Source organism: Hemiscyllium ocellatum, chromosome 13 (assembly GCF_020745735.1).
Source record: "Hemiscyllium ocellatum isolate sHemOce1 chromosome 13, sHemOce1.pat.X.cur, whole genome shotgun sequence".
NCBI classification, from domain to species: domain Eukaryota; kingdom Metazoa; phylum Chordata; class Chondrichthyes; order Orectolobiformes; family Hemiscylliidae; genus Hemiscyllium; species Hemiscyllium ocellatum.
This window is the reverse complement of record NC_083413.1, coordinates 13,972,028-14,087,146: the sequence shown is the minus strand read 5'-3', so window position 1 is coordinate 14,087,146 and position 115,119 is coordinate 13,972,028. Positions and strand designations below refer to the sequence as shown.

The 115,119-nt window shown below is 44.2% G+C and overlaps 1 protein-coding gene across 1 annotated transcript; it reads left to right on the top strand.

Moving 5' to 3' along the window:
- The first annotated feature begins 15,345 nt into the window (after positions 1 to 15,345).
- On the top strand, positions 15,346 to 106,291 carry mindy4b (MINDY family member 4B). Its single transcript, XM_060834016.1, has 13 exons — positions 15,346 to 15,393; positions 50,653 to 50,772; positions 63,355 to 63,382; positions 65,194 to 65,373; positions 75,261 to 75,380; positions 82,106 to 82,203; positions 85,817 to 85,982; positions 90,486 to 90,551; positions 91,728 to 91,798; positions 94,529 to 94,601; positions 95,564 to 95,740; positions 100,985 to 101,165; positions 106,048 to 106,291. Exons 2-13 carry the CDS (start codon positions 50,660 to 50,662, stop codon positions 106,188 to 106,190), a joined length of 1,416 nt encoding a protein of 471 aa, XP_060689999.1. The 5' UTR covers positions 15,346 to 15,393; positions 50,653 to 50,659; the 3' UTR covers positions 106,191 to 106,291.
- The last annotated feature ends 8,828 nt before the right edge of the window (positions 106,292 to 115,119 follow it).

The window sequence follows — 115,119 nt, the reverse complement described above, 5'->3', positions numbered from 1 at the left end:
AGATGTGCAGGTTAGGTGTATTGACCATGCTAAATTTCCCCATAGGGATCAGGGAGGTGGGTTAGGGAAATTCAGGGAGGAGGTAGGGAGAGAGTCTGGGTGGGATGCTGTTCGGCGGGTTGTTGTGGACTCAATGGGCTGAATGGCCTGCTTCCACACTGTGGGGATTCTGAGATAGGAGATCAGGCATGATCATATTGAATGGGGAACAGACCGAATGGCCTACCCTAGCTCTTTCTTGTTTAGAAATACTATGAGTGTGAGGTCAGGAGGGAACAGTGACGGTGAAAAATGGGAGGAAAAGTAAACTCCAGGAGGTGCATATGTTATAGTACAGGCTGAGATTACCATGAAAGTCCTAGTCTCTCCACCACACCCCTCGCCTGAGGTTAAACCACCACTAATCATCTCCCTCTCTGATGTGAAAGCAGCCCAACGGTCTGGTAAAACTCTAGCAACTTTATCTTATACTGCAGTTGTTGCAAACTGTGCTTCAATAAGATTGACCAAGTTTTGGAGAGTTCATGCTATTAGTCACAAAGTGTAAAGCCTGAGCAGTGACATGTCAAATTAATTAATTTGCAATATTAACACAACAAATAGAAATTAACAAGCATAAATAATGCAGGCATAACAGCAGGACCTCCAGAATGTGTTACCATAGTTTTAAATCAGGTTGTAGGTTTGCTCGCTGAGCTGGCAGGTTTGTTTTCAGACGTTTTGTCACCATGCTAGATAACATCATCGGTGAGCTGTGGATGCCTCATTGCTGATGTTACCTAGCGTGGTGACAAAATGTCTGAAAACAAAGCTTCCAGCTCAGCGAGCAAACTTGCAGCCTGAAACTCAATCTGAACTACAAATCTTCTCAAAAATCGCAGTTTGATATCAGTATGGCTTGCACGTGAATATGGTTTTGGCAAGGACTTTGAACAGATTGACAGTTTCTGCCCATTGATTAATACATCATTCAATGCAGTAGATCAATGTGAAAAAAGTTTGAACAGACTTAGAAACATATTGTTAGAATCGAACTTTTAGCAAAAGGGTTATGCACTCCCAAGCATTAATTAAAATACAGTTCAAACTCTCCGCAAAATGAACAACATATTTTGAGACAGCTTCCCTCAGGTAAATTTAATTATTAAATCAAACCAGGTAAAAGGCAGCTGGTCAGTTCTTTGTGGCTTTTAAGAGTCACAGTTCCACTCCTTTTTGTTCCCCTAGCTTTAGGGTAAGGGGTAACAGATTTAAGATAGTGATCACAAGACCCCTATAGTGTGGGAGTAGGCCATTCGGCCCATTGAGTCTACACCAACCTATCCCAGTAATCCTGCATTTCCCAGGGCTGACCCACACATTCCTGGAAACTATGGGCAATTTAGCACAGCCACCAAAGCCGCACCTCTTTGGATTTTGGAAGTAAACTGGAGGCACATGGAGGAAACCCACGCAGACTCGGGGAGAATGTGCAAATTCCTCACAGTTATCCAAGGATGGAATGGAACCCAGGTCCATACTACCGTGAGGCAGCAGTACTAACTACTGAGCCACTGTGTGTTTCCTAGTAAGGAGGAATTATTTCTCTCAAAGGGTCATGAATCTGTGGAATTCACCACTCCAGAATGCAGTGGATGTCAGGATATCGAGTACATTTAAGGAGGAGATGGATTTTTAACTAGTAACAGTTTGAGGGGTGATAGACAGTGGGCAGGAAAATGGGATTGAATAACCGAGATTAGATCAACATGAATGATTGGCTTAGCAGACTCGAGGAGCTGAATGGCCTTCTCCTGCTCCCAGCTCTTATGTTAGAATCGTAGATCATTTCTTATGCTCCTGTTTTTTTTCCCTCTTGTCCTGTGACAGGATTAATGACAGCAAAGTTGACAAATCTGAATTTTGTGAACAAGATTAACGTGTTGAGACGTTGTTCATATCTGTTACGTCATTGAAAGCTGCTCAATTAATAGAGGACTGGCCAGCAACAGTCTCGACACAAAAATGGTTTTTAAAAATAACACTAAGCAGGGAGTGAGATCATTCGGATGTCTGAACAAGTTGCTGAAATCTAGTGTTACAGAGCTGAGGTATCATTAATAGTCAGATAGACACAAATACAGGATGACTCATCATCAATTCTAACTGCTAAATCAGCTCCATCATACTGTTAGTGTTTATAGGAGAAAGCGAGGACTGCAGATGCTGGAGATCAGAGCTGAAAATGTGTTGCTGGTAAAGCGCAACAGGTCAGGCAGCATCCAAGGAGCAGGAGAATCGACGTTTCAGGCATGAGCCCTTCTTCAGGAAATCCTGTTAGTGTTTATAACCTGACATCTTTCTTGGTCAGAGCATTCAGTACAGGAGTTGGAAGGTCATGTTGCAGCTAGACAGGACATTGGTTAGGCCACTTTTGGAATATTGTGTGCAATTCTGGTCTCCCTCCTATAAGAATAATGATGTGAAACTTGAAAGGGTTCAGAAAAGATTCACAAGGATGCTGCCAGGGTTGGAGGGTTTGAGCTACAGGGGGAGGCTGAATAGGATGGAGCTATTTTCCCTGAAGCATCAAAGGCTGAGGGGTGACCTTACAGAGGTTTATAAAATCATGAGGGGCATGGTTAGGGCAAATAGACAAAGTCTTTTTCCTGGATTGGGGGAGTCCAGAACTAGAGGGCAGAGCTTTAGGATGAGAGGGGAAAGATATAAAAGGGACCTAAGGAGCAACCTTTTCACAGAGGAAGTGGTGGAGGCTGGTACAAGTACAGCATTTCAAAGGCATCTGGGATGGGTATATGAATAAGAAGGCTTTAGAGGGATATGGGCCACATACAGGCAAATGGGACTAGAATAGTTTAAGATATCTGGTCAGCAGGGATGAGTTGGACCGAAGGGTCTGTTTCTGTGCTGTACATCTCTATGACTCTATCTCATTGTGTCCCTCTTACTATGCCATCGGGAAGCTTCAAAGATCTTTACAAACATGGATTCCCTTGATGGCACAGTCAGGGTTGTTGTACAGTCAAACAACGGTTTCTGAGATTACGGGCGTCACTGGTAAGAAGACCAATGTTCATTGTCCCTTGCTAATTGCTCTTGAGATGGCAGCAGTGAGCTGCTGTCTTAAAGATAACTGAGTGGTTTGCAAGGTCCATTTCAGAGGATAGTGAAGAGTTAGCCATGTTGCTGTGGCCTGGACTCCCATACGGGCCAGACCTGGCCAGATTCCCTTCACCAAAGTGATATGAGTGATCCAGATCAAATTTTATCATAATCATGACAGTTTCATGGGCACTATTATTGGGAATGAAGATTCACGACTTATGTAATCAATTGGATCATATTTCCCCTAATGTGGGTCCCCGGGTTGAAGACTGAGTCTTAGATTCATATGCACAGAAACAGACCCTTCTGTCCAATCAGTCCATGCCCAATTAAACTAATCCCACCTGCCCCATTCCAGGTCCATATCCCTTCCTATTTGTGTACTTATCCACATGTCTTTTAAACATTGTGATTGCACCTACATCCATCACTTCCTCAGGAAGGTCATTCCACACTTGAACCACCCTCTGTGCAAAAGATTTACCACTCCTGTCTTTTGTACATCTCTCTCCTCTCACTTTCGGTATGTGCTGCCGAGATTTGAAATCCTCCATCGGAGGGAAAGCATACCTTCCATTGACCCTATCTGTACCCTCGTGATTTTATAAACTTCTGTAAGGTCACCTCTCAACCTTTTACGCTCCAGTAAAAACAGTCCAAGCCTGTCACTGAATATAGTCAAGAAAGAGACAAATAATTTTAAAATTCAAATGCTGCAGTGGCTGAGGTTACCGTGAAAGTCTTCTTCTCAACTTGTCTGAGGTTAAAGCACAACACATCAGAGAGTCATAGAGGTGTACAACATGGAAACAGACCCTTCAGTCCAACTTGTCCATGCCAACCAAATATCCTAAATTAATCTAGTCCCATTGACCAGCACTTGGTCCATTTCCCTGTAAACCCTTCCTATTCGTATACCCATCCAGATGCCTTTTTAAATGTTGCAATTGTACCAGCCTCCATCACTTCCTCTGGCAGCTCATTCCAGACACATACCATCCTCTGCATGAAAAGATTGCTCCTTAGGTCCCTTTTATATCTTTCCCCTCTCACCCTAAACCTATGCACTCTAGTTCTGGACTCCGCAAATCCTAGGAAAAGACCTTGTCTATTTACTCTATCCATGCCCCTCATGCTTTTATAAACTTCTATAGGGTTATCCCTCAGCCTCTGATGCTCCAGCGAAAACAGCCCCAGCCTATTCAGCCTCTCACTATAGCTCAAACCCTCCAACCCTAGCAACATCTTTGTAAATCTTTTCTGAACCTTTTCAAGTTTCACAACATCCTTCTGAAAAGAAGGAGACCAGAATTGCACATAATAACCCAAATATGGCCTAACCAATGTTCTGTACAGCCACAACATGACCTCCCAAATCCTATACCCAATGCTCTGACAATAAAGGAAAACATACTAAATATCTTCTTCACTATTCTATCTCTATGCAACTCTACTTTCAAGGAACTATTAACATGAACTCCAAGGTCTCTTTGTTCAGCAACGCTCCCCAGGACCTTACCATTAAGTGTATAACTGGACTACACCTCCTCCCACCTTGCCTCCTGTAAAAATGCTATCCCTTATACCCAATTACTTTGCCTCTGCTGCATCTGCTCCCAGGAGTGCCAGGTCTACCACACCAGACGGCCTCCTTCTTCAAAGACTGCAATTTCCCCTCCCAATTGGTCAATGACACCCTCCAGCGCATCTCGTCGACTTCCCAAACCTCTGCCCTCAAACTCCACTCCTCCAACCGCAATAAGGACAGAACCTATGGTCCTCACCTTCCACCCCTCCAATCTCTGTATACATTACATCAGCTTCCACCATTTCCACCACCTACAAATAACCCCACCAGCAGAGATATATCTTTTTCTGCTTTCCATAAAGACCATTCTCTCCATGACTCCCTTGTCAGGTCCACAAACCCCCAATAACCCACCCTCCCCTCCTGACATCTTCCCCTGCCACCACAGGAATTGCAAACATTGCAAGCACTTCCACACATGTCATTTACTGTATCCGTTGCTCCAGATGCAGTCTCATCTACATTGGCGAGGACGCCGATTTGCAGAGCACTTCAGAGAACATCTCTGGGACACCCACACCAATCAACCCCATCGTCACATATCCGAAAACTTCGACTCCCCCTCCCATGCCACCCAAGGACATGCAGGTCCTGGGCCTCCTCCATCACTACATCCTAACTACCCGACACCTGGAAGAAGAATGCCTCATCTCTGCCTTGGGAACCTCCAACCCCATGGCATCAATATGGACTTCACCAGTTTCCTCATTTCCCTTCTCCCTACCTTATACCATTTCCAACCTTCCAACTCAGCAGTGCCCTCATGACCTGTCCTACCTGTCCAGAATCCTTCCCCCTTATCCACTCCACCCTCCTCTACGACCTATCCTTGTCACCCCCCCACCTTCATCTACCTATCGTGCTCTCAGCTACTTTGCCCCTAGCCCCACAGCCCCTCCTGTTTATGTCTCCACACCCTCAGCTCACAAGCCTCATTCCTGACGAAAGGTTCTTGCTTGAAATGCCAATTCTCCTGTAACTCAGATGCTGCCTGACCTGCTATGCTTTTCCAGCACCACACACTCGACATTAAGTGCATAAGTCCTGCCTTGATTTGTCTTTCCAAAGTGCTGTTTCTCTCCAATGAGAGAGTAGTCTCCTGATCCAGTAGGACAATGGCAACTTAATCTTTTACATCCTCTGGTGGACCTGGGTCTCTTGAACACCTGATCGTTGGACCATCTCGCTGGTTAAGCAAGTTTAAACACAGGAAAATTCCACAACAGCAAATAGCCATCTGGTCTGCAAAAGTGGATTACATCTGAAAAAGACACATTTTGTCAAAAGTTTTTAATTTTGCACACATTAGGCATATTTTACAAGCGTAGCAATCCATGGAGAACACCACCACTTAGACTGAATTGGAAGAAAGGGCTGATTTATGGATCCAATCATTTCTCACTGTATCTTACACAAAATCACGAACTGGCATATAGAAGTAAAGTTAATTTAAAAAGGATGCCTTCCCTTGTGGATACCTTTCTCCCAGATCCAAATGTAATTATGCTTTAAAAGGAGTCAGTTTAACCAGGCTTTCTTGTAAGATATCTCAAAAGTTTGAGCAATAGGTAAAGTTAGCTCTTTCACACTGCAACTATGCAACAGAAATCCAAGTGGTCTTCACCACTAGCTAGGTACTGCCAAGGTACCAAAAAGACATTATGTCTATCACATGAATAAGTAATGTGGTATATGAATTTTAGTGTTGGTGTGATGCCAAGTGTTTAGGCTGTATCTCCTGGAGACTGGAAGATTGCTTCAAATGGCATATCCTTTTGGCTGTTTGCAGCAAGAAAAGCACCGACTGTCTCTAATCTTGCCTGTACATGTCACACCACAGTGTCCAGAATTAGGTATGAGTCTTCAATTGGATAACACAACCCCAGTGTGTTGAAAATTATGTTGACAACCAATATGGGGTTTTTAGTCTGGTATATAGTATGGTAGACATATGTTTGAAAGCTATATATATATATATATATATATATATATGAATATATAGGGTCTGTTCTTTGTAGACAGAATGAACAAATTTACACATAATGCCTGCTTCAACACAACAAAATAGGTGACAGTTATTCTCTGCTTCATTTTTCAGGTCAATATCTCATTTAAAATTTAAACAAAGCTTGACAGTTAACTGTTGAAAATGTGTTGCTGGTTAAAGCACAGCAGGTTAGGCAGCATCCAAGGAACAGGAAATTCGACGTTTCGGGCATAAGCCCTTCATCAGGAATTTCCTGTTCCTTGGATGCTGCCTAACCTGCTGTGCTTTAACCAGCAACACATTTTCAACTGTGATCTCCAGCATCTGCAGACCTCATTTTTTACTTGACAGTTAACTGTCAATCGTCATTAACTGGCCCATTCACCATAGCAACGTCTTTACCAATCAGACCCCACTTGCCAACAAATCAATAATGTCCCCAGTATAAGTGCTGTTTCCTCTTCAATTTTGGTGTCTCCTGCAAATTGTCCTGATGAACACAAGATGAAAACCTTTGACAAGATGAGTCTTTTAAATCAAAAGTAAGTCCAGTGAGGGATATTTTTGCTTGTGTTATTTGAGAGAAAAAGTTGCCCTGGACACCAGAATGAGACCCAGATTTTTAAATGGTGCCCATTGATCTTCATTATAAATATGATCAGACTAACAAGGTGAATTGACCCTCCAAATGGGGAGGGTGGATGGAAAAACAATGTGAATGAGCACACACAAAATGTCATTACAATCAAGACAATGGGCCAAGTGCTTCAAAATGGGATTGGAAATGTTGGGTTGTTTTTGACCAGCATAGATTTGATGGACCAAAGGGCCTTTTTGTGTGCTGTTGGATCCCTATAGCTCTTCATATTAAAGAAAAGCAGGAGAGTTCTCTGTGGTGTCTGGGCCAATATCTTTCTGTCAGCAAACATCACCCAACAGATGGTCAGGTTAGAAGCTTCAGGATGGGAAAGAGAGGCAGAAACATGTTTTGAAATAAACTGTAATTTGTTGACTGGCCATGTGATGGCAACTGTGAACCAAGTCTGGAAGTGAACCCAGATCTTTCAGTTCAACGATAATTGTTTTGATGACTCAATGTTTCACAGCTTGCCCTTCTCATACCCTGATTGTTATGGTTTTTTTTTTATTCTGGTATTAATGTCATTTCTCATAATTTGACCTTTCTAGTGTTTATTTATTACTTAACAAATGCAAGTTATAGAATCAGACAGTACAGGAGAGGCCCTTCAAATTCCTAATGCTAAGTAGGTGAGCTCTTCATTTGCTGAGTTTGAGGTGATTAGACTGTCATTTTCTTTAAAGGGGACATTCCTGGGTAAAGTGCAGTACTCTTTATACCATTCCATAAGTGCCTTGGGTTTGTAGTGGGGCCCCAATGGTGCAAGTTGGGTTATGCAGGTGCCCTGGTCCTGAACCTCACCATTGGTAGTTCAAATCCTCCCATTCAACAAACACAGGTAATCACAAGAAATTTGTTGGTAACTTCCTATATTTTTATTCTTTGGTCCAAAGGGCATTTGCTGATGAACCTTGCTCATATATGGTAAGTTTTTTTTATTCATTGACAGCATGAGGGCGTCATTGGCTAGGCCAGCATTTATTGCCCATCCTTATTTGCCCAGAGGAATCAAGTACAATGCTGTAGGCTTGGAGTCACATGTCGGCCAGATCAGGTAAGGATAGGATGGCAGTTTCCTTCCCTAGAGGATGTCTGTGAACCAGATGAATAATCAACAATGGTCATCAGGAGATTCTTAATTCCAGATTTATTATATTGAATTCAAATTCGAATCCCCAGAGTCTCTGGGTTAATAGTCTTGTGATAATATCACTAAGCCAATGCCTTCCAAAGTACACCAGTTCAAATTATCATTGCTGTGTGTAAGGCTGCTGTCTCATTAAAGAGATGGCTGGTGGGAATTTTAATCTGAGGGTCACCACACCTAAGGTGTGGGGGATAAGAAGGAGAATCCTTCACAGGAACCTCAGCTGATTGCAGGAACTGAACCCACACTGTTTGTGTCTCTCTACATTGTAAACCAACCATCCAGACAACTGAGCTAAACAGCTTCCCTGTAGGATGTGAACCCAGGACCTCAGAGAATTAACTGTATCTCTGGATTAACAATCCAGCAACAGTTTCTCTCGGTTGCTGCCACCCTATGACTAGAGAGCAAATGAAGCAGCTGATCCTGGATTGGGTCAGTGAGGTGCAATGTAGTTTCTTTCAAACAACTTGTGGGATTTCATCAGTCCATGCATGTTGAACTATGATGAATACAAACACTTGCATTTCTGTTACCTCTTTCATGACACCTCAAAATGAGTTACAACCACCAAATTACTTTCGAAATATAGTCACTGTTGCAATTCAACAAGACATGTATGCACAGCAAGTTTCAACAAACAGCAGTGTGCTAATGATCAGGTACTCTGGGTGAGTGGGATACAGCAGGGCGAGGGAAATCAGTTGTGTAGAGGGCAGCTGAGGAGACAGAAGGTGGTCTATTGGGAATGTCATTTGGGTTAGTAATCCAGCTACTCAGGCTAATATTCTGGGATGAAAATGTGTTGCTGGAAAAGCGCAGCAGGTCAGGCAGCATCTAAGGAGCAGGAGACGTTTCAGGCATGAGCCCTTCTTCAGGAATCCTGCTGCGCTTTTCCAGCAACACATTTTCAGCTCTGATCTCCAGCACCTGCAGTCCTCACTTTCTCCTCTAATATTCTGGGATCATGGATTCAAATGCCACCAGGCATTCAATAATATGACTAGGTGATATGAGGAAAAGGTTTACTCACTCGGTGAATGGTTATGATCTGGAATGCGCTATCTGCAAGTGTAGGTGAGACAGATTCAAGAGGACTTTGCTGAAAATGTGTTGCTGGTTAAAGCACAGCAGAATTCCTGAAGAAGGGCTCATGCCTGAAACATCGATTCTCCTGCTCCTTGGATGCTGCCTGATCTGCTGCACTTTTACAGCAACACATTTTCATCCCAGAATATTAGCCTGAGTAGCTGGATTACTAACCCAAATGACATTCCCAATAGACCACCCTCTGTCTCCTCAGCTGCTGTTCCTTGGATGCTGCCTGACCTGCTGCGCTTTAACCAGCAACACATTTTCAGCTCTGATCTCCAGCATCTGCAGACCTCACTTTTTCCTCAAGAGGACTATGGGCAACTATTAGGGTAAAAATAATAGACAAGAGTATGGGGGGAAAGTAAGAGACCGGCGCTCAGTCATGATGCTTGTCTGAAGAACTAGTGTGGACACCAGCATTCTCTGTAACAATTTTGTGAATAAAGACGAAAAACTCAGATACCCTGGTAAATCGATCCCAGTTGTTCTTTGTGGGATCTTGCAGTGTTTAGCTGCTACCTTTTCTGACATGTCAACAGGACATTGCACCGTATTAAAGCAATCCCTAAACTGACACAAACCCAGTTAAATTGGAAAGAACCCAGGAGCCCAGTGGGCACTAGGACCCAGAAGAATTGAAAATCTCAGAAGGGTGTGCCTGGAATGTACCGTGTTCTGATTGTCTTGCCACCAGATTCGGAGTCAACCCTGAAGGATCAGTCGATCACTAGTGCTGGTGCGCTCATTGCCTACACAGTGCCTTTCGAATCCCCCCCCCCAGACATCTTGAATGTAAGTGTATTTCTTGGACTGTTACTACACTGTTGTGTTGTTTTCTGCTTCCTGAACCTTATGTTATGGATATCTAGGTTTCATTGTGTTTGCTACATTCAGAACAGTAACATAGAAAATTCCATCCTAGGTGGATGCTCTCGGCGCAGTAAGATACAGCACAACCAGCAAAGAGCATGTCTGGAAGGATTCATAGAATTATGGAGACTATTCAGCCCATTATGATACTGCTGTTTAGACAGAGATGACCAATTAATCTCATTCCCCAGCTTTCTCTCTATAGCCCTGTGAAATACTTTCCTTTTGAAATGTATATCCAATTCCTTTTTGAAAACAGTATTGCCCTTGGCAAACTGAAACAAAATATTTGCGTAGTTTGATTATATACTTTGCTGTTTTGGTTTGATTTACTCGAGACTGTAAGGTTTATAAAGTTAAAGGTAAATTCACCGTAGTCCCACTCCCTCATGAGAACAAGACTGATGACGGTTTAATCAGCGAGTCACCATGCCTCAGGCAAGGAGAGAGGTTAAGAAGGAGAGTCCTTCATGATAACCTCAGCCAATGTAGGAATTGAACCCACACTGTCAGAGTCAGTCGGTGTTGTAATTCAGCTATCCAAGCTAACTGACCTCTTTTGGGTACATAAGCTTGACAACAGCAGACAATATCACCAGGAGGCTGTAATACAGCACAGTCAAGACTAGGGGGAACATGGTGGCATAAGGGTAATGCAGACACCCAGCCTAATGCTGTGGAGACACAAAGAGTCATGGAAAAAGACCCTTCGGTCCAACTTGTCCATGCTGACCAGATATCCTAAATTAATCTAGTCCCATTTGACAGCATTTGGCCTATATCCTTCTCAACCCTTGCTATTCAAGTGCACAGTCGAAAAGTGTGGTGCTGGAAAAGCACAGCTGGTCAGGCAGCATCCGAGGAGCAGGAGAGTCGATGTTTCGAGAATAAACTCTTCATCATTCTTCCTGAAAGGCTTATGCCTGAAAAGTCGACTCTCCTGCTCCTCGGATGCTGCCTGACTGGCTGTGCTTTTCCAGCACCACACTTTTCGATTTGATCTCCATCATCTGCAATCCTCACTTTCTTCTATTCAATTACTCATCCAAATAGCTTTTGAATATCGTAACTGTACCAGCTTCCATCACTTCCTCTGGTAGCTCATTCTATACACTCTGCATAAAAAGGTTGTCCCTTTGGTCTTTTTATCTTTCCCCTCTCACATTAAACCTGTGCCCTCTATGTTTGAACTCCCCTACCCTGGGGAAAAGACCATGGCTATTCACCGTATCCATGCCCCTCATGATTCTATAAACCTTCTATAAGGTCACTCCCTAGCCGCTGACACTCCAGGGAAAATAGCCCCGGCTTATTCGGCCTCCCTTCCAACCCCTAATATATCCTTGTAAGTCTTTTCTGCACCCTTTCAAGTTTAACAATATCCTTCCTATAGCAGGGAGACCGCAATAGAACATGATATTCCAAAAGTGGCCTCACCAATGTCCTGTACAGCTGCAGCATGACATCAAAACTCCTACTATCAATGCACTGACCAATAAAGGTTCATATCCCACCATGGCAGCTAATGGAATTGAATTCAAAGAACAAATTTGCAATTGCAAGATGAGTCATCGCTAATGGTACTCATTAAATTCTCATTGAATACTGTTAAGACTCAACAGCTTTATTAATGTCTCTTATGTAAGAAAACCTGCAGTTCTTATTCAATATCTCCATGTGACTCCACTCCATAGCAAAGTGGATGACTCTTAACTTCCCCTGAAATGGCCTTAACAAGCCACTTAGATCAAGGTTAATAAGGGATGCCAATAAATAACAGGAGGTAAAGTAATCATCATCTTGCTCCCTCATTAGCAGATGATTGTTTAACCAATGGACCACCACACTTTAGGCAAGGGAGGAGGTTAAGAAAGACAGTCCGTCTTAGTGACCACATCCAGTGCAGGAATTGAACCACACTGTTGACATCACTCTGTATTATAAACCAGCCATCCAGCCAACTGAACTAACCAATAGCCTTACCTTGCCATCTACGCTGACCATTCTATTGATGCCCACTTCCCATGAAAGACTTTTTAAAAATTAATCTATTTACTTGTAAAATAAATCTTCCCAAACTCACATGATCTACACAACAGGCTATAAAAGAAGGAATCGCAGGATTGCCAAAACTCAAAGATTAGACTGAATTAGAGGTCAAGGGAAGTTCAATGCCACCTCTCCAAAGGATATGAATGTGTTGTCACTTCCTAAACATTGTGTCGGTTATGGTCTGAAAGACTTAACAGTGAGGAGTGCCATATGTACTATCTGATGTTATATAGATTGAGGATCTTGAAACAGTGAGATGTCACATAAGATCATCCTGTAACAATGTCCATCCGATCAATGTAACTTTAATTAGTTTCTACCACACAATAAGCTATATCTTGTTAACTACAAGCCACTCTTCTAGTTAGACCAGGAAATGGATTTCCTTTACTGTACTAGATCAAGCAGCCTCTGTTCTTGAAGAGAATGGTGACAGAAATCATCATTGTGACCAGTAGCTCATATAGCACAGTGAGCTGACCCAGTTCATTCAACATTGTGGAATTTAGACGGTTTGAGCTACAGGGAGAGGCTGAATTAGCTGCGGCTTTTTCCCCCTGGAGCGTCAGAGGCCGAAGGGCGACCTTATTGAGGTTTATAAAATCATAAGGGGCTTGGATGGGGTGAACAGCCAAGTTCTTTTCCTGATGGTAGAGGAGTCCAACACAAGGGGCACAGGGTTAGGGTGAGAGGGGAAAGATATAAAAGGGATCTAAGGGGCAGCATTTCCATTGTGAGGGTGGTATGTGTATGGAACGAGCTGCCAGAGGAAGTGGTGGAGGCTGGTATAATCATAGCATTTAAAAGGCATCTGGATGGGTAAATGAATAGGAATGGTTCAGCAATTTATAGACCAAATGCTGGCAAATGGGACTAGATTAATTTAGGATATTTGGTTGGCATGGACAAGTTGGACCAAGGGGTCTGCTTCCATGCTTTATCTCTGCTGGCTGTTCCCTGTTTCAATCTCTTCATTCCCATTTCTGCTCTTGCCACCATAGTGAACCAACTCCAAATCAAAGGCAGAAATGTATCTGACTGTATCCATGATGAACTACCTCTCAGAGGCTTTATTTGCTGCTCTCCAGCCTGGACTGCTGACTACACCATCATCTGAGAATACCTCTATTCCATTATCTTAATCAGAGGGAATGTTTAGAGTCCATAGAATTTCTACACTGCAGAAGCAGGCCATTTGGCCCATTGAGTCTACACCAACCCTCTGAAGAGCATCCCACCCAGACCCACACCTCTATCCCTGCATTGCCCCTGACTAATCCACCGAGTGCACATCCTGGACACTATGGGCTATTTAGCACGGCCAATCCACCTAACCTGCATATCTTCGAACTGTGGAAGGAGACTGGCGCACCTGAAGGAAACCCATGCAGACATGAGGAGAATGCTCAGAAGCCACACAGACAGTTGCCCAATGGTGGAATTGAACCCACGTCCCCAGTGCTGTGAGACAACAGTGTTAACCACTGAGCCATTAAGCTTTGCTCTCTCTGCCCCCTCCCTTCTTTAATGGCCTCCTTGAAATGCTCCTTTGTTTTACAATTTATTCACAGGATGAAAGCATCACTGGCTAGGCCAGCATTTATTGCCCATCCTTAATTGCCCAGAAGGGAGCTCAGGGACTCCAGACACATAATCCACGTTGTTATGTGTCTGGAGTCACATGTAAGCCAGACTAGGGATAAGGATAGCAGTTTCCTTCCCAAAAGGATGTTAATGAACCTGATGGGCTTTTCCGACAATTGACAACGGATTTGTGGTTATTGTCAGATGACTCTTTATTCCAGATATTTTTATTGAATTCAAATTCCACCATCTGCCTTGGCGTGATTCAAACCCAGGTCCTCAGAATATTATCTGGGTGTCTGAATTAACGGTCCTGTGATAATACCACAAAGCCATCACCTCCCGCATCAAGGGCTTTGGCCATGCATTCCTTATGTCTTCTTTGGCTTGGTTTCCATTTTGGTTTAATCACAACTTTGTCAAAAATATTTTGTTGCTAAATGCACAATATAGATTGTGATGAAATTCTCGGTTTCTTGAGTAGATTAGATTACTTACAGTGTGGAAACAGGCCCTTTGGCCCAACAAATCCACACCGACCCACCGAAGCGCAACCCACCCATTCCCCTACATTTACCCCTTACCTAACACTACAGGCAATTTAGCATGGCCAATTCACCTGACCTGCATATCTTTGGACTGTGGGAGGAAACCAGAGCACCCGAAGGAAACCCACACAGACACGGGGAGAACGTGCAAACACCACACAGTCAGTCACCTGAGGCGGGAATTGAACCCAGGTCTCTAGTGCTGTGAGGCAGCAGTACTAACCACTGTGCCACCGTGCTGCCCATAAAGTGTGAGTAAAGTCTCTCAGTGATTTCTCCTGCCTTCTCAAGTTGCTAGGTATTATAACCAGCACAACAGATTGAAGGATTGATACCATCGTTAACCTAGGATCAGTTGTCCAGTGTACACCATACACAGATCAACAGAGCTGTAAATTTGATTCAGTCCTTGAAATCACACCCATCTATCCATTATTCTGCTAGTTAAGCATTAAACCATAGTAAGTACTTAACGACTTCTAAAGAAAATTCTCTCTTCAGGCAAGTCTTGAGTCTTACTTATCGGGTCAGAGGCAGTCAACTCCTGATAAGAGTGAAACTCTCTTTTGTAATGAAAATGCAACTGCCAACTAATCCATAGAACTCAAATGATTTGTAGACGTTAAATCAGATTTTCCTCTAAGCAATTCTCGCATTGATACGGCACTCCTAGTTGTAGCAATGTAGCACTGCATGCAACAATAATTAACCTTGTCTCCTTAGTGGACAGAGTTACAGAAAGTACGTCGCATCACTCACCAGCTTACAGAGCGGCAGGTAAGGAGTTTTTAAGAGTCAGTTGCTTTTGCTGGGACAAGCAGCTGATTTCACTCTCCTCTCTCCCACTGGTAGATGGCTGTTTGTGCATTGGGAATGTTGTTCCAGCTTACACTGACACAAGCAGCATTATATCCAATTGCTTTTCATTCTAACAAGCATGTTTCCTTGCCTTAGTTTGAAAGGTAGCTGCTCAATGTGGGCACAAAACTTGGAAGGATTGTAAACGTAGGCGACGGTTTGGATCTCCAGAAGGGTGTAGACAAGGTGGTAGAGTGGGCAGATAGCTTCCACTCAGAGAAATGTGAGGTGATACATTTTGTTAGAAAGAACATTGAAAGACAACATAAAACAGTGGGTATAATTCTAAAGGGGATGAAGGAGCAGAGGGACTGGTGTGCAAACATGCACTGATCATTGAGAGTGGCAGAACAGGTACAGCAAGACCAACAGTAAAGCATACAATATCCTTCGCATTATTAATAGGGACATAGAGTACAAAAGCATGGAGGTGATGTTGAACTTGTATAAGACCCTTGTTAGACCTCAGCTCGAGTATTAGGTACAGTTGTGCGCATTATGTTTTTTTTAGATTAGATTACTTACAGTGTGGAAACAGGCCCTTTGACCCAACAAGTCCACACCGACCCGCCGAAGCGCAACCCACCCATACCCCTACATTATCCCTTACCCCTTACCGCTATGGGCAATTTAGAATGGCCAATTCACCTGACCCGCACATCTTTGGACTGTGGGAGGAAACCGGAGCACCCGGAGGAAACCCACGCAGACACGGGGAGAACATGCAAACTCCACACAGTCAGTCGTCTGAGTCGGGAATTGAACCCGGGTCTCCAGGCGCTGTGAGGCAGCAGTGCTAACCACTGTGCCACCGTGCCGCCCCTTAATTGTAGGAAACGAATATTGGTATTGGGGAAAGTGCAGGAGCAGTTTCTAAAAACAGTTTCAGGACTGAGAAACCTCAGTTGTAGAGACAGATTGAAGAAGTTTTGGGACTGTTTTTCTTGGAGAGAAGAAGGTTGAGAGGAGCTTTGATGAGGGTTTTCAAATTCCTGAGCCTCCCCCATTCACCTATTGTACTCTACTTTCTCCCCACCCCACCTTTATTTATCTCTCATTTATCTCTCCACCCTTCAGGCACTCTGCCTGTATTCCTGATGAAGGGCTTTTGCCCGAAACGTCGATTTTATTGCTCCTCGGATGCTGCCTGAACTGCTGTGCTATTCCAGCACCACTCTAATCTAGAAAGAAAGTGAATCAGGAGAAGCTGTTCCTGTGTGTAAAAGGCATAAAAACAAGAGGGGCATAGATTATCTGCAAAAGCAGCAAGGGTAAAGCAAAGAAAATCCTTTTTCACTCAGCAAGTCATTAGGGAAAGGAATACACAGCCTGGAAATGTAAAGGAGGCAAGGATAAAAATGATTTGCAAGGGGTTTTGGGATAAAGCAGCAGGTGTTCTGAAGAACGGTCATTGAACCCGAAACATTAACTCTGATTAGATTAGATTACTTACAGTGTGGAAACAGGCCCTTTGGCCCAACGAGTCCACACCGACCCACCGAAGCGCAACCCACCCATACCCCTACATTTACCCCTTACATAACACTACGGGCAATTTAGAATGGCCAATTCACCTGACCCGCACATCTTTGGACTGTGGGAGGAAACCGGAGCACCCGGAGGAAACCCACGCAGACACGGGGAGAACGTGCAAACTCCACACAGTCAGTTGCCTGAGTCGGGAATTGAACCCGGGTCTCAGGCACTGTGAGGCAGCAGTGCTAACCACTGTGCCACCGTGCCGCCCACCGTGCCTTCTCTCCATAGTTGCTGCCAGATCTGCTGAACTTTTCCAGCAATTTCTGGTTTTGTTTCTGATTTACAGCATCCGTAGTTCTTTGATTTTTTTTTGAACAGGGATGAAAAGTTCGACTCGAAACGTCGAATTCCCTATTCCTGAGATGCTGCCTAACCTGCTGTGCTTTAACCAGCAACACATTTTCAGATGAAAAGTTAGGGAGCATACATAACTGGGAAGCAGAGAAAGGGAAGAGGAGATAAAGTAAATGAGTCTGGTCTGGATTCCCACTGTAAGTTCATAAACCTTGATAGAAGACCAATTAATCCATTATCTCTGGGCTGTCTCATTGACAAGGGTTTCTCAAATTAGTCTGTTCCCATTAACAAGGGGAGGTGATGCCCAGGTGTATTGTCACTGGACTGTTAACCCAGAGACCTGGATAATGTTCTGGGGAAACCAGTTTAAAACCTGCCACAGCAGATGGTAGAAACTAAATTCAATAAATATCTGGAATTAAGGTCGAAAAGTGTGGCGCTGGAAAAGCACAGCAAGTCAGGCAGCACCTGAGGAGCAGGAGAATCGACGTTTTAGGCATAAACCCTTCAATAGAAATGTGGTGGGTGAAGTGGGCTGAGTGATAAATGGGAGGGTGGGGGTGAGGCAGCTGGGAAAGCAATAGACAAATGCAGGTGGGGATGATGGTGATAGGTCAGAGGGGAAGGTACAGTGGATAAGTGGGAAGGAAAATGGACAGATAGGACAGTTCAAGAGCACGATGTAGAGTTTGAGGGTGGGGTCTGGGATGAGGTGGGGGAAGGGAGATGAGGAAATTAGTGAAGTTGATGTCGATGCCATGTGATTGTCGGGTCTCAAGGTGGAAGATGAGGCGTTCTTCCTTCAGGTGTTGTGTGGCTTGGATTTGGTGGTGGAGGAAGCTTAGGACTTGCATGTCCTTGGTGGAGTGGGAGGGGGAGTTGAAGTGGTCAACCACAGGGTGGTGGGGTTGGTTGGTGTGTGTGTCCTGGAGATATTCTCTGAAGTGTTCTGCAAGCTGGCATCCTGGCTCCCCAACATAGAGGACACCACATCGAGAGCAGTGGACACAGTAGATGAGGTGTTTGGATGTGCAGGAAAATCTCTGCCGGGTGTCGAAGGATCGTTTGGGGCCTTGGATGGAGGTGATGGGGGAGGTGTGGGTGCAGGTTTTACATCTCTTGTGGTGGCAAGGGAAGGTGCCAGGAGTGGAGGGTGGGTTGGTAGGGGGCGTGGACCAACAAGGGTGTCACGGAAGGAATAGTTTCAGCGGAATGCCGATAGGGATGGGGAGGGAAATATATCTCTGATAGTGGGGTCTGATTGTAGATGGCAGTAATGACAGAGGATAATGCACTGTATCTGGAGATTAATGGGGTGGAAGGTGGGGACCAGGGGGGTTCTATCCTTGTTGCGGTTGGAGGGGTGGGGTTCAAGGGCAGATGTGCGGGAGTGGAGGAGATGCGCTGACGGGCATTATTGATCATGTGGGAGAGGAAATTGCAGTCCTTCAACTAGAAGGCCACCTGGGATGTCCTGGAGTAGAATTGCTCCTCCTGGCAGCAGATACAGTAGAGACAGAGGAATTGGGAGTAAGGGATAATGCTGGAGTGGGGGGAGACAGGACGCCAACTCACAGAATGTTTGAGGGAACATCCCTGAGACACATGCACTAAGCAACTCCACCGCCCTGTGGCTAACCACTTCAGCTCCCCCTCCCATTCCACCAAGGATATTCAAGTCCTGGGCCTCCTCAACCACCTGATGCCTGAAGAAAGAATGCCTCATTTTCCACTTTGGACCCTACAACTACATGGGATCGATGTTTATTTCACCAGTTTCCTCATCTCCCCTCATACCACTGCATCTCAACCGAACACTCCAACTCTGCACCACCCTCTCGAACTGTCCTACCTGTCCATCTTCCTTCCCACCTATCCACTCCACCCTCCCCTCCAACCTATCACCATCAATCCCCCACCTGCACCTACCTATCACCTTCCCAGTTTCCTCACCTGCCACCCCACCTCCAGCCTCATATCTGTCAGCCCCCATGCCCCCCCCAAACATTCCTGATGAAGGGCTTATGTTCAACTCTCCTGCTCTTCAGATGCTGCCTGACCTTTTCCAGCACCACACTTTTCGACTCTGATCTCGGCATCTGCAGTCCTCACTTTCTCATAATCTGGGATAAATGGTTGAATGATGGCCAAGAATTGAGGGTTAGGCAAACCTCATCTGGTTCACTACTGTCCTTTATGGGAGAAAACTGTCATCCTTACTTGGTCTCACCTACATGTGACTCCAGACCCACAACAATGTGGTTGACTCTTTACTACCTTCTGGATGGGAAATAAATGCTGACCTAGGCAGGAACACCCTTATCCAATGATTGCATTAAAAAAAAACAATTCTTTCCACTTGTGCCATTGCAAAATATTTGTTTGAAAGTATATTAAATGATGCTTTGCTGAGGTATTACCAGAACTAGCCTTGTCTTCAATGTAACTGCAGATGACATTGTTTGAACATAGTTTTGTTGCCAACGAGCCTTAGACATTATTGAGCAGTGTGTTCATAAACCTGACTGAGGAATGTCAATCTCACCACTTTGGTGACAACATACCATCGAGAGAGTTGTTTTAAATTCCAGATTGCATTGATATAAATGTCACTATGGCTGTACGCTTTCTTCTCGTTGTTTACAGGAGAACTGATTGTCACTGTGACCTATCGAACCATTTTATATATGAAAGCCTCCTTTGAGGTTGACTCGTCCCTTACACAATGACCACTCAAAGACACGGTCTGATAATCTACACCTGAGATTTTACAGAACAACGGGTGCTGATAGCACTTGGCCACTCCTATCATTGCTTGAGCAATTACAAAATTCACCCATTAGCTTCCTTGGTCTCCATGAATTTCAGGTTCAAAGCGTCCCTTAATAATGCTGAGAGATGGCTGCATTGTTTGGAATGGGATGAGAAATCAGGGAGGTGTGTGTGTGTGTGTGTGTGTGTGTGTGTGTGTGTGTGTGTGTGTGTGTGTGTGTGTGTGTGTGTTCTGAATCAGAGCACAGAACAGTACAGCATAGGCCCTTTGGCCCATAATGTTGTGCTGAACATGACACCAAGTTAAACTAATCCCTTCTGCCTCCCCTTGGTCTATATCCCTCCATTCTTTACTTAATCATGAGTTATTTAAAAGTCCCTTAAACACCCATGTCATATCTGCCTCAACTACCACCCCAGCAGCACATTCCAAACTCCTACTATTCTCTGTATAAAAAATCCTGCCCCTCACATCTCCTTTGAACTTTCCCCCTCTCACCTTAAATGCATGCTCCCTAGTATTAGACTTTTCAACTTTGGAGTCATGAGGTTCCAGGGAATTAAGCATTGACATGTCAATTCACTGTTAAGGGAAGTGCTGCATTGTGGGAGGTGCAGAATCATAGAATTGTTATGGTGCAGAAGGAGACCATTCCCCCAGGGTCCCTGCAGTGGTTCCAATAACTAGTTCCAATCTTCTGCCTTTTCCCCATTTCCTTTTACATCATTTCTAATCTGAGGCCTCAGGTACCTGAAGAAGGAGCAGCTCTCCAAAAGCTTGTACTTTCAAATAAACCTGTTGGACTATAAGCCTGGTGATGCGTGATTTCTGACTTTGTCCATATTGCCGGGCAGTGCATTCCACACTCTTACAACTTGCTGAGTGAAAAGCTTTTCTTCATATCACCCTTACCTCATTGGCATGTCACTTTAAATCAATACCCTCTCATTCGTTATTCTTTTACAAGCAGGAACACCTTCTGTTTATCAACTCTATCCAATTTTGAGAACCTCTAACAAATCTCCTCTCAGCCTTCTTCTCTCCAAGGAGAACGGTCTCAGATTCCTTAGTCTCGATACGATACTCACCTTTAAGAGACACTTAGACAACCACATGAATAGGCAGGAAGTAGAGGAATATGGATCATGTGCAGGCAGATGGGATTAGTTTAGAATGGCTTCATGGTCAGTATAGACATGGTGGGCTGAAGGGCCTGCATTTGTGTTGTGCTGTTCTTTTACTCTGTGCAGACCTTTTTTTAAACCACAGGTCAGGTCAAATAAATGTTCTTATCTTTTGCCAAGTCCATTGCTTATCAGGACTGCAGGAAAAATAGACCCCACTTCTTACAAGTCTGCATTTGCAAAAGCAATTATTCTTTACTGATGCACAGAAAACTTGAGTGATTAGTATTTGCAGGGATTCAGTACAAATTTCTTCCCTGCATTTTCACCTTTAATTATTTTATCCTATCCCACCCTGGTTAGGTACTTTCATTCCAAACCATATCCTGTTGGACCATTTGTCTGAGCAACATGTTCCTAGCACTTTATCAGTACCTCTACTGAGACAGTATGGGCTGAGGTTAGAGACAGGAAAGGAGAGATCACCCTGTTGGGAGTTTTCTATAGGCCTCCAAATAGTTCCAGAGATGTAGAGGAAAGGATTGCAAAGGTAATTCTGGATAGGAGTGAGAGTAACAGGGTAGTTGTTATGGGGGACTTCAACTTTCCAAATATTGACTGGAAACGCTATAGGTTGAGTACTTTAGATGGGTCAATTTTTGTCCAATGTGTGCAGGAGGATTTCCTGACACAATACGTAGACAGGCCAACAAGAGACAAGGTCACATTGAATTTGGTACTGGGTAATGAACTGGCCAGGTGTTAGACATGGAGGTAGGTGAGCACTTTGGTGATAGTGACTACAATTCGGTTACGTTTATTTTAGCAATGGAAAGGAATAGGCACATACTACAGGCAAAAGTTATAGCTGGGGGAAATGCAATTATGATGCAATTTGGCAAGATTTAGGATGCATAGGATGGGGAAGGAAACTGCAAGGGTTGGGCACAATTGAAATGTGGAGCTTATGCAAGGAGCAGCTACTGTGTGTCTTTGATAAGTACGTACCGGTCAGGCAGGGAGGAAGTTGTCGAACGAGGGAGCCATGGTTTACTAAAGAAGGTGAGTCTCTTGTCAAGAGGCGGGAGGCGACTTATGTAAAGATGAGAAGTGAAGGTTCAGTTAGGGCACTTGATGTTACAGGTTAGCCAGGAAAGACTTAAAGAGAGAGCTAAGAATAGCCAGGAGGGGAAGTTAGAAGTCTTTGGCAGGTAGGATCAAGAAAAACCCCAAAACTTTCTACAGGTATGTCAGGAGTAAAAGAATGACTAGAGTAAGATTAGGGCCAATCAAGGACAGTAGTGGGACGTTGTGTGTGGAGTCCGAGGAGATAGGAGAAGCGCTAAATGAATATTTTTCATCCGTGTTCACTCAGGAAAAAAAACAATGTTGTCACAGAAAATACTGAGATACAGGCTACCAAACTAGATGGCATTGAAGTTCATAAGGAAGAGGTGTTAGCAATTCTGGAAAGTGCGAAAATATATTAATTCTCTGGGCTGGATGTGATTTATCCTAGGATTCTCCGGGAAGCCAGGGAGGGGTTTGCAGAGCCTTTGGTTTTGATCTTTATGTCGTCATTGTCTACAGGAATAGTGCCAGAAGAATGGAGGATAGCAAATGATGTCCCCTTGTTCCAGAAGGGGTGTAGAGCCATCCAGGTTGGTAGGGTTGTTAAGAAGGGATAGGGCATGTTAATTTTTATTGATAGAGGGATTGAACTTCGGAGCCATGAGGTCATGTTGCAGCTGTCCAAAACTTTGTTGCGGCCGCATTTGAAGTATTGCATACAGTTCTGGTCACCGCATTATAGGAAGGATGTGGAAACATTGGAAAGGATGTAGAGGAGATTTACAAGGTTGTTGCCTGGTATGGAGGGAAAGTCTGACGAGGAAAGGCTGAGGGACTTGAGGTTGTTTTCATTAGAGAAAAGAAGGTTAAGAGGTGATGATCAGAGGATGAGATAGGATGGACAGTCAGAGCCCTTTTCCTCAGATGGTGATAGCTAGCTCAAGGGGACATAGCTTTAAATTGTGGGGTGATAGATATAGGACAGATGGCAGAAATAGTTTCTTTACTCAGAGAGTAGTAAAGACATGGAATGCCCTGCCTGCAACAGTAGTGGATTCACCAACATTAAGGGTATTTAAATGGCCATTAGATATGCATATGGATGATAATGTAGGATAGATTAGATTACTTACATTTTTTAGATTAGATTATTTACAGTGTGGAAACAGGTCCTTTGGCCCAATAAGTCCACACAGACCCACCAAAGCGCAACCCACCCAGACCCATTCCCTTATATTTATCCTTTCACCTAACACTACGGGCAATTTAGCATGGCCAATTCACATCTGCACATCTTTGTGATTGTGGGAGGAAATCGGAGCACCTGGAGGAAACCCACACAGACACGGGGAAAATGTGCAAATTCAACACAGTCAATCACCTGAGGCGGGAATTGAACCTGGGTCTCTGGCGCAGTGAGGCATCAGTGCTAAGCACTTGTGCCACCGTGCCGCCCAAGATGAGCTTTAGATTAGTTTCTTAGGTTGGCACAACATCGAGGGCTAAAGGGCCTGTACTGTGCTGTAGTGTTCTATGTTCTATGTTGTGGAAGTTTACCAGCTAGTTTAGCAAGTTTATTCAGCAAGTAACTCAAGCACACAGTGCAGGAATGTTTAATCCAGTCTGTGGTGAGTTAACTGGTCTCAGCCAGAATTCTGAGCAGCGTCCTCCAATGGTTATCAGAACCCTGGGATTAACAGAGGAAGGTGGGATGGTGGGTAGGAATCAGACATAACCTGGATTCCCTTTAGCTAGTGATTCCTGTTGGATGTGGACCTTGTTCAGATCCTGAGAGCAGACTTGGGCTCTGCTCAGTCAGTTACATTCTGGCACTTACCATCTTTGATTTGATTTGATTTATTATTATCACATGTACAAAGGTACAGTGAAAAGTTTTGTTCTGCGTGCAGTACAGACATACCATGCAAAGTGCAATAGGGTAATAGAACATATTGAACAATACAATGTTACAACTGCAGAGAAGGTGTGAAATGAGTGAGATCAATTTTCAAATTTAAAATTTGACAGGTCCATTCAAAAGTCTAACAAAAGAAAGGGGAGAGTTTGTTCTTGAATCTGTTGGTACATGTGTCTAAGCGTTTGTGTCTTCTGCCCGATGGAAGAGGTTGGAAGAGACTATAACCGGGCTGGGAGGGGTTTTTGATGATGTTGGTTGCCTTCACGAGGTAGTGAGAAGTGTGGGTGGAGTCAATGGATGGAAGGCTGGTCTGTGTGAAGAGCTGGGCTGTGTTCACAACTCTGTAATTGCTTACGGTTCCATTTGAATAGGACTGCATTTGCTGTCACCAAGGATCAAGTGCATTAGCAGCAACATCTATCATAAATAGCTCCAAGTTTCAAATACCAATTAATGATACAATTTAAATGAAAGAGTATATGTTTCAGAGAACTAAACTGTCAAAGTAATATGGAACTTTTATTTTAGTTTTCAAAAATCAGCTTAAACGTGATTGTACAGTCAGCAATCAATGATGAGGTGATGTCAGCAATTGTATTAAGCCTAACAAGTGAGACACTGAAGGCTGCTTAGCAAACAACACCAGAATAGGGGAATACAGGGCAAATATTCAAATATAATTATGCAGCATAATGATACTTGCTATTTTAATTAATTGAAAATATGCCTTTCAATATGGAATTCTACATTCAACCTCATTACACAGAAAAACACAGCACAAAAAAAAGCCATTCAGCCTTTTGTACCAACTCTTTGAAAGAACAATATTCAACATGGAAACAAGGGACAAGAGTGGGCAGAAGGGCTTATGCCTGAAACGTCGAATCTCCTGTTCCTTGGATGCTGCCTGACCTGCTGCGCTTTTCCAGCAACACATTTTCAGCTGACCTGTTCTGCCATTCATTAAGATCATGACTGATTGACTTTAACCTCAACTTTACAATCCGTATATCCCTGATAACCTTTATTCCCTCAGCAACGAAGAATCTATCTACCTCTGCCGTAAAAATATTTCAAGATTCTGCATCTACTTAGTCCCAAACCCTTGATCTTTTCACATACACTTGCATTTTTTTTCCTTAGCAAATATTTAGGCCATGCTGCATGACAACAGTATATTTCCTTTCCTAAAGGACATTAGTGAACCAGGTGCATTTTTACAAGAATTGTATCAATTGCCTAGCACTTCTTTTAATTTCAGATTTTATTGGAATTTAAAATTTGCTCACCGGCCATAGAGTCATGCAGTCATACAGCACGGAAACGAACACTTTGGTCCAACCAGTCCATAATCCCAGACTAAACTAGTGCCACCTTCCTGCTCCGGGCTCATATCCCTCCAAATCTTTACAATTCGTATATCTATCCAAATGTCTTTTGAACATTATAATTATACCCACATCCACCACTACCCTCTGTGTAAAAAATGTGCCTCATGTCTTTTTTAAATCTCTCCTCTCACTTTAAAAATGTGCCTCTTAACCTCCTATGCTCCCTGAAAAAAGTCCCAGCCTAGCCAGCCTTTCTGTGTAACTCAAACCTTTCATACCCGGCAACATCCTGGTAAATCTCTTTGAACCCTTTCCAACTTGATAATATCCTTCCTATAACTGGGTGACCAGAATTTGACACTATTCCAGAAGAGGCCTCACCAATGTCCTGTACAACTTCAACATGGTGTCCCATCTCTTATACTCAAAGGACTGAGCAATAAAGGCAAGTGTGCCAAATGCCTTCTTAACCACCCTGTCTATAGGTGATGCAAACTTCAAAGAATTATGTACCTGCACCCCTATGTCCTTCTGTTCTACAACACTACCCAAGGCCCTATCATTAATCGTATAATCATTACCCTTGTTTGGTATACCAAAATACAATAGCTCACATTTATCCAGATTGAACTCTATCTGTCATTTTTCAGCCCATTGACCCATTTGACCAAGATCCCTTTGTAGTTATATAGGACTTGAATGCATTGCTTATAGAGCATTAAACGTACAGGCTTGGGAATATAGCTGAGAGTGTGGTGCTGAAAAAGCATAGCAGGTCAAGCAGCATCCGAGGAACAGGAGAATCGACATTTCAGGCATAAGCCCTTCATCAGGAATGAGGCTTGTGGATCGGGGCTGAGAGATAAATGGGAGGGGCTTGTGGGTCAAGGCTGAGAGATAAATGGGAGGTAAAAGATGATAGGTCAGAGGGGGAGTGAAGGACGGGTCCGGAGGGCTGTGCTAAATTGGAGGCTTGGGATTGGGATAATGTGGGTGAAGGGGAAATGAGGAAGCTATTGAAATCCACATTGATACGCCTTGGGATCCTGCAACCACACGTCCATCACTGCCCCCTCTCACCCATCACTTTCTCACTCACCTTCATCCACCTATCGTTTTTTCAGCCAACTCCCCCCAACCCCACCCTCCCTCCCATTTATCTCTTGGCCCCGACCCACAAGCCTCATTCCTGATGAACGGCGTATTCCCAAAACATTGATTCTCCTGCTCCTCAGATGCTGCCTGCCCTGCTGTGCTTTTCCAGCACCACACTCGACTCTGATCTCCAGCGTCTGCAGTCCTCACTTTCTCCACCTTAGGATTATAGCCCACTGACTCAAACACTGCCCCACCATCTACATGACACTAGGAATTAAATGACAACTTTCAAGAGTTACCATTGTGATAATTAATAAGAACCATCCTCACAACTTTTGATTTCAGTGTGCCATAAATAGACTGTCTCCAGGTCACACAATGAGAAGCTCATACTTTGTTAAGTACGGGATGAATTATAGGAATGCAGAGATGACTGATTGATATGGTACTGTATTTTAAGAAGGCTTAAGCAGCTCAATTAAAAGGCAATAAATTGCATCTTTAATCATGGCAATATAACAGGTCAAACACTTCCACAAGCTACTTCTCATTTTGCTTTTTTAAAATTGAATGAATAAATCTGGCTATGGAGGATAACAATGTAGATCTGTTGTGCATACATTACAATTTGCATTCAGTTTAATCTATAAAAGATGCACATTTACTGCGAGGCTCCAGCACTCAGCTCTACTCTGTTTCATTTATTTTACTGAATGTAGTTCAGTTGATAGAGCATTCATAAAGATGTACAGCACAGAAACAGACCCTTCGGTTCAACTCATCCATGCCAACCAGATAAATTGATCTAGTCCCATTTGCCAGCACTTGGCTCATATCCCTCCAAACCCTTCCTATTCATATACCCATCCAGATGCCTTTTAAATGTTGCAATTGTTCCAGCGTCTACCACTTCCTCTGGTAGCTCATTCCATTCATGCACCACCCTCTGTGTGAAGGAGTTGCCCCTTAAGTCCCTTTTAAATTTTTCTCCTCTCACCCTAAACCTATGCCCTCTAGTTCTGGACTCCCCCACCTCAGGTAAAAGATCTTGTCTATTTACCCTATCCATGCCTCTCATGATTTTATAAACCTCTTATAAGGTCACCCCTCAACCTCTGACACTCCAGGGAAAACAGCCCCAGCTTCTCCCTATACCTCAAACTCTCCAACCTAGCTTCATCCTTGTAAATCTTTTCTGAATCCTTCAAGTTTCACAACATCCTTCCAATAGGAGGGAGACCAGTTTGCACACAGTATTCCATAGGTGTCCTGTACAGCTGCAACATGACCTCCCAACTCCTATACTCAATGCACTGACCAATAAAGGAAAGCATACCAAACACCTTCTTCACTATCCTATCTACCTGCGACTCCGCTTTCATTTTTCTTGTATTTTGTTGAGGATGTTTTCTAGGCCATTAGAAAAAACATGTATTGATTTCCTCCAGTGACTCAGTGAGAAGTAATTAAGATTTAGTAAGAGTATTAAAAATTCAAAAACATGCATATGCACCAACACTTACCGTCTTTAAGTTTAATAGCTGCATGCTAATAGTTAGATTTCATGACCAATGTTATCAGGTGATGTTAGGTCATGTGGAACTGGTAGCTGTGAACCTCACTTCCAGTGAGGTCTAGCTCAAGGGTGCCTCTATCTATAGTGTGAATGGGCATTAGCCAAGGGGTCTGGACAGTTGGTTTGTAATGTGGAATGATGCCATCATTGCGTGTTTAATACCGGCAGTGGCTGAGTTTATCAGAAAGGTCCCTGTTTCTCTTGCCTGAACTGTGGTGACCCTTAGCTTAAGCTGCCACCTGTCATCTCTGTCGAAGGAGTGAGTGGAATTATAATTACTTTTAGCAATAGAGTCATACAAGACGGAAACAGACCCTTCGGATCAACCCGTCAGTGCCAACCAGACATCCCAATCTGACCTCATCCCATTTACCAGCATTTCCCTCTGAACCTGTCCTATTCATATACCGATGCAGATGCCTTTTAAATGTTGTAATTGTACTAACCTCCACCATTTCCTCCGGCAGTTTGTTTCATACACGCACCACCCTCTGTGTGAAAAAGTTGCCCCTCAAGTTCCTTTTGAATCTTTCTCCTCTCACCTTAAATTTATGCCCTGTAGCTCTGGACTCCCCAACCCAGGGAAAACCCCCAGCTCTTCACCCTATCCATGCACCTCATGATTTTACAAGCCTCTATACAGTCACATTCAGCCTCCAACACTCCAGGATAAAAGGCCTAGATTATTCAGTCTCTCCCTTTTGCTAAAATCCTCCAATCCCAGCAACATCCTTTTCTGCAACTTCTCGAGTTTAACAACATTCTTCCTATTAAAGGGTGACTAAACTTGCAGACAATATTCCAAAAGTGTCTTGACCTACGTCCTATACAGCCTCAGCATAATGTCCCATTTCCTATACTCGATGTTATGACCAATGAAGGCAAATGTGCCAAATGCCTTCTTCACCACCCCACCTACCTGTAACTCTACTTTCAAGGAGTTCTGCACCTGCACCGCTGGGTCTCTTTGTTCGGTAACACTCCCAGAGCTCTAACATTGAGTGTAAAAGTCCTGCCCTGATTTGCCTTGCCAAACTGCAGCACCTCACATTAATCTAAATTAAACTCCATCTGCCACTCCTTACCACATTGGATCATCTGATCAAGATCCCATTGTACTCTGAGATAATCTTTTTCGTTATCCACAACACCACTTATTTTGGTGTTATCTGCAAATTTACTAACCACACCTCCTATATTCACATCCAAATCATTTATATAAGTGACAAAAAGCAATGGACCCAGCACCAATCCTTGTGGCACACCTTTGGTCACAGTCCTCCACTGCGAAAAGGAATCCTTTACCACCACCCTCTGCTTCCTACCTTCAAGCCAATTTTGTTTCCAATTGGCTAGTTTCCTCTTAGATCCCATGTATCTAACCCACTAACCAGTCTACCAAGAGGGAGGCGATAACCAAGTGGTATTGTTGCTGGAATGTTAATCCAGAAATGCATATAATTTATGGGGACCCGAGTTTTAAACCTGCTATGGCAGGTCATGGAATTTGACTTCAAACAAAAAAATCTGGAATTAAATGTCTAATGATGACCATTAATCCATTGTCGAAAAACCCATCTAGTTGACTAATGCCCTATAGAGAAGGAAACTGCCATCCTTGTCTGGCCCACATGTGATTCCTAACAATTGCTTTTGGGCAATTCGGGATGGGCAATAAATGCTGGGCCAGACATCCCGAATGAATATATTTATTAAACAACCCTGCAGAACCTTGTCAAATGCCTTGCTGAAGACCATATCGACAACATTTTACCATGCATTGTCACCTCTTCAAAAAACTCAGACAAGTTAGTGAGACACGATTTCCCATGCACAAAGCCATGTTGACTATCCCTAAGCAGTCCTTGTCTTTCCATTTGCACGTAAATCCTATCCCTGAGAATCCCCTCTAACAACTTACCCACCACTGACATCAGACTCACTGATCTATGCTGTAGTTCCTGGCTTTTCCTTACAGCCTTTATGAAGTAATGGTTCCACATTAGTCAACTTCCAGGCTTCCAGCACCACACGTGTGCCTGTCAATGACACACGTATCTCTACTGGGGGTCCACAATCTCTTCCCCAACTTCTTACTAAGCTCTGGGAAACATCTGATCAGGACTTCCTTTATACTTTGAAATAGTTAACAATTTGTTCAGGTTTGCACTAGCACTCCTCAATTATTGAAGACTCCTAGAACCTGGCTGTTTGTTTATACAGAACTGAGTTTGTTTACCATGTTTAGAGCTATGAAGTAGGTAAACACGAGGGGGGTGGGGGAAGATATAAAAAGGACCTAAAGAGCAAGTTTCACAGAGTGTGGTGCGTGTTTGGAATGAGTTGCCAGAGGAAGTGATGGAGGCTGGTACAATTACAAAGTTTAAAGGGCATCTGGATGGATATCTGAATAGGAAGGGGTTAGAGGGATGTGGGCCAAATGCTGGCAATTGGGACTAGGTTAATTTAGGATATTTAGATTAGATTAGACTTACAGTGTGGAAACAGGCCCTTCGGCCCAACAAGTCCACACCGACCCGCCGAAGCGCAACCCCTTCATTTACCCCTTACCTAACACTACAGGCAATTTAGCATGGCCAATTCACCTGACCCGCACATCTTTGGACTGTGGGAGGAAACCGGAGCACCCGGAGGAAACCCACGCAGACACGGGGAGAATGTGCAAACTCCACATAGTCAGTCGCCTGAGTCGGGAATTGAACCCGGGTCTCAGGCGCTGTGAGGCAGCAGTGCTAATCACTGTGCCACCGTGCCGCCCACTGTCAATGGACGAGTTGGACCGAAGCCCACCAGATATCCTAAATTAACCTGTATAGCTGTATGTATGTATGTATGTATAACTTCATCCCCCTTAAAGCAAAATACAACAAATGCTGGAGTCTGAACAGCTGCAAAGGAGAGTAATATTGCACTGAGAAAGTACAATGTAGAATGGCTGTCTTCTCTCTCTTCACACTTGCTGCCAGACTTGCTGGGTTTCTCCAGCACTTTCACATGTGTTCTTCATGTTTCAATGCTAAGCTTCTGACTGAAGCTTCTAGAGGAGCAGGGCAACTTGAAAGGTGGCTTTCTGATTTTCACATTGAACTACACATGTGCTCAAGCCAGAGGTTTCTGTCTGGTTCAGTAATGGTGAGCACTGAGATCCTCACCGTTATTCCTATGACAATATCCTAGCTAATGCCTATTATGTTGTCTATGTCATGTAGCTATCAATTGATTAGATTAGACTAGATTCCCTACAGTGTGGAAACAGGCCATTCGGCCCAATAAGTGCACACTGACCCTCCAAAGAGTAACCTACCCAGACCCATTTCCTTCTGACTAATGCACCTAACACTATGGGCAATTTAGCATGGCCAATCCCTCTGACCGGCACATCTTTGGACTGTGGGAGGAAACCTGAGCATCCTGACCACGGGGACACGCAGACACGGGGAGAATGTGCAAACTCCACACAGACAGTCGCCTGAGGATGGAATTGAACGCAGGTCCCTGGCACCGTGAGGCAGCAGTGCTAACCACTGAGCCACCTTGCCACCCTACAATTCAATTCAATTCCAGCCTCAGGCAACTATCTGTGTAGCTTTTGCACACTCTCTCTGTGTCAGCGTGGGTTCCCTCCGGGTGCTCCGGTTTCCTCCCACAGTCCAAAGATGTACAGGTCAGGTGAATTGCCATGCTAAATTGCCCATAGTGTTCAGCGCATTAGTCAGAGGGAAATGAGGCTGGGTGGGTTATCTTCAGTGGGTCGATGTGGACTTGTTGGGCTGAAGGGCCTGTTTCCATGCATTAGGGAATATAATCTAATCAAAAAACCCTGCTAGTGGAGTCCCATGGGGACCCACGATTGCTGTTCACCATTTTATCAATAAGATGGATGAAGGCGAGGGAGACCTGAAACATTGACACTGTTTCTCTCTCCACACTTGCTGCCAGACCTGCTGAGGTTCTCCAGCAATTCCTGTTTTTGTTTCAAGCATTTACAATATTTGCGTAGCTGAGGTGTGACTTCCTTGATTCTTTACAGAGATTTGGACAATACGGAGGTGTTTACAGTTGTCCATCCCATAGCAGTAGAAGCACAGTCACTGAATATACTCAGTCATTGTTTTTTTTATTTCAAAAATATACTTGAATATGCTGCCATTGTATTGGGACACTGATGAATGCTAACATTCTGCAGGTCCTGTGGGAATATTGAGGGGATAATGTGCCTACTGATATCAGGTAGATGGTAGAGTAAGTGTCCCCTATTCTACTTTCTCTTTCTTCCTGTTCATAAGAGTACCCATTGTGTAGCAGCCATGAGTTGGTGCAATTATTGCTTTATCACCTGAATTTCCTGTTTCAAGAAGTGATCACATTACAAAAACATAGCTTTTATTACAATCAATAATGCAAAACAAAACCACTCTTGGTTAATGAGGGATGTGGAATTAAGCACATGATGGCCTCCCAGGTCCATAGCAAACAGAATAATGAAAAGAAGCATGTCCACATAGCTCAGTTGCCATGGTAACAAGTGGCTCAGAGGTTAATAGATGTCTGATTGGGCCATAGTTCTTTCAGCTTGGAATCTGTGAGGGTCTTTAGATTAGATTAGATTAGATTACCTACAGTGTGGAAACAGGCCCTTCGGCCCAACAAGTCCACACCGACCCGCCGAAGCGAAACCCACCCATACCCCCATCCCTACATTTGCCCCTTAACTAACACTACGGGCAATTTTGCCATTAGCTTCCTCATCAGAGGTGACTTCTGTACTGAGTTGGATGATCAGCTATGATCATATCAAATGGGGGAGTAGATACGAAAGGCCGAATGGCCTGTCTCTGCTTCTATTTTCTATGTTTCTATGTAACTCAGTTGAAAAGACAAAGTTAATAACAGTGAGTTGGGGTTTCCATGAGATTTTAATCACATGCAGATACATTTCTTGATACCTGCTGAAAGTTAACTTTCTCTCTGGGGTGTGGAGAGAAATGAAAAGATTTATCTCGGCAGTGAGAATCTGATTTCACTCTAGCCCAATTAAATCCACTTGCCCACCATTAGTCTCACAACCACTAGAACCAGAAAACCTTGCCCATTGTATTTTCCACAGAGAAACAGGCCATTCTGTCCAATGAGTTCATATTGTAATTTATATTCCACAGCAGCTTCCTCCTGAGCTTATTCATCTAATGCCTTTTTTTCCTTCCTCTCTCCATAATTTGATTCTCTAGCTCCCCCCTAAAGATTTGCTTCTGCCCCTCACCTCAACGATCTTATGTGGTACCAAGTTGCATTCTCTTTATTAAAGAATTTATCAGTCACAATTTTACTGTAATGGGGTCTTCAGCAACAGGTGGCGATATTGAGGGAGGGCACCAAGCAGGGATGTCCAAGCAGTTGAACGGATGCTCTCTGAAGGAAAGGCTGTGTTTTGGAAAGTGCCTTTGTGGGCAGAGGGAGAGACAGACAGAGAGATGTAAACGCTGTATTCCTCGTTTAACCTTAATCTCCGTCCATGATTATAAAGACCTGTTGCCAATGAAATAAAGAATCAATGCCCACCATCCCCCCCCCCCCCCCCCCAATTTGGTATGATCACAGCTGATCATGCAACTCAGTACAGAAGTCACCTCTGACGAGGAAACTAAAGGCAAGATGACCCAGGAGGACCCTCACTGACACAAAGCTGAAAGAACTATGGCCCACTCAGACATCTGTTAACCTCTGAACCACTTGTTACCATGGCAACTGAGCTATGTGGACATGTTTCTTTGGACTGTCTGTGTGCTTATATCATGTGGTATAATTATGCATAAATAACAACACTTTATCTGTGTCTATCCTAACAAAGCCTTTCATAGTCTTAAACAGCTTTATTCGTCACCTCTTGGAGTTCTCTTCTCTAAACAAGAACAGAAGATTGAGAGATGATCAATAAAGCTGTATGACTTCTCAGTTCTTATAGAGGTCCAATAAATCGTTTCTGCACTTTCTCCAGTACATAAATGATCGAGATGGATGAAAGAACTTCTAAATTTGTAATTATCACTTTGCATGAGGTAAGCACATGCTCTAGCACCTACATGGACCCAAACTCTCAGCATGAGTCAGCCCCTTCAGGAGCTGAAGGGAGAGAATGGAACAAAATGTCACCATGTTATTTTTGAATTCTGGCTCTAGAAAGTTGTTATGCTGCCAAATGTTGCCTACCTCACCCCAACTATTTAAATTACGCACTGCAGAGCGCGAGAATGATTTAGTCACAGCTTCCTTGTGATAGTGTGTTACTTCAATGACAGATTTTCAAAACTAGGTGTTAAGGTTTTGCAGATGAGAGAGAGACAGCTTGTGTTTATACAAGTCAACAAACCAAGAGCAGCCAGTCCTGATATCAAACTCAGACGTTTCCTTCATGGAAGGTTTTATTTGTTTAAAACTTCATATGCATCATTCAGAAGTTATGTACTGAGAATTGTTAGGGTAGCATGAATTGAAAGTATTACCTGTGCTGGAATAATCATTTCCCCCTCTCTGGTGTTGACTTCTGATAAATAATAAGTGTATGGTATCTTGTCACATCAGAACTTCTGAAATTGTTATTGTGATGCAGATAAGCATGGCAACTCATTCTTCATGGGATCAGTGAATTATGGAATTACTATGGTGCAGAATAAGGCTATTCAGCCCATCATACCTGCGCTGGTTCTATTGTTTGGTACCAAGCTCCTGTCCTTTCCCCATATGCCTGCACACCATTTCTATCCAAATAATTGTCTCGGTGGGAGGGTGTGGGTGGTGGGAGGAGGGTGATTTGGGCTGTTTGGGAAGTCCAGAACTAGAGGGCACAAGTTCAGGATGAGAAGGGAAAAAGTTAAAAGGGACCTAAGGTTTAAAAAGGAGCTGAAGGTCAACACTTTCACACAGAGGATGGTGTGTGTATGGAATGAGCTGCCAGAGGAAATGATGCAACATTTAAAATGGGTATGTGAATAGAAAAGGTTTAGAGGGATATGGGCCAAGATTAGATTAGGATATCTGGTCGGCTGGCAAATGGGACTAGATTAGATTAGGATATCTGGTCGGCATGGACAAGTTGGTCAGAAGGGTCTGTGTCCGTGCTGTACATCTCTACAACTATGATTCTATGTAATATATACTAATAAGAAATGGAGTAAGAAATTTAATAGTAACATCTTGACACATCGTTTGGTTGGACAGGGAACCTATTACCATGAAGAGGGGCTGATGCTCCTTAAAACATACTTCCCTGACCAAATTTTCGCTCATCAGTTTTAATATCCCTTCAGGTGACTGGGTGTCAAGTTTGGCTTGGTACCACCTTGAAATGTGGCACTGTGTTAAAGATACTAAGAATGCAAATTATTGGTGTTAAGAGGAATAACATAGATGCATTTAAGAATGTGGTGTGATTTCCTTTGGTCATTATGCCTTCCTTTAATTCATTTATGGGACGTGGGTATTGCGGTCTGGACCAGCATTTATTGCCCATCTCTAGCTGCCCTTGAGCAAGTGGTGGCGAGCTACATTCTTGAACTGCTGCAGTCCATGTGCTGTAGGTAAACCCACAATGCCATTCAGGAGGGAATTCCAGGATTTTGACCCAGTCATAGTGAAGAAACTGTGACATACCAGGATGGTGAGTGGCTTAGAGAGAAACTTGCAGGTGATGGTGTGCCCATATATTTAAGAGATGTGCTCATGACATCATCACGTATTATAACATGCAGCCTGAGAGTATAAAGATCTCATATTCCATCTTGCTTCAAATCACTTGGAACATGAAGTAAGCAGGTGGACTGCAGCGGTTCAAGAAGGTAGCTCACCCCTACCTTCTCAAGCGAGAAGGGGACATGAAAAGTCCTTAGTTGGTAGGATTAGGGAAAACCCAAAGGCTTTCTATAGGTATGTCAGGAATAAAAGGATGACTAGGGTAGGTATAATAGTCAAGGATAGTAGTGAGAAGTTGTGTGTGGAGGCGGAGGAGATTGGAGAGACACTAAATCAATACTTTTCGTCAGTATTCACTCAGGAACAGGACACTGTTGCTGATGTGAATATTGAGTCACAAGTGATTAGAATGGATGGCCTTGAGGTACATAGGGAAGAGGTCTGGGGAATACTGGAAAGGATGAAAATAGATAAGTCCCCTGGGCCTGATGGCATTTATCCTAGGATCCTCTGGGAAGCTATGGAGGAGATAGCGGAGCCATTGGCCTTAATTTTTATGTCGTCGTTGTCTACGGGAATAGTGCCAGAAGACTGGAGGATAGCGAATGTGGTCCCCTTGTTCAAGAAGGGGAGTTGGGATAGCCCTAGTAACTATAGACCAGTGAGTCTCACTTCTGTTGTGGGCAAAGTCTTAGAGAGAATTGTAAGGGATAGGATTTCTGAACATCTGGATAGGAATAATGTGATCAAGGATAGTCAGCATGGTTTTGTGAAGGGCAGGTCGTGCCTCACAAACCTTATTGAGTTCTTTGAGAAGGTGACCAAGGAAGTGGACGAGGGTAAAGCAGTAGACGTGGTGTATATGGATTTTAGCAAGGCGTTCGATAAGGTACCCCATGGCAGGCTAATGCAAAAACTACGGAGGTATGGAATTGAGGGTGCATTAGAGGTTTGGATTAGGAATTGGCTGGCTGGAAGGAGACAGAGGGTAGTAGTTGATGGTATAGGTTCATCTTGGAATGCAGTTACTAGCGGTGTTCCACAAGGATCTGTTTTGGGACCATTGCTGTTTGTCGTTTTTATAAATGACCTGGAGGAGGGCTTGAAGGCTGGGTGAGCAAGTTTGCAGATGACACGAAAGTCGGTGGAGTTGTGGACAGCGAAGAAGGATGTGGCAGGTTACAGCGGGATATAGATAAGCTGCAGAGCTGGGCAGAAAGGTGGCAAATGGAGTTCAATGTAGCTAAGTGTGAAGTCATTCACTTTGGTAGGAATAACAAGAAGATGGATTACTGGGCTAATAGTAGGCTACTTGGTAGTGTGGATGAGCAGAGGGATCTTGGTATCCATGTACACAGATCTCTGAAAGCTGCCACCCAGATAAATAGTGCTGTGAGGAAGGCATATGGTGTACTGGGCTTTATTGGTAGAGGAATTGAGTTCTGGAGTCCTGAGGTCATGTTGCAGTTGTATAAGATTCTGGTGCGGCCTCATCTGGAGTATTGTGTGCAGTTTTGGTCACCATACTATAGGAAGGATGTGGAGGCATTGGAATGAGTGCAGAGGAGGTTTACCAGGATGTTGCTTGGCATGGTAGGAAGATCGTATGAGGAAAGGCTGAGGCACTTGGGACTGTTCTCATTGGAGAAAAGAAGGTTTAGGGGAGATTTGATAGAGGTGTACAAGATGATTAGGGGTTTAGATAGGGTTGACAGTGAGAACCTTTTTCCGCTAATGGAATCAGCTGTTACTAGGGGACACAGCTTTAAATTAAGGGGTGGTAGGTATAGGACAGATGTTAGGGGTAGATTTTTTACTCAGCGGGTTGTGAGTTCATGGAATGCCCTGCCAGTAGCAGTGGTGGACTGTCCCTCTTTATGGTCATTTAAGCGGGCATTAGACAACCATATGGAGGTTATTGGGCTAGTGTAGGTTAGGTAGGCTTCGGTCGGTGCAACATCGAGGGCCAAAGGGACTGTACTGCGCTGTATTTTTCTATGTTCTATGTTCTATGGATGGGCTATAAATGCCGACCAAACCAACGATGCCCATATCCCACAAATAAATTTTAAAATAGCTTAACGTTAGCTCAGACACTTTTTTAGATTAGATTAGATTCCCGACAGTGTGGAAACAGGCCTTTAGGCCCAACAAATCCATACCGAGCCTCCGCAGAGTAACCCACCCAGAACCATTTCCCTCTGACTAATACACCTAACACTATGGGCAATTTAGCATGGCCAGTTCACCTGGCCTGTACATCTTTGAACTGTGGGAGGAAACCGGAGCACCAAAATGAAACCAACGCAGACATGGGGAGAATTTGCAAACTCCACACAGTCACCTGAAGCTGGAATTAAACCTGGATCCCTGGCACTGTAAGGTAGCAGTGCTAACCACTAAGTCATCATGTCACCCTGGTGTGTTTCTATGCAGTAGTTAGTTGCACAAGTTGTTCTGTTATAATGCACATTTCTTCAACGCAAATTCGCTGCAATTCGATTGAAAAATTGGGGACGCTGTTTCTAAAGAGCCAACGTGAATTGGCTGTAATGCAATTACGTCACCAACGCTTTAAGCGCTGTTTCTAAAGTGTGATTGTTCTATGACGTGGGTTTGCACGAGAATGCAACCATCATGTTATTATGGTGGCTCAGTGGTTAGCACTGCTGCTTCACAGTGCCAGGGTCCCAGGTTTGATTCCAGCCTTGGGTGACTGTCTGTGTGGAGTTTGCACATTCTCCCCATGTCTGCGTGGGTTTCCTGTGGGTGGTCAGGTCGCTCCCACATTCCACAGATGTGCAGCTCAGGTGAATTGGCCATGCTAAATTGCCCATAGTTGTTAGGTATATTAGTCAGGGTGGGCCGGGGAGGTGAGTTACTCTTCGGAGGGTTGGTGTGGACTTGCTGAGCCGAAGGGCCTGTTTCCACACTGTAGGGTATTGAATCGTGAATCTAATTGAAAAAGAACTGAGTGTAATTAATGCCTGTTAAATGCTTCAATACCACAATATCCACATCATAGAGGGTAACATAAGCATTTCCACATTAGGTAGGACACCATGTCAGTGGGAAACTTACATTGAAGTGGAAAACAGACTTCCTTAAATTTGTTCTGAGGGAGTGAATGACCAGAATTTGTTATTCATCTCTAATTGTATTTGAGAAAGTGGCAGTGAGCCACCATCTTGAATTTCTGGAGTCCATGTCATGCAGGTCCACACACACGGAGTTAGTTGGGAGAGAAACTTCCAAGGTAACACTGAAAGGATGAAGAAGAATAAGGCTGGAGGAGACTTGTGTTGAGCAAAAACGCAGTGTACATTGAATCAGCAGGAATTTCAATGTGATAAGCAGATAGTTGAGACCTTGATTTGACAGTGGGTCAGTAGTAAGTGAGAATACTTGCCATCATCTTCAAAAGTGCATTGTCTGGAATTTTCTATCAGGATCTCCCACATCCTCCTGCAAAAGCAGGCATGGCCTCAGTTCAACATCTCATCAGCACCTCTGACAGTGCAGACCTGCCCAGGGTCATGGACAACTCAGCAAGTGACAGCAAAGAAACATTGACAAATTGCACCAGCATCTTCTTCTGTAGAGCGACGTGACCACCAATCCAATTCCCATCCACACTCCCACCTTCAGTGTTGCACTGGAGTATAAGGATAGATGAGGAGAAAGTGAGGACTGCAGTTGCTGGAGATCAGAGTCGAAATTTGAGTGGTGCTGGAAAAGCACAGCAGATCAGGCAAGCATCCAAAGAGCAGGAAAATTGATATTTCGGGCAAAAGCCCTTCATCAGGAATGAGGCTGGGAGCCTCGGGGTGGAGAGATAAATGGGAGTGGGTGGGACTGCGGAGAAGATAGCTAAGAGTACAAGAGGTGGATGGAAATGGGGATGAAGGTGACAGGTCAGAGAGGAAGGTGGAGCAGATAGGTGGGAAGGAAGATTGGCAGGTAGGACAGGTCATGAGGATGGTGCTGAGCTGGAATGTTGGACTAGGGTAACGTGGGGGGGGAGAAGAAATGAGGAAACTGGTGAAGTCCACATTGATGCCCTGGTGTTGAAGTGTTCTGAGGCAGAAAATGAGGCGTCGGGTGGTGAGAGAGTGGCAGTGGAGGAGGCCAAGGGTCTGCATGTCCTCGGCAGAGTGGGAGGGGGAGTTGAAATGTTGGGCCTTGGGGCGGTGGAGTTGATTGGTGCGGGTGTCTCGGAGATGTTCCCTAAAGCTCTCTGTGAGAAGGCGTCCAGTCTCCCCAATGTAAAGGATACAATAAATGACATTTGTGGATGTGCAGGTGAAACTTTGATGGATGTGGAAGGCTCCTTTGGTTCTTGGGTGGAGATGAGGAGGGGCTGCACGTTGGAGAGATTTTGAGGAGTCTTTGTAGTGTTTAGCAGTACAAATAGATCTTTATTCAGACCTGGTAGATGTGTGGGCACAGGTTTTGCAATTCCTGTGGTGGCAGGGGAGGGTGCCAGGAGGGGAGGGTAGGTTGTTGGACCTGACCAGGTAGTCACGGAGGGATATGTCTTTGCGGAAAGCGGATAGGAGTGGGGAGGGAAATATATCCCTAGTTGTGGGATCCATTTGGAGGTGGCAGAAATGTCAGCAGATGATGAGGTTTATGCGGAGGTTGATGGGACGGAAGGTGAGGACCTGGGGAGTTCTGTCCTTGTTAAGTTTGGAGGGGTGGGGTTTGAGGGCGGAGGTACAGAACATGGATGAGATGCATTGGAGGGCATCTTCAACCATGTGGGAAGGGAAATTATGATCTTTAAAGAAGGAGGCCATCTGGTGTGTTCTGTGGTGGAACTGGTCCTCCTGGGAGAAAATACGGCGAAGGCGGAGGAATTGGGAATACGGGATGGCAATTTTGCAGGAGGTAGGGTGGGAGGAGGTATAATCCAGGTAGCTGTGGGAGTCAGTGGGTTTGTAAAAAATGTAAGTGTTGAGTCAATTGTCATTAATGGAGATGGAGAGGTCCAGGAAGGGGAGGGAGGTGTCAGAGATGGTCCAGGTGAATTTAACTTTGGAGTGGAATGTGTTGGTGAAGTTGATGAACTGCTCAACCTCTTTGCGGGAGCACGAGGTGACGCCGATGCAGTCATCAATGTAGCGGAGAAAGAGGTGGGGAGTGGTGACGGTGTAACTACGGAAGATGGACTGTTCTACGTAGTCGACAAAGAGACAGGTGTAGCTGGGGCCCATACGGATGCCCATGGCTACCCCTTTGATCTGGAGGAAGTGGAAGGATTCGAAGGAGAAATTGTTTAGGGTGAGGACCAGTTCGGCCAAATGAATGAGAGTGTCAGTGGAAAGGTACTAGTGGGGACGTCGGGTGAGGAAGAAACAGAGGGCTTGGAGGCCCTGGTCATGGCGGATGGAGGTGTAGAGGGATTGGATATCCATGGTGAAGATGAGGCATTGGGGGTCGGGAAACAGAAGTCTTGGAGGAGGTGGAGGGCGTGGGTGGTGTCTCAAACGTATGTGGGGAGTTCCTGGACTAGGGGGGATAGGACAGTGTCGAGGTAGGTAGAGATGAGTTCAGTGGGGCAGGAGCATGCTGAGACAATGGGTCGGCCAGGGTGGTCAGGCTTGTGGATCTTGGGAAGGAGGTAGAACCGGGCAGTGCAGGGTATCAGACTATGAGGTTAGAAGCTGTGGATGGGAGATCTCCTGAGCTGATGAGGTTCTGTATGGTCTGGCAGATGATGGTTTGGTGATGGGGGATGGGGTCATGGTCGAGGGGGCGGTAGGAGGAGGTGTCTTCGAGTTGGCATCTGGCTTCAGCAGTGTAGAGGTCAGTGCGCCAAACTACCACTGCACCCAGGTCATGAGGGCGGTGCTGAACTGGAAGGTTGGAACTGGGGTAAGGTGTGGGGAGGGGAAATGAGGAAACTGGTGAAGTCCACATTTATGCCCTGGGGTTGAAGTGTTCCAAGGTGGTGTAGAGGTCAATGTGTAAAAAATGAGGTCTGCAGATGCTGGAGATCACAGCTGAAAATGTGTTGCTGGTTAAAGCACAGCAGGTTAGGCAGCATCCAAGGAATAGGAAATTCGACGTTTCGGGCATAAGCCCTTCATCAGGAATGATTCCTGATGAAGGGCTTATGCCCGAAACGTCGAATTTCCTATTCCTTGGATGCTGCCTAACCTGCTGTGCTTTAACCAGCAACACATTTTCAGTAGAGGTCAATGTGCCAAACTATCACTGCACCCCCTTTATCTGCTGGCTTGATGGTGAGGTTGAGATTGCAGCAGAGGAAGTGGAGGGCTGCGCGTTGTGAGGGTGAGAGGTTGGAGTGGGGGAGGGGAGTAGGCAGATGCTCATGCATTTACTGAGGTTCACTTCTGCAACGCAGAGTTTCAGCAAATGATGCACTTCAAGAATAATTTAATGCCAGGACCAAATAAATGACTGCAACCACTAATGGAGGCTCGTTGGGTAGCGCTGTGGTCTGGGATCAGAGGGTTCAGGTTCTGGTCCAACTCCCTGGATTAAGGTACAAGCTCTTAGTGAGCAAGCTGTATGAGGGCGTACTGCACTGTCAGAGATGCCTTCTGATGTGGTGTTAAAGTGAGGGCAAGTGGATTGGGCCATGGGAAATTGCCCGTACTGTCCAGAGATGTGTAGGCTAGGTGGATTCGCTTCAGGAAATACAGGATTACAGGAATAGGGTAGGGGGCAGAGTTTGTGTGGGATGCTCTTCAGAGGGTCAGTGCATTCCTTCAAATACATCCGGGGCTTTTAGTCTTGTTTCGTACTGATGTGCACCTCATTACCTCTGAACATCGCCTAGATGCTGAACTCTTTCCTAAGACTCTTTCTCACAATTGGCTGATAATAAAAGTGGGCTGCTTACTTTCTAAGCTACTGACAGGGGTCTCAGAGCGATTCTTTTCACAGACCTTCCCTTCGCCATGTGAGATCTGGAATTCATACAAATATTTAGCCTCACTAACTCATCAACTCACCAACTCGCTTTCAACAGCCCTTCCTAACCCACTTTCACGCAAGTGAACGAGGGCTGCAGAACCAAGGGAAAGCCAGTCACTGGTAAGTTTCCCTTCCAAGTCGAGCACCATTCTGACTAGGAGCTTCATTTCACTGCGACAAAATCATGGAACCTGCTCACTAATTGTGTTTTAGCTACAGATGCACCAAATGGATTGCAGCAGTTAATGATGGGGCCTAAAGGCCACTATTTTCCAGGATAATTGGAGTGGACAACAAATTGCTGACCTTGCCAGGAATGCTCACTGCTCAAGAATGAATGAAAAATATCACAGATCACAATGGGGGGTGGTGGAGTAATATCATTGGGCTAGTAATCTAGGGTCCTGGGCTAATACTCCCCTCACAATGCTCATCATGGCTCATCCCACCATGATAGTTGTCAAAGTTTGAATTCAATTGATAAACCTCCAATTCAAATTTGATTTCAGTGATGGTGGCTATGGAAACGCAATTTGCTTTTGTTGTAAAAACCCATCTGATTCACTCATACCCTTCGGGGGAGGAAATCTGACGTCTTTACCCAGTCTGGCTGACCTGAAAATCCAGATGGAGTGTTTGATTCTTCGCTACCTGCTGAAAGAGTCGAATGGGTTATTGCTCAGAGGCTAGAACTTTGGTCATTTTGTTAGTAATGACAAAGATAGGAACCCAAGTGAGGACTACAAATGTATCGTGAATGGATAACAAATGAGGCTTACAGACAGTCAAACCTTGGGATGTAGAAACCACATTTTCAGCAAATGGTGTCAACCTTGGATCAAATACAGACAGCTGAAAAATGTGTTGCTGGAAAAGCGCAGCAGGTCAGGCAGCATCAAAGGAGCAGGAGAATCGACGTTTCGGACATGAGCCCTTCTTCAGGAATTCAACAAATACAGGCAGTGCCAGTGAAGGGCTGTGGGAAAGCAGCACATAAATGGAAGAGATTGTAACATGTTAACTTGTAATGATCTGTAGAAAGATTGAGATAACCCCACCTGAGTGAGTTTTACACTTGGCCCTCCCACCATATGCATGAAATCAATGATAATTACCTGTTGTTGACGTCCTCTAATCAGTTTGTCAAGTTGTATGATAACACGGTTCAGCAAGCCACTCAGTTCAAGGGCAATTAGGGCCAAATACTGCCCTTGCCCGTGATGCCTACATCCCATGAAATAAAAAAAATCACATGGGCACAGGTGGGTTGCATGGTAGCACTGCTGCCTCAGGCAACTGTCTGTGTGGAATCTGTATGATCTTCCCTCGGCTGCATGGGCTTCCTCTGGGGGCTCCAGTTTCTTCCCAAGTCTAACGATGTGCAGGTTAGGTGGATGGGGCCATGGGAAATAGCCCGTACTGTCCAGAGATGTGTAGGCTCGGTGGATTAGCCTCAGGAAATGTAGGGTTACAGGAATAGGGTAGGGGGCAGAGTTTGTGTGGGATGTTCTTCAGAGGGTCAGTGCAGACTTGATGGGCTGAATGGCCTCTTTCTGCACCATAGGGACTCTTATGATTCACTACTGCCAGAAAGAAAATCATCAGGGTCAGGTAAAAAAAAAAGTTGTGCTTTTCTTGTTCTTTGCACACTTGAATTTATTGCATTTAAAAATATTGGACGGGTGTGGCAGGTGCTGTTACAGATGAGTGATCATATCATTAGACCATGCAGCAGAACGGAGTCAACAACTCCATGTCTCAAGCATAGGCGCTGCACAATGTAATGGGGAAGGAGAGCTGACAGAGGGGGAGGAGTTCATTTGCTGAGCAGGAATTGGAGGAAGGCGGGGGCCAAACTGAGGGCTGAAGAGAGACACTTTTCAGGAGGCACTTTCAAAATAAGGGTTTCGGGTAAAAGCCCTTCATCAGGAATGGAATCTGGGAGCCTCCAGGGTGGAGAGATAAATTGGCGGAGGGTGGGTGCTGGGGAGAAGGCAGGTAGGACAGGTCATGAGGGCGGTGCTGCACTGGAAGGTTGGAACTGGGGTGAGGTGTGGGCAGGGGAAATGAGGAAACCGGTGAAGTCCACATTGATGCCCTGGGGTTGAAGTGTTCCAAGGTGGTGTAGAGGTCAGTGCGCCAAAGTATCACTGCACCCCCTTTATCCGCTGGTTTGGTGGTGAGGTTGGGATTGGAGCAGAGAGAGTGGAGGGCTGCGCGTTGTGAGAGTGACAGGTTGGGGTGGGGGGTGGGGGAAGGTAGACAGGTTGAGGTGGTTAATGTCTTGGCGGCAGTTGGAAATGAAGAGGTCGAGGGCGGGTAATAGGCCAGCGCTGGGTGTCCAGGTGGATGCAGTGTATTGGAGGCGGGCGAAAGGGTCCTCGGAAGGTGAGCAGGAGTCCTGATTGTAAAAGTAAGCTCGGAGGCGGAGGCAGCGGAAGAAGTGTTTGACATCACGACGTGTATTAAATGCATGGATAGAGGAGGATAAAGGTGAGGCCTTTGCTGAGGACTGATCGTTCATCCTCCCTTCCCACCTATTCGCTAGACCCTCCTCTCTGATGTATCACCTGCATCCCTCCCCATTCACCTATTGTACTCTTTGCTCCCTTCTCCCCAGCCACTCCCCCGTTTATCTCTCCACCCTGGAGGCTCCCTGCCTCCATTCCTGATGAAGAACTTTTGCCCGAAACATCGATTTTCCAGCTCCTTGCTGCTGCCTGACCTGCTGAGTTTTTCCAGCACCACTCTAATCTAGACTCTGATCTCCAGCATCTGCACTCCTCACTTTTGCCTACTTTCAAAATAGGGACAGGCCAAACTAGTTGAAAGTGAAGTCTGCAGATGCTGGTAATCAGAATCGAGAATGGAAAAGCACAGTAGGTCAGGTAGCATCCGAGGAGCAGAAAAATCAGCGTTTTGGGCAAAAGCCCTTCATCAGGAATGGCCAAACCAGGCCAGAGGTACTTGGCTTGATGCAGAGGGACGAAGGTACAATCTGGGATGTAGAGTTGGAGAGGGCTGGATTAGTTGGAATGGCACAACATCATCATAGGATGTTATCGATAGAAACTTAATCAAGGGATTTCTGTCCACTGAATTATAGAGCCACACAGCACGGAAACAGGCCCTTCAGCCCAAAAGGTCCATGCCAGCCATAATCTCAAACTAAACTAATTCCATATGCCAGCATCTGATCCATATCCCTCCAAAGATTTATTATTTATGTACTTATCCATATGTCTTTTTAATGTTGTAATTACACACACATCCACCACTTCCTCTGGAAGTTCATTCCATACATGAACCACAGTGTGCATTAAAAAATTACCCCCATGTCTTTTTTAAATGTTTCTCCTCTCACCTTAAAATATGCCCCCTCATTTTGAATATTTCCCATCCCCAGGAAAAGACACTTGCTATTCACCTTATCGATACACCTTATGATTTAATAAACCTCTATAAGGTCACCGCTCAACTTCCAATGCTCCAGTGAAAACAGTTCCAGCTTATCTAGCTTCTCCTTATAACTCAAACCCTCCACTCCCAGCAACATCCAGGTAAATCTCTTCTGAACCCTCTCCAGCTTCATAATATCCTTCCTACATCCAATGGAGATTTTTCGATTTTGAACTTTCAGCATCAATCAGCAGTCTGTTACTTCTAATTTTGAATTAGACCCTTGTTACACAATCCTCAAATCAGGCCAATCAACATATACTTTCAACCAACCCATTTAGAGACTTTCAGATGTAGATCTGGGCTCAAGGGACTGGGACTTGGATCTTTGAGCTCAGAGACAGGCAGGACCACTGCACCGCAAGATAACATTTCTCTGACCAACCTATTCAGAAATGTTGTTATATGCTTCTGGAGCAGGTGGGACTTGAACCCAAGTCTCCTGGCTCAGAGGTATGAATGGTATTGTGCTACCACTAGACAACGAGAACCTTTTAGGGTCATGACTTCAGGCCAATTGACATCTATGTCAAAATCGTCCGAAAGTGCCTTCATTATAGATCACCTGTAGCCCAAGCCTGCCACCTGCTGGTCACATCAAGTAATCTGTGGTTTGATATTTCAATACAAACGTTACACAATTTAACTAAAAGTGTAAATCTGCCATTTACGGGTCACTCCTGACAGAACCTAACTCTGTATTTTAGTTTGTAGATTATTCTCTCTCGTGCGTCAGGCCAGATAAGGACAGCCAAATTAATGCTACAAACCCATATTAATCATCTCAATTAACTCTGGAAAGGTAACGTTAATTTTGCAAATTATTCAGAGATAAGAGCTGAGCTCAACAGGGGGCATGAAAGAATTTTTGGAAATTGCTTGTAGATTTGAGTGTTATGAAATGAGTTCAAGAGGCCGGGAGCTGAAAATTTTCCTGGTGTAGGATGAGGAAATTGGGGGCGCACAATTTGAAGACACTCTTCCCGCATTCCAGTTAACGTGGCGTGCACCACGTATGTGATAAAAAAGAAGGTAATGCCAATCAGTCAGCACACACACTAACATGGGCTGACATGATCAGTACCTAATGAGACCCTGCACAAGTTGGTGGTGTAGTATTATGCACCAGACTTAAAATTGCAGAGCAGCAGGTATTCCTGATGAAGGACTTTTGCCCGAAACGTCGATTTTACTGCTCCTCGGATGCTGCCTGACCTGCTGTGCTTTTCCAACACCACACTCTGATCTAGACTCTGGTTTCCAGCATCTGCAGTCATTGTTTTTACCTAACAGTTGTCAAGTCAAGCAGTAACGTAACCATAGAAACCAGAAGTAGGCCATTTGGCCCTTTGAGCATTCAGTGTGACCATGGCTAATCAATCACTTCATATCCTGTTCCCACTTTCTCCTCTTCCTTTTGGTCTCTATATTTAAATCCTCCATGAAAACTTTCAATATTTTGGCCCCAACGTGGCAGAGAGTTCCACAAGCTCACCATTCTGTGGATGAAGAAATTTCTCCTCATCTCAGTCCTAACTGCCTTAAGTTAAAAATCATACAACCCCAGGTTAAAGTCCAACAGGTTTATTTGGAAGCACTCACTTTCAGAGCACTGCTCCTTCATCAGGTGGTTGTGGAGTATAAGATCGTAAGAGACAGAATTTATAGCAAAAGTTTACAGTGTGATGTAACTGAAATTACATATTGAAAAAGATCTGGATTATTTGTTAAGTATGTCATCTTTTAGAATGACCATGTTGGTTTCAGTTCTTTCATATGTAAATCGCAGAACATTTAAAAGTTACATTCTCAAGTGAACTTTAACAATTGCTGTCATGTCGGCCCAGATCATGCATTTAAAGTGTGAGCTGTCCTGTGTGAGGCTGTCTGTGCCACAATGGTCAGACTGATTCTTATCTAAAAAATGGATCTGCAAAATCTTACATGGATTCATGCCGTTTTTGAGCAAAGTAAAATGTAATTCTGCAAGTACAAATTCACCCCACAAGTGTGTGTGCATGTGGGTGTGTGTGTCTTAATGTCTGAAACTGTGAGCCCTGGTTCTTTGACTCCCTGGTCATTGGGAACATCCATCCTGCATTCACCCAGTCTAGTCCTGTTTGAATTTTATAGATTTCTATGAATTGCCGTAGCATTTGTCAAAACTCCATTGAATTATAGTCCTAATCAATCCAGTCTCTCTTCATCAATCAGTCTCTCTTTTCATATGTCAGGAATCAGTTGCCCTCCAACCATAACCAGACCACACTGCATAATGGAAGAAACAGATGCTCCACGTTTCACAGAATCTTCGATAAACCCTATACAGCGGGAGGCCATTCACTCCACCAGTCTGTGCTAGCTCTTTACACAATAGAGAAATCCAATTTTTTTTTTAATTCATCCATGGAATGTGGGCATAGTTAGCTGGGCCAGCATTTATTGCCTGTAACTAGTTGCCCTTGTGAAGGTGAGCTGCCTTCTTGAACCGCTGCAATGTATATGCTGTAGTCAGGTCCACAATGCCATTAGGGAGAGAATTCCAGGATTTTGACCCAATGAATGTGAAGGAATGACAATATATTCCATTGAGCTGCACGGGAATAGCACAGATTAACGTAACTTCAAAATTTTATTTGTCTCACCATGAACTTTGAACAGAATTGGGTTTATTATTCCCAAAGCCAAAAGAATCACTCAACACCAGGTTATAGTCCAACAGGTTTATTAGAAATTGCAAGCTTTCGGAGCGAATCTGATGAAGGAGCTGCGCTCCGAAAACTTATGATTTCAAATAAACTTTTTGGACTATAACCTGGTGTCATGTGACTTTGTCCACCCCAGTCCGACATATCAAGAGAATTATTGTTAGCTGCTGGGGATTGTGGCATGATACAAGAATATGAGTTAGTAAACTTTGCAAATAAAACAGTTTTACTCCAGTTTTACGTTAGATGCTGAGTCAATAAAACCAAGTTGTGAGCAAGTGAGAGGTCCCATCTGTCGTTGCTATGTCTCGTGTTATCTGGGGTGGCACAATGGTTCAGTGTTTAGCACTGCTGCCTCACAGCACAAGGGACTCTGGTTTGATTCCAGCTTTGGGCAACTGTCTGTGTGGAGTTTGCCCATTATCCACGTGTCTGGTGGATTTCCTCCAGGTGCTCTGGTTTCCTCCCACAGTCCGAAGATGTGCAGATTAGGTGAATCGGCCATGCTAAATTGCCCGTAGCGTTCAGTGGTGTGCCGTTAGTTGTATTAGTTAGGGGTAAATGTCAAGTAATAGGGGAATGGGTCTGGGTGGGATACTCTTCAGAGGGTCACTGTGGACTTGTTGGGCCAAGTGGCCTGTTTCCACACTGGAGGGATGCTATGATCAACATAATCAGCTCAGCGGCCTTGGTACCTTGCAAACTGGTGGACATTTTCTAAATAAATGTGTTTTCAATTATGCTTCAGAGAAAAACGATTCCGTTTTGTTCCTCTTTTATCCAATCCAAACTTTGAAACAGAAGTAGAAATTGCCGGAAAAGCTCAGTAGGTCTGGCAGCATTTATGGAGAGGAATCAGAGTTAACGTTTTGGATCGAGTAACCCTTCTTCAGAGGAAGGGTCTGTTCTGAGGAAGGGTCACTCAACATGAAATATTAACTCTGATTTCTCTCCACAGATGCTGCCAGACCTGTTGAGCTTTTCCAGCAATTTCTGTTTTGTTTCTGATTTACACCACCTGCTGTGCTTTCGGCTTTTTATTTAGTATTTAACAGCAAACTTTGTTTTAATCAACCCCTTATCACCAGCACTCTTGACAAACCAGTAAAGTGTTGCGCTGTACTTTCAGAGTAATTGCTTTTTGCAACCAATTTTCTGTTCATTTCCCTTCCTTTTCTGCACCCAACCTCAATAGTCCCTCTTCCTCCCCTCCCTGACATCACTGCAGAATTTTCCAGAAACTCTTCAACCAGAAGTTTTCTTATGGAAACACAATGACCATGTAATTGCAACGTTCTTTTACAGGACTCATTGCTCAAACACAATGAATTATTAAGCTGCATCAGATCAAATGCATGTTTGTGAATGAAAAATCTCTGGCTTTCTCTTGACTATTCATGTGGTGATGGCAGGGAAGAGGAGCAGTGTTCTGACTGTGGTGAATTATTGAGAGTAATATGAGAGTGTGACTGGGATCCAAGGGCTAGCTCAATGTCAGCCTAAGGCTTGCAGTTCAACCAGATCAATGATCGTGTCACTAGGTTTAAATAAACCGTCAGCCTGACTGACATCAGGACAGATCCTGGGAGCTGCTGGAGTGTGGATCTCTCTTACTTAAAGCTGTGTGTCCAGTTTGCAGATGGATAAGGAACTGGGTGATCAGAACCATCACTTCAGTGAGCACGATTTGGATGCGATCGCCAACAAGATCAGTGACCTGGGCAAATGGAGGGAAATCTTCAGTCAACAAGGGTAAAGAAACCTTTCATTTTCTCTTTCACAATCAATTATCTCCAGTTTTGATTTGGAAAATAACTTGCAGCTGTGGGATATCCACATGCCTTTTCCCATGTTTGCATGTTGCTTCCCAGTGACATCACTCAGACTAGGGGTCAATTTCCACTTGTATGAAATTATCGCACAACCCAAACTCTTCACCAACTTCTCCAAGTGCGCAATCATCGCTGGCCTATCTGAACATCAGCTCATCGATGAGGAAAACCTTCCTCCAATTGTACATTCTGTTTGGCTACTGCCATAACCCATCATTTCAATTCTCCTCCCTTCATCATTCTTTTCTCGAGTTGAACAGTATTCACCTTGGTGTGTCCCCGAACCCCAATCTTTGCACTTTAAAAATTAATTCCTTGCTTCTCCTCTTCCTCAGACGCCACCTTCCAGAGAGAATCTTTTATCCAAACTTCCAAGAGTTAAAGTTGAAAAGTGTGGTGCTGGAAAAGCACAGCAGGTCAGGCAGCATCCAAGGACTCATTGAGCATGTTTCAAGCTTAAGCTTTTCATCAGGAATGTGTGTGGGGGGCTGAGAGATAAATGGGAGGGGGTGGGCTAGGCAAAGATACTAGGTGCATTTCCCCCAGCCCTATCTCCTCACATTTATCTCTCAGCCCCCTTGGGCTTCCCACACATATTACTGATGAAGGGCTTATGCTCAAAACGTTGACTCTCCTCGGATGCTGCCTGACCCACTGTGCTTTTCCAGCACCACACGTTTTGACTCTGATCTCCAGCATCTGCAGTCCTCACTTTCTCCATTAGTTAAACATTGCTAAAAGGAGATGTGAAGTCAAAATTCTTCACCTTCCATTCATTAAGACTACAATGCAAGAGATGATCTTGATAATCAAATTTCAACTTCTTGTCTCCTTTTTGTAATCTTTATCTGTATTACCAAGTGATTACTTAGATTTGATAGATCATATCCTTCTCACGACTTCACCCGACAAAGGAGCAGTGCTCCGAAAGCTTGTGATTTCAAATAAACCTTTTTCACTATAACCTGGTGTTGCGTGGGCTAGGTACCATCAATGTATTGACATCAACTTCCAAACAATATATTCAAAATCTTCATCCAGGTCCCTTAATTGCCTGGATGATCTCTGCAACCTCCTCCAGCTCTGTTCATCAACCTCTCCTTGACTCTGACTGATCTCAATCCCACTCCCTGATGCTCCCAAAGTGCTCTGCCACACGACTTCTCCCCCACCTTTAAAAGTCTGCTCAGGATTAGTCATCACAGCAAGTTTCTGGTCATCTCCCATCATGTCTGATGTAGATTGCAGCTCTGGGAAATGGTATGTGATGTTAAAAAATACCGCAGCTCTGCTTTCTGGTGAAGATATCATCCATGTCAGTCAACTGAAGTTATGTCCTCAGTGACAATGGAATGTAACAAAATTCCTTCACTCAATAATACTTGATTCTTTGACTCATTAATGGGATGTGTGTCGCTGGCTGGGCCAGCATTTATTGCCCATCCCTAGTTGCCCATGACAAGGTGGAGGTGAGCTGCCTTCTTGAACCATTGTAGTCCTCAGGGGTTTAAGGCAGGACATCCCAATGTGGGGATCATGACGTCAAGTGGGATCAAGAGTTGAAATTTCGAGCAGCCATGGCTGCCATTGGACTCTGACAGAGTTAACAACCGGGAGTTGGCTCCATCCTCTGCTATCCACTCAATGTCATTTTTTAAGGGTGACATGGTGGCTCAATGGTTAGCACTCCTGCCTCACAGCACCAGGGTCTCAGGTTCGATTCCAGCCTCGGGTGACTGTCTGTGTGGAGTTTGCACATTCTTCCTGTGTCTGCGTGGGTTTCCTCCGGGTGCTCCGGTTTCCTCCCACAGTCCAAAGATGTGCAGGTCAGGTGAACTGGCCATGCTAAATTATCCATGGTGTTAGGTGCATTAGTCAGAGGGAACTGGGTCTGGGTGGGTTACTCTTCACAGAGTTGGTGTGGACTTGTTGGGCCAAAGGGCCTGTTTCCACACTGTGGGGAATCTAATCTAGTCTCAAACTGTGTTCATGGCGGAAATGACTCAGTCTTGAAGCCTAGCCTCTGTAGTCATGAAAACAATGGGATTTAAATGCTCTCAAAAGACATTAAATTGTCTCACAACTTTCTCCGTTCCTGACCCACTCCTCTCACCATCCACTGCCTCCTCACTCTCAAAAGTCCTCCCCTTCCTCCACTCCCCCTAAATTATATTCCCACTCAGTATTTAGGTCAGAGATGTAACAGTAAGATTCCATGCTCAATTTGTTAATGTGTTTCATCAGTCTGGGTGTTTTAAAGGATGAACATTGCTGCCATTGCACCACCTTTTAAAATTGCTTGCCCTCATAGCTGTATTGATTTAAATATTCTATTTACAATACCATCCATTGTAATGTTGCAACAATCACCATGACTGTATCCGCATTAGCACAACAGAGTCTCTTGACTGATAACTTACATACTTACAGTTACTTCTGAGTCAAGTAACAGAGAGAGACATTACTGGAGTCCAGTGATCTGGATCAATGATCTGAGAGAACCAGGGAATTTAAATTTAGTCAGTTAAATAAATCTGGATTAAAAGGCTACTATCAATCATGGGGTTGACATAAAAACCCATCTGGATCACGTAAGTCAGGGGAGGGATTTTGGGATTTCTTCTAGACTAACTATGTTTGTTAGTCAGATCTTAGAGAATGATAAAATGGTTGCCATGTGACTCCAGCTCCACAACAACATGGCTGACTCTTAACAATTCTCTGAAATGGCCAACCAAGACGTTTGAGACGTTCACTGACCATCGATATCTCAAGAGCAGTTAGCGATGGGCAATAAATGTTTGACCCGCCAATGACAACCACATCCTGTTCATGAATAAGAGAAGAGGAGAAAGTGAGGTCTGCAGATGCTGGAGGGGAGGAAGAGAGCTTCTTCAAGGAAGGCATCCTTGCAAAAGGATTCGCAGTAGGTTAAAATCTTCGAGGAGAAAGTGAGGACTGCAGATGCTGGAGATCAGAGCTGAAAATGTGTTGCTGGAAAAACGCAGCAGGTCAGGCAGCATCCAAGGAACAGGAAATTCGACATTTCTGAAGAAGGGCTTATGCCCGAAACATCAATTCTCCTGCTCTTTGGATGCTGCCTGACCTGCTGCGCTTTTCCAGCAACACATTTTCAGCCATGAATAAGAGAAGCTTTTTATAATCATGGAGAGTTCATACAATGTTTACAGCATCACAAGGCAATCACAAGTTTAACTTGATTCACTCAAGCTGTGCACTCAAGCCCTTGTTGAATTTAAGAAAATAAGTAACAAAAGTGGGTCATTTGGCTCCTCAGACCTGACCCACATTCAGTTGGATAATGGCTGATGCACCCAAGCCTCAACACTTCTTCCACAGAATCACAGCGTAGGAACAGCACAGAAGGAGGCCGTTTGGATAGCCCAAGGCTTTTGCCCATGGCTGAAATGGCTATCACGAGGGGGCATAATTTTAAGGTGATTGGAGGAAGGATTAGGGACTTTTCACCGCAGAGAGCGGCGCGAGCTGGGCGGAAGTGAGGTTGGAGCGCAGAGCTGGTCGGGAAGGTAAGTGATTGGTATTTGAGTGGGTGTGTTCTAGACCCCAGGCCCTACTTCGTAGGGCCTCCCTCCCATCCTCCTCCTCTAACCTAACTTTAAAGTCCACAGGTAAGCGATTCAGTGTTATTTACTCAGTGTTCTTGTTTTGGAGACAAAGTGTACAGTCATGGCAGCGCAGGCAGTGGAATGTTCCTCCTGCAGGATGTTTGAGGTAGGGGTGACCACCGATACGCCTGCTGATTTCGTCTGCAGGAAATGCAGTCAGATCCTGCTCCTCACCGAATGGGTTAGGGAACTGGAACTGGAGTTGGATGAACTAAGGATTATTCGAGAGGCTGAGAGGGTGATTGATAGAAGCTACAGGGACATAGTTACGCCGGAGAACAGAGGTAGCTGGGTAACAGTTAGAGGTGGGAAGGGGAAGAAGCAGGCAGTGCAGGGTTCCCCTGTGGTCGTTCCCCTAAACAATAAGTATACAGCTTTGGAAACTGTTGGGGGGGACAGCCTTGCAGGTGTAAGGTGCAGTGACGGGGTCTGTGGCGTGAGGTCTGGCTCTGAGACTCAGAAGGGAAAGGGGGAGAGGAGGAGAGCGCTAGTTATAGGAGACTCTCTAGTTAGAGGTACGGACAGGCGGTTCTGTGGGCATGGGCGAGACTCTCGGATGGTTTGTTGCCTCCCGGGTGCCAGGGTCCGAGACATCTCAGACCATGTCTTCAGAATCCTTAAGGGGGAGGGTGTGCAGCCAGAAGTCGTGGTGCACATTGGCACCAGCGACATAGGTAGGAAGAGGGGTGGGGAGGTCATTCAAGAGCTCAGGGAGTTAGGCTGGAAGCTAAAAGCTAGGACAGACAGAGTCGTCATCTCTGGGTTGTTGCCGGTGCCACGTGACAGTGAGGCAAGGAATAGGGAGAGAGTGCAGTTGAACACGTGGCTGCAAGGATGGTGTAGGAGGGAGGGCTTCAGGTATTTGGATAATTGGACTGCATTCTGGGGAAGGTGGGACCTGTACAAACAGGACGGGTTGCACCTGAACCAGAAGGGCACCAATATCCCGGGGGGTAGGTCTGCTAGCACTCTTCGGGGGGGTTTAAACTAATTTGGCAGGGGGATGGGATCCGGACTTGTAGTCCAGCAAGTAAGCTAGCTGTTTGTCAGGATGTCCAAGAATGTAGGGAGGCTGTGGAGAAGGTAGCACTGACAGGGAATACTTGCGGACACAGAGATGGACTCAAGTGCGTATACTTCAACGCAAGGAGTATCAGAAATAAGGTGGGTGAACTTAAGGCGTGGATCGGTACCTGGGACTACGATGTTGTGGCCATCACGGAAATGTGGATAGAAGAGGGACGGGAATGATTGTTGGAGGTTCCTGGTTACAGATGTTTCAGTAAGATTAGGGAGGGTGGTAAAAAAGGAGGGGGGGTGGCATTGCTAATTAGAAATGGTATAACGACTGCAGAAAGGAAGTTTGAGGGGGATTGCCTTTGGAGGTAGTATGGGCTGAAGTCAGAAATAGGAAAGGTGCAGTCACCTTGTTGGGTGTTTACAATAGGCCCCCCAATAGCAGCAGAGATGTGGAGAAACAGATTGGGAAACAGATTTTGGAAAGGTGCAGAAGCCACAGGGTCGTAGTCATGGACGACTTCAACTTCCCAAATATTGATTGGAAGCTCTTTAGATCAAGTAGATTGGATGGGGCGGTGTTTGTGCAGTGTGTCCAGGAAGCTTTTCTAACTCAGTATGTAGATTGTCCAACCAGAGGGGAGGCCATATTGGATTTGGTACTCAGTAATGAACCGGGACAAGTGATGGGCTTGTTAGTGGGTGAACATTTTGGTGATGGTGACCACAATTCTGTGACTTTCACCTTGGTTATGGAGAGAGATAGGTGCGCACAACAGGGTAGATTTTACAATTGGGGGAAGGGAAATTACGATTCTGTAAGACAGGATTTGAGGAGCATAAGTTGGGAGCATAGGCTGTCAGGGAAGGATGTGGTGGAAATGTGGAACTTTTTCAAGGAGCAGATACGACGTGTCCTTGATATGTATGTACCTATCAGGCAGGAAAGAAATGGTCGTGTGAGGGAGCCTTGGTTGACGAGGGAGGTTGAATGTCTAGTAAAGAGGAAGAAGGAGGCTTACATAAGGTTGAGGAAACAGGGTTCAGGCAGAGCAGTGGAGGCTTACAGGATAGCCAGGAGGGAGCTGAAGAAAGGGATTAGGAGAGCTAAGAGAGGGCATGAAAAATCCTTGGCGGATAGGATCAAGGATAACCTCAAGGCATTTTATGCGTATGTGAGAAACATGAGAATGATGAGAACGAGGGTAGGTCCGATCAAGGACAGTAGTGGGAGATTGTGTATTGAGTCGGAAGAGATAGGAGAGGTCTTGAATGAGTACTTTTCTTCAGTATTTACGAACGAGAGGGACCGTATTGTTGAAGAGGAGAGTGTGAAACGGACTGGTAAGCTAGAAGAGATACTTGTTAGGAAGGAAGATGTGTTGGACATTTTGAACAACTTGAGGATAGACAAGTCCCCTGGGCCTGACGGGATATATCCTAGGATTATGTGGGAAGCAAGAGAGGAAATTGCAGTACCATTGGCAATGATCTTTTCATCTTCACTGTCAACGGGGGTGGTACCAGGGGACTGGAGAGTAGCGAATGTTGTGCCCCTGTTCAAAAAAGGGAATAGGGATAACCCCGGGAATTACAGGCCAGTTAGTCTTACTTCGGTGGTAGGCAAAATAATGGAAAGGGTACAGAGGGATAGGATTTATCAGTATCTGGAAAGACACTGCTTGATTAGGGACAGCCAGCACGGATTTGTGAAGGGTAGGTCTTGCCTTACAAGTCTTATTGAATTCTTTGAGGAGGTGACCAAGCATGTGGATGAGGGTAGAGCAGTGGATGTAGTGTACATGGATTTTAGTAAGGCATTTGATAAGGTTCCCCATGGTAGGCTTATGCGGAAAGTCAGGAGGCATGGGATAGAGGGAAATTTGGCCTATTGGATAGAAAACTGGCTAACCGGTCGAAGTCAGAGAGTGGTGGTAGATGGTTCATCTTCAGCCTGGAGCCCAGTTACAAGTGGAGTTCCGCAGGGATCAGTTCTGGGTCCTCTGCTGTTTGTAATTTTTATTAATGACTTGGAAGAGGGAGTCGAAGGGTGGGTCAGTAAATTTGCAGATAATACGAAGATTGGTGGAGTTGTGGACAGTGAGGAGGGCTGTTGTCGGCTGCAAAGGGTCTTAGATATGATGCAGAGCTGGGCTGAGTAGTGGCAGATGGAGTTCAAACCTGCCAAGTGTGAGGTTGTCCATTTTGGAAGAACAAATAAGAATGCGGAATACAGGGTTAACGGTAGGGTTCTTAGTCAGGTGGAGGAACAGAGGGATCTAGGGGTCTATGTACATAGATCTTTGAAAGTTGCCACTCAGATGGATAGAGCTTGTAAGAAAGCCAATGGTGTATTAGCGTTCATTAGCAGAGGGATTGAATTCAAGAGTCGTGAAGTGATGTTGCAGCTGTACAGGACTTTGGTTAGGCCACATTTGGAGTACTGTGTGCAGTTCTGGTCGCCTCACTTTAGGAAAGATGTGGAAGTTTTGGAGAGGGTGCAGAGAAGATTTACCAGGATGTTGCCTGGAATGGAGAATAGGTCGTACGAGGATAGGTTGAGAGTTCTCGGCATTTTCTCGTTGGAATGGCGAAGGATGAGGGGTGACTTGATAGAGGTTTATAAGATGATCAGAGGAATAGATAGAGTAGACCACAGTCAGAAACTTTTTCCCCGGGTACAACAGAGTGTTACAAGGGGACATAAATTTAAGGTGAAGGGTGGAAGGTATAGGGGAGATGTCAGGGGTGGGTTCTTTACCCAGAGAGTGGTGGGGGCATGGAATGCGCTGCCCGTGGGAGTGGTAGAGTCAGAATCATTGGCGACCTTTAAGCGGCAATTGGATAGGTACATGGATGGGCGCTTAATCTAGGATAGATGTTCGGCACAACATCGTGGGCCGAAGGGCCTGTTCTGTGCTGTATTGTTCTATGTTCTATGTTCTATGTCAGAGGTCGGTTCTTTACACAGAGTGGTGGGTGTTTGGAATGCACTGCCAGCAGTGATAGTAGAGTCAGAGACATAAGGGACATTTAAATGACTCTTGGCTAGGCACATGGATGACAGAACAATGAAGGCTTATGTAGGTTAGTCTGATCTTAGAATAGGATTAAATGCCAGCACAACATTGAGGGCTGAAGGGCCTGTACTGTTCTATGTTCTATTTGGCCCAATGTGCCTACACTGGCTCTGTAACAAGCTTTATTATTCAGTGCCAACCTCCTGCCTTTTCCATTTATCCTTGCACACCTTTTCTATTTAAATAATAGTTCAATGACCTCTTGAATGCCTCGATGGAACCTGCCTCGATGGAACCTGCCTCCAGCACATTTCCAGGCTGTGTATTACATACTCTAACTACTCGCAGTGTGAAAATGTTTTTCCTCGCTTCACCCTGGCTTCTTTTGCAGTTCACGTTAATTCTCTGCCCCTCTTGCTCTTGTTTCTTTTACGAGCAGGAACAGATTCTCCCAATCTCTCTATTGAGCCTGCCCATGATTTTGAAAACCTCAATCAGAGGTCCTCTTGGTGTCTTCTTCAATCCCAACGTCTTCAATCTGGCCTCACAACTGAAGTCCCTCATTCCCGGAATCATTCTTGTAAACTGCTTCTGCGATTTTCTCCAACACGTTCACATCTTCCCGATAATGTGGCACCCAGAACTGAGCACAATACTCCAGCTGAGACTTAACAAGTCTGATACAAGAGCAATATAATCTCGTTATTCATGTACTCCATGCTGGGGAGTATAAGGCCATAAGACATAGGAGTGGAAGTAAGGCCATTTGGCCCATTGAGTCCACTCCGCCATTCAATCATGGCTGATGGGCATTTCATGTCCACTTACCAGCATTCTCCCCGTATATGGCTAGGGAAATTGCACACAGGAGAATATGGCTGGGGATATTGTATTCTTTACATATTGTTCTCTCTATCTGTCCTGCCACTTTCAACGATCTGTGTGCATACACAACAGGTCCCTCTGCTCCTTTGGAATTTTATACCATTGCGTCACTTCTGATTTCCCTGCATTTCACTTTATTTGCCACCTATCTGCTTACTCCGCCAACAATATCAATGTCTGTCTGGAGTTCTTCTCAAAATTCCTTTGCAATTCTTTCATGTTTAGTATCATCTTCAAACTTTGAAGTTGTCCTCTGCTCACAAAGATCCAAGTTGTTAATAAATCACGAAAAGCAAGGGTCCCAATACTCGCCTATGGGGAACTCCTGTACAAACCATATTCTTGCCCAAATAATATCATAGAATCCCAACAATGTGGAAACAGGCCCTTCGGCCCAACGAGTCCACACCAACCCTCCAAAGAGTGACCCACCCACACCCCTACACTATTATGCTATGTTTACCCCTGACCAATGCACCTAACCTACACATCCCTGAACACAATGGGCAATTCAGCATGGCCAATTCACCCTAACCTGCACATCTTCAGAATGTGGGAGGAAACTGGAGCACCCAGAGGAAACCCACACAGGCACAGGGAGAATGTGCAAATTCCACACAGGCAGTCACCCGTGGCGGGAATCAAACCCGGCTCGCTGACGCTGTGAAGCAGCAGTGCTAACCACTGAGCCATTGTGCCACCCTAAATGTTCATTGAACATTATCCTTTGTTTCATATCATTCAGCCAATTTTATATCTATGTTGCTACTGACCCTTTTGTTCCATAATCCATAAATTTCTTCACAAGTCTGTTGTGTGACACTGTATCAGATACATAAAAACATAAGAATTAGGAGCTGGAAAAAAACGAGGCAATTCAGCCACTCAAACCTGCTCCACCATTTGATATGATCATGGTTGATCTCACCGCGACCTCAACTTCACTTTCTTGCCCACTCTCCATAACGTTTTAACCCATTACTAATTTAAAATCTATTTACCTCCTCCTTAAATTTACTCACTGTTCCAGCAAATTCTGAGGTAATGAATTAAACAAAGTCCAGGCATTTTGAGGGAAGTAATTTCTCCTCATCTTTGTTTTAAATATTTATCCTTTATCCTCAAACTACAACCTCTCATTCTAGATCAAGGAAGCATCTTTTCTATCTCTATTTTGTCAATCCCTTTTAGCATTTTTTATACCTCAATCAAATCTACTGCCCTCTGGAAGTCCAAATGCACTACATCAACAGCATTACCCTCATTGAGCACATCTTCAAAAAGGGCACAAGTTAGGTAAACATGATCCCCTTTATAAATCCATGTTGACTCTTCCTAATCATCCCCCCTTTTTCCATATGACCACTAATACTTACCTCAATAATTTTCACTCGAAATTTCCCCACTACTGAAATTAAACTGATTGCTCTGTTATTGGTGGGCTTATCCTTAAAATCTTACTTGAACAAGGTCATAATGTTTGCATATCTCCAGTTTTCCAAAACCTCTCCTGAGTATTGGGGAAGCTGAAAGAATCGGGGCCCAAGGCCTGCAATTTCCACTCTCACTTGATTCAGAATCCCTGCATGCATCCCTTCCAATTCCAGTGCCTTGTCTTTGTCATAGAGTTATAGAAATATACAGCACAGAAACAGCACCTTTGGTCCAACTTGACCATGTTGACCAGCTATCCTAACCTAGTCTAATCCCATTTGCCAGCACTTGGCCCATATCCCTCTTAACCCTTCCTATTCTTATACCGATCCATATGCCTTTTCAATGTTGTAACTGTACCAGCCTCCACCATTTCGTCTGGCAGCTCATTCAATACATGCACTGCTCTCTGTGTGAAAAGGTTGCCCCTTAGGTCCTTTTAAAATTTTCCCCCTCTCATCCTAAACCTATGCCCTCTAGTTCTGAACTCCCACAATCGGGGAACATACTTTGTCTACTTACTTCATCCATGCCCCTCATGATTTTATAAAACTCCATAAGGTCAAACCTCAGCCTCCTACACTCCAGGGAAAACACCCCTAGCCTATTCAACCTCTCACTATAGCTCAAACCCTCAACCTTGGCAGCAGCCTTGTAAATCTTTTCTGAACCCTTTCAAGTTTCACAACATCCTTCCAATAGGAAGGAGACCAGAATTGCACACAATATTCCAACAGTGGCCTAACCAATGTCCTGTACATCCACAGCATGACCTCCCAATTCCTGTATTCAATACTCTGACCAATAAAGGAAAGCATACCAAACACCTTCTTCACTATCCTATCATTAAGTACCAGTATTCCATCCAAAAACTCTGCCCTATCAATTTTGATCTCCTCTTCCGGGATCTGAGTTCCCTGTCCTATCACCATAGGCTGGGTAACAACTTTCTCTTTGGTCAACACAAATGCAAACTATTCATTTCACATCTCAGCTATGCCCTTGCCTCCAAGTGTAAATCTCATTTTGGGTATTTAACACATCCTTTACCTTCCTATTAGAACAGGCTGGGGCTGTTTTCCTTGGAGCATAAGAGGCTGAGGGGTGACCTTATAGAAGTTTATAAAATCATGAGGGGCACGGATAGGGTGAATAGCCAAGGTCTTTATCTCAGGGTAGGTATATGAATAGGAAGGGTTTAGAGGAATATGGAAAAAGTGCTGGCAAATGGGACTAGATTAGGTTAGAATAGCTGGTTGACGTGGACAAGTTGAACTGAAGGTGCTGTTTCCGTGCTGTATATCTCGATGACTCTATGTGACCATTGAAGTTTTTCCTGCCCTAACTATCTTGCCCAGATCCACTCTTGCCCCATTGAAATTATTTCCCTTCCACCCACGCCACCCCCCTCCACCCCCAGATAGTTCAAATTGATTTGAATTGTTAGTTTAAAGCCTTCCTAGCCACATAAGCAAACCATCCCCTAAGGAACTCAGACACTGACCTGTTCAGGTGAATCCATCTGGTTGGTCCCATGTTGAGTAACTTAGTGTTTTCAGTGCTGCAGTGGAAAGTGTGGTATTGTTACAAGTGCTGACTGTCAAATGTGTGGGAGGTTAAAGGTTCATGGCCCTACTTGCAGGAAAGCTTGTGCTCTCGGAGGTTCACCAGGATGCTGCCTGGGATGGAACAATTCAGCTGAGGCCAGATAAGCTCAGGTCTTTTTCTTTGAAGCAGAGAAGGTTGAGGATGGACCTGACAGAGGTGTATCAGATGGTGAGGGGCATGGACAAGGTGATTGGAAAGCAGCTGTCAAAGGATCAATAACAAGGGGGCATCATTTTAAAGTGAAAGTCAGGAGGTTTGGGGGGGAATTTGAGGAAAGATCTTTTCACCCAGATGTTGGTGGGGGTCTGGAATGCACTGCCTGGGGGTTCGAATTGAAACAGGAAACCTCACAAACTCTCAAAAAGTAATAGCTTTCAAGGCTATGGGCCTTGTGTGGGCAAGTAGGACTTGTGTAGAAAGTGGAATGCTTTTGACAGTATGGACTCAATGGACCAAAAGGTCACTTTTGTCCTGTATGATTCTATGAAAAGCAGAAAGTTCCTGTCGCCTGACTCCCAGTATTTGCCCATTCACCCAACAGTACTGTAAATAATAAACACGTGCTGCTTTTAAAGGTTTTTAAGATCTAAAGATATAAAAATTTAAGTTAATTTTAACAACTGTTGCAGCAAGTAATTAAGAAGGCAAATGAAACTTTGGCCTTTATTGCTAGGGGGTCAGAGTTTAAAACAAGCAAGTGTTGTACAGGGTATGGGGGAGGATGAACCTGGAGTACCTGTGTACGGTTTTGTCCCTGAATTTAAAATCGTTTTGCTCTCTCCTTCCTGTAGCCAACCATGCAGCAACAAGGCATTCATAGTATGGAAGAAATCTCTGAAGGAAGGTCGTGGTTTTTTGATTCTGAATTTTAATATTTGTTTTGATTTGCAGATTACAGTTCAAAGACACTGTGGTGAAGGTGAGTGTTTGAAGTCATCTCAATTGAAACTTAGGAAATTGAGAAAAGGCAAAGGATTCCCTTCACTACATCCATGCTGTTTGATTAAGAGCTATCCATTCCAGTCCCACTGTCTGGTCCTTGATCCCTCGCGCTGAAGATTAGGGCACTTCAAGTGCATCTCTAAGTACTTTTTAAAAACTTTCGGCAGTGAATTCCAGATCCCTAGCACACTCCGAGTTGAAAAAGGATCTCCTCTATTTCTCCTGCCAATTATTTTAAATCTCTTTTCTCTGTTTATTTACCTTTCTAATGAGGAAACAGACCATACCTATCACTTCCTCTAGATCCATCCTCATTTTATACAGTCTCCTCAGCCTCCTCAGAAATAATTGTATCAATCCAACCTATCCTCATAGCTGAAATTCTCCATTCCTGGCTAACTCCTCATAACCTTCTTCAGTCCCCTCTTTAGTGAAGGAACAACGCTCCTGTAATACAACAACCATCAAGAGTCATATCACCCGCACAACAAAGTGACCAATCATTTTATCATTGCAAGTATTTGAATTCTTTTTAATGAGCATTTTGACACTTGCCTGTTCTCTGTATCCAATGGGAATGACAACAGGCAGTAAGTTAAAATTCACAGAACACCAGGTTATAGTCCAACAGGTTTATTTGAAAGCACTAGCTTTCAGAGATCTGCCTCCTGATGAAGGAGCAGCACTCCAAAAGGTCGTGCTTCCAAATAAACCTGTTGGACTATAACCTGGCGTTGTGTGATTTTTAACTTTCTACACCCCAGTCCAACATTAGCATCTCCGATCATAACAGGCAGTAAAGTGCTCTTGGAAGTTATTTCACTGTTGTAATCTATCGCAAGTTGTAATGACTTTGTCCACAGCATATCCAACAGGCACGATGGTCAACCAAGTATCTATTTTCGATAGCTATGTTAGCCAAAATCAATATTGGTGGAGACACCAGGGAGAACTTCCCTGTTCTTCTGTGAAGTTGTGCCAGGGAATGTTTCATGACCAGCTGAGAGGGACCTCACCTGAAAATGGCTCTTCAGACAGTGCACTAGTACTGTACTCAGAATGGCAGCAAGGATTGTGAACTGAGCTGGTTTGAGTTAAGTGGCTGAGTGCAAGGACACAAAGAAAAGCAATGAGTTTTCATTTTAACAATTCAATTTGTTTGAAAAATGGAAGTTAGCAAAGCAGTCTAGAAGCAAATCTCGTTATTTGTGAGACACACCGATCATTTGGTCTCAGTGATAAAATAATCGATGGATTCCTTGCAGATTTTGGAAAGTAAAGTATTTTTGATTGCAAATGTCTTGTGATATCCGGCACTTTTTTTTTCTCTCCCCATGGATTATCATTAAAAATTCAGTTCTGAGGTGAATGATGAGATAGGCTGGAGCTCAGACGCTTTCAGCTTGCTGTCTTCGTCTGGTACAGCATGGGAGGGGAGAGACAAAGAATAGAGTATCTGTTTAGATTTCACCTATCACACTGAAGCCCATCATCCCTGGGTCGTGATTCTCTTTTACCCTTTTTTTCTATGGAATTGCATGATGATGTATTGCAAGCTAAGATAACTGCAGGTTGTTCAACACAGAATTACATTGAGATATTACAGGAGGAAGTTATAAGGAACCAGAATGTAAGTATAACTCAATTTAACTTGACTGTTGCGATTATTTTTTTCTCTCTGTTAATTTCCTTTGAAACTCACATTAAATTGCTTTCTGTAAAACCATTATCAAGTAAGACTTAGATGAGATACCTGTGTCAGAGCTAATTTATTCTGTTCTTAAATAGAAGTATCCAGACAGCCGTAAGGTTGAGGATGAGAGTAAAGATGGAGCAGGAACACCTCAGTCCAGAAGCATCACATCTCGTAGTCACTTCACCACCTCCAGTTTTCCATATTGTGTCCCAAAAGCGTTTGTTGTATCTTCGAACCTAGACGGCCTGCCCATCACACTGGAGACAGCAGTGGTAAGCCAATACATCCTGAGCACTTTTCTTCAATTGTGGTTGAAACTGTATCACATTTTAACAAAGGATGAAACGTAATCTCGGTTCCAATGAAATATCACTTCGTGGCGCGCAGCCTACAATAGATCCGACCAGACAAAAGAGGATTGAGAGTTCATTGTCTTCATGTTTCCCTTTAAAAATATAATATGTCAAAGCGAGATACTGGTTAATTATTCCCCAGGTGCCTTTGTCCAAGGAAAGCATGTGTAAGTAGCCAAAATGTCATTTTAATGACAGTGCCCAAACAACGAAAATGTTATGACAGTCTGATGTGCTTTTCTGATGGGTCAGTGAGCAAGAGGACAAATCCAATCTAGAACAGTGCCACGGAGAGCAAGAAGGGGAAGAATAATCTGAGATTCCTGCTCTTGGCATGTTACGTCATTGGTTCACAGAATCAAGCAATGTCTAGGAGCATCTGCGAAGAATAGTCATGAAACTGAATTAAGGGAGAGAAGTCACTCAATGTCCATGAAGCATTAGCAGAAGTTTTAGATGTGGCACTGTTTTGTAGATACGGGTTCCAAATTCAGGTTTCTCAAAGACATGCTTCTGTTGTTTGCCCCAATAGTTGATGTGAGCAGTATAATGTTGTAGAAATTGGCATGGGCGCAGAATATACACCAGGCAGAGGCACTTAACAGGGTGGATGTGGAAAGCTTGCTTCCTTGTGTGTGAGAATCTCAGACCGGAGGACACGGTCTCAGAGCAGAGTTCCCTCTTAAGACAGAGACGAGGAGGAATTTCAGCTCTCAGAGTGGAGTGAACTTGTGGAATTCTTTACTGCAGAGGGCTGTCGAGGCTGGGTCCTTGAGGATATTCAAGGCAGAGGTAGATTTGCAATCAGGAAGGGAATCAATGGTTATGGGGAAAAGGCAGGAAAAATGGAGTTGAGGATTTTCAGATCAGTTATGATCTCATTGAAAAGCAGAACAGACTGGATAGGCCAAATGGCCTACTCCTGCTTCAGTGTCTTGTGGTCTCAGTTATATGGATTGCAAAGAGAGATAGTTGTGGATCAATCATCTCAGTCCCAGGGCATTGCAGCAGAAATTGCCCAGGATAGTATCCTGGGCCCAACCATCTCGACCTACTTCATCAATAATCTTGCCTCTCTCATAACATTATTGCACAATATTCAGTACCATTTGTGACCTTCTAGATTTTGTAGCAGTCCATGTCCATATGCAACAAGACCTGGACAACATCCACATTTGGGCAGATTAGCAGCAAGTAGCATTCATGCCACACAATGCCTGACAATGACCATCTCCTGCTGAAAATGTGTTGCTGGAAAAGCGCAGCAGGTCAGGCAGCATCCAAGGAGCAGGAGAATCGACGTTTCGGGCATGAGCCCTTCTTCCAGACCATCTCCCCTTGATTTCAATGCACCACCAACACTGAATCTCCTACTATCACCATCCTGTTGGTTTTAGCCACCAGAAATTAAACTACCATTTACATGTAGGAGGAGAAAGTGAGGACTGCAGATGCTGGAGATCAGAGCTGAAAATGTGTTGCTGGAAAAGCGCAGCAGGTCAGGTAGCATCCAATGAACAGGAAATTCGACGTTTCGGGCATAAGCCCTTCATCAGGAATGAGACTCATTCCTGATGAAGAGCTTATGCCCGAAACATCGAATTTCCTGTTCCTTGGATGCTGCCTGACCTGCTGCGCTTTTCCAGCAACACATTTTCAGCTACCATATATATGTACCATGGTTGCAAGAGCAGGTCAAACACTGGGACTTCTGAGGCAAGTAAGTCATCTCATGACTCCCCAAAGCCTGTTCATGATCTACAAGGCACAAGTGGTGATGGAATACTCCTCACTTCCCTGGATGGGTGTAGCTCCAACAACACTCAAAGAGCTTGACACCATCCAGGATAAAGTAGCCCGCTTGATTTATACTCCATCCACCACGTTATGCATTTACTTCCTTCCCCACAGTGGCAGCAGTGTGTACCATCTACATGATGCACTGTAGTGACTTACCAAGGTTCCTTGCGGCAGCAGTTGGTATAACAACAGCTTTCCCGCATAGAGAGGTATGGAGCCAGGGGAACTCCATACCCCGGAACACCCCATCTGCAAATTCTTCTGCAAGCCACACACTATCCTCATTTAAATTTATATTTCATTCCTTCAATGTTGCTGAGCCAAAATCCTGACCTTCCCAACAGCACTGGGGTGATCCCTCAATGGATGGACTGCAACTGTACCAGAAGGTAGTTCAAGCTAACTTCTCCAGAACAATGACTCCCAAACTCCCATTTCGTGGTTTAGAAACCTTCAGCAGGTCATCTCCTCGAGTCTTCTTTGTTCAAGAAAAATGTCTGCACTCTTAATTATTCCTGACATCATTCTTGTAAATCTTCTCTGCACCCCCTGCACTGCCTCTATGATCATGCATAAAATGGCAAGAATTGTACCCAACAGTGATGGTCTAAGCAAGCTTTAGTGGGGAGGCAATGGCCTGGTGGTATTATCGCTAGACTAGTTATCCAGAAACTCAGGCTATGTTCCAGGGATCCAGATTCAAATCCTGCCATGGTAGATGGTGCAATTTGAATTCAATATGAAGTTTGTAATTAAAAGTCTAATGAAAATCATGACACCACTGTTGATTGTTGGAAAAATATCCATCCATTTCATTAATGACGTTTACAGAAGGAAATCTGTCTTCCTCACTTGGCCTGACCTACATGTGATTCCAGATTGGTAACAATGTGTCAAAGAGATGAATAGCATGGAAACAGACTCTATGGTCAAACTCATCCATGCCAACCAGATATCCTGAATTGATCCAGTCCCACTTGCTAACACTTGGCCCATATCCCTCTAAAACCTTCCTATTCATATACCCATCCAGATGCCTTTTAAATGTTGTAATTGAACCAGCCTCCACCACTTCCTCTGGCAGCTCATTCAATACACGCACCAACCTCTGTGTGAAAAGGTTGCCCCTTAGGTCCCTTTAATATTGTTCCCATCTCACCCTAAACCTATGTCTTCACGTCCTGGACCTTGTCTATTTATGTTCCTCATGTTCCTCATGATTTTATAAGGTCACTCCTCGGCCTCCAATGCTCCAGGGAAAATGTGGTTGACTCTTAACTGCCCACTGGGCAATTAGGGATGGGCAATAATTACTGGCATAGGCAGCAATGCCCACATTCCATGAATGAAAAAAAAGGCTGGTTTAGCATAAATGCATTTTTCTAGAAATAAAATCTGATGCCTAGTTTGCTTTGTTTTTATTGCTTTGATATCATGTGACATCATGTTTAGTGCTCTCCATACTTGTACTCAGAGGTGCCATTATTCCTCTAACCTCCCATAAACTTATACCTTCCTGCTAATAAACCAGTGTTTTTCTTTGTTTTTAAATTTTTAAAATTAATTTGTGGAATGTGGGCATTGCTGACTGGGCTAGGATTTATTACCCATCCCTAGTCACCCTTGAGAAGGGGGTGGTGAGCTCCCTCTTGAACCACTGTTGTCCATGTGCTATATGTAGATCCACAATGTCATCAGGGAGGGAATTCCAGGATTTTGAAGTCAGGGATGGTGAGTGTCTTGGTGGGGAGGGGGGGGGTGGAATCTGCATGTGGTGGTTTTCCCATGTATCTGCTGCCCTTATCCTTCTAGATGGTCATGGTCATAGGTTTGGAAGTTGCTATCTAAGGATTTTTGACAAATTTCTGCAGTGCATCTTATAGATAATACACACTGCTGCTACTGAACGTTGATGGTGGAGGGAGTGAATGTTTGTAGCTGCGGTACCAATCAAGTGGGCTGCTTTGTCCTGGCTCCACTGCTCAGATCCTGCCATGGTGCTTGGTGGAATTTGAGTTCAATTAATTAATTAGTGTCAGTAAATTAATAAACTGGTTTCAGTAATGGTGACTATAGAGCCATCTTCAATTTTTTTGTTAAAACCCATTAATCACAAATGCCCTATTCGGGAAGTTTATCAGCTGTCTGTGCACATGGAACTCCAGACCCACAACAATGTGGTTGTCTCAGAACTGATCTCTGAAATGGCCTAGCAAAGCCTTTCTATTCAATAGAAGCCAGCTTAGCTCGTGACACCTTCATCCTGTGAAAGAATACAATACAAGTAAATCAAACAAAGAAAAGAGGATGCCAGAGAAACTGAGCAGGTCTGGCAGCACCTGTGGAGGGAGAAAGCAGCGTTAACATTTCAAGTCCAGTGGAGCTCCCAGTATCCGCAGACTTCTGCTTTATTTGAGAAAAGCAGCCAGGGAAGTGATAATGTGGGATTTGAATGGGTTGGCTCGGCTGAGAGCAAATTTAGATTACATTACTTACAGTGTGGAAACAGGCCCTTCGGCACAACAAATCCACACTGACCTGCAACCCACCCCCCTAACACTACGGACAATTTAGCATGGCCAATTCACCTAACCTGCATATTTTTAGATTGTGGGAGGAAACCGGAGCATCCGGAGGAAAACCACGCAGACACGGGGAGAATGTGCAAACTCCACACAGACGGTCGCCTGAGGCGGGAATTGAACCCGGGTCTCTGGCGCTGTGAGGCAGCAGTGCAAACCACTGTGCCACCATGCCGCCCACTTGTGTCTGCGACATGGAATAAAAGTGATTGCACTATTTGCTAATTATTTACACAGAGCTGGTGCAATTTAATTTCTGGACATTGATATGCCCCCAGTACATTGAGAGCTCTTCATTCAGGCCTTCAGGAAGTATAGCAACTTCAACGTATCATGGTGGCTCAGACATTTGCACTACTACCCCACAGTATCCAAGACCTGGGTTCAATTCCACCTTGGGCCACTGTCTGTGTGGACTTTCTGTACTTTCAGCTGACAAAGATGAGAAAAGAAACTCACTTGAATGTTTCTAAGCTATGAAAGTGACAGGTTCATCAAGTACATCATGACAGAGGTTATGGAAGTGGCCATTGGCAATTGCTTTGTAAAAGAATTTATTTTATTTATTCTGGAGAAAGAAACGACAGAGAAGGGACACTTTATAAGTGGGAGATAGTGAGGACTGCAGATGCTGGAGATCAAAGTCAATAAGTGTGGCCCTGGAAAGGTGTGATTGAATTGGAAATGACTGCTGCATTCTTGCAATCAGTGTCATCAGATCCCAGTCTGAGGTTGTCTTGTCTTGGGTTTTACAGCCAGTCATTTCAATTCTCGTTGCCATCCTCACAGCTTCAAGCTTCTTCTCAGTAAATACTTCAACTAAACCTTAGCTCTGGAATGGGAATTGAACCCAGAACATTCTGACTTGGAGATAAGTGCTACCTACAGAGAAGCATTACAGAGGAAGACTGAAAAAACTGTGTGAAAATCCCCATGCTTTCAAATTATCTGCAAAAATCGAACAACTTTAGCAGGCTCTTTGTCCACCCTTCCAAGTACTCAATCTGCAGTGTAAGCAGGGCCCTACCACTGATCCCCGGCACCCACAAATATTTCCTTGCTATCTTGGCATTCCTTCATTTTCAACCTGTTCCCCAATTTAGTCAATGTTCAGTCTGCCTCAGAGGCTTTTTGCAGTGCATTCAGTTCCCACTGAAGTACAGATAGGAACATTTATTATAATTTCAAGATCCTTTTTGTGTGGATGCGCAATCAGAGAATGGAAACCTAGCAAAATAATATCTCAGAACTGTCAGTGCAACTATTTCTATCACTATGCATGGTACAGTCATCTTGAAACAACAGCAGCTATTGTGTTATACAGTTTGAGATTAGATTAGATTCCCTACAATGTGGAAACAGGCCCTTCAGCCCAACTAGTCCACACCAACCCTCCGAAGAGTAACCCACCCAGACCCATTTCCCTCTGACTAATGCACCTCACGCCATGGACAATTTAGCATGGCCAGTTCACCTGAACTGCACATCTTTGGACTGTGGGAGGAAACCGGAGCACACCCACGCAGACACGGGGAGAATGGGCAAACTCCACGCAGACAGTCACCCGAGGCTGGAATCGAACCTGAGACCCTAGTGCTATGAGGCAGGAGTGCTAACCACTGAGCCGCCATGTCACCCTTAAACAATGACATTGAGTGTATAGCAGAGGATGGAGCCAACTCCCGGTTGTTCACTCAGTCAGAGCCCTAGTTCACTCAGTCAAGTTGTGCATGATACAGTCAATTAAAAATGTTAGAATAACATCAAGCCCTTACACCCAGTGCATCCATCTTGAAGTGCAACCAGGATTTGCTCTCCAGTTCAGTATTTCTCTGTAGCTAGCATGCTGGTTCGACAATTAGTCATGAGCAAAGCAGAATCTGAAACAGCATGCTGCAGGATTGATCTTTCACATTTTCTTACAGACTGATCATTAACCTATCTGTGTAACTGCTTCAGAATTAAAGGGGTAGAGAATGGAGAAACTTTCTTCTTTGAAACTTGCTGTGATCTGGAATACACCACCCACTTGGGCAGATCCAGTAGTAACTTTCAAAACAGTCTTAGACATATCGAATCTTAAAGCTGTACAGCATGGAAACAGAGCCTTCAATACAACTCGTCCATGCCGACCAGATATCCTCAATTAATCTAGTCCTATTTGCCAGCATTTGGCCCATATCCCTCTAAACCCTTCCTATTCATATACCCATCCAGATGCCTTTTAAATGTAATTGTATCAGTCTTCACCACTTCTTCTGGCAGCATGTTCCATACATGCACCACCCTCTGCATGAAAAAGTTATTCCTTAGGTCCCTTCTAAATCTTTCCTCTCCCTTAACCCTATGCCATGTAGGTTTGGACTCCCCTACACTAAGGAAAAGACCTTGGCTGTTACCTTATTGTTCCCAACCACCACATTTAAACTTGCAATACAGAAATGATATAACTTGTCCTATAATATGTTAAAATTCGAGAGTTAAAGAACTATCCCTGAAGTCACTATTTAAAGTAAAAATTAACAACTACCTCTATAAAGTCAGCCCTCAGCCTCTGATGCTCCAGGGAAAATAGCTCCAGCCTATTCAGCCTATCCCTATATTTGAAGAATATTGGGCTACAGGAAGAAGCAAGGGATAGCTCTTTTAAAGAGCTAGCATGAGTACAATGGACTAAATGGCCCCTATCGCTGCTCTATAATTCCATGTAGTGTATGCACAGTGTACCAACATGTTTGGTTTTCCAGCCACACCAATTTACTGTGTGAGATGGATCCCAGCAACATTAAAAGTCCGAATTCATTCAAAACTAGTGGATGTAGCTTCAAAACAGCCAAGTGTGCCCAATTCTGATCCTAGTTGGTCACCCTCCTTCCTGTCAGAGTTCAATCTTACTGAACCAGTGAAGTGTAAGTTGTGTAAGTACATAACAAGATAAAGTTCTAGAGGGATATGCTGATGGGGTTACATTAAGCTATAAATCATACAACACCAGGTTATAGTCCAACAGGTTTGATTGGAAGCACTAACTTTCGGAGCGACGCTCCTTCATCAGGTGGTTGTCAGGAGCAGCAGTCCGAAAGCTAGTGCTTCTAATGAAACCTGTTCGGCTATAACCCGGTGTTGTGTGATTTGTAACTTTGTCCACCCCAGTCCAACACCGGCACCTCCACATCATGACTACAATTTCAGTTTCCGATTTATTTCGCAATGCCATTACCACTGTAATATGGGAAATGCAGCTGCTCATCTGCATACTGCAGAGCCCCCACATTGAGCACAATGTGATAAAGACCAGATAAGCTGCCTTTATGATGTTGGTTGAGGAATAAATATTGACCGGTCTCCCCCTGTTCTTTTTCATAACTGTTCTATGGAATCTTTTTGTTTTACTTTTGAGGGTCCCCAGTTTATTGATTTATCTGGAAGATGGCACCTCTGATGGTGTAATATGTCCTCAGTACTCAGTGTCAGCTTTTAGAGGTTTTTTTTCTCAAATTGCAGTGGGACTTGAACTTGAGTGAAAGTGTTTTATCAAACATGCTGTGGCTGACAAAGAAGGAGGCTATTTGGCCTATTATTCATATGCTAGCTAATTGATTGAGTGTCTTGGGTTTGGAAACTGGGCCCTAAATTTTATTAAAGACAGAGTAATTCTCATTCTTGCAAAAATTGGAGGAGGACAAAATCTGAAAGATGCTGCTCTGAACACAGCACCTACTGCTTTCACAAGGAAGGGTGTAGTTAGGGTAGGTGCTAATTTCCATGTCCCTGATTCAAGAAAGAAATTGCACATGTTAAAACTGTTCTGATTTTCACTATTGGGAGGTTGAAATATGAATTAGGCAATTATTATTAGTGGTAATAGAGGATCAAAAAGTGACAGAAATCTTTGGAGACGTAGGATACCATCCTGGAGAAGAAGGTACTCTTTTGGAGCTGGTTCCAGAACACATTTAGAGAAGTCAAGTGCCCTTTGAGTGAGGGATGCTGCCCTTTGCAAATGGTAAGATGCTGTTAGGGACTGCTAAAAATAGACATGTATGTGTGTAAAAAGTGAATAAACACATTGAAACTGTCAAGCTCATTGGAGCTGTAAAGGGAACTGTAAAAGGAGATATCGAAACAAAGTATAAAGGTATTTCAAACTTCTGCCCTTTAATTATTTTAAGAAATGTCTGCCCTGTTAAAAAATCAGTGATTACTATTTAATTCGGTTTATTAACATAATCCTCAAGGCTATAATTACAGGACTGATTTGCATGACTGATTTCACAACCCTTCATTATTACAATGGGGTGTTTGTCACTTCACAGTTTCAATGACCATTCCTGGTGATGGTGCACTCATTAAAGTGAAATTATGATTTGCAATTGCTTGTTCTTAAAATGGATCGGTTTGTCCTTTTAATGGATTGAAGGAAATTAAATGCTGTGTTTCTGTTTAGCCATGAGAGTAGCTTTACTTTGCAGTAATGAATTCATTAGTAGGCACCTTGTCACTCTAATTAATCATAGCAAGGGTCCTGATGTCTGTCCTTGGTTGATACTGGGTGAGTTGGCATGGTAACTGTAAAGATAAAAGGTATGGAGGAGGCAAGTTTTGGCATCAGGCTATAAAGCCATTGTGATGGATATAAGGGCATATTTTGGCATGAAGGTTCAGGGGATGGGTGGTAGGTCATAGGTTAGAATGGAAGACATGAGGGCCATGAGATTTAGTAGGTCTCATGATGTAGCATGCTTTGGCAGGGAAGGGATATAGGAAATGTGTGGTTGGCAAGGACAGCTTTATGCTTCAAAGTGTTTTTTTTCAAATTTCGACACAGCATCAGTGTACCAAAGAAGGCCAGCCTGCCAATTCAGCACCGCATCTCGCAACACAGCCTTTTTAAAAAATTCATTCATGGGATGAGGGCAGCACTGGCCAGGCCAGCATTTATTGCCCAGAGGGCAGTTAAGAGTCAACCATAATGCTGTGGATCTGGAGTCACATGTAGGCTAGACCGGGTAAGGAGGTAGATTCCTTTCCTAAAGGACATTAGTGAACTAGATGGGTTTTACCAATCAATAATGGATTCACAGTCATTGTTAGACTCTCAAGTTCCAGATTTCAAATTATGCCACCTGCCGTGGTGGGATTCAAACCCAGGTCCCCAGATCATTACTTGGTTCACTGGAGTAACAGTCTAGTGCTAATAGTGCTAGGCCATTGCCTTCCTTTAACTTAGCTAAGAACAAGAATTGCTCAGACCTGCTCAGAACGAGAATTCACCAATTATCCAGGTCAGGTTTGCAAAGTTGGGAATCATCCAAGATCTTCACTCCCGACCCAGGAGTGAAAATCCAGGCCCCAGGTGTAAATGGATCTCCGCTACTTCTGTACAATTGCTGCATTATGACCAGCGATTTCTTTTCCACATAGGCACTACGGAAGATTCTGTTTGGAACAGCATTTCAAGTTTTCAGTTATGAATGGAAGAAATCCCACTTTAAATTCCGAGATGCCTATTCAGATCTGGCATATGCCCTGGAGGCAGAGAGGGTGAGTAAAATTGTTCAAAATCAATTGGTTTTATTGGGGTCATCCACGTGTCTCCACACACAGAAACCCATCACCATGTCTAAAGTCATAAAGCTAAATTATCATCCACAATTTAGAACAAAGAATTCTGACTTGGAATTTGGGTGCTGCTGTCATCCTCAGCACTTGTTGCTCCATCCCTAATTGCCCTTGACCTGAGCAGCTTGATAGGCTATTTCAGAGGGCAGCTAAAAAACCATTAAAGGTGGCACGGTGGCTCAATAGTTAGCACTGCTGCCTCACAGCACCAGGGACCTGGGTTTGATTCCAGCTTAGGGCAACTGTCTGTGTAGAATTTGCATATTCTATGTGCAGGTTAGGTGAATGGGCCATGCCAAATTGCCCATAATGTTCAGGGGTGTGTAGGCTAGCTGCATTAGTCAGGGGAATGGGTTGGGGTGGACTTGGTGGGCCAAATGGTCTGTTTCCACGCTGGAGGGATTCTAATTCTAATTACCTTGCTGTGGGTCTGGAGTCACACATAGGACAGATTTCCCTTCCTAACTGAAAGATTTTTAGAGCAATCAATGAGAATTTGTGTCGAGCGCTGTTGAGACGTGGGGCAGAATCTTCAGGCAACGTGGGCTATGCTGAGACTTAAGGCAGAATCTCACTTGAAATCTAGCTCTTTCTCAATATCAGGAACAATCAGCAGCAATTGCCAGTTCAGAGGGTTTAGAGCTTGATAAATGTCTTATCCAAATGCACCAAACAAGCTGGATATTGAGAAATCTCATCATGTAACTTCGAGGGGGTACCTGGTAACTTTTTTGGCGGGGGTGGGGTGGAGGGGGGGCTCCATGTTTTCCACCACCAAATGGCATGAATCAAGGGAGGATCCTCAGACACCACCTACTCACACCCTTTCTTGTCCAGAGACATTGGCATATGACAACTGCTAGCCCTTACAACCATTATGGCACCGTTCCAATCCATTTGTAGTCTGCTTAATTAACAGAGTACCAGCATTGGGGAGCCAGTGGCCTAGTGGTTTTTTTAACTAGACTTTTAATCCAGAAACTCAGTTATTTTTCTGGGGACCCGGCTTCAAATCTTGCCACAGCAGATGGTGGAATTTAATTTTTCAATGAAGAATCTAGGATTAAGCATCCAAAGATGACCAGAAAATCATTGTTGATGGTTGGGAAAAACCCGTTTAGGAAATCTGCCATCCTTATCTGGTCTGGCCTACATGTGACTCCAAACCCACAGTAATGTACTTGACTCTTAACTGCCCTCTGGGCAATTAGGGATGGGGGCAACAAATGTTGCCCTACAGAGACACCCACATTCTGTGAGTGAACGAAACAAAAGATTGCAGTAAGGGCAGTAGGGGGGTGTGGAACCTCCTGCCTGCAACAGTAGTAGACTCGCCAACTTTAAGGGCATTTAAATGGTCATTGGATAAACATATGGAGGAAAATGGAATAGTGAGGTTAGATGGGCTTCAGATTGGTTCCACAGGTTGGCACAACATTGAGGGCCAAAGGGCGCTGTAATGTTCTGTGTTCTATGTTCAATAGCTGTAAGGATTCTTTGAAAGCAGGGACAGACACCCAACATGTGACTTGAAACAGGCTGCATGTCAATGATGTTTATTTACTATCCTGGCTCACTTACATAGCGCCTACCTGCCTGTGTGCAGCCTCCATACCTGGCCTTGTCCTATTGTTTCATTCCTGTTAGCACTTCCACCAGAGCCAAAGGCAATCAGCACTGCCTTATTGACGTTTCACACTGACTCACAGATGGGCCACTTGTCTTGCTAGTCACTAGGGTCCTATCCAGAGATTGGATATCTGTATGAACAGCATTTGAGAAGTCAATTTAACCCACCCCACCCCAACGTGTACCATCTGCCTGTATGGCAAATACATGGCACCGAATGGTTGTGTCAGAAACCAGCTGGGGTTTAGCACTCAGTCCACTTGGGGTGGGGAGAGGGCACTGTCAGGTCAAGAGGTCCTGTTGCCATCATTCACAGGCACAGTCCGGCAGCTTGCCCACTGATCTGTCTCTGTTCGATCTGGGCAGTGAGCAGTAGTCAGTCCTACACGGCCAGCAGGCAGGCAGTAGCGTGTGTGAGCAAACTGCTCAGGGTTCAGCTGAGTCATGTCTATAAGCTGCTCATGGTTTGGGGTGAATGTAGCCCTCAGAGGGTCCAGACAGAAAAGTACAGAGGGTATCTGAAAGGGGCAGTTGGGGGATTACTGCTAAAATGTGTGGGGAGGGTGGGGGATTGAGTTGGGGGGGAGCTTGGGGCATTAAGTGTGGGGTGGTCAAGGCTGGAGGTGAGGAAGCAGGTACAATTGTGGAGATGGAAACAAGGACAGTGATGTAGGGCATCTCAAGGTGCATGAAGGGTGGGCCGAATAGCATCGGAGGGTACGATACATTGGAAATGGTGAACACTATATCTTCCTCTAGGGGAGCGTAGAGGAGCATCATTAACATGTAATGTCAGGATTCACAGAGAACAGCTGGAGGCTGTTGGTGTAGTGGGGGGTAAAAGGGGAGGCTCAGAGGGGGTAGCTGATGACCAGGCAGTTCCTTCTGGGATGTTAGTCGCTGTGTGGGTCTTGCTAAGAAGATGGATGCAGGAGGAGCAGGGCTGACCCCAATCCCAGCATCAAGAGCAGGACACCATGGAGGATGAGGTGCTCTGGAAGGAGTCACAACCATTGGTTTCCTCAGGATATGTAGGGCCCACAGCAGGAACAGGTCAGGCAGCATCCAAGGAGCAGGAGAGTTGACGTTTCGGGCATGAGCCCTTCTGAGCTCCTTGGATGCTGCCTGACCTGCTATGCTTTTCCAGCAACACATTTTCAGCTCTGATCTCCAGCATCTGCAGTCCTCACTTTCTCCCCACAGCAGGAACAGCCCATTCTCCCTCTACTGGGGGTGGGCTAGTCTCAGTGGTAATCCAGGCTGTGTACGTGAATGACCTGAGTCCTGTGGGAGTGGGGGACCATCCTCCTCCTGTGAAGGTCCCTGCCAGTATGATCTTTGATATCACTCACTCCTTCCAGGGCTGGGTGACTGAGTGCAATCTCCCAATCACACTCCCCACAAATGTTTCAGGACAGTGACCGGAGCCATCACTGCAAGGTCACACTGATTCATTTTGTTTCCCCATGACAAGGTCAGTTCAGTGCTGCAGCCGGGCCGTAGATTAGATTAGATTACTTACAGTGTGGAAACAGGCCCTTCAGCCCAACAATTCCACACTGACCCGCCAAAGCGCAACCCACCCAGACCCATTCCCTTACATTTACCCCTTCATCAAACATTACGGGCAACTTAACGTGGCCAATTCACCTACCCTGCACATTTTTGGATTGTGGGAGGAAACTGGAGAAAACCCACGCAGACACGGGGAGAATGTGCAAACTCCACACAGAGAGTCATCTGAGGCAGGAATTGAACCCGGGCATCTGGCGCTGTGAGGCAGCTGTGCTAACCACTGTGCCACCTACAGGATTCAGGAACATATCTGGCATCCCCTCCCTAAACCCCGCCTCTGCTCCCCCCTCCTCAAGAGGCAGAGTGCCACCCACTGCGCACACATGGCACTGAGAGCGCAGTAGTACAACACTGTGGAATTCATCAACAGGAAAAGGTTCCATTCCATTCATATCCAGGTGGTCTGTGATCAACGTTACCACGTCCTGGAGGTGTGTGCCCACTCCAAAGGCAGCTGCCAATACTCCTACATCCTGGAGAACTGTTATGTTCCTGCTGGGTTTGAGGGTCCAGGTGCCTTTGCAAGGCTGGTTACTGGGGAACAATGGGGACCTACTGCAACCATGCCTCACAAGACCATTGTGTAACCCCCAGCACAGATGCAATGCTGCCTGTCCCTTGGGCAAGCCCCAAGATGGAGCAGATGGTGGGGTTCCACTGCTTTCACCAGTCTGGTTTAGGGGTCAGAGAAACTGCCACTGGAATCCAGACAGTGTGCTGTGCCCGGCACAATTGGAGCAGGAAGTGAGGTGACATCATAGAGTCATAGAGATGTATAGCATGGAAACAGACCCTTCGATCCAACTTATCTATGCCGACCAGATATCCTAATCCAATCTAATCCCATTTGCCAGCACTTGGTCCATATCTCTCTCAATCCTTCCTATTCATATACCCATCTAAATGCCTCTTAAATGCTGTAATTGTACCAGCCTCCACCACTTCCTCTGGCAGCTCATTCCATACATGCACCACCCTCTGTGTGAAAATGTTGCTCCTTAGGTCTCTTTTATATCTTTCACCTTTCACCCTAAATATATGCCCTCTAGTTCTGGACTCCCTGCCCCCAGGGAAAAGACTTTGTCTATTTACCCTATCCATGCCCCTCATGATTTTTTAAACCTTTAAAAGGTCACCCCCTCAGCCTCCAATGCTCCAGAGAAAACAGCCTTAGCCTATTCAACCTCTCCCTATAGCTCAAATCCTCCAACCCTGGCAACATCCTTGGAGATCTTTTCTGAGCCCTTTCAAGTTTCACAATACCGTTCCATGTTAGATGCTGAGGAGCTGAGGGAGGCGGAACAGTCATCCGAAAAGGAGGAGAAGGTGGAGATTGAGGACGTGGAAGCTCTCCTTGTGGATGCCAGAGCTCAGCAGCATCAGGCACCACAAGGCAGACAAGAGTTGACTGACATCCTGCCCCAGCTCCTAACCCTGCAACCCTCTACCCCCACCCTCATCTACCCCGGTCCCAGTCACTCAGAGCTGGGTGAAGCAGACAAACATGGAATGTAAAACAGTCATTGCTCACGATGCAGCTCCTGATTTACATTGTGGGGGTGAACCGCCCCCCTCAAGGCATTTAGTTTGTGTTCATTTTTGCCAGCTGTAAATTAACACTCCTATTTGGAATTGTCTGATTGATCTCCAGATGTGATGTTCCTCTAGTGGACAAAGACCAGATATATGCCCATGGGCATTGAGGACAGGGTAGCAGTGATTTCAAGGGAATGTTTAGACAGCGTGTAGCTATGGACAGGTAAACTGGGTGGTTAAACAGCAGTGAGGGTGAGAGAATGGGGATGTACGTCCAAGGGAGTGCCAACAAAGCCACATATGTGCCATGAGTAGCGTGGCTTGGTTTTTGCAGTGCCATAATGATGTTGGTTAGGGCAATGCTGTGTGCCAATGAATGTCCAGGAGTACCATGGCCTTTTAAAGATGGTACAGACACAAAGGATACTGTATTTTCAGTGGACATCAGGCAAATGATGAGTTGTTCTGTGAACGATGCACGAAAGTATGGGGCTACTATCGGACTCCATAAGTGGGTAGGTAGTTAATGAGACACGTTTGCTAAGGTACAATGAGAAATCTCACTGGATCTCACAGCAATAAAACCCCTCTAAAATTAGGTCAATGTAGCTTGCTCTTTGCCAAAAAGAAAAATATAGATTCAGTTAGAGCTGTACTCAACTTAAACACCACCAGCATCCATGATGGGATTCAAACCCAGGCCCCAGATAACTGGCTTGGGCCTTGAGATACTAACCCGCTGATATTACCACTATGTTACCAAGTCTCCTGCTATCAAATGAAGACTCCAGAATAAATGTTAAACTTCATGCCTGAGCATTAACTTGTGTTATGATTGCTCACCTTTATAGAAACATACCTGATTTTTATTTCTATTGATTCAGAATGCCAGATTTACACTCTGTCATGACTACTGACCCTAACTCCTGACAGCTCATGGGCAAATAAAACTCTTAAATTACAACAGAGGCCTGATACAACCAAAGTGATAATCCCATTGTGCCACAAGATCCCTCAGTTTAACCAGCCTGTGCTGATTAATTTTGTTCTATTGATTTCCTTCCAATCTTTTCTCATCTACATCTATCATTGCAACCTATTCCCTTTGCCCTCAAGCACTTCCTGTTAACTGCATTAATACAATTCATTTCAGCAGTGTCAACTTTCACATTCTTTGAGAAAGATTTTTTTCAGAAATTCCAATTAAGTTTCGTCATCCAGTTGGTGAAGGTTGTGGTTTGATCGTCTAAAAGCACCCATTTATCTGGAGCAATATTGGATATAAGAGCAAGAACAGGCTTTTCAATCACCATGGTGGCTCAGTGGTTAGCACTGCTGCCTCACAGCTCCAGGGAACCCAGGTTCAACTTCACCCTCAAGTGACAGTGTGGTGTTTGTATATTCTCCCTGTGCCTGTGTGGGTTTCCTCTGGGTGCTCCAGTTTCCTCCTACAGTCCAAAGATGCACGGGTTAAGTAGATTAGCCATGGGAAATGATGGGAGTGGTTCTGGGCGAGATCTCCTTTAGAGGGTGGCTGCTTCCCCTTGTAGGGATTCCATGATTCACCAGGCCTACTCTGTCCATTCAAACAGATTGTGGGCTTGAGACCATTTTTCTCCACATCCCTTGGTGTCATTGTTTCCAGAAATCTATTGAATTCAGCTTTGAATCTACTCGATAACTGACTCTCCACAGCCCTCTATGATAGAGAATTTCTAAAATTCCCTGGGTAAAGAATCTTAATCCTAAATGCCCCGTTCCTTATTCTGGGACCATGTCTATCTGTTCTATTCTCACTATCCACGGGAAGCAGCTAATGTTATGTTAAGTGTGATTAGTAGGACTGTAATATGTAAAACAATGCTGATAAGATTGATGTTTGTTAAAATTGTTCATTCTTTTTGAAGGGTGGTATCAGGTCTATTCAGATGGCTGTGCAAGCCCATATTCTCAAGTACTTGCTGTTCACCAGAAACAGTGAATTGGAAAGCCAGAACATTAACTGGTAAAATAAAGCTCTTATCTTGACTTATTGGTCAATGTTCAAGAATAATTTTGAAATGCTATTGGTTGCTTTCAATGAGTTTTGAGATGTTTCGATCCCAGCTGAAGTAGAGGCATTAGTTAAGGCCCAAGGGAATACTGCAGGGACCATGCAAGCAGCTAGCATTGGGATGGCTAGAGAAACCTAGCAGGGACTGAAAATGTGATTTTAACTCTGTTTCTCTCTCCACAGATACTGGCAGACCTGCTGAGTTTCTCCAGCATTGTCTGTGTTTGTTTCAGATTTCCAGCACCTGCAGTATTTTGGAGGAAGCAAGGGATATTCCAGGGGAGGACATCTCAAACAGACATATATTAGAAATAAGACTATCAGTCCTCCTGCATTAACTGCAATGTCCAAGGATTAAATAGAAATCTCTTCTGAGCAACACAGAGGGAAAAGATTTTCGGAGAAAGCGAGGACTGCAGATGCTGGAGATCAGAGTCGAAAAGAGTGATGCTGGAAAAGCACAGCCAGTCAGGCAGCATCCGAGGAGCAGGAGAGTCAATGTTTTAAGCATAAGCTCTTCATCAGGGTGTGTGTCAAATCTGTGTGTCAAATGTTAGTCAGTCTGTGGAATTCTTTATTGTGGGGAGTTATGGAGGCTGGGTAAAAAATGAGGTCTGCAGATGCTGGAGATCACAGCTGAAAATGTGTTGCTGGTTAAAGCACAGCAGGTTAGGCAGCATCTCAGGAATAGGGAATTCGACGTTTCGAGCATAAGCCCTTCATCAGGAATGAGAGAGAGTAGCCAAGCAGGCTAAGATAAAAGGTAGAGAGGAGGGACTTGGGGGAGGGGCGATGGAGGTGGGATAGGTGGGAGGAGGTCAAGGTGAGGGTGATAGGCCGGAGTGGGGTGGGGACGGAGAGGTCAGTAAGGAGATTGCAGGTTAGGAGGGCGGTGCTGAGTTGAGGGAACCGACTGAGACAAGATCCACAAGGTACACAAGGTATGAATTCAGATTTCTCCAGTTTCCTCATTTCCCCTCCCCCCACCTTGTCTCAGTCGGTTCCCTCAACTCAGCACCGCCCTCCTAACCTGCAATCCTCTTCCTGACCTCTCCGCCCCCACCCCACTCCGGCCTATCACCCTCACCTTGACCTCCTTCCACCTATCCCACCTCCATCGCCCCTCCCCCAAGTCCCTCCTCTCTACCTTTTATCTTAGCCTGCTTGGCTACTCTCTCTCATTCCTGATGAAGGGCTTATGCTCGAAACGTCGAATTCCCTATTCCTGAGATGCTGCCTGGCCTGCTGTGCTTTAACCAGCAATACATTTTCAGTTATGGACGCTGGATCATTCAGTATATTCAAGGCTAAGATTGATTTTTAATCGGTAAGGGTTATGAGGAAAAGGCAGGAAAGTGCAGGTAAGGATTATCAGATCAATCATGATCTAGGTTAAAAATCATACAACACCAGGTTATAGTCCAACAAGTTTATTTGGAAGCACTACCTTTCGGAGCGCTGCTCCTTCATCAGGTGTTTGTGGAGTATAAGATCATAAGACACAGAATTTATAGCAAAGGTTGACAGTAACTAAAATTATATACTGAAAAAGATCTGGATTGTTTGTTAAGTATCTCATCTTTTAGAATGACCATGTTGGTTTCAGTTCTTCTGTATGTAAATCGCAGAACTTTTTCAAAGTTACATTCTCAAGTGAACTTTGTCAATTAATGTCATGTCAGCCCAGATAATGCATTGAAGATGTGAAGTGCCCTGTGTGAGACTGTCTGTTCCCCAATGTTCAGACAGATTCTAATCTAAAAAAATGGATTTACAGAACCTTATGTGGCTTCATGCAGTTTTTGAGCAAAGTAAAATGTAATTCTGCAAGTACAAGTTCACCCCACAAACTTATGTGTATGTGTGCATTGGAGTGTGTGTGGTAGGGGTGGGAGGGGGACGTGTTATGAGTGTCTGTGAGTGAGTGTGTGCATGTGTGTGAGTGTAAAGGGGTATAACTCTGTAACAGGGTGTGTGTGAGTGTGGGAGTGTATGTCTGAGCATATGAGAGAGAGCTTGTGAATGAGAGAGGGTCGGTGTGTGTGTGTGTGTGTGTGTGTGTGTGTGTGTGTGTAGTGCAATGGGGTCACCTGTAGTGTGACATGAACCCAAGATTCCAGTTGAGGCCATCCCCATAGCTACCGAACTTGGCTATCAGTTTCTGCTCGGCCACTGTGCATTGTTGCCTGTCTCAAAGTCTGCCTTTGAGAACGGTCATCTGAAGGTCTGAGGCCGAATGTCCTGGACCACTCAAGTGTTCTTCGACTGGGAGGGAAGGCTCCTGTCTGTTGATTGTTCTGCTGTGTCCATTCATTCGTTGCTGCAACCTCTGCTTGGTCTCACCAAAGTACCATGCCTCAGGACATCCTCGCCTGCAGCATATGAGTTAGACGATGTTAGCCGAGTCACATGAGTACCTGCCGCGTACACGGTGGGAGGTGTCCACAACCACCTGATGAAGGAGCAGTACTCAGAAAGCTAGTGCTTCCAAACAAACCCGTTGTCTATGACCCTGGTGTTGTGTGACTTTTAACTTTGTACACCCCAGTCCAACATCAGAATCTCCAAATCTATGATCTATGCTCCCTCTAAGCCAAGTTACTGTGTAGCTGCTCAGAGGTCTGTTCATATTCAGTTCTGTAAGTAACTGTCATGCTTCGACCTTGGAGGACTCCAGGAGGTATTGGGGGAACGTAGAACATGATCTCATTGAATGGTGGAGCAGACCTAATGGGCTGAATGGCCTATTTCTACTCCTTAGTCTTACAGTCTTATCATGATGTCTCTTTTTTTTTAAGTTTTCAATAATCATTTTGGTTAACTGGGTGGTAAAAGAATCAAAGGCAAGTGGGGGGGAGCGTTGAAGGGACAGATGGGAAGTCATGCAGTGAAACCTCCAGAAATATGCCCATCCTTAGTTAGTGTCCCCCTGGTTAGAATCAGAGCAAGGAGACAGCGGGTTACATTTTGAGGCTGCAGGAGGAAGAGGTGCTCTTGAAGGTCAGATATGCGCCAGGGATAGGTAGGCAACCAGAGGAATGGCCTCATGGCAGCATCAAGGCTGCTGGACTGACCTGCACTACTGCGAGAGAGGAAGATGGGCATTGGAGCAGGAATCCCATCCCCTCCACTCCCCTGCAACCAAAACCAGAGAGTCCAATGGGAGTGACCTGGCGGACAGCCAAAGCAAAAGAACCTTCTCCCAACTGGGGTGGGGGGGGGAATGTGGTAAATAAATTGCTTCAATTAGGTGCCCATCTCTTCTGTGCAAGAGATCATACCATTGAGGCATTCCTGACATTGCGAATATTCCATCCTGGTGAGAGGTGGTTGGGCTTTCCTCCCAATGCCTGCCACCAACATCGCTCATCTACTGGTTTGCCTCAGATGATAAAATCCAGCTCAGCTTAATTAACATTGAGTCAAATATTGATTGACTTTGTCTGTATCTGAGGTGCTAAAGCACCCATGTAGTAACTAACCCTTTAGTTACCATCTGCTACTTGTTGGTCACAGTTGGAGTGATTGCAGCTGGTGCCTTACATTTTCCTGCATTCTCTCACAGCCTGCTTGGAGTGAACCATAAAGGACAAGAATGTGCACTGGCAGCTGCACTCTCTGACATTCTGTGGACTGCAGGGGAAGGAGCCAGGAGCTTTGTTTGTTTGGTGACCACTGACTGCTATTTTGCCCCGACAATCGACTACAAAATGGACAGCTACACGGAGAGAGTAAGAGTTAGCACGCAAACATGCGAATCACACAATGAAAAGGTCTCTCTTTAATTTGAATAACTTACATTTTCGAAGCTCTGCAAACTTTGCCACTTTTAAATGAGACACCAAACCCAAGATCAAGTTTGCCTGCTCAGATGGCCGATAATTATGACTAACACTTTTGAGGAATCCAGAGACTCAGCGCTCCATCAAAGATCGATCCCATTGCAATCTGTCTTACCCTAAGAACTGGCATATAAGTTTACATGCACGCTATCCAGTATACAGTTAGGCAATTCTCATGTTATTTAGTGTAACGTTTTCTATGATTTAGCCTGTGGCTTTTTAAAAATTCATCCAGAGATGTGGACATCACTAGGAGGGTCAAAATTTGCTACCTGTCCTTAATTGCCCTCAAGAAAGTGGTAGAGAGCTGCTTTTGTGAGCTGCTGCAGTGGTGGAGGCACACCCTCAGTCCTGTTAGAGAGGTACCTCAGGATAACTCTGAACGGTGTTGGACTGTGGTGGACAAAGTTAAAAATCACACAACACCAGGTTATAGTCCAACAGGTTTATTTGGACGCACTAATTTTCAAAGCTCTGCTCTTTCGACAGGTAGCTGTGAAGCAGTGCCTTGCTTCACAACCACCTGATGATCTGTCCATCGTGACTGATCCTGAGAGGAGCTAACTAGAGTTGCAGAATTATTCTGCTGACAGCATGTAGCTAAAAAAGTTTCATGCATTCGCACACGAGATGTGGACATTGCTGGCTGGGCCGGTATTTAATGCTCATCCCTAATTACCATGGAAACGGTGATGGTAAGATGCCTTCTTCAACTGCTAAACTGGTAACCTCAGGATGTTGATAGTGGGGGATTTCAGTGATTGGTTATGCCATTGAATGTCAAGAGGCAATGGTTAGATTCTCTTTCTTCAGAGATGGTTAGTGACTGGTGTTTGTGTTGCATGAATGTCAATGTTGGGTCAACAAATTCTGCTCTTGGACATTCAGTTCGGCTAAAAGCTAGAGTTTTTTGAACAAAGAGAATTTTAATAGTAGGCAGTACAGAATTTCAATAAATGTATAAAACAGGGCAGAAATGTTAGCGTGAAATTAGCATGAAATCAAACAATGTGACTCAATAAAGCAGAGCAGATTAGCAACTTTTTTTTTAACATATTATAACATTACGGTGTCTTGTATTGACGGAAATAAATCAAACTCATTGTAGTTGGCATTCTGTTACATTCAAATGAAAGTAAATAAATAATTTTAACTATTCAAAGCTAGTCTCAGTTCCAAAAGTATTGTATTATGACATAGATTTCCGATCAGACAGACCTGTAACTTTAAGACAGTTATATATCCTCAGGATGTAGAGGTGCCGGTGTTGAACTGTGGTGGATAAAGTTAAAAATCACACAACACCAGCTTATTTGGTGTTACTTCCAAACAGGTTTATTTGTAAGTACAAGCTTTTGGAGCACTGCTCTTGTTATTCCAAAGAAAGATGTTGGACTATAACCTGGCGTTGCGTCCTTTTAAACAGGTCCTCAGGACATGTGAGATCCCACTACGAAGGGATGCGACTCACTTTCAGTCACTCTGTCTGTGTCATGCAGTCAATATAGTCATTCAGTTATGCGCATGTAACGTAAACATGGGACCCAGGCTCTTTTGTATATCTCTGATATTATAGCCTTGTAAATAATGTCGTAAATCAACTTTTGGACATCTGTCTCAACAGAGCCTGACTCTTTGTGGCATTTGTTATACAGGCTAACATATAGTAAACCTCAAACTGCAGTTACAAGTATTAGAATCCTTACAGTGTGGAAACAGGTCATTTGGCCCAACAAGTCCACACCAACGCTCTGAAGAGCAATCCATTCCCCTACCCTATTACTCTACATTTACCCCTGACTAATGCTCCTAATCTACACATCCCTGAACACTAAGGGCAATCTAGCATGGCCAATTCACCCAACCTGCATATCTTTGGACTGTGGGAGGAAACTGGAGCACTACGCAGATACAGAGAGAATGTGGAAACTCCAAACAGACAGTGGCCTGAGGCTGGAATTGAATCTGGGTCCCTGCTACTGTGAGACAGCAGTGCTAACCACTGAGCCACTGTGTTCAAAGTCAAAAGCTAAAAGTAGACGTAATCACAAGGGAAAGCTCCTGGGTTGTGCCTTTGAATATACAACAGAGTGAGATATTGTTCTTGGGAAAGTTTGATGCTCAGGCTGATTAAGAGAACAATTAATATCATAAAACCAGGAAAACATCTACAACCGAGTTCATAGATTATAGATCCAATGGTAATGCTAACTCCATTTCGCCAGGGTTCTCAATCAAGTTGCCAGGACAATGAGTGAGCCTTTGTGGGAAGTTCTGAAAACGTCAATAAGGGACTTCAATGTCCATCACTGAGAAAGGATCAGCAGTCAAGACAGGTCAATGAAGCTGGTCAATACCTGAAGGACATAGCTGGTCGACTAGATCTGTGGCTAGGGGTAAAGGAGGCAAGAGGGAAACATGATCTCACCTTCACAAATCTGAATGCTGCAGAACCATCTATCCATGACAATATTGATAAGAGTGATCAATGCACAGTCCTTATGGAGATAAAGTTCCGTTTTCATATTTGCAACACATCTTGTCATGTCACTATCACTGTACTTCAAACACATCTAGCAACTCGAGGCTGGATGTCTATGTTGAGCTGTGCAGCAAACTGCACTCAAACACAACGTGCAACCACTTGCCCCAGGATATCCCTGGGTCCACCATGACAATCAAGCTAGTGTATCAATCTTAGTACAATGGAAAGTGCAGGAGGGTACGCCAGGAGCAGCACTAGGCAGACTCAAAGATAAGATGTCAACCTGGTGAACATACAACACAGGACTAATTGCATGCTAAACAACATTAAGTGATAGACAGGAACAAACACTGAGAATGCTGGAGAAACTCAACAGGTCTGGCAGTATCTCTGGAAAGAGAAACAGAGATAATGTTTCAAATCCAGGGTGACACTTCTTCAGACATGATAGACAGAGCTAAGTAATTCTGCAATCGACGGATCAGATTTAAGCTCTGCAGTCCTGCCACATCCAGAGGTGAGTGGTGGTGGACAATTAAACAACTCACTGGGGAAGGAGGCTCCACAAACACACCCATCCTCAATGATGGAAGAGCCCAGCATATCAGTGCAAAAGATAAGGCTGAAGCATTCATAACAATCTTCGGCCAGAAGTACCAATTGGATGATCCATCTCCAGAGGATGCCAGCATCATAGAGACCAGTTTTCAGCCAATTCGATTTGACTCCATGTGATATCAAGATGCACGAGATGCAGCAAAGACTGTGGTCCTTGAGAGCATTCTGGCAATAACACTGAAGACTTGTGCTCCCTTCGCCAAGCTATTCCAGTACAGTTACACCACTGGCATTAACCTAACAATGTGGAAAATCACCCAGGTACGTCCCATAAACAAAAATCAGGACAAATCCACCCCAGCCAATTACCATCAGTCTACTCTCGATCATCAGCAAAGTGATGGAAGGTGTCATCAACAGCGCTAACAAGTAGCACCTGCTCAGCAATAACCTGCTCAGTGACTCCCAGTTTGGGTTTCATCAGGGCCACTCAGTTCCTGACCTCATTACAGCCTTGGTTCAAACATGGACAACAGAGCTGAAAATCCAGAGGTGAGGTGAGAGTGTCAGCCCTTAACATCAAGGCTGTGTACGACCGAGTGTGGCATCAAGGAGCCCTAGCAAAACTGGAATCAATGGGTCTCAGGGGCAAACACTCCAGTTATGATCATTGAAAGTCAGCCATCTTAGCTCCAGAAGATCTCTGGAGGAGTTCCTCAGGATATAGTATCCTAGGCCTAAACATTTTCAGCTGCTTCGATGACTAATATCCTCCATCATAAAGTCAGAATTAGATATGTTTGCCGATAATTGCAAAGTGCTCAGCACCATTCACGATGACTCAAATTCTGAAGTAGTTCATTCCAATACCTGGACAATATTTGGGCTAAGGCTGAAAAGTGACAATTAACATTCATGCTACACCAATGCCAGACATTAAGAGACATATCCAGCAAGAGAAAACCTAAATATTGCCCACAAGCAATCAAGGTCATCGCTTTATTCCCAAATCCCCCAGGAGCAGTAATTGCCCTTGACGAGAAACTGAGTCAGTGGCTACAAGAATACGTCAAAGACATAGATTACTGTTTCTTCACTGTCACTGGGTTAATATCCTGAAACCTACTGCCTGTTGGCGTTGTGGGCGTGGCTACACCAAATGACTTGCAGCAGTTCAAGGAGGCAGCTCACCACCGCCCTCTTAAGGGCAATTGGGAATGGACAATAAATGCTGACTCGCATCCCGTGAATGAATGATAAAATTATCCCAGCTAGGAAATCCAACATTCATTCAGATCTGCTTGGAGTGCCTTTGCTGCTGCCTCACATTTATCTCATTTTTTTCTTAGCTCCAGCTCTTCCAGTTCACTGACAGGGAAAAGCTGCAAAATTTTATTGCTGAACATATACGCTGTGTAAGTACTTCCCTGTGTTAGCAAATGAAAGTATATTGCAGCTTATTGCCTTAGGTTAATGCAAGATCAAAACCTTTGAAGTATGATGACCATTGCATGCTTACAACACCTAGTTATGTAGTACATTTAACATCACAAAACACTTCAGGGTGTTTCATATGAGTTTAATCAATAGCTTGCTGGGAAATTGGTTAGCGCAGTTGGCTGGACTGGTTACTAATGCCTAACAGTGCAGGTTCAATTCCTGTACTAGCTGAAGTTACTATGAAGACTCCATCTTCTCAACCTTGTCCCCTTTTCAGAGGTATGGTGTTCCTCAGGTTATACTGCTTCCAGTTGACTCTCTCACTCAAATGAAAGAGTGAAACTATGGTGACTGCTAATCATTACAGCGTAGGAAATAGGAGCAGGAGAAGACCATTCAGCCAATCAAGTCTCCTCTGCCATTCAGAGAGATTATGGCTGATCATCTACCTCCCCACTTTGCATCCTCACTATCCTGATGTCCCATAATGTCCTCAGTATCTTGGAATTTCTGAGTTGGAGACAGAAAGTTCATGACTGAACTTTCAGAGACCTCTGGAGTCAACAATTCCAAAGATTTGTTCCCCTCTAGTGAAGAAAGTCCTCCTCATCTCAGTCTCAGATGACTTGCCCCTCATTCTGAGACTGTGCCACCCTGGTCCTAGACTCACCAGCTAAGGGCATTCTTTTTTGAGAGTGTTACTTGTGTCCTCATCCTGATACCGAAAATCCTCGCCTTCTTGTCCTAAGAATTCAGGTACATTGGTACATAATTCTTCAAAGTTTGCATCACATTGCAGGGATATGTGCCGGGAGCAGGCAGGTGGAACTGGTTTAGTCTGGGATTATGTTTGGCATGGACTGAATCCCATGGGTTAGGTTCAGGCTCAAGGGTGAATCTTTAATTTGACTGAAGGTTAGACCGAAGGGTCCTTAAAGTTCAATATTGTCCTTCTCTACTTGCAATTTCAGTGGAGACATAAATTCACTAATTAACTTAAAGCTTTTGGTAAAGTGTCAGAAATGAAGAATTCCAAACCAACAGATCAAAGAATTCGTTAGCACATAGACTGATCCAACACAAATACAAGAACGGTACCTGCAGGTATGAAAGTGTTGCGATTTTTTTACTCTAATTTCCTGTCTGATTAGTTTACAGGTGAAGGAAGTCATGCAGTCATTCTGTTCATCTACAGTTTACTCTTGTCAAGGACTCTGGAAAGGTAAGAGAGTTCAAGAGTTTGAAAGTAATGTGGGATCCAAATCTTTCAAAAGTACTGCAGGGTCTCTACACAAGGCGTTGCAGTGTTTAATTTATCAAGGCTGCACAGATTATCGTTCAGGACAAGAAATATTCATGGACAGAAGAGAAAACTGGACGTTCAGTGCAAACTTAATTTCGAGCATCTCCAACAGGCCCAGTTGGGAGCCAAGCTCAATAATAGAAGGAAACTCAACCTTTCAATTCACCCACCTTTTCAAATATCACCTCCCCAAACCAAACCCCAACTATAACCAAAACCCCAACCATAATCCTAACCCTAACCCCAACAATAACCAAAACCATAACCCTAACCCTAGCCCTAGCTTTTTTCAAATATCTCCTCCCCAACCAAAACCCCAACCTTAACCCTAACCCTAACCCCAACCCCAAACCTAACCCACCATAACCATAATCCCAACCTTAACCCTAACCCTAACCCTTTTCAAACATCACCTCCACAACACAAACCCCAGCCACACCCCTAATCCAAAACCTAACCTTTTCAAATAGAACCTACCCAGCAGCAACCCTGACCCTAATCCCAATCCTAACCCTAACCCTAATCCCAACCCTAATCCTATCCCTACACCCAATCCTAACTCTAACCCATACTATAATCCCAACCCTAATCTTAATCCCAATCCTAACCCTAACCCCATTCCAGTCTGAACCCTAACACTAATCCCACCCCTAACCCTAACCCTGATCTTAATCCTAACTCTAGCCCTAACCTTAATCCCAATCCTAACCTTAACACTGATCCCAATCCTAACTCTTAACCCTAGCACTAACGGTAACCCTGACCCCAACCCTAATCCACCTTTTCAAAAAGCATCTCCCTAAGACTAACCCTAATCCCAACCCTAAACTTAACCCTAACCCAAATCCCAATGCTGTCCCTAATCCTAATCACAATCCTAACTCTAACCCTACCACTAACCCTGACCCTGACCCTGACCCTAACGTACCTTTTCAAATATCATCTCCCTAACCCTGACCCTAACCTAAACCCAACCCCAACACCAACCTTAACCCTAACCCAATGGCAGGACATGTGGATTCACTCCAAATTCCACAGTTTGCAAGTGGAAGAAAGTCATCCTTGGTTCAGAGGAACTGATCAAGAGAAGAGAATGTCCTATCCATGTTAAATGTGTAAGGTGATGTTTATCGTATAGTTCAGCACAATAGTGTATGGAAGTACCATGCCACAGAGCTTTAGGACAGGATTCACATTTGGAGTACCTTGAACAGTTTTGGTCCCCTTATTTAATCAAAGATATTTTATTAGAGGCAGTTCAGAGAAGGGTCACCAGGATGATCCTTGGTATGGAGGGACTGTCTTATGAACAAAGGTTAAATGGTTTTGAACTCTAGTCACTGGAGTTTAGAAGAATGAGCAGTGTGCTTGTTGAACCATGTAGGATTTTTAAAGGAAAACTCAGTCGGGTTGGCAGCATCTTTGGAGAGAAAGCCCAGTTAATATCTCGGGTCCTGTGACCCTTTTCCAGAACATTCTGAAGAAGAGTCACTTGACCCGAAACATCAACTCTGGTTTCTCTCCACAGATACTGCCAAGCTGAGTTTTCCCAGCAATTTCTATTTTTGTTTCTGATTTCCAGTATCTGTAGTTCTTTGTTTTCTGTTCAGGATTCTTAAGGGACATGACAAAGTAAATGCTGAGAGAATATTTCTCCTCATGGGAGAGTCTAGGACCAGAAGGCATAGTCTCTGAATAAAGGGACACCAGTGTAAGCCTGCGATGAGGAGGAATTTCTTCTCTCTGAGAGTTGTGAGTCTTTGGAACTCCTTGCCATAGAGAGCTGTGGGGGCAGAGTCCTCGTGTGTATTTAAGGCTGAGATAGAAAGATTCCTCATCAGTCAGGGATTCAAGGGTTACAAGGAAAATATAGGAAAGTGGATGTGAGGAATGTTGAATCAGTCATGATTCTATAAAATGATGGAACTGGTTTGAAAGACTACATAACCTGTTCCTGCTTTTACTTCTTATGGTCTTACAGTCTAATAAACCAAAGGCCAAATGTTATGGCATTATGCTTTCATTGGGAGGCATTAGAAACAGTGGAAAAGGAAATGTTTACATTTAAGTCACACAATGTTTTTGCATCTTTCTTTAACCCTTTCTTCCCATAAGGTGCAGCAAGTCTCCATTCCCTCATCAGATTTATAAAGTGATGAATAATGGTACAGCTTATAACAACAGTAACTGTTTCCTGGTTCTATTCACAACCTCTCCTTTCATCCATTTCAATCAATTTCCCAGAAGTGTAAACAATTTATGAAACTGCTGAATGTGGAGGGTGTTGGGTTGGATTGAGTTGAGTGGTATTGTCTTAGATTGAGGTCAAGTTGTATTGGTTTGTGTTGGTTTGGCTTGCGTTGGGGTGAATTGTGTTGGGTTGGGTTGGATTGGGTTGGGGTTGAGTTGAGTTGTGCTGTGATGGACTGGGTTTGAGTTGTGTTGGTTTGGGTTGCGCTGGTGTGAGTTGTATTGGATTGGGTTGTGTTAGGTTGTGTTGGATTGGGTTGAGTTGAGTTGTATTGAGTTGGGTTAGATTGTGTTGGTTTCGGTTAGGTTATGTTGAGTTGTGTTGTGTTGTGTTGTTGGATTGTGTTGATTTGTGCTGAGATGAGTTGTTTGATTTCTGATATATTGTCCTTTTTGCAGGCTCTATACTGATATGGACAATACAACCTCTCACCTCTTGCAGCTGAGTCTGGGAAATTTCATCTGCACACAAGTAAGAATTAATATTTTAAACTATATGTTTCTTAAAAATAAAAATCTGGTGGGGTCCACATCATAACTTGTACGGTGTCCTGTTTAAACCTGTTCTCGTTTACCTGATTAGCTCATGGTCTAGCAACACTTCAGTTTTGAATTCCTAATCCTTGTGCTCAAATCACTGTACATTCTCACTTTTCCCAGCCTCTGTAAACTCCACCAACCTTACAAAGCCCTGAGAGCTCTGCAATTCTCCAGTCCTGACCTTTTGCACATGCTTGATTTGCACCATTGGCCGTTCTCTCGGCTGCTTAAGCTACAGGTTATGGAATTCCTTCCCAGAGGTGTTCAAGAGGACATTAGATGGTTACTTGGATAGAAATACCATGCAAGGATACAGAGAAAGGGCAGGGGATTGGGCACCAGGTAACAGAACTAATGTAGATCTGATGGGCCGAATGGCCTCCTTCAGCACCAGAACATTTCTGTCATTCTGCGAAACTCACCACTTCTCGATCTCCTTTTCTTCTTTCAGGCATTCCATAAAATCTTCATTTTTGCCAGTCCTAAAACTTCCTTAAGTTGGAGTCAAATGATAACACTCTTGTGACATGTGGTAATGTTATAAACAGCTAAAAAGCTTACCTACAGTAATTTTCTAGGTTAGAAACACAGAAAATTGGAGCTGGAGCAGGCCACTCAGCCCATCGAGCCTGCTCTGCCATTCAATATGATCATGGCTGATCATCCAACTTAATACCCTGTTCCTGCTTTCTCCCCTATGCCCTTTGATTCCTTTAGTTCAAGATCTATATGTATAGGATGCCTCACCTCCTCAGTCTGGTTGGAGTCCTGGAAATAAAATGGTAGTGTGTAACTTACAATACTATCCAATTCTACCCATCACCTTCAAAAAGAAACCATCATTTTAAAAATCTTTACATGCTGTTGTATCTCTGTTTTGTATCATCCTTTTAGGCCCTTATAAACCTAATGCTCACTGGGAGAGCTAGTCCAAATGTTTTCAACGGAGACATTCAATATGATAACCAAGGTGTCCTGCTTAAAGAACCAAAGCATGGAGTCCTTGCCCGAAGTGATGTGGGGTATCTCTACTGGAACAGGCATGAGCTAGAACATGAGAGGCTCCCACAGGTACCTTACTGTGTTGTTTTTTCTTCATATTTTTCTGAGGCTATAAAGGTGGGACTGTGTCAAATTTGTCCAAAATCACCAAGCTGGTTATTTCCATGAAAGCCAACAAGATTGAACAGGAGTGAAATAGCCGCTACCCCACATAAAAGGTTGTTAGCGAATGCTTTCCAGCTCCCGATGTCTTCCCCATGGCCGTTTAATTGGCTGGAGGTATGCTTTCTACATCTACTAGGCAAGGATGCCCTCCCTGGGAAAGCTGTGGATCAATCCATTTGTCAACAGCCCTCTAGCTCAAGAGCACCACCACGGGCACTGACCACTGCTGGAACTACAACTAGTGTCGGGACAAAAGATGAGCACAAGAGTCCCTTTGCTTTATTATTGTCACATTTACCTAGGTACAATGATAAGTTCTGTTTGCGTGCAGGACAGGCAGACCATACCATACGAAGTGCATTAGGGTAATAGAAAAAGAGGGAAGAATACAATATTATAGCTCCAGAGAAGGTGCATAAAGAGTGAAATCAACATTAAATTTAAAATCTGAGAGGTCCATTAAGAAGTTTGATAAAAGTGGGGATGAAGCTGTTCTTGAATCAGCTGGGTGGCACGGTGGTTCAGTGGTTAGCACTGCAGCCTCCCAGCACGAGCGACCCAGGTTTGATTCCTGCCTTGGGTGACTGTGTGTGTGGAGTTTGCATGTTCTCCCATGTCTGTGTGGGTTTCCTCCGGTTTCCTCTCACAATCCAAAGATCTGCAGGTCAGGTGAATTGGCCATGCTCAATTCCCCATAGTGTTAGGTGCATTAGTCAAGGGTAAATGTAGGGGAATCAGTCTGGGTGGGTTACTCTTCGGAGGGTCGGTATGGACTTGTTGGGCTGAAGGGCCTGTTTCCATACTGTAAGGAATCTAATCTAAATGTGTTTAAGCTTTTGTATCTGGATGGGCTAAGAGGCCTGGGGCAGAGAGAGGGGAATGACCAAATGCTCGGCAGGTCTGGTAGCATCTGTGGAGAGAGAAGCAGAGTTAACAGACCTCATTCTGAAGAAAGGTCACTAAACTCAGAACGTTAACTCCACAGATCTGCCAGACCTGCTGAGTTTCTCCGGCAAAGTCTGTTTTTCTTTAAGAAAGGGTCCAAGCTGTTTTGTTGCATGTATAACCTGCACTATTTCAAGAGGGCAGCTCATCACCACTCTCTCAATTGGGACAATTAGGGATGGGCAATGAAGGCTGAAATGATGCCCAAGTCGTGGCTGTATATAGTCCATGAGGTTTTGTAAGATTGGATGTTACCATGGTTACTGTTGAGACACAACCTGTTAGTCTGCACTACCAGAAAAGAAATCTTCTTTCACTTCACTTTTTCTAAGTTTCATAAAGGAACACAGAAATAGGCCACTCAGACAGAGCTGGCCTTTAAGCGTCACACTCTCCTCCATTGTACTTCATCAAACCCAGCTGCAAATTTTATTCTCTCACTGGATGGTCAGTATCACTGACTTGACCAGCACTTGCTGCCTGTCCTGAATTGAGCTGGTCATTGACTTCAGGAAACAGAATGGAGGGCACACCCCTGTCTTCATCAATGGAGCTGATCTGGAGATGGTCAAGAATAACAAGTTTCTGTGAGTGATGATCACCTTCGCTTACGTAATGGTCAAGAAAGCACAACAATATCTCTACGTCCTCAGGAGGCTAAGGAAAGTCAGCATGTACACAAGGACTCTTAACAATTTTTATAGATGAACTATAGAAAGCATCCTACCAGTCCATCACACAAACCAGCCTTCCAATAATTGACTCCATCTGTACTTTCCACTGCCTCAGGAAAGCAACAAACATAATCAAAGATGCCTCCCACCCCGGTTATACTCTCTACCACCTGTTCCATTGGGCAGATGATATAAAAGTTTGAATACGTGTATGAATAGATCCAAGAACAGTTTGTTCCCTTGCTGTGACCAGACTTTTTGAATGAACATCTCAAACATTAATTCTCATCTCTCTCTCTCTCGCTCTCTCTGCACATTCTCTGTGGCTGTAATACTGTATTCTGCACTCTGTTCTGCTATCCTGATGCATTTTGTATGGTAGGATCTGCCTGAAAGGCACGCAAAACTACACTTTTCACTGTCTCACGGTTCATGAGAAAACAACAATAAATCAATCAATACTTTATCTTGAGAAAGTATTGAAGATGCAATGTCATGATCTGCTGCCATCTCTGGGGCTTTGGGGCTGGTAGGGAGAAGAGTTCCAGGATTTTTGCCTCATTCCTTTCTCCCTCATCTAGCCATCCTGCCTCTCCTTCAGAGCATCAGTACCTTTCACCAAAACTAGTCCTGAGATAGCAAGTTCCACCTTCTAACCATCTGCTTAATCAAAGCATTCCTCCCACATTTCCTTTAGATACTCTTTGAGGAACCCTTTAGATCATGATTTGTTGGGCCCTGTAATTATTTTTGAAACCATTGCACATAAATAACCAGACCAGTTCTGTTGATGATATTGCATTTCAGGCACCAACAGTTTCTTAAAGAATTAAGCAATGAGGTTTTAAAGATATGTACTTAGTGATGCACAACATTGCTTTGTGGGTCAGTCCCAGTGTGACTGGAGACTCTTGGATGTAGTTAATGGCATATTTATGTTACAGAGCTGTTTGGACACTGTGCACACAGTTTATCAAAGGTCACAATCACAAACTATTCCTACACAGCTATATAAACTGTGCTCTGATAGCTCTGATAATTCCTTAATGCAATTCTTTCAATACAGGGCTATAAACAGAGAAACTACGCTGTTGACATTTCTGATCAGGGAAAGGTCAAAGCCTTGTAGCAACACTGTGTCGAGCATTATCATAAGCCTCTCATTTGATGTGATAGCTATCTCAGTGGAATGGTATTCTAGAGACCCAGGTTAATGTTTCACTCATGGGGATTCAAGCCTCACCATGGAAAATAGGGACATTTGAATTAAATGCAATCTGGAATTTCAAACAAGTTGGTTTAATGGCAACCATGCGTTGTTTGCCATTCAAGTTTAGGGAGGCAATGGCGTGGTGGTATTTTTGCTGAATTATTAATCTAGAGACCTAGAGAATGTTCTGGAGACCCAGGTTTGAATCCTGCCACAGCTGATGGTGAAATTTGAATTCAATTTTTTTAAAAATCTGGAATTATGAGTCCATGACCATAAATCCATAGTCAGTTATTGGAAGAACCCATTTGGTTCACTAATCCCCTTTAGGGAAGGAAACTGCCATCCTTACCAGGTCTGGCCTACATGTGACTCCAGACCCACAGCAAAATTGTTGTCTCTTACATGCTCTCTGGGTAATAAATGCTACCTAGCCAGCAAAGCCCTTGCCCCATGAGTGAATTTTTAAAAACGTTGGTCCACTAATGAACTTTCATGCTTTGAGGAGTGTCCGTCTTCTATATAAGAGAATTTGCTATCCTTACCTGGACTGACCTAATCCAACTCCAGACCCACAGAAATATGGCTGACTCTTAACTACCCATTGGTCTAGGTAGACAATGAATGAAGGTCTTGCCAATGATGCCCAATCCCATCTAAAAACTTTTAACAGTGTGATAAATAAAATGGGCATGGATCAGTTGAGCCAAGTCTAATGTTTCTGTGTTGCACTGCGTGACTTTTATGATAATCAGTGGGAAAGGAGACTGCTAATTTTCTTGGTATCTGTAATTGATCACAACCAGGAGTAACCATGGAAATGTGCAATCTCACAAAGTTACCAAATTATCAGGAGCCTTTTTTGGAAGCTTCCACATTGAGAACTCAATTTGTCGAACTGTCAAATGAATGCAGTGAGATTTTATAATGCATTTGAACTGTAAAGCATATGACATGTCTATACCAGATCTGAAGGTATTCGCCTTGATTTGTTTGTGTTGCTACAATTGTTCCGAGTGTGATTATACAAATTTGCTTACAATTGTTGCTCACTGTGCCTGCACGGTAAAGGCTGGATGTGGGCGAGGAAAAGGTAATAAACTGTAGAGATAGCTAGAAACCGGAGCTAGAACATGGACTCAACATCTCAAGACATTGTGAATAAAATCTGCTGCACAGTTCTGTCATCTCTGTGTACCTCCAAGTCGTAATCTTATACAACTGTTTAAAAATTCTAACCATGTACCCCACTAACCCCCGAATGAAAATTATTTTTTCTCCCCAGATGAATAAACCAGGGACATTGTCACTATTCACTTTAAACTTAAGGGGAGATTTAGCAGAATTAGATTAGATTCTCTACAGTGTGGAAACAGGCCCTTTGGCCCAACCAGTCCACACTGACCGTCCGAAGAGTAACCCACTCAGACCCATTTCCCTCTGACTAATGCATGGCCAAATCACCTGATCTGAACATCTTTGGACTGTGGGAGGAAACCCACGCAGACATAGCGAGAATGTGCACAGAGGAAGTGGTAGATACAGGTACAGTTATAATATTTAAAAGATATTTGGACAGATAAGTGAACAGGATAGCATATAGTCAGCATGGATGGGTTTGTTCAAAAGGTCTATTTCCATGCTGTATGATTCAATTTACCTGTTTCATACAGACCTTTTGAACAAACCCATCCATGCCAACTATATCCTATCCTGTTCACTTACCTGTCCAAATATCTTTTAAATATTACTACTGTACCTGTATCTACCACTTCCTCTGGAAGTTCATCTCACAAATGAATCACACTCTCTGTGAAAAGGTTGCCCCTCTGGTCTCTTTTAAATCTTTCCCCTCTCACCTTCAACCTATGCCCTCTAGTTTTGGACTCCCCTACCCTAGGGAAAAAGACCTTGTCTATTCACCCTATCCATGCCCCTCATGATTTTATAAACCTCTATAAGGTCACCCCTCGGGCTCCTGTGATCCAGGGAAAGAAGTCCTGGCCTATCTAGTTTCTCAATAGTGATTCATTCTTTCCCAGTGTTACAGGAAACCTGAACATAACCAGGAATAATTGGAGAAGAGCATATGCTACTTCCAGGTCACATGGTATTCTGACGCAGGCAAAGCAAATTGTAGTTTGATAGCTCATTGGAGCATACAGGGCAAGAAATTATCCATCCTATCTGTGGCAGTTCTTCAAAGGTCAGGGAATGCAGTCAAAGTTAAACCAACAAAGAAAACTCATCCTTTAATCTGTAACACAGTGGATTAATGTTTAGAGTGGTTTCTGCAACTGATTGTGGTTTATTTGGCAGGTTGGAAGCATGTTGAAAACTCCCAAGCTCCCGATATGGCTGTGCAACATCAATGACACTTTCAGTGTGCTGTTCAACACCAATCGGCTCCTCTTGTCTGACTGGAGGATGGAACATCTCTTCGATCTGTATTTTTACAGTGGCCAGCCATCGCAGACAAAGACCGTCACTCTAACAATTGGTACACATTTTCAAATCGAATATACAAATGATCATTTGAATCCATGCTAGCAGTCTACATTAGACAATTGTGAGCTCACCTCTGACTCATGTAACTTCACGCACATCCTGACTGGGAAATATGTAACCGTTCCTTCACTGTAACTGGATCAAAATCCTGGAATTCTCTCCCTAAGGGGATTGTGGGTCTACCAACAGCACACAGACTGCAGCAGTTCAAGGAGGCAGCTCACCATGACATTCTCAAGGGCAATGAGGGATGGGCAATAAATGCTGGCCCACCAGCGATGCCCACATCCCATGAATTTTTAAAAAAAATAAGATCTAGGCTGACACTTTAGCCCAGAAAGTGGGGTGCTAGAAAAGCACAGCAGGTCAGGCAGCATCCGAGGAGCAGGGGGAACCGACGTTTTGGGCATAAGCCCTTCATCAGGAATGAGGCTTGTGGACTGGGGGTGTTGAGAGATAAATGGGAGTGGGATGGGGCTGGGGAAGGTAGCTGAGAATGTGATAGGTAGATAAAGGGGGGGGGGTGGAAAGTGATAGGTTGGAGAGGTGAATGGATGGGAAGGTGATGGACAGTTCAAGAGGGCGGTACCGAGTTGGAGGCTTGAGACTGGGATACGGTGGGGGGAAGGGAAGTGAAGAAACTGGTGCAATCCACATTAATCCCGTGTGGTTGCAGGGTCCTAAGGTGGAAAATGAGGTGTTTTTCCTCCAGGTGTCGGGTGGTAAGGGTTTGGCGACGGGGAAGGCTCAGGACCTGCCCCCCACCAGCCTCTGTAGACATCGCATTATCCTCTGCCACCCCCGCCACCTTGGAGAAGTGGGAGGGGAGTTGAAGTGTTCAACCACAGGGCAGTGGGGTTGGTTGGTGCCTGTTATCCACCCTTAATCTCTTTATTTCTAACTGCCGCTGTGACATTGACCACCTCAACCTGTCCAACCCCCTCCCGCACCCCAACCTCCTGCCCTTACAACGCACAGCCCTCCATTCTCTCCGCTCCAACCCCAACCTCACCATCAAACCCGCAGACAAGGAGGGGGGCACTGTGGTAGTTTGGCACACCAACCTGTACACCGCTGAAACCAGGCACCAACTTGCAGACACTACTGCCCTCTCAACCACATTCTCACCTCCCATCACCAAACCATCATCTCCCAGACCATCCACAACCTCATCACCTCTAGGGATCCCCCATCCACAGCCTTCAACCTCACTGTCCATGAACCTCCCGCTGCCCGTTTCTACCTCCTACCGAAGATTCACAAACCTGACTTCCCCGGTCGATCCATTGTCTTACTGAACTCATCTCTGCATACCTTGGCACCATCCTGTCTCCCTTAGTCCAAGAACTCCCCACTTACGTTCAGGACACCACCCACGCCCTTCACATCCACCAAAACTTTTGTTTCCTGGCCCACAATGCCTCATCTTCAACACTAACATCCAATCCCTGGACACACCCATCCGCCACAACGAAGGCCTTCCACTGACACCCTCATCTGCCTGGCTGAACTGGTCCTCACCCTTAACAACTTCTCCTTCCAGTCCTCCCGCTTTCTACAAACCAAAGGGCAACTGCATGGGACCCAGCCAAGACTGCCTCTTTGTCGGGTACTTGGAACAGTCCATCATCTGCAGCTACACCAGCACCACCACCCCCCCACCTGTTCCTCCATTACATCAATGACTGTATCGGTGCTACCTCGTACTCCCATGAGGAGGTTGAACAGTTCATCAACTTCACTAGCACCTTTCACCCTGACCTCAAATTCACCTGAACCATATAGACACCTCCCTCCCCTTCCTGGATCTCTCCTTCTCCATCTCCAGCGACCAACTAACCACGGACATCTACTACAGGCCCACTGACTTCCACAGTTATTTAGATTAACCTCCTCCCACCCTACCTCCTGTAAAAATGCCATCCCTTATTCCTAATTCCTCCACCTCCACCACATATGTTCCCAGGATGACCAATTCCACCTTAGAAAATATCAAATGACCTCCTTCTTCAAAGATCGCAATTTCCCTTCCCACGTGGTCGACAATGCCCTCCAGTGCATCCTCTCCACTCTTTGCACCACTGCCCTTGAACCCCAACCCTCCCAATGCAACAAGGACAAAAAACTCCTGGTCCTCACCTTCCACCCCACCAACCTCTGTAGACATCGCATTATCCTTTGCCACCTCCGCCACCTACAAACAGACCCCACCATCAGACATATATTTCTCACCCCACCCCTATCAGTGTTCTGGAGAGACCATTCCTTCCGTGACTCCCTCGTCAGGTCCAGGCTCCCCACCAGCCCACACCCCACTGCTAGCACCTTCCCCTGCCACCACAGAAAGTGCAAAACCTGCGCCCAAACCTGTCCTCTTATCTCCGTCCAAAATCCCGAAGGATCTTTCCACATCCGACAGAAGTTACCTGTAACTCCATCAATGTCATCTACTATATCCATTGCACCTGATGTGGCCTCCTCTATATTGGGGATACAGGACGCCAACTTGCGGATCTTTTCAGAGAACATCCCTGGACACCCATCCAATCAAGCCTCCCGCCCACCTACTGAGGTCTACTTCTCTCACCTTCAAAACCCCCGACCTTCCCCTCATTGAGGATGAACGTTTAGTCCTCAGCAAAGGCCTCACCTTCATCACTCTACACTCCCGGATTAATGGGTTCGACACATATCGCGATCTTAAACATTTCTTCTGGCACCTCCACCTCCGGGCCCACTTTCTCAATCAGACTCCAGCCCACCCACCAAGGACCACTTCTCTTGTCTCCAACACATCTGCAGTTCTCACTTTCTCCTGGCACTTTAGCACTGCAGGACTATTGCATGCTCTTTCCAATAAGCCACTATCTGGCCTTGCCAATGGATGTACAAGATCTCACATTTTAAAAAGGGATCCTGCCTGATGTCCATACCTCAAATGGGACCACCAGAACTGATGATCTGGGCATCATCTGTGCTGTTTGAGTAGACTACTGTGCGCACAATGGCTCCCAGATTTCTTACAACAACATCTGCTTTTGGTGTGATGTGCTGTAAGGCATCTTGAGGGCATTAAAGACACAATCTAAATGTGTCTTTCTCATTAATTGTTGGTGCATTGTGTAAGTTGCTTGCAAATTCACACACACTGTCTAGCTTGTGACATTTCACATGATCATAGCTAAAAGCATAACAGATGGCCACCGGAATGTTAAGGTAACCTTAATTCAGAAATGACATGTAACAAGAAATCCAAGCGAGAGGACGCTCAGAAAATACCTTAAAACATTCTTGGGGATAAAATCCTCCATTCTTTTCCTATCTCCTGTCGTGACATAGAAGCATAGAAAACAGGTGCAGAATAGACCATTCAGCCCTTCGAGCCTGCACCACCATTCAATATGATCATGGCTGATCATGCAATCTCAGTGTCCCACTCCCATCCTCCCCCCTTGATCCCTTTAGCCACAAGGGCCATGTCTAGCTCCCCCTTGAACATATCTAAGAAACTGCCCCAACAGCTTCATGTTGGAGAGAATTCCACAGGTTCGCAACTCTCTGAGTGAAGGAATTCTTCCTCATCTCAGGCATGAATGGTTTACCCTTTTTTCTTAGACTGTGACCCCTAGTTCCGAACTTCCCCAACATTGGGAACATTACTCCCACATCTAGCCTGTCCAATCCCATCAGGAGTTTCTATGTTTCTTGGAGATCCCCTCTCATTCTTCTAAATTCCAGTGAGTAGAAGCCCAGTTGATGTCAGTCCTGCCATCCCAGGAATCAGTTTGGTGAACCTTTGCTGGACTCCCTCAGTAATGAGAATGTCCTTCCTCAGACTAGGAGACCAAAACTGCACACAGTACTCAAGGTGTGGCCTCACCAAGGCCCTGTATGACTGCAGCACATTGGCTGGGTGTAGATAAAAATGCATGAGAGGTTACACATAGAGAGTGAGACATGATTTCTCCAGGTTGGAGTGGGATCCTCCATTGATTTCCCTGAAGGAAGCTGCTGGAGAAATTTCACCTCACTGATTTGTCCAGAATATTTCATTGTTTTCTGGACTTCATTTCACTCTGCTACATTACTCCTGTGTCACATCAGTTCTATACTTCTTTCTGTAAGCTGTTTGTGTTATGGACCAGGCCAGACCCCCTCAAAACATTTTCAGAAAACCCCCTAACATATCCATTTGCTTTAAGCATATGTAATGCAGATATTCTGGGAGGGATGCAGCCTGTCAAACCACTTAGTTTTAAACAGAACAGAATTTACTTACAAGATTACCAAATGAAACACAATCAAAAGAGAACGAAATACATAGTAACAACCTATCACAACTTAACGATGCTGTTCCAAATACTTGCAACAATCCCCATAAACACCCCTTGGCACAAAAGGTAAAATCAAACATGGGGTCTTACAGGAGAGAGGTCAGAGAGAGAGAGGAGGATCAGCATGGACCTGCTTCATTAGATCCAGCAACATCACAACTGCCTGCTTTCAGTGAATAGACTGCCAAAAACCAAACCAAACCAAACCAGAGAAAAGCTGGGCTGGGAGAACTGGCCACTCCCCTTTCATTGAACAAGTTTTTTTTAAAGAACTTGAAAGCCTTTTTCCTGAGACACTATCTGTTAGCTATCATCAAACTGGCCCTAAAACCCATCCAACTTGAAGTTTTCAGAGTCTGAGTCTTTTACAACATCCTGAAAATAAAACCATGGACAACATCACCTTGTTAAATGGCTAGCATCATCAATTTGCTTCAAACATTCTTGCATCTTTCACTAATTAGACCTTGCTTCCCTCAGATCTCCTTGCCTCACACTGTCGACAGAATTCTCTAATGTTAATGTTACCCTCTCTTGTAGATACTCACTCTCATCACTGGGAGGATGGGATGCATGAGGAGGAAGGAGATCCTGAGAAAAGGTTCCCCTCGGTAGAAATGACCATTCGCACCAAGTGGGAAGGAGCTGTTATTGACTGGAATGGAACTGTACCCTTTTTCTGAAAGATCCCAGCAAGGGATTCACAGGAGACTGTTAAACAATAATAGATGACTGACCAACTCTATTGTATTGGGAAACTGAAGGCTAACAGCACAAGTCTATTATTGTCAATTTACCCCTAGTTCCTTGGTACTGCACAGGCAGAGTCTCGACAGTGTTCAGTCATATATTTTGTATCGTTACTTGAGCAATTCCAAAGTTATTCATGTTCTCTCAAGCTGTTCTTATTGAAGCATAAATAGAGTGCTCTCTCTAGGTGCTCTTATGGTGTGGTGATAGTGACCTTGCCTCTAAGTCAGGAGGCTTGGGTTCATGTGCCACCTACTCCAGAGGTGTGTCATTACATGTCTGGGATTAGACAGATTAGAAATTGATTAGAAATAGCTAAGTTGAGAACCTTCTGCGTTGCTGCTAACCCAATAACTAATCTATTCTGATGACGTGAACAAATGGGCTATATTTAAGGCACAAAGCATCAAAATGCATCTGCCATTAGCTGGGCTTGCCTTGCACCCTTCAGCTCAAACGGAAACTCCCCCATCAATAAGTTGAACTTGTGCAGAGAGAAAGGCACAACAAAGGAAACCTGATAAAATAACCATGAGGGTATAGACTCATAGGGATGTACAGCACAGAAACAGACCCTTCGGTCCAACTCATCCACGCCAACCAGATATTTTTCATTAATCTGATCCCATTTGCCAGTATTTGGCCCATATCCCTCTAAACCCCTCGTATTCAGATACCCATCCAGATGTCTTTTAAATGTTATAATTGTACCACCCTCCACCACCTCCGCTGGCAGCTCATTCCATACACACACCTTAGGTCCCTTTTAAATCTTTTCCCTCTCACCCTTAACATATGGTTTTCGACTCCCTACCCTGGGAAAAAGGTCTTGGTTATTCACCATATTCACGCCCCTCATGACTTTATGAACACCTCAGCCTCCAATGCTCCAGGGAAAATAGCCCCTGTTTACTCAAACACTCTCTTTAGGTCAAACCCTCCAATCCCTGGTAACACTGTAATCAATCTTTTCTGCACCAATTCACCAATTATAGCAGCAAGATCAGAATTGAATGCAGTATTCCAAAAATGGCCTAAAAAATGTCCTGTACAGCCGTAACATGACAAGTCAACTCCTATAGTCAATGCACTGACCAATACAAGCAAGCATACAAAATACCTTCTTCACTATCCTGTCTTCCTGCGATTCCACTTGGTATCTCCTTTGCAAATCAGATTGAAGGATTAAAACTTAAATACAGAAAGGGCTGGGAAGGGGGAAAAAATAAAGGAAACAATTTCAACATCAAAGCAGGTACAGAAAGTGAAATAAGTAGCGATAGGAAGATTGGATTAAGAAACAGGGCATGAACAATGTATTTGTTTGTTTTCAAAGCCAGAGAGGTTGATTGGAGGTAACCAACACTTATCATGTTGTTAAAGGTGAGCTTAAGAACATACAAAAATAAGAAATTGGAACAGAAGTAGAACAGTCTGCTTTTTGAACCTCTTTCACCATTCAGTAAGATCATGGCTTTTCAGAAAGTATCTAGTAATGCCCCCTCAAAATCTTCAACAATTCAATGAGATCACCTCTCGTTCCTCTAAACCCTAGAAAGCTTGTGTCCACTCTATTCAATTTGTTCACAATGGATGACAATCTCATCCCAGGAGTCATTCTAGTGTGCTACCTCCAAGTCAGGTGTATTGCTTCTTAGATAAGCAGCCCAAATCCATGCACAATACTGTAGATGTGGTCTCACAAAAGTCCTATAAACAACTGCAGCAAGGTTTCTTGTCTGTTGTAGTCCATATTCCAAGCAATAAAGGCCGAGATGTCACAAGAATTGAAGCCAACATGCCAATACACTTCCAACAACTTTCCTGGCAGATTTAATGAGTACGTTCTAAAATCTCAAACTGGACAAGTTCAGAGCAAGATGCTGCTTTGTAAAGCTGTTGTTGTGACAGCGAGTCTGGCTGTTTTATTTTGAGTAGATTGCCTACAGTGTGGAACAGGCCCTTCAGCCCAACAAGATCCACACCAACCCTCTGAAGAGTAACCCATCCAGAAACCCCGCCCCCTCTACATTTACCCCTGACTAATGCACCTAACACTATGGTCAATTTAGCATGGCCAATTCACCTAACCTGCACATCTTGGGAAATGTGGGAGGAAACCAGAGCACCAGGAGGAAACCCATGCAGACATGGGGAGAACGTGCAAACTCCACACAGACAGTCACACAAGGCAGGCATCTAACCCGGGTCCTTGGCGCTGTGAGGCAGTAGTACTAACCACCGTGCCACCCATTTTGAATATTATCTGTTCTAAATGGGCTTAACAGACCTCCATTGAGACTGAACAGAGAAACTGGAGCCTGAACAAAATGTGGAATTTTCATGGCCACAGCTCAGTTGGGTTAACACTGAGGCTTCATTTCTAAAAATTGTTATGATGTACAAAAATCACAGGAGAACACATTATTCTAAATTAGCTACAAATTAGTGTTTTTACATTTAAGAAATAAAAGCAAAGCCAGGAAAAGATTGCCAATCAATCATTTCAAAAGGAACTAAAAATCTGAACCACTAACCATAGAATCATAGAAAGGTAATGGCACAGGAAGAGGCCATTCAACCTGTCGCGTTTGTTCAGATCTCGCCTTCTAGCTTTGTAGGTTACGGTCTGTCAGGTACAGATCCGGGATATTTTTAAGTGAATAAATCAATTTTAAATGATTGAGGTCTCTGCCTGAACTGCCCTTTTGCAAAAAAATGTTTTTCCTCATATCCTTTCCAATCCTTCTACCAATCAACTTAAATCTGTGTCCCCTGATAATTGAACCAGATATTTTCCATCTACTTTATCTAGGCACCTCGCAACCTTACACACCACAATTAATAATGTGTCCAAAGGAAAATGACCTCAGCATATCTAATCTTTCCTTGGCTGCAATTTTCAAATCCTGGCAATATTCTTGTAAGTCTCCTTTGTACTCTATACAGAACCACTATGCCCTTCCTGTAATGCAGTGACCAGACTTGTACACAATACTCTAGCTCAGGTCTAACCAGTATTTGATTCATTTGCAGCATTGCGTCCATTCTTTTGTATTCTATACCTCATATAATAAAACAGCATTCCATATGCTCACTTTATCACCTTATATATTAGGAGAAAGTGAGGACTGCAGATGCTGGAGATCAGAGTCAAAGAGTGTGGGGCTGGAAAAGCACAGCAGGTCAGGCAGCATCCGAGGAGCAGGAGAGTCGACGTTTCAGGCATAAGCTCTTCATCAGGAATGGGCCTCATTCCTGATGAAGGATTATGCCCAAAATGTCATTTCTTCTGCTCCTCGGATGCTGCCTAATCTGCTGTGCTTTTCCAGCCCCAAACCCCTCGAATCACCTTGTCTATTGTCCTGCCACATTCAAGGACCCGTGGATGTGCATTTTAAGGTGTGTTCCTTTTTCTACCTCTTTCATTATCCTCCCATTCATTATATATTGGTTTTGTTTGTCCTCTCCAAATGCATTACCTAGCGCTCCTCCAGACCGAATTCCAATTGACTCTTTTCCATACACTAAACCAAATCATTGATATCATTCCACAGTCAACATTTATCCTCTTCACTACCAACCACCTGACCAAGTTTTATGCTATCTGCAAATTTCCAATTCATGTCTCTCACTTTTAAGTAAAAATCATTAATGTCTGCAATGAACTGCAAAGGACCCAAAACTGAATCCCACACAGCATTTCTTTCACAAGATTATCTATTGACTGCTACCCTTTGTTTATTTTTATTGAGCCAATTATGGATCCAACACACCGCATTCCCCTGTGTCCCACTGGCTTTCACTGTTCTGATCCAATCTGCCACGTGGGGCCTGCTCAAATGACTCACTAAGATCCATATTGACAACATCCATGACACTACTGTAACAATCCTCCTTGTTTCTTCCTAAAATCTAGGAAGACACAACTTTCCTGTCACAAAACCAAGCGGACCATCTCTGATTGTTGATGAAGAAGGAGAATGGAACAAAGTAATAGATGCAGTGTAGGCATGATGGGCTGAATGGCCTCCTTAATCGGAGATCTCCAGATTAGAATCTCACTTTTTAAAGTCTCCTATTAGTTTGTCACTGATTTTCCTTCAAGTAGCTAAATGCAGTATAATCTCCAGGTCATTGCAACATCTCTCTTCCCCCAATTTAGACCTTTTGTTCCTATTCTATGATTGTCCTCTTCCATCATGGTGCTAAATCTAACTGCATTTTGATCACTATCTCAAAATTGATCAGCTGCTCCCACTTCTTTAAAATCAAGTTTTCCCTGCCTCAGTTTCAGAACCTTAACCAGCCAATGGTGCCCATTTGTTGTAAATGGAGTAATATCTTGAAATCAGTTCAGTTTATTCACCACATAGGCAGGTAGAATTGAATCTCTGTTTGCATGCAGCAATTCAAGGACATGCTGGATGTCAGTGTTGATGTAGAAAGCTGGGTATTACACTTGACAGAAAAGCCTTCTTCTGACCCTACAGTTTTGCCATCCATCAGCGGCATGGTGGCACAGTGGTTAGCACTGCTGCCTCACAGCGCCTGAAACCCGGGTTCAATTCCCGACTCAGGCGACTGACTGTGTGGAATTTGCATGTTCTCCCCGTGTCTGCGTGGGTTTCCTCCGGGTGCTCCGGTTTCCTCCCACAGTCCAAAGATGTGCGGGTCAGGTGAATTGGCCATGCTAAATTGCCCGTAGTGTTAGGTAAGGGGTAAATGTAGGGGTATGGGTGGGTTGCGCTTCGGCGGATCGGTGTGGACTTGTTGGGCTGAAGGGCCTGTTTCCACACTGTAAGTAATCTAATAGCTCTTCCGACCTGACCTTTCACTCTTAATGCCATTTCTTCACGGCTGGTTGAGGAAAAATCCCAAGGGTGATTTAAAAGTAGTATTGATAAGTACTGCTCCACCTGCCCAGGACATTAAGCTTGATCAGTCCTTTCATGAGGTTTAACGCTGCTTGGCAAAGCCACTCAATATGGGAGCAGATGGGCAATAAACAGTCTTTGCTAGCCATTGATGCATTGTGATATTGTGTCTATAACTCTTAGAATAATGAGATACATTCCTGCTTTATACTGGTGGGGCTTTGTGGTAGCTAGGAAGACCAGGTTCACCTGCTCCACAGATGTATAATAGCATACCTGAATAGGTTGATTGAGAATTATCTACAGTCAGGTAGGGCAAATGCAAAATGGAGGATTTCGTAAGTATCATAATTTATTGATTTTCCCTTTTCATTCTTTGGATGTGTTGCATCGGCTAATATTTATTGTTCATCCCTAAATGCCTACAGGTTGTTTTGCTACAACGCAACAGTTGTGTTCCTCTGCGGCTTCACGCTACAGAAAATCACGCAATGGAAAACCCCGATGCGCTGGAGAAGATCACTAATAGAAAATCTCCATCCCTGTTCAGTAGATAGTTTGCTTTATCCAAACAACATCCACAACTCATCAACTGTGTTACAGCCAATTTGTGCTGACAAAACACGTATTATAGCAGATCAACCTGTACAAAGCAGATAAGAGTCAATCACATTGTTGTAGATTTGGAGTCTTATGTAGGCCAGACAAGTTCCTTCCCCAAAGGGTGTTAGTGGATCAGATGAAATTTTAAAACAATAATTGGCAATGGTCACATGGCTGCTATTAGACTAGTTTCTGATTTTTATGATTGAATTCAAGTGTTACCATCTGCCATGACAGGATTTGAACCTTTGGCCCCATAATATTAGCTTGGGACTCTATAAAATCATGAAGGGCATGAATAGGATAAATAGACAAAGCATTTTCCCTGGGGTGGGGGAGTCCAGAACTAGAGGGTTTAAGGTGAGAGGGGAAAGATATAGAAGAGACCTAAGGGACAACTTTTTCATGCAGAGGGTGGTGCGTATATGGAACGAGCTGCCAGAGGAAGTGGTGGAGGCTGGTATGATTGCAACATTTAAAAGGCATTTGGACAGGTATATGAATAAGAAGGGTTTGGAGGGATATGGGCCAGGTGCTGGCAAATGGGACTAGACTAGGTTAGGATATCTGGTCAGCGTGGACGAGTTGGACCGAAGGGTCTGTTTCTGTGCGTACCTCTCTATGACTCTCTATGACTACTACATTACCATTACACCATGGATTCCCCATACTTGCACTTCTTTTCACCTTTCACAAGGACTTTTGTTGGCTCACTGAAAGGCCATTTCCCTTTCCCCTATTTACCAGTCACTAAACATTCTGTCAAGATTAATTTTATTGGTGATAAAGGAATTAAATGTCAAACGGCCCTTGGCACCCATGTGTCATTCAATCTGGATGCCCTTTGGAACACAAAGATATCCCTGTAACTGCTTAAAATCTGATTACTTAACATGGAAAATAAAAATATGGCATGCAACCTTCTTGGATGCTTTTAATTTTACAAAAGTGCAGCAAAATTGGAGGTAGCTGTGTGATGGAGATTGAAAAGTCACTGAGGTCGTCAGCACAGTCTCTACTGAATCCAGTACCAGTCCAGGTTGTTCCAAACTGAAATGCCAAAATCTGTCTGTTCTTGAAGTTTGGGTTTTGGCCAAGCCCTTGATGAACAGAGATTGCAAGCTGAGATTTTGAGCCCTCAGTTTATACATGTATCTTCCTTCAGAATTTCAGAATCATTTGCTTCTCCAGTAGGTGGCAGTAAACAGCCATTGTGTAAAAACTTGCTGAAGAGTTGTTGCAATACTGACAATAAACTGCCTGCAGTAATACTGCACCAGCGTTTACCAAATTCTGCAGTGCTGAACTGGGAAATAAAGGATATTATTCAGGATAAATTCATTAAATTAACATGATTTTTGACAAAAATATGCATGTATTTAGTTTCCAAAAAGACATGTGACAAAGTGGTTATTGCGCAAGATAAGAAACCATAGGGTCAGTGGGAATAAATGATATGAGCTCTGAGGATTCCTTAAATGGGCAACAGAAAATATGCAATAAAGGGGCATATTCAGCTTGGTTGGCTGTAAATAGCAGAATGCTGCAAGTTTCTGAGCTGCAGTCTCAGCTATACATAATCCATGTTAATTATTTAAATAATATTTAAAGAATATTTAAAGCAAATTCATTTAAAGAATAATGTGTGGAAAGTGAGGACTGCAGATGCTGGAGATCAGAGTCGAAGAGTGTGGTGCTGGAAAAGCACAGCAGGTCAGGAATGATGAAGAGCTTATGCTCGAAACGTCGCATCTCCTGCTCCTCAGATGCTGCCTGACCAGCTGTGCTTTTCCAGCACCACAATCTCAACCAAGAATAATGTACCCAGGTTTGCCAATGACACAAAGCTATTTGGGTCTATAATTTGATTTATTATTGTCACATGTACCTAGGTACAGTGAAAAGCTCTGTTTTGCTTGCAGCACAGGCAGATCATTACCATACAAAGTGCATTTGGGTAAAAGAACAGATTGAGGAGTACAATGTTACAGCTACAGAGAAGGTGTACAAAGAGCAAGATTAATATTTAAATTTAAAATTTGAAAGTTGCATTCCGAAGACTGCCAACATTAGGGAAGAAACTGTTCTTGAAAGACACTGCACAGTGATATAGTGGACACCAGGATGGCAGACAAGTTAAATGGGGGCAAATATGGCATCATTTACCTTGGTAGGAGGTATGGAAGAGTGAAAAACTTTTAAGTGTCTGTATTCAGAGATATATGAATGCCCTTATACAAGAAACACATCAGACAGGTACAGCAAACAAATATGAAGGTATGTTGGTTTTAGTTACAGGGAGGCTTGAATGCACTGTAGCACTGGGTAAAGTTTAGATCCTTATCTAAGGAAGTAGGTACAGTAACAGCATGTGTGTGTCCCTACACAGCAAGGAAGATAATGATTCAAGAAGGCAGCTCATCATCACTTTCTCAAGGGCATTAACGATGGGCAACGAATGTTGGCCTTGATAGCAATGCCCATAACTTATGAAAACTAGTTTAAAACAAAAGGGTAAAGTCACCTTAGTCTCATTAGAGAGAGACAGCTGGTGGTGGTACAACCTGAGGGTCAATTGAGTGGAGACAGACAGTCCTACTGGTAACCTCAGCCAGTGTGGGAATTGAACCCATGCTGTTGGTATGACTATGTATTAACAAACCAGCCAAGAGGCTCAGACTGTGCCCCAGACTTCCCCAGTGTTCTCCAACTACACAGATTCACCTCCCATCATGGGCAGATGGTGAAATTTGAATTTAAATTTAATAAAAGCAAATCCTGTGGTGACCATTATTGATTATTGTTTAAAAACCTGATTGATTCATTAGCGCCCATTGAGGAAAGAAATATGCTGTCCTGACTTGGTGTGGTGTGCATGTAACTCTAGACCTATAGCTGTGCCATTCATATCTATGAATAAGTGGTAGCCTAGCAACACACGCACACACAGACACACACACAGTGTATTGGTGTAGTCTACGTTCACTAGATTAATTAGTGGGGCAAGTGGGGTATCCTATGATGAGAAGTAATATAAATTGTCACTTGAGTTTCGATGAACAAATGGTTTTCTTCGTGGATCTTGATTGGGAACATGATGAAAATTTATTTCCCTAGCTGGAGAGCCAAGAACTATGGGATAGTCTGGTATTTCCCAAAGTCTTTCACATTTTGACCTCACTTTGAACTTTGAGAATTGCCTAAACACTAGAGGTGGGGGGTGAGATGTGGGGAAATGAATAATGGGAGGCCACATGAGAATAGCAGAGAGGAAGGGGCATTTGGAGGAAATGGACACCTGCAGAACACATGGGGTTATTTAGTCTGCTGGGTTTCTAGGTGAAAGGCACTTGCTCTTTCACTGGGATTTTCAGTAGAGAAA

Bases quoted from the DNA above. Each gene is read 5' to 3' on its own strand.
- mindy4b (XM_060834016.1), top strand. From the start codon at position 50,660: ATGGATAAGGAACTGGGTGATCAGAACCATCACTTCAGTGAGCACGAT. The intron at 63,383-65,193 runs GTGAGTGTTTGA...GTTCTTAAATAG, and splicing joins TCAAAGACACTGTGGTGAAG to AAGTATCCAGACAGCCGTAA. The intron at 75,381-82,105 runs GTGAGTAAAATT...TTCTTTTTGAAG, and splicing joins ATGCCCTGGAGGCAGAGAGG to GGTGGTATCAGGTCTATTCA.